At 55.8% G+C, this 140,323-nt stretch overlaps 1 protein-coding gene across 2 annotated transcripts; it reads left to right on the top strand.

Annotated features, from left to right (window-relative positions):
- Nucleotides 1-3,978: 3,978 nt before the first annotated feature.
- GRM4 (glutamate metabotropic receptor 4) lies at nt 3,979-102,361 on the top strand. Of its 2 annotated transcripts, XM_033863693.2 has the most exons (10): nt 3,979-4,497; nt 39,260-39,476; nt 65,992-66,127; nt 69,035-69,189; nt 71,539-71,679; nt 86,013-86,213; nt 86,404-86,540; nt 88,055-88,990; nt 95,931-96,177; nt 102,204-102,361. In XM_033863693.2, exons 1-10 carry the CDS (start codon nt 3,979-3,981, stop codon nt 102,251-102,253), a joined length of 2,739 nt encoding a protein of 912 aa, XP_033719584.1. In that variant the 3' UTR covers nt 102,254-102,361. The 2 variants fall into 2 exon arrangements, with proteins under 2 accessions (XP_033719584.1, XP_033719585.1); XM_033863694.2 differs by lacking the exon at nt 71,539-71,679.
- The last annotated feature ends 37,962 nt before the right edge of the window (nt 102,362-140,323 follow it).

A 140,323-nucleotide genomic window follows, 5' to 3' on the forward strand; every position in this document is an offset into this window, starting at 1 on the left:
TTTGTGGTTCTTTATGGCCCAGGCCCTGGCTGGAGAGGGAAGGGTTGAGGTCAGGCAGGAGAAAAGCCTGGAATCCTGCTTGTTAAGACTTGGAAGGGGTCACTGAGGTAGGTTTGGCCAGTTCCTCGGGCGTCTGAGAGACCCTCAGGTGGTGGGGCTGGCTGGGCTAAGGGAGGGGTGAACTACAGCTCTCCCCCCAGCCTCCCCTCCCCCATCCCCTTTCACTGAGGAGAATGTTCTGGAAAATGCCATTGGCCAGTGAACTATTGCTCTACCCTGTGCTCCTCATCCCTTCCTGCCTAGTTCTGTCCTCCCTGGAGAAAGGATCTAGCAGGGACAGCAGGGGGAAGTGAGTAAGGGGTTCTCCCTGGAGAAAGGATCTAGCAGGGACAGCAGAGGGAAGTGAGTAAGGGGCTGAGGAGGGAGGTGGGAAAGGGAGACTGAGGACGGGAGAGGAGACCCATCTGGGGGTGGGTGGCCATCGTGGTGATTTCACCTCGGGCGGGACCCCCCCAACTGTCCCAGTTTGAGCTTTCCTGGCTGTTTTGGACCTGGGGGAGTGGTCTGAGGGCTCCCAGCACCCCCCCAGCTCCCCCCTCCCCTGCAGGTGGAGGTGCCCCGTGGGGGAGGGAGGATCAGCCGGGCTCCCCCTGTCCGCCCCACCCCCAGCCTCTGCTCTCCTGGCTCCTTTCACTCCCAGGTATTTTTACTTTTCCCTGGTGCCTGTTATGCTGATCAAAGGAAGGAGGGGAGGTTGAAAGAGGCGGTGGTTTGCCCAGCTCTTGGAGAAGCTCGGAAAAGGCAGGCCTGGTAGGTCTGAGGGCTGGAGGGGACTCGCTGCAGGCAGGCTGGGACCCAGTCCAATGGAGAGAGGCCTTGCTGGTGTCTGAGCAGCTTGGGGCAGGGCCCGGGGCCTTGCGGTCGTGATTCTTATCTTGCAAGTATTTGCCTTTCTCCTCACTGAGGCCTCCTTCCCCTGTGTAGCCTCTGTCCTTGCCCTGCCTATGGTGTGTGTGTGTCTGTGTGTGTCTGTGTGCGGGCACTGATCAGCCCAGAGGTGCTCAGGCTTCAAGAGAAGCCAGTGTTGAGCCCTCACGAAGGATCTGGAAGCCTTTGCAGGGCCTGACTGTCAGAAGCTGCTGTGCATTGGTTTCCCAGCCTGAGTCTGCCCTGTTGCAGCCTCGGCTCACCACCTTGTCCTGATGCCAGAAATCCCTCCATTTGAAATTGAAGAAAACCAAGCCTGACTTCCTAGGATGTGGGAACTGGGCAGGGCCTGAGAGACCCTCGGGGCCAGCGTGGTGGGGTGGTCAGGGCCCGGGCGGCCTGCTCAAGCTCCGTGTCCCTGGGCTGTGTCACTGTTTGACGTTTGGTGCCTCAGCTTCGTCATCTGTGTGATGGGGATAAAAATCCCACCTGGCTCATAGGGATGTGAGTGTCACCTGAGAAGCACCTGCGTGGTGGCTGGCACACAGTGCTATGTTGTCCTTCGCTGTTATTTCTCCATGGGGCACAATTGGCGTTTGGACAAGACAGTGTTTCATTGTGCGGGCTGTCTTGCCCATGCCATCTCTGACCCTGCCTGGATGCAAGCTAGTAGGTGACTCTCATCATTGTGACAACTGAAATGCTCCCACAGGGACAGGATGGCCTCCAGACTGGGTCTTATTCCAGCCCATCCATTTTACAGATGTTGAAACTGAGGACTCCCTAGGGGACAGGTGTGGCCTCCAGCAGGGCAGCAGCAGGACTGCAGGGTGGTCTGAGGCTTCTGCTGTTTCTCTTCTGAATCCCCTAGAACTGGCCTCAGCAGCTAGTATCCCCCATCCCCTCACTCTCCATGGCCCCCTGGGAGAGAGATCTGATAACTCACTCACACAAAGGGGTGAGTGCTGATGAGGGGTCCACACAGGTGTAGCTGCCCCGCTCTTGTATTTTAACAGCTCTTAAGCCTTCCCCAAAGCACTACACCAGCCCTAGGTCACTGAGTCCTGGCTTCCCGCCAGCTTCCCCAGGCTCTCTCAGTGTGACTGGGGCTGGCTTTGAGCCCTCACCCGCCTTGACTTGCTGTTTGACTTCGGCAGAGTTATGTGGTCCCTCTGGGCTACTGGTTCACCTGCAGAGGGGGCTGAGGAGAATTAAGAGCCATACTCTTTGCCTCTGAGGAGCTAAACGGAGGAGGGAGCATTCTGATGCGGGGTTAAGATGTGAGGTGAGGGTTTAGAAGAAACCCGGGAGCTGAGGTTGGGTCCTGGGGTGTGCCCCCTCTCCTCCTCTACCCCTTGTGCAGACCTGGAGCAGTCAGGGCCTCTGTGGGGTGGGGGATGGGTGGTTCTGAGACCACCACTTGGTCTTGATAGAGGGACCATATTTCCAGGGACACCTCCCAACCCAAACACAAGCTCTTCTTCCAAATGGCTAGGGAAACTGAGGCACAGAACGGGTGAGTGGCTGCTGGTCTTCATTTGACAAACCCATGGGGAAGGGGGCCTTGGGATCGCCCCCTAGCCAAGCCCTGGCTCAGCTTTCCGCCTTTCTCCCTGGGGCCTCCTGAGTCGAGGGCAGGGAGGTTGCTGGTGGTAAGGGAAGGCTGGGCCCACACAAGGAAGTCCTGGGGAAATTAGCCCAAATTAGCCATGAGAATGAGGAAGAGCTGGTACTCCCTCCTCCACCCTTGCAGATAAATATTTAATCACAACAACAATAATAACGACCGTCATCATAACGTGCACTAGCTCAGGCCAGAACCCAAGCCCCACTCGCAGAGGGAGGAAGTGGGGAAGAGAGAAGGAGCAAAGGAAACTAAGAGAGAAAGACCCTTAGAGAGGGGGAGGGGAGGGGAGGGGAGGGGAGGGAGGCCCAGCAAGAGAAAATGAGCCTCAGTTGGGTTGACCGCCCGCCCGCCCCCCTCCCCCACCACCCCCCAGCCGGGGCAGAGCAGCTGGGGTGGAAATGGGAGGGTCCACCTAGCCCTCCCCAGTTCAGCAGGAGAACCCCAAAGCCCCGGCAGCCCCAGCTTCTCCCTGGCCTTCAGGCTGAGCAGCTCTCAGCCAGACTTCTTCTCCTGGGCCTCGTTGGCTTTCCTTGTCTCTGAGTCCTCAAGGAGCCCAAGTGTGTCTGGTTCCAGAGCTGGGAGCCAGAAAGCTGGGTTCCAGGCAGCGTTCTGCTGCTTGCCCGCTGTGTGACTCGGGTCAGGTGCTCTCCTGCTCTGGGCCTTGGTTTCCTCGTCTCTGAAATGAGCTGTGCCCTGTGGGACCGGTTTCTGCCTGCTCCTTCCTGTGGGTGAGTGTTGAGAGGGGCCTCTCCTCTGCCCAAGCCTCCCAGGCTGTTGCCTGGGGAGAGAGCTCTCTGAGGCCTCGGGTCTGATGGTAGTGGGCACAGGCCTTAAGAAATCTTCAGACACCACCCAATTTCTGCCTCAAATTCTCCCATTTGGACCAAAGTTGAGCAGCAGCTGGGAGGAAACCAAGCTCGGGAGATTTGTGGAGTCTTTGGCTATAACCTCCAGCATCTCCTGCTCTCAGGCTCCTGATGAGAGATCCGAATTGCTAACGTCTTCTTTGGGCTTCTCCTTGATTCTCTCTCTCTCTCTCTCTTTAAGGTTGGTAAGAGGAGAGCATTGGAGCTGTTTTCCCCTTGATGCCAAGACCTGCCAAGCTAGGAGCACTCTCCTCCTTTCACAGTCACCCACCAAGAACAGGCCTGCAGGACGTGGGGACCAAGCCCAGAGCTTTGCTGCACCCCAGGCACTCCCTGCCGTCTGGGAGCATGGCCTGTGCCCGTAACTGAGCGTTGCCTGCGGGGCGAGGAACACCAGCATGGTTCAGCCTGTTGGCTGCCATCAGCCGCCCTGCTGCTGAAGCTGCACTGGAGAGACTTGTGGGGGCTGCTCTGCCCCTGCTCCCCCAGGCTGTGGGCCAGGGGCCCACACGGCTAGGAGGGAGGCCTGCCATTCATGGGTCTCTAGGGATTTCCGAGATGCCTGGGAAGAGGGGCTGGGGCTGGTGGTGGGCCCGGCTGCTCCTTTGCCTGCTCCTCAGCCTGTCTGGGCCCTGGGTGCCTTCCTCCCTGGGGAAGCCCAAAGGCCACCCTCAAATGAATTCCATCCGCATAGATGGTGACATCACTCTGGGAGGCCTGTTCCCGGTGCACGGCCGGGGCTCAGAGGGCAAGGCCTGCGGAGAACTCAAGAAGGAAAAGGGCATCCACCGCCTGGAGGCCATGCTCTTTGCTCTAGATCGCATTAACAATGACCCGGACCTGCTGCCCAACATCACGTTGGGCGCCCGCATACTGGACACCTGCTCCAGGGACACCCATGCCCTGGAGCAGTCGCTGACCTTTGTGCAGGCGCTCATTGAGAAGGATGGCACGGAGGTCCGCTGTGGCAGCGGCGGCCCGCCCATCATCACTAAACCTGAGCGCGTGGTGGGTGTCATCGGTGCTTCAGGGAGTTCGGTCTCCATCATGGTGGCCAACATCCTTCGTCTCTTCAAGGTTAGTGCCTGCCCAGCTCCTTTCTCTTCTTCTCCTCCTGAATCCGAGGGAGAGAGTGTGTTTCCCAGCTCCCCGAGCAATCTCTGAGAATTTGGGGCTGACCTGTGGTGAGGAGGGACCCAGCTCCGTGGTGCTGACCATGGTGCTGAAACAGCACCTGCTGCAGGCAGCTCCTTGATCGACTCTGCTCCTCTGCGGGGAATTCTGAACCGGGAGGGGAAAGGAAGTACTGGCGAACAACAGAAGGGAGGAGGAGATGGGCAGACAGAAATATAAAAAACCCAGACAGATGGACGAATAGAAATTTAGGTAGATAGAAAGGTAGACAGATTAAAAGATAAACATAGAATGGGAATGGGAATGTTGGAGATTGCCAGGGAGAAAAAGCAAGACTTTTGTTTTGACATTGTTTTTCAATAATTGCAATTGCCAAGAAAGATCTGTTTTTCTCCCGGGTAGCTGAGAAAGCCCCGCATGGCCCTTCCGCTCCACCTCAGGATTATAGTTAGAAGATGTGTCCTGATTTTTTGGATGAGGTGTTGGCTACCGCAGTGAACGGAGATGAGGACGGGAAAAGGCCTGGAGGAGCGGGCAGTCCCTGTTTCTGGTGCCCTTGGCCCTGAGCTTAGCCTCCCTGGCTCATTACCTTCCTTCTGCCCCTCTTCCTTGCACACCTTTCTCCCCTTCCTTCTGGAATCCCTCCCTGCCCCCTCCTTGCCGCCTCCCTTCCTCTCTTCCTGGGGCAGGAGCTGCTGATTTGCAATTCAATTGGAGCCAAGTGCTTCGCTAAGCTGCTAAAACTACTGAAAGCTACTGGGTAGAGAGAAAAACATTACAAGCATTTTACCAATAATTATGTGCCTGCTTCTCTCTGGGAGCCTCCTCGTTTGCTGTGTGTGCGTGTGTGTGTGTGTGTGTGTGTGTGTGTGTGTGTGTGAGAGAGAGAGAGAGAGAGAGACAGAGAGAGAGAGAGAGACAGAGAGAGAGATACAGAGAGAGACAGAAAGACAGAGAGAGAGGGAGAGAGAAGAGGGTGAGGGAGGAGGAAGATGGCACAAATGGAGCCTCTGGGTCCCTTCTTCACTCTGGTGTTAGATTCTTGGCCTCTGGAATTGGCCCCTTGCCTCCTCAAAGGCTCCAGAGTTAGGGAGTGGACAGAGAGAGGCTGTTTGGCCTCATGCAGGATGGGAAGCGCTGAGGCTGGAGCCGTCTCTCCTGGACCCTTTCTGGAACACGTTTGCCCAATCCCATGATGCATCAGTACTTGGGGGGCATTTCTGGGGGCCGGGGTAGAAGTGGGGATGAACGGTGCGAATGTCTCTGTGTTGGCTGTGAGGGTAGGTGGGAAAGAAAGGTGGTTGAGTTGTCCTGTCACAGCAGGGGTGGGGTTGGAACTTTGCCATAGGCTGGTCTGGGCCACGTGTGCTCTGCAGTCCTTGCCTTGGGGCCTTCTTCCTGTAGTGTTGGTTTTGCTTGATGATCCAGATGAAAACATTATTTTAATTTAAAAACAAATGGATGCATTCTGAAGGATGCAAAATCACGCCGAAGCCGGAGACTTGAAGGAGACTTTGCCTTTGTAGCGGGCAATTTGAACAACTGCTGGGGAGCAGTGTTGCTTGTGGACATTCGTTGGTGGGATGGTTGGGGAATGGGAAACTGGTCCAGTCCCTCCACCTGCCCAATTCTGCAGTGAGGAGTAGAGACCCAGAGGGGAGGGGGAGCAAGGCTCTGTGGTCCCAGGGCCTAGTGATGGCTTCGGTGAGCTGTGTCACCAATTCAGCCTGCCTTCCCTGGGCTTGGGAGGTGAGGCGACCTGGGTCATCCTGACTGAGTGGGGCACAGCCCCCTAGCCTTTGAGAAGACCAGACTACAGGTGGGGCTGCTGCAGTGTCCTTTTCTGAGCTTTGTATTAAACACCTTGGTGAGTCTGTGTCTTTTAAAAAGTGTTTTATAAAGATGATAAAACAACGTGATTGGGCCCTTGGGGCTATGACATTGGTAAGGGTCCTTCCCCACCATGTCCTAGAGGGGAACCAGTACGCACTTTATAGGGAGGTGGAAAAGATCAAAGGAGCTGAGAGGTGTCACCAGACACATGGCCAAGGCTCTAAGAAAGGTCGCTGTCAGCATGAGGCCTTGAAGCGGGTTCTTGGAAGCCCCACACAGCAGTGGGCTGTGACTGCTGTGCTGACCTCTCCCAGGATGGGGAAGGTCGCTGGTGGGGTGAGGGGGTCTGGGGCCAAAGGGCCTCACCAGCCGAGGGCTCTTCAGCTGCCCATCTGGTCACATATGAATGTGGCGTGGCCTGGGTTTTGTCCTGCCCCGAGAGCAAGATGGGACTGGGAGGTAGAGGCCTAGGGAGGGGAGAAGGAAGGGGGACGGAAGGGGCCTGTTGGGAAAGGAAAGGGGACGGGCGGTGGGGGAGATGGGGAGAGAGGCAGAAGGAGACAGCTGGCTATGGTCCGAAGTCCCTGGGTCCCTTTTAAGAGCGTTAATGTTCCAGGCTGGCGACAAGAGGGCTCCTCAATAATTAAACTGGTAGAAATGAGAGGCTGGGCCAGAAACTGAAAAGCCATTTACAGAGACAAAAAGGTTGAACTTTGAGGAGGGAGGTCAGGTGCAGAGCTTCAGGCAGGGAAGGATGAGGGAGGGGCATCTTGGGGGCCAGGGGAGCTGCGGTGTCAGGTGTCTGTTTCAAAGGGCATTGCTGCGCCCCAGCCCCGCTCCCTGCCAAGGCTATTAGTGGGGTCTGCTGGGAACTTCCCCCAGAGGCTGTGATTACAGCTCTTTTTCCTCTGTGAGGTGGATTTCCTGTGCAAAGCTTAGAGAGGAGCTCTGGGTTTGGGGGCACGTGGGGTAATTTCCTGCCTGGAGAATGCTGATGGGGTTCTGTCAAGGCCAGGGTATGAGCAAAACTCACACCTGCCAGAGCTGGGAGGGGCCAACTTCCTGTCGTACAGTTGTGGAAACTGAGCCCTGATTAAGGGACGGGCCAGGGCTGGGAGTCAGGTCCCAGCTCCCAGAACTGACTCCTTCCAGACTGCCTGCCCAAAGCAACTGGGTTGGAAGTGGGGCCTCAAACCCAGGCCGTCATTAGGGATCAGAAGCCCTGACTTCGGGAAGTTGTGGGTCTGACAGCTCATATCCTTTACTCCCCTGTTCCCACCCACTCCTTCATCTTCATTTTGGCTCCATTCTCCTAATCAAGGGAATATTGATGGAGCTAAAGAATACTTTTCAGAGGAGAGCCTAACGCAGAGGATGTGACCTCTACAATGCTGTGTCGTGGGGACAGCCCAGGTTCTGAAGCCAGTCAGATCTGAGTTTGAATCGCTGTGCCACCAGAGTTACCTCACCATATCCACCATATCTACTCACCATACCAGTCACTTCCACCATAGTATGAACGAGTCAGTAATATCTTTTCCTGAGAGCAGTTATTGTTGGGGGGAAAAAGAACATAGTAAGTGCCCTGGAAGGAAACAGTTTTCCAATCCTTGACCTGTAAGAGCTCAGAAGGATCCAGAAATCATTGCATTGAGTCCCTCATTAATTTTGCAGTGGAGAAAAAACAACAACAACAACAAAAACTGAGGCTTGAAGATGGGAATGTGGCCTAGCATGGTGGGTAAGCATCTGGAGACTGGAGCCAGACAGCTTTCGCCACCTTGGCAAATCGTTTAGCCTGTTTGTGCGTCGGTTTCCTCCTTTGTAAAAAGGGGATGACAGTGGTCTCCTAGGCCTGGTGTGGGAATTAAGGGTTAATGTCCAGAAAAGGCCTAGCCTGGTGCCTGGCACACAGTCAGCCTGCAGAAAATGTCATTGCACAGCTTGTAGCTGGGCCTTAAGTCAGCATGAGAGGCTCCGTTGATGTGGAAGAGGCTGGGCCGGGTGGGCAGGGACAGATGGTGACCTTTGAGGCTGATCCTGGAGAGGACCGACCATCTGCTGGGCCTCAGGTGTCTCCCTGTGGTGTGGAGACTGAGTGGCCAACTTAACTTGCAGGTAATGAGGGTTTTCTGGCCGTCACCACAGTGGGGTTTGAGCACTAAGACTGGGGTGGAGTGGAGAGAGGGCAGGAAGGGGCAGGTGGGAGAGGGGATGCCAGCCAGCAGGTGGAGGGCAGGTGCCCAGCTTCCTAGGAGAGGCCGGGCCAGGGACACTGGTGGGCGACATTGGCTCTCTGTGCCACGTCAGCCTGGCCTGTGAGGGCTTGTCCCTCGCGGGGCTGTGAGTGCTGGTAAGGGTCTGTGGTGCCTTTTAGAGAAAGCTGCCTGCCAGGTGCTTGGCTTGTCTGCCCCTCAGTGCCAGGCCCAGGGCTCCTGGGGAACCTCTGTGGCTCAGCTGATACCCCATGTTCTGCTTGAAAGTGTTTTCACTGCACAACCAGGAGGAACTTTCAAGAGGGTCCACCCACTCTCACACAGCCTGCCTGTCCTTGAAGACAGCTCTGTGCTTGCAGCGCCCAGGCCAAGAGACGTGGTGGCATTTTTGACCTCTGCCTTTCTACCATCTGCAGATCCTGCAGGCTCTCCTTTAGGACACGTCCTCGTGCTGGAGTCTCCTCAACCCCCACCTTGTGCGCTCTCACCCGGATCCGGCAGAAACCTCTCTCCTCTCCCTGCTTCCAGACAGGCCTTTCCACAGCCCAGCCTTTGCTCAGCTAACAGAGCGACCTTGCTAAAAGCCAAATCCAACCTGCTCCCCACCCTGCTTAAACTTGTTCTTGACTTTGCATTGCTCTTAGATTAAAACGCAAACTTCCAAAATGCTTGCCAGTCTGACAGGCCCTGTGCTACCTGGTGCTCTGACCACATCGTTTTGCCTCTCCTGGGTGCACTCCATACCAGTCCTACTGTTTTCTTTATGTTCCTTGAAGACACTGTGCTGTTTGCCCACCACAGGGCCTTTGCACCTGCTGTCCCGTCTCTATTGGAATGTTCTCCTCCTACTCCTTGAGGCTGCATCCTTCTCATTCAACCTAAAGTTTAAGCGGACGCTCTTCAGAGAACCACCCTCCATCCCCCAGTTATTCTATATTATTTTCCCATCTTCCCCTTCATGACCCTCACCACAGTTTGTAGTCATGTCCGTATTTCTTTGTTTGTTTTCATGTTTCTCTTGGCTTCCCCTCTGGGCTGCTGCCTGTTTTTGTACGGCCCATGAGCTGAGAATGGTCTCCGTGTTTTAAATGGTTGAAAAAAAATTAAAAGCAATATGTCATGACACAGGAAAATTATATGAAATTCAAATTTCAGTGTCTGTAAAGTTTTATGGGAGCGCAGCCATGCCTGTTCATTTACATATTGTCTAGCACTGCTCTTGAGCTATGCCCTTGGAATTAAGTAGATGAGACAGAGACCATCAGCTGACCCCTGCTGGCCTCTAAGTTGCGCCTGTAGGATCCCAACAGATGCCAGGTCCATGGGGGGCCCTCAGGAAATCATGGCTGAAGGGACTCACGGAGAGTGAGCCATTTGCAGCCCCCATGTCTCCCCAAACTCTGCAATGACAGCAGGGGGGCCCCCGTCTGCAGAGCCTGCATGAGCTCCTGGCTGTGGGGATAAGTGTAGGTAAGCTCACTTTACCATGGGGTCCAGCCACTGGCCACCAGTGCCCACCACTTTGGTGACCCCTGGGCCACCTGTTTCCTCCTCCCAAATACCTCCAGCCCCTTGCCGACTTACGGAATTCTTTTCGCTTAATGCTTTGTTCCCCGTTAAAGGGTATCCCCATGTCCCACTATTGGCTGTTGTTAGAGATTTGTCCCAAGAAGGCTCACTCAGTGCATGTTCGGGGGTGAATGAGGGACCCTCCTGAAGAGGTCGTTGGGGTAGAATAATCGCAGCATTTACATGGCATGTGTCCTGTGTCAGGGTCTGCCCCAGTCCTCACAGCAACCCCCAGGGGTAGGTGTACAGTGGTTATCCCCATTTTACAGACGGAGAACTGAGGCTCAGAGAGGCTAAGCAAATTCCTCAAGGTCACACAGCTAGTAAGTGGTGGAGCTGGCATATGAACCCAGGCTGTTTGACCCTGAATCTACCCTTTTTATCCCTCTGCTCTCCTCTCTTTTGGTCATCAGATAGTCTTGGGTGAGATCTGGCCCAATACTCACTGTGTGGCCTTTCTGAGTCTCAGTTTCTGTATCTGTAAGAAGGAGTGTGATGATACTCATTAGGCAGCAGCGATAAAGTACGCAAAGCCTTTAGCGGTGCTTAGGGGTTGCCGGTGTTACGAGAACAGGTTGGATAGACATTAAGGTGTGAGAGGGGGTCGGGGAGGAGCGGAGGAGGTGTAGGAAGTGGTCTTGCTGAGGGTGACTGTCAGGGCCCGTTCTCCTGAGGTGAGGACCACGCAGCCCTCCCTCTGCTTTTACAGCATTTCTCTTTCCCCCAAACCCTAGGTGTCCCTTCGTGGTGGGAGTCTGGGGAGGGGGCCTCAAGACCCAGGGTCAGACCAGCATCTAAACAGAGTGGGGAGGGAGGTGAGGGGAGGGGAACAGCCCTGACCACTGAGTTGCCAATTCTCTCTGTGCTTCCGGCAAGTCCTTCCCTGTGGGTGGGGCACTGGGGTACAGGTTGCATCGCCTGGTGGTTCTCAAGCCTGGCAGCTCATCATAGTCACCTGGGGAGCATTGGCTTCCTGGGCCTCCAGTGGTGAGGAGCCTTGGGGCTGGGTCTGTATTTGCACACCTGCTGGGAGGCTCAGCTGGCCGCTGCGTGGATGCTCTGAGTCCTCCTTGGTGTCCCGGTATTCCTGTCCCCTCTGGCTTCCCCAGCGAGTGCCCCCGCCCACCCCGCAGCCCTCTCAAGCCCACTTCCTCTGATGTGTACCTTCGGGTTGCAGGACCTCTCTGAACATGGGAAATTTGGGAGTGGAAGCAACAGGGTTTCAGCTCTGATCACTGGACTGGCAAACAGGCTCATTACTAGGAATGAAAAGGAGAGAGTGGAGGCCTTTGGGGGGCCTCTGGGTAGACTTCCTGGAGATGCCCTGGAGGGAGGCCTGGTGGGCTCCTGGAGCCTGGGTAGGGCTGACAGGGCCCCTGGGCAAGGTGTGTGACATTGTGGAGGGGCCGAGGTGGGGCTGAGCCTGGGGAAGCTCAAGGTCATGACTGCTGGTTTCTGGCTCGCTGTCCCCCACCTGGACCTTGGTTGGCCCATCTGTAAGAATCCATTCATTCGTTCACTCACCAAGTGTGTCTTGAACATCTCCTCCGGGCCTCGCCCTGCTAGAGCTGTGGCCTCCAACTGGCTACACATTGGAATCAGCTGGGGAGTTTAAAATTCCTGGGTATCCGAGCCCCACCCCAGGATTTTGGATTTGATTGATGTGAGATGGGGCCTGGGCTCCCCGGGTGATACTCACGTGCAACCCCAGGTGGAGAGCCGCCACGCTAAGCAACCTTACAAAGCAGGCAACAAAGCAGATGGAGGCCTGGCCCTTGTAGGCTTCCACGTTTGAAGGGAAGGCAGGCAGTGAACAGGTAAAACACATAAACGTATAATTGTCACGGGAGAGCACTTCCTTGTAGGACAAAGCAAGGAGGTGGCTAGAAAGCCATGGTGGGTGGGGGTGCCAACTTAGACAGGATGGTTGGAGGTGGACTTTTTGAAGGGGGACATTTGTGCATAAACTTGAGTCGAGTGAAGGAGGTCGCCCTACGAATATCTGGAGGAAGAGTTTTCCAGGTAGAGGGAACAGCAAGTGCAAAGGCCCTGGGGCAGGACTGTGCTTGGTTGCTGACTTGACCCAGGAGCTCAAGAGGGAGGACCCAGACAGCCCTGGGGCCAGGGGGAGGAGGACCAAGGGGGCTCCAAAACCCACAGCTGCTCCTTCTAGCTGCAAAGGGTATTGGGGGAGGAGGGTTACCAGGATTCTGGTGACCTTGGGCAAGTCACTGGGCCTCTCAGGCCTTCAGTTTCCTCACCTGTAACATAGGTAGGTGGTTCTTGACCAGTCCTTGTGAAGCCACAGAGGTGATGGGGAGGAGATGTAAGGGTAGAGCCCATGTGAGAGGCTAGTTCTTTCTCCTGGCTCTCCCCGTGCTGGCCTCTGGCCTCCCCCTCCCAAGCCCCCTGTACCTCTTCTAACTCCTCCCCCTTCATTTCGCTGCTCCCCGCTCCCTGACCTGAGGATGAACAGAGCTGGATACAGGAGGGAGGCAGACGGGGACCCTAAGGGGCAGTAGCTTTCAGTGGTCGAAGCGTGGGCCCTGGGCCAGATGGCCTGGTTCATACCCCTGCTCTGCCATTATTACCTGGGAGGCCCCTCTCTGTGCCTCAGTTTCCTTGTCTGTAAAACTGGGGACCCTTGTAGCCCCCACCTCATAGGGCCTTGTGAGGATTACATGAGGATTACACAGAAAGAGCTCAGGGCAGTGCCTGGCATGGGACTCGATATTGGCTGAGTGCCTGGCCATGGGGGGGCAGCCACACAGTAGGTCACTCAGATCCTGGCCCCAGGTCACTGGGCCTCTCTGGACCTCACCATCTCATCTATAAAATGGGCAGAATCACATGCACCTTTCAGGGTGTGGATGCAGAATAAGAATGGGAAGCAGGTGGCAGGCTGGGCGCACAGTAGGGTCAATAATATTTGTCCTCATCTCTTGCTGACAGAGTATCCAAGGGGCCTTCGAGGAGGCATGTGGTCTGGGCCATGAAGGGTGGGGGGCTCTGTGGGGCGGAGGGGCAGGTTGCTGGCTTTGGGCATAGGAATGACTCTGGTGAGTGTACCCGAGTCCCCCTGTGTGATGGTCCTGGGGTCCTTCCGACCCTCCCAGTTAGGTGTGGGGGATGGTAGGGTGATCTCCGGCTCCTCACTTGGGGAAGGCTGAGGGTCCCCTTACCAGAAGTCTCCCATAGCTTAGGGACCTGCGCTCTGGGCCTGGCTCTGCTGCTGACTCACTGTGTGACCTTGGGTGGGTTGGCTGCCCTCTCTATGAGCCGAGGGCGTTGGATTAGGTGGGCTCTGACCCCTGTCCTTTACCTGGAGCCTTTCCTGCAGAAGGAGCGATGAGCTTACTCCTCAGGTTCAGGCTGACCACCCGTGGCCTCCCCTGATCGTGGGCCTCCCCGCCTTTGCCTGGGCCATGCCCTCCTCCTGGAATGTCCTCCTTGATGCCTGACGGGCAGAGTCGGGCTCCTCCCCCAAGCCCTGACTCAACATCCAAGACCTTCCTGACCCTCCAAGGTCTGAAATCCTGGGGTACATGGGGTTTCTCGTGTGGCATTCTTGGGTCTCCCCAGAGTTCATATGCACATTGAGGGCAGGACTGGGTTGGACCTCTCTTGGTGCCCGGCCTGGATACAGACAGAAAGACAAATCAGGGAGCCTGCCATCCTTGGGACCAGGAGTTGGATGAGGGAGCTGTGCCTGCCGCATGGGTGGGGCTCACAGGCCGCAGGGCTAAGCCCACTTTACGTCCCCCTGCCAAGCCCGGTTTGAACTGTGTACTTTTCGGTTTCCCCTGAATTACTAAACTAGCATTTTTATGACCAAGACATGTTGGAAATGAAAAGGAAAATTCTGCTTTATATTCCAATTGACCTTTCCACTTGCCACCTGTTCAGGGGGCCTGGGCTGGGGCGAGGTGATGAGAGAGAGAGAGGCGGGGGGGTGGGAGTGAGAGAGAGAGGGAGCCTGGTGTGCTTGTGGGGGCCTGGCTCTCCCACCTGCCTGGGGCTGCAGGAGCTGGGCCTGACCAGGCGGCCGCCTTCCCCACAGGGGTCGCTCTAGACAGCAGGATGGCCTTGGGTCGAAGCTGGAAGGGGTTTATGGGAAGCCTGAAGTGTGAGGAAACGTTAAGTGCCTTCTAAGTACTTTGATTATTTTAAATTGCTTAAGTGGTTTCTAAGATGGTCCTAAGTATCCCGGTGACAAAATCAATTAGGAAAGTACAACAAACTCAGTAAGAGGAGAGTAGCCCCCTCACCTGCCTTCCCTGCCCCCATTCCCACCTGGGCCTGGCCGCTCAGCCTGGACCAGGAACCCCTCCTCTCGCCTCCCAACATCAGACTGGGGCTCCCCCACCACCTGTGCTGGGCTCTCCCGGCCTTGAGTCCTGACCCCTCTCTCAAGCATTTCAGTTGGTGGTGGGGGAGAGAGGGTGTGTGTGTTTGGGGACTTGACAGGGTCTCCTTTAGGGATGCTTCTCTCTCCGGAATGAGCCTTTTGTCTGGCCGCTGGGGGACCTGGAGCACCGTAGGCACGGCCTCCTTTTCAGTGACAGCATTACTGCGTGAGTGCCTCAGACCTTCCCCTGGGTGTTCAAAGGAGCCGGAGGACGTACCCCAGCCCCTGGAGTACAGCCTGGAGGCAGCCACCGCTCCCTGCGTGCCTTCCAGAGAGCTCTCGCCTGGGCGTGGCTGCCGTGTCACACACTCCAGGCAACATTCACCAGCACGTGGGGGGGGCTGCACACGTGTGTTCTCCCCCTCCATTTTCACACATCCGCAGCCCCTGCTGGGTGAGCTTGCAGTGCTCTTGGGGTTCACCTCTGTCGGCACAAAAGGGCTTTGTGTGGTCCCCAGGACTGCCTGCTTCCTGTCTCCTCAGGACGGACACTTGGTGGTTCCTGATCTCGTGCTTTAACAAAGAGCTGCGATGGGTAACTTTGTGATTGGCCACTCCGCAGGTCTCTGTAGGGTGAATTCCTGCAGACACGTGCTGGGGCAAAGGGCAAGCGTGTTTATAATTTCTTGTACTCTTGCCAGCAAGGGGTGACGGCTGGACTCGGTGGCGCCCCGTGGCCGGGGCCGTGGCCCCAGAGGAGGTCCTGTGGCTGATTCTGACTTGGCCCCCGTGCAGCCTCGTGTAGTGGATCGTGGGAGGTAGGGCCGGGCTGGCCCCTGGGCCTCAGCTCAGGAGCTGCCCAGAGGAGCGAGTGGGCTCGTGTCATGTCTCACTGGTGGCTGGTGGGGTGTGAGGTTTCTGAGCCGCTTCCTCGGCCGTGTCTGTGCACGTCCAGGGGGCTCTCCCTCCACAAGGAGTCGTGGCAGTGAAGGCTGGGGTGCTGGGTGCTGGGAAGCAGGAGGTGGCAGGGCCCTACCTAATTGGAGCGGTTATCCTGGGAGTGACAGGTGTTCAGGTGCTCCCTTTGGGGGTGGGTGGAAAGGTGGATGTGGCAGGTGCAGCGTAGGAGGCAGAACCAGGTGTCCTCCATGATGCTATGAGCATAGAGCACGGGAGTGGGGAGAGGTGCCCAGCTGGACTCTGCCGGCCTGAGGCCGGGGGACTGTGGCTTCACTTGATTCCTCCTCAGGAGGAAAGCCCCCAAAGCCCAGGAAATTCAGCTCCAGGATTGCAATCCAGCATGGTGGCTGAGGGAGGGTGTGGACAGGGGGCCAGTCCAGCAGGGAGGGGAGATGACCTCACTTGCACCATTTGCTGTGGGCAGGAGGGATGCATGGCAGGAGGGGTCTGGGAGAAGGAGGCAGGAGCCCCAGGGCTCCCAGGGTGGCCTTGCCTTGGTACCCATCTCGTGCACCTCAACTCCAGCTCTCCCTCCAGCCCCTGCCAGCTCCAGTCCAGTTCCCCAGGGTCATTCCCTGACCACACCCCTTGCAGTGTCCAATCTGCTAACCTCTGCTTCTGATGTCCTCTCAGCCCCTGAAGAATGCTCTCTCTGCCTTTTCTTTACATAAAAAATAATTGAAGTATAACTTATACACGGTAAAGTACACAAATTTCGAGGGCATTACTTGATGAGCTTTTATAAATTAAGATATAGAACATTTTCAGTTCCCTAGAACATTCTCTTGAGCCCCTCCCAGTCCACATCCCTCCGTCCCCAAGGCTAGTTGGTAGCCTGATTTCTAAAAGTATAGATTAGTTTTTTGTTTTTTGTTTTTTTTTTCAGTACGCGGGCCTCTCACTGTTGTGGCCTCCCCCATTGCGGAGCACAGGCTCCGGACGCGCAGGCTCAGCGGCCATGGCTCACAGGCCCAGCTGCTCTGCGGCATGTGGGATCTTCCCGGACCGGGACACGAACCCGCGTCCCCTGCATTGGCAGGCGGACTCTCACCCACTGTGCCACCAGGGAAGCCCCCATAGATTAGTTTTGTCTGGTTTTGAGCTTCACACAACCAGAGTCATACAGTCAGTCTTTTGTGCGTGGCTTCTTTCGCTCACATTACCTGTGAGATTCCCCCATGTGGTTGGGTATTTTGATGATTTGCTCTTTTTCATTGCTCTGCACTATTCCACTGTGTCATTGTTTGTGTAGTTCAGCATTCATTTACCCATCCTGCTGCTGCTGGACATCTGGGCTGAGTTCAGTGTTTGGCTATTAGGAATAAAGCTCTTCTGAACATTTGCGTACATGTCTTTTAGTGGACATTAGTGCTCATTTATATTATACATATAAATATGAGTAGATACGATTGCTGGCTCGTTGGCTGCATGAATGATTAGATTTAGGAGAAGCTGCCAAACATTTCTCTAAAGGGATTATATTCCCGCCACATTGTTTTTTGCTTTGGAAATTCCACCTGTGCTTCAAAGGCCCATCTTGAATGCCACCTCTCCTGACACCCTGATGGATAACAGCATTGGTCACTTGGATGTCAGCTCTTCAGGGCACGGTTGTGTCCCTTTTCTTGTCTGCTCTATCTCCAGGGCCTGGAACCTGACAGGTGCTTCATAAAATGAATAGTTGAATTTATGTGCCTGGCCCTGTATCAGGAGTTTCACATAGGTTATCTAATGTAAGTCACTGGCTAGGAAGTCCGTCGCACTGGCCCTGTTCTACAGGTGAGGAAACTGAGGCTTGTCCAGAAAGCAGTGGAGGCCTGCAGCACTGCCTATCCCTGAAGCCTCTGCTCATTCCACAGTTCTCAGCGGCATGTGTTTGGAATTTCTTGCTCTTTTTCAGCTCGCCCACTTTGATTTCACTCGGCCTCATATTCTAGTCCGGGGGTTGTTGAATTAAATCTCGTGGGTGACCTAGTTAGCTTGTGACCCAGCCAGCTCCTGAAGGATCTGTCAGCTTTTTCTTCATCCTGAGCCTGTGCCCTAGAATCAGGGTTTTCCAGGTTGGGATGGGGTGGGAAGGCTGAAGAAACCCACCCGTATGAAATTAAAGCCCTCTTCTGGCTTTGTCAAAGTCCCTTGTCAAAATCCCTTTCCATTGGTTGTGACAATCCCTGAGGTCACAGCCTGGCCACCGTCATTTGCATTTTCCGAGTGAAAAAATTGGAGCCCAGGGAGGCGGGGTGATCTGCCTAGAGTTGTCAAGGAGCCTGGGGAGGAGCTGAGGTGAGGGCCTTGAGCTCCTGCCTTCCAGCCATGTGCTGTAGGATTGTAGGGGTGTGCTGGGAGTGGATGGAGAATGGGAGTTAGGCTAAGAACCCACCAAGGCTTGTCCCAGGGCCGCTTTGGGGAGCTGGAAAGGCTCTTTCAGGTCATCGATTTACTAAATGGTCTTTTAGAGCCCTGAAAAGTGTGCTGGGGTGTCTCAGGGGCAGATCCCTAGAGGAGCCTGGAGGCTACTGTCCATGGTGCTGAAACAGGACTTGACTGTTGGGAAGCAGAGGAGGGGGCAGTAGAGCCGGCCTTGGGGGCGCTATAGCTCCCCAGGAGGTGCTATCCTGCCAGTGTCGGTGGGAGCTGGGCATGTGGCCGGGCAGACGGTGCAGGCGCCTTGATATTTTAATTGAAGCCTGGAGACACGGTTACTCTCTCTGCTGTGCTAACAATGTACGGAATAAATAATTCATTGGTGGCTGTGTTGTGCCTGCTGTTCTCACCCATGGGGGTGGCCACACGTGTGCTCAACATGCAAGCTGCTGGGTGGGCCAGCACTGCTATTATGGGCTGGTGGATGGACCAGAGGCGGTGCGTTGCCATTTTAACAGAGCCCTGGTCACCTCTCAACCGCCGCGAATCCGTTTCCTCCCAGGCAACCCCCAAGGAGAGGTGAGTGGAATGCGGGGCCAGCTGCTCCTGTGTGCTGCAATTAAGTGGCACTTAAAGGTCCATTTGTCCTCAGAGCAGCCTGAAATGGCAGCAACCTGGAGGAAAGGCCCCTCTTCATGGGCACTCTCTCTGGGCTGTGTTTGAACTGGTTCCATTGGATTCAGCAAATACGTATGGAGCTCCAAGTTTGTGCAAGATACCGGAGCAGGTGGTGGGGATGGGAGAGATTGCCAGTGAATAAATCTGGGTCCTTCCTGGATGCGGAGGTATGACATGCATATGATTTGTCACAGCTCAGGTTGGGGGTGTGGGAGGGCTGTGGTGGAGGTACAGGCGAGGGTGTGTGGGGGCTCAGAGTAGGGAGAGGTCGGTTCTGACAGGGCATACATGGGGTGGCTGCCTGGAGGAGGTGTCCTGCAGGCAGAGAGGGAACCATGACAGTGCTCCAGTGGAAAGGACAGGTATGGTTGGAATTTCAGGTATGTCTGGCATGGATGAAGCAGGGCTCCTGGCATGGGAGAGGGTCAGTGGAGAGGGAGTTGGGATGGATTAGGGGCTGAGGCCAAGTGTGTGGGCTTGATGCTGCAGGATGGTGCCTTGGTCCGATCTGGGGGTTAAAATATTCCTTTGGGTGTGGAGTGGAGGTTTGGTTGCAGGCCGAGGCCTGAGGCTGAGAGAATGGTTAGGAGACTGATGGAACAGTTCAGACCGGAGGTTATGGTGGCCCGAATGATGACCTTAAGCATAGTGTCATTCATTCATTAATTCATTCAGCAATCAGATAACTAGTGAGTCGTATGTTAGGCTAGGTTAGGAATAGAGCAGGGAACAAAAACACACGCAATCCTTGCCTACATGGAGCTGACCTTCTAAAGGGGGAGAAAGACAGTAAGCAAGCAGTAATTCAAGAGGTGACAGGTGCTGTGGAGGAAAATTGCAGAGGGCCGGGGTTTCGAGAGTGATGGAGGAGGTGAAGAGCTCTTTTAAACCAGGTGGTCAGGGAAGGGGCGTTTGAATATAGGCCCAGGCAAGTGAGGAAGGGAACCAGGTGCCTGGGTGGTATTGTGGGTGAGGGGCACAGCCAGTGCCAAGGCCCCGAAGCAGGGAACATGCTTGGTGCATGTGAAGAACAAGGAGGCTGTTCAGAGAGGAGGAGGAGAGGCGGCAGGGCTGGGTCAGCAGGAGCTCTGGGTCCCAGGACAGAGCGTGGCTGTTCACTCCAGATGCATGAGTTGCCTGTGGAGGGTTTTAAGCAGAAAGTGATGGGATCAGATTTATGGTGTCAGAGGCCCTCTGGCTGCCCTGCGTGGGCTGCAGGTGTAGCCGTGTCAGAGGCAGGCATGGAGGAGTTCATGTGTAATAACCCTCCCTCCCTCTCCCCTCCTCCCAGGGGGCAGTCAGCCTCCAGCCCTCCTCCGCAGAAAGCCCCTGAGGAGGCTTCCAGGAAGCCTGGCAGTTCTGCAGAGCCCTGTTCATCCCGCCCCCCTGCCCCACGCTCCTGGTCCCCAATCCCTGACGCGCTGCGGCTGGGACCCTCAGCCACTGCTGGATGTGCCCTGTTCAGGGCCCTCTCTGGGCCTCAGTCACCATGAGGTGAGCATCGTGGCAAATGTCTCCCTCACTGAGTTGATGTGAGGTTTAAATGGGAGAATGTCTGTGAAAGCTGTAGAGGGAAGGCCATTATTATTACAGATTTCACAGCTAGAGGGCAGACAGAAGGGAATGGTTGAAGGGGGCCCTGAGAGTAGTTATTTAGGAACCTGTGGCTGCAGGTGGCGGTCCTGGCTGAAATATGCCTGGATTCAAAAGCTGCAGGGAAGAGATATTTAGGGAAGCACATGCCGGACAGACTGCCCAAGGAAGTGGTGGGTGTGGGGTGCACCCTTGCCCTGAGGGTGCTGCAGTGACCCCCTGATGTCTGAGCCCTGGGGTGAGTCCTGTCCTCACAGGAGGTCCTTCTTCGGCTTCCGCTGTACCCTGTGCCCCCTCTGGCCCCTTCCCACCAAGAGGTTGGGGCCAGGAGGGTGTTTCCAGCTGGAACCTGCTGTGGGCCCCAGAGTGTCCTCATCTGGGGAGTTGCTCACGCTCCCCGCCTTCCATACCAAGCCTTTCTCTCCCCCACGGAGAACCTGGGGACTCCCCAGCCTCCAATCAGCTCAGGCCCAACCGCAGGAACCTCCCTCCGTCCCTCCTCGGGAGGGTGGTTGAGTTATCTGCCGCTCATATGTTTGGCAGAGAGCTGGCGGTGAGACCCAGACTGGGAGTGCGTTCAATGTGGGGCTCCTTCTGGGGGAACCCCTCTGATTGCTGTCGGCAGCCGTGGATCTGCTGAGGCCCTCCAGGAGCTGCTTATAGAGCTGTGAGCGGGAGACACTGCCTCCCTGGGGCTAGGGGAGAGGACTCAAAGAAAGGGCCTGTTTAATTTAATTCTGTGTTTTATTGCTCGTTGGATAAATAACCTTCATTGAGATGGAAGGTGGGGGGGATGGACAGGGAACTTTGATTAATTTCGAGCTGGTTTCTCATTTGTTAATTTTCTCCCAGTTCAGCAGGATTATTAAAATAAATTACCGACACTGCTCTCTCCTCCCTGGGCTGGAGCGGGGCTTGGTTCACAGGAGCGATCCTGCCCCCCTTTTCCACTACAGTTATTTAGGTACGACTTGGGGCAAGTGATGAGGCCTCCCCTGTCTCGGGGTCTCTGGGCAAGGCCCCCATTTCTTGTTGGGGATCTTCACGTCCCTGCAGCCTCATGGAAGTGCTGGGCACCCAGGGAACGGTGAGAGGTGCTAGCCAGCCAGGGCGCTCTCCCTCCAGCAGTGCCAGTTACCTGGGTGGGCTGGGGCCTGGAGTGAGGGACAGGCCTGCCAACTCCAGCCCTCTCCCCAACTCATGGTATCCAAGGGAGCGGGACAGGTGGACGAGCATGGCAGGCGGGCTCATAGTCTCTGGGCTGCCCCTCCCCCTGGTGCCCAGTACCTTTGGTCCTCCTCAACCCCCACTGGCCCTGTCTAGGCTCATCAGCCCTCGCCCACCTTGAGCTCTGCCCCTGCCAGGCTGGATCTCCTATTGGTTGGATCAACCTGCAGAAAAACCGCCCCTTGACGGGTGGTAATGGGGGAGAGTGGTCAGCACTTTCCTGCTCGCTGTGGGCAGTTGAGAGTTCCAGCTGCTTGATGGGCAGCTGGGCAGGGCGGTGACAGTTCAGGGGGTGTTATGAACATTCTTTTGTGCTCCCCAAAATGCACAGTAGATGCTGCCCCTGCCCATCCTGATTACACAGGAGTGTGTGTGTGTGCACGGGCACACACACACACATTCAGGTATACTTAGCACCAGGAGCCACTGTCAGCACTTGTGCTGTGTGTCCAGGATGTGTGTGTGGGACTCAGGGCGTGCTTGTGTGAGCTTGTGCTCCTGAATACGGGGGTGGGTGTCTCAGGTACGCTCAGGTAGACCTAGTGGGCATGCCTGGCTCAGGGCGTACCATGTGTCTCTAGGTGTATCTGGGTGTAATTACTCATGTAATTACTCATGTAATTCTGTGTGTGTAATGTATGCTCTCATGTCTGTGTACCTGGGTGTATGTGGAGTGGGCAGGGGCGAGCACTGTGTGTGTGTGTGTGTGTGTGTGTGTGTGTGTGTGTGTGTGTGCGTGTGTGCGTGACACCCTCGGCACATGCACGCGAGCGGGTCCTTTGGTTTTGGTGGACTGAATCTGCTGGCTCCTGGCAGGGCTGCCAGGTATGTCCACGTCTGTGTCCGTGTGTGCGTGTTTCCTCCTCCCTGGCCCCTGCCCCCATCGGCTGATGCTCTAGAGCATGAGATTGGATTACCTGGAGTGTCCACCTGGGCAGGCCTTGGCTGCCCTGAGGGTGACCATGGGGAGACCTGTCTCTGCTTGGCTCCGCGTTGCTTGGGGGACACAGGGGTCCCCTGGAGAGAGGCTGTTCCCTGTGGCCTCCTGACCCTCCACTCCCCCAGCCCGCCCTAAAGGACCTTCTTGCTGTCTTCATCTCCAGGCCTGAGCTGGAGGAAGGGGCGGGTGAAGGAGAGCTGCCAGACAGGATAGATGGCCCTGAAGCCTGGGCTGGCGGGGGAGACCAGCTTGACTCCTAACTCCTGAGGCTGGGCAGTGGGTGCGGGACGCCTCAGCCCCTGTGACTCACAGGCTGTTGAGGCTGCCAGTCCTGTGAGGCACAGCTCACTCCAGACACTTCCTCCGGGAGAGATGTGTTATATCAAGTCGAGTGAGAAGGGCCACGGGTCAGGGGACAGGGAGGGGTGTGGGGCTGCTTGAGATGAGCTGTTCAGTGACAGCCTCTCTGAGAAGGTGATGTTTGATCAGAGATGTGAATGAGTGAAAGGGTGTACTCTGTGGCTCTGTGGGGGAAAAACCAGCCAGGCAGAGGGCACGGCACGTGCAAAGGCTGTGAGGCTGGACCATGCTTGGGGCTCAGGGGCTGTTTAAGGAGGCCAGTGTGGCCAGAGGGAAGTGAGTGGGGGGAGGGTTGGTAAGAGCTGAAGTCAGCCAGGCAGCAGGTGTTGGGGAGATGCTGGGAGGCTTTGGGCCCTTCTGAATTGTACCTGCGGGTGCCCGCTGTCTGCTGGGCCTGGCTGTGCTGGGAGACGGGACCCCTCTCCAGGCTCTGCTCCCAGCGGCTGCTCCCAGTGGGACCTGCTGAGGCCCGGGCTCATGGGCAGACCTTTGTCAACTCTCTGGCTTTATGGAGATTCTGGGGCAGGGGCCTGAGTTGGGGGGACCAGGTGGGAGGGGCCAAGATCCGCTCCGGGCTTTCCTCTTAGAGAGGAGTGTCAGCTCAGATCACCAGTTGCTGGAAACTGGGCATGTCCTGCCTGTCCGCTCATTGTCTGGACAGGCCCCAGATGTGCTGGTGGCTCTCGCTGTGGGCTTGGAGGGAGGCCAGGCAGCAGGATGGAAGGATTCCTGCCCTGGCATTGGTGGGCCTGGGTTTCCATCAGTAGCTGAGGGATTGAGGGCCAACGACTTCTTTCCTGTCTCCAGGTCCTTGCCCATAAAGTGCAGAGAGCAATGTCCACCTGGAAGGGGTGTTGTCAGAATTAAATTAGTGAGGTTAGAAGGCCCAGTCACAGGTCAGACCCCAGAGCAGACCTGAGATGAGCATGACGGGCAGCTTTCCTGGGAGGTGCCCTCCAGATGGAGGAGAAGTAAGAAGGGAAGTTCCAGGGCCACTGCCTTCATGAGCTGTCACCTCGTTGGGTGCCCAGGACTCATCCCACTTGGGCTTCTGGGGGAACAGCGTAGAGCAGGTCCTCAGTACTGGGCTGGACCGTGCTGTCCCCATCCCATCACGGTACCAGGCCCACTGTGGTCAGGGGGACTGTGGTCGCTGAACGGAATCAGACATCTGCAGGTTTCTGCAGTAGACGAAAGGAAGCAGAAGGGTCTGGGGAGAGGTTCCCCCCCAAATCATACCTGCCATCCTTTGGGAGGAGCTGGGCCCTTCCAGGCTGGAGGCCGAATTTCTGGGCTGAGAGGCACAGAGGCAGCACAACAGAGCTGGGGTGTCTCAGAGGCGATTCAGGTCAATCCTTACTTCCACGGGGAGGTGGCAGAGGCTGATGGCAGGTGGAGCCCAGCGGCGAGAGTTCAGATGCATGTCTTTGGGAAAGTAATTCAACTTCTCTGGGCCTCGGTTTCCTCACCTGTAAAGTAGGCGGAATGCTAGTACCTTAATGACAGATGTCTGGTGAGGATGAAATAAATGAGTGCTGAGAACAGAGCCTGGCACGTAGTAAGCATTCAGTAAATGTCAGTTATTACTGTGATTGTTATTTTATGATTATTAGATGAGAAACCTGGGGCACAGGATGGAAGAGGGTCTAGTTTGAGGTCACACGATGAGTTAGTGACAGACTAGAACTCAGGCTCTTTCCACCCTGGCCAGATCTCAGAGCGGCAGAAGGTGCCGGCAGTGGGGGTGAGGGGCGGGGTAGCTTCCCCTCCGCTCTGGGCTGAGTCCCTGGCCCCTCTTCAACCTGCTATGTCACTGGGGCAGCTGGAGAATCCCCAGGAGCCCAGTTATCTTGAAGGAATGGGCTTGGCCCAGAGGAGAAGCGGGCAGCTGACCCCGGAGAACTTGTTTGCCTGGCTCCTGGCTTGAGACTCTTCTTTTGGTCTCGGGTGCGCTCAGAGTTCAGACGAGGGCTCACTGAGAGTTTTGTCATGGAGGGAGACACTTGGAGCTGGAGGGCTTTTGGGGGGGGTCATACTTCTATCTCCACACACACCCCTGGGCCAGGCCACCCTCACCTCTTAACTGGACTAGTGCAGTAGCCTTCCCAATGCTCTTGGTGGTTCCCATCTTGCCCCGGATCTGTTTCCAATACAACCATGACTCATGCTATATTCTCCCATCCTCTCTGTGTTTTTGCCTTTCCTTGAACCAGCCACAGGGCCTTTGCACCTGTCTCACCTTCCATCTGGGTTGTTCTTCCCTCTTTACCTGGGTATTGCCTACCCATCCTTCAGGTGTCAGCTCACTGCCCCTCCTCAGGGAGCCCTCCTTGGGTGCCCTGACCAGATTCAGGCCCTTATTCCAGGCTCTCACAGGTGCCCCCGCACCCCCCCGACCTCTCCCCAGCCCATCTCAGAGGCTGTGATTATGTATGTGTTGGTGTGCGTATCTGGTTAGAGACCGTCTCTCCACAGGACTCAGCTCCACGGGAACAGCGGTTTGTCTGCCTTTGCACACGGTGGTCTCCCCGGTGCCTACCATGGTGCTGGGCACAGAATGAGTGCTCAGTAAATATATTTTATTTTTGTTTAATAAATTTATTTGTTTATTTTTGGCTGCACTGGGTCTTCGTTGCTGCGCACGGGCTTTCTCTAGTTGTGGCGAGTGGGGGCTTCATTGCGGTGTGTGGGCTTCTCATTGCGGTGGCTTCTCTTGTTGTGGAGCACGGGCTCTAGGCGCGCGGGCTTAGTTGCTCCATGTGGGATCTTCCCAGACAGGGATTGAACCCATGTCCTCTGCATTGGCAAGCAGATTCTTAACCACTGCACCACCAGAGAAATCCTGTAAATATATTTTAAATGAATGCATGATGGGATGGGAGGCCCATATCACCTCCACCCTTGCCAGGGCCCAGAAACCCTTGTTTTGCAGATGGAGATGGGGCTTCCACAGCAAACGTCCCCCAAGAGGGAACCCTGGGTTAGAACAGCACCCCAGGTACACCTGCATGGGACGCCCTTCTTGAGGGTGCTGGTGAGAGATGGGTCAGAGCCAGGGGCTGCCAGTGCCTGAGGACAACGGTGGGCGCAGCCAGGAATCAGAGGAGCCCCTGGAGGTTGGCGGTGCCCCCTGCAGGCTGGGTTCTCAGAGCTGGCTCCATCCCAGGGCCCCGGGAGGCAGTGCTGGGTCAGAGCGGGGTGGGCAGGGGAGAGATGAGCTCTGCAGGTGGCTCGTTGTCAGCCTGCCCTGTGGTCTTGGTTAAATTGCTGCACTTGGCCTACCCATTCCCCTGTCCAGCCCAGGGCTCAGGCTCCCTCGCTCCAGTGGGGCCTCCTCCCTGCCAGCCTGGCTGTGGCTGAGCTGTGATATAAATTACCTGGAGTGATGGTGATGTGACTTTTATCGACTTGTGTGTTCGATAATGTTTGTACATACCATTATATCATATTATATTAATACAGAGCCATATATTCCACGCAGTGCGGCACATTGACCTGACTTGGGAGAACACTGGGCAGACGCCGTGGTTCATCTCTCCCCGCCTGGCCACGCCCCCATTGCTGGCCAGCAGGACAGTGCCATTACAGATGCTCCAGGGGCACCCCGTTCACTGAGGTCGTCCCGGCCCCGCCCCTGACGCCCACAGCTTGGGGGTGGGCTCAGCGGGTTCTGTGGAAGAGGCTTCTGGATGTCACCCCCACATCGTGGAGGCCCCGTCCTCTGTCCTTACCTTGTGAGTCCAGGGCTCATTAAATCTCCATTGAACAGATGTGGAAACTGAGGCTCGGACACGGGAAGTGTGTGTCCAAGAGATGTAGTGAGGAAAGGCCAGGAGCAAGGACTCTTGGCTCCCCATCCTGGCTGCTTCCCAGGGGCAGGGATGGTGTGGGCACAGGGCAGGAGGCTGGCAACGTAAACGGAGTATGTGCCAGGCGGGGCGTAGGGGTGAGAGCGCCCAGGTGCCGGAGTCAGAGAGACCTGGGTTCAAATCCTGCCTTGCCACTTGCTGCGTGATTTTGTTTCCATATTTTCTTGGGCCTCAGTTGTCTTATCTGCAAAATGAAGGTAATAATAGCATTCACTTCGTGGGGTTATTGTGTGCAGATTAAATGAGAGAATCCCTGTGGAGTGCTGGGCGTGGTGTAGGAGCTTCTGAAATGGTAGCTCCTGGACCTGCTTGGATTCCGCTAATACCTGCGCAGCCTCCTGCCTACTGCTGCCCCACCCGGCTCTCAGGATGCCCAGCCCCGGCCCGGCCGGTTCTGAGTGCCCGGTCCCTGCTCAGCCGCACCCTCACCTCGACGCCCTGGGGTACGGCAGCCCCCTGGGCTGGTCCCGAGCCCCTGCCCCTTGGACACTTGGGTGTGGCCTGGTGCCCGGTGCTGCCCGGCTCCCTGGCCCACAGGCAGCCTCATGGCATGGAGAAAGCCCAGCTTGGCCATTAGGTGGGCCTGGGTGTGGCTCCCGGCCCCAACGCTAGGTGACCCCAGGCACGGGCCTCAGCTCTGAGCTGCAGCCTCTCGTGTCAATCGGGGCGAAGGAAACCTTCGCACTCCCTCAGGCTGTGGTGAGAATCAACAGGAGAGTCTGTATCAGTAGCTGCCCCACCTGGTGTGTATCAGACACAGAGTAATGGCTCCTGGCAGCTTGGATGTTCGTGTCTCTTTCCAAGCTTTCATGTCTGTTGACAGAGGCCGGTTCTCCCCACTGTGCCCACTGGGCAGATGAGGAGACTGAGGCTCACAGGGGCAGTGACTTGCCTGCAGTCTTGCAGCGAGGCAGTGGGCAGAGGGTGTGGTGGCCTGCTTCTCACCTCCGGAAACCTGGGCTTTGGGCCCTTCAAGGAGAAGGGGGTGCAGGCACTGCAGCCCCATGGGGCTCCCCTGGCCCCCACCCTTCCTCCCCAGACTCTGGGCTCCTCCGTCCCTTGGCCTCCCCCCACATGTCACTCTTGACAAGGTTACGGAGTCAGCATGTAAAACCTGCAGAAGTGAGTGTAATTTATTGATCTAAATTTTGCTTATGAAATAGGACAAGTGCTGATTTGAGGATCTTGTTTCCTCTCGCCCTTATGCCGCCTGCTCCCCCGCCCGCTCTTATCTGCGGTAATTCCCCCGAGCCTGCACCAGAACCCGCTCCTTTGTCAGCCCTCCACTCTGCGCCCTCTATTCTCTTCCAGGCTCCGTGCCATATCGGCGCCCGCCCCCCTTGTTTCCTGGGCTCCTAAGAAAACATATAATGTTTAAAAGGGTGAGACAAGGTACTGAATAAAGCACTTTCTGGGGAAATATTTGTTCAAAGGCGTGTTGCCTACATCTGTCTGGTTCTCTCCTGGAAAACATAATTCAGAGCAGGCCTGGAAATTAATCCAAGTGTCCTCTTGCTTTCCTGATAAGAGAGTGGGTGGTTTCCCGGGAGGGGGAGACATAGGTGGGTGGGGGATGGCCCCCCAACGAGTGCCTTCTAGGATATCACTGTGAAATCAGGGGGGTAGGGCCCCAGGAGGTGCATGAGCTGAGCCCTGGGGTAGGAGGAGGGATACCTCAGAGCATCTTCCGTGAGCAGGGCGCTGCTGTGGAGCGGCCCCCTTCTGCAGAGCAATGCCCTCCACTTACCCAGGTGAAGTGTCAGACCATGTGAGAATCAGAACTCGGTCGTCTCTGTCGCCTTGGCAAGGCCCCAAGGCTCTGAGCCTCGGTTTCCTCACCTGTCTAAGGTGCTCAGGGCCCTGCTGAGCTTGTCCTCAGGCTGGCTGTGTGGAGGGAATGAAGTGGTCTCTGCGTTTATTGAGCCAAGTTCTGTGCCAGGCATCCGAGGACACAGTGGGGCATAAAAAAAGGCCCCTGGATTCATGGAGCCGATGTTTTAGGGGGAGGCGGATAATAAATGAAATAAGCAAGTAAATCTAGAGCATGTTAGAAAGTGATCATTGTTATTGGGAGAATCAAAGCAAGGGAGGTGGAGATGGGGTGCAGGAGAGGGACGCTGGATTGGTATTAAATAGGGTGGTCTGAGAAGGTGATGTTTGAGTAGTCTTGAAGGGAAGGATGTGAGAGAGCGAGCCACATGGGTCTCTGGGGAGACCTGGGGGAAGAGCAGTCAGGCAGCGGGAACAGCCAGTGCAAAGGCCCTGAGGCAGAGTGTGCCTGGCATGTTCAAGGGAACAGCAAGGAGGTCAGTGTGGCTGGAGCCACGTGAGTGAGGCCAGGATGGTAGCTGGAGATGAAGTCAGAGGTAATGTGTTGAAAATGCTTTGTTAAAATGCCAAGTGTTGTTGATCATTTTGACAGATGACCCTAAGCTGAGCAGTAAAGGGCATTTTATTAGCACCCAGCAGGGCTCCCAGAAGAAGGCTGGTTTGTGAGTTTCTCAGGAAGAGGGGAGACCTGTTATCTCTCCTGTCTTCTGCCACCTTAAACATTTCAGTCCTTCCAGCTGCAAGATGATACGAACTCTTCCCATACTATCTCCCCATTACGATGCCAGCAGGAAAAAGATGCCCCTTGTGACTGTGGGGCCGTGCTGTGGGTGGGAGGTAGGTGAGGGTCCTGGTGAGGGGCCCTGACCTGGGCAGTGGGGCCCTGGTGGCAGTGGAGGGACCTACACATGCTGGCTGTGCCTGGGCCCTTGGGGGGAGTCAGGGGCCATGAACCCACTCTCTGGCAGCCATGGGTGGGGTTGGTGACCCTAATTAAAAGCTTGGATCCAAAAGGCTTGATGATGGAATTTCTAATTAAATCAATTTCATCTCGTCTGGGAGACAGAGGTTTGCATATGATAAGCATGAAATTAATAATTATGTTCAGAAATTAGCTGTTGCTCAAAGCAGAGCCATTTACACAAGCCTCTGGGGCCCCTGGCCCCCACCCCTGCCCGATCCTCTGTGACGGGGACAGATGGACCACTTCAGCCCATAGTGTGGTAGCCAGGAGTGGAGGTGGTGGCTGAGCACAGAGGGGTAGTGGGGCTGGCTCTCCCCGCTGCGGCCACAGTCGATGCGGGCGGCCCTCCTCGTCACTGGAGGCTACTGCCGCCACCCTCAGATTCTGTGTATGTTTGTGTGTGTGTGTGTGTACGTGTACGTGTATGTGTAGGCCCACTTGTGAAGGGAGGAGGCTGAGGTTTTACCTGACAGTAAAATGGGCTCTGGAGCTCATCCCTCTGGGTTCAAATCATAGCTCAATCACTAGCTGTGTGCCCTTGCACAAGTTACGTAACGTCTCTGTACCTAAGTTTTGGGAAAATGGGGCAAATAAGAGGGCCCACTTCATATACAGTTATTGTAAGTTTAAAGGTGTTAGTCATATAAAACCACTTTGCACAGTTCTTGGCACACAGTAAGCACTCAATAAATGCTCATTCTCAGGATGACAGTGATTACATCTGTGTGTGTGTGTGTGTGTGTGTGTGTGTGTGTGTGTGAATTTAATTCAGTTCAGCCCAAGCCAGCCTGTGATGGGTGTGAACCAGACACATCCAGGCTCTTGAAGTGGAGGTAAATAAGACCCATTCCTTGCTCTCCTGGAGTGAGAGCTTACGCCCCCTGTGTCTGTCAGCATCAGGAGGAGGTGCTGCAAGAGCAAACAGCCCCCGCATCTCTGTGGCTTAAAATACGTAAACTGAATACTTGCTATGTTACATGTCCACCTGATTTGTCTGAGTGCTCTGCCCACCTCCTCAGGGACCAGGCTGGCCTGGAACATTGCTGTTCACGGTAGCAGGGGGAACATGTACCCTGTAGGGTCTCACAATGGCCATGAGATGCTCTGGCCTCGAAATGGTAGCATTTCCTGCTCCCAGCTCGGTGGCCAGAACATGGCAGGTGGCCCCGGCCAAGCATGAGGGGCAGGTGGTTGGATTTTGCCAGGTGCCAGGAAGTCAGGGAGCTGGAAGTGTCTCTAAGGACCAGCACCCACGTTAGTCACGTGCGGGCTCATTTAGTGTCATCTCCCCTGCTGGAGTGTCAGCTCCATGAAAGCAGGGATTGGTCTCCGTGTGTTTGCCCCAGTGCCAAAGATTGTGCGAGGTGCTTAGTAGGTGCTCAGGGAAGCACTGAGTGAGTGAATTCATGATGGAATCAACAGAGTTTCTGAGGGGTGTGGGTGGGCTGGGAGCCTGTGGGGGGAGGGGAGGCTGGTGGCCACCGGGCGGCCCAGGCGAAGCGACCACGTGGCTTTGTGGGCAGATTGCACTGTCTTTTTTTTTTTTTTTTTTTTGCGGTACGCGGGCCTCTCACTGCTGTGGCCTCTCCCGCTGCGGAGCACAGGCTCCGGACGCACAGGCTCAGCGGCCATGGCTCACGGGCCCAGCCGCTCCGCGGCACGTGGGACCTTCCCGGACCGGGGCACGAACCCGTGTCCCCTGCATCGGCAGGCGGACTCTCAACCACTGCGCCACCAGGGAAGCCCTGCACTGTCTTTTAAGACAGTACTTGCAGCCTTGGAGACTGATGTCCATTTCTCGGTCAAGGAGGGGAAAGACTGCTGGCCTGAGGGGCCTGTGTGACTCGGGCAGAGGAGGACACCCCATCTCTGAGCCTGGGGAGGGGCAGAGCTGGGGAGGCCGAGTGCCCTGGGCAGCAAGAGGGGCAGAAGTCCTAGTCAGGGCACCCAGGGTGGGCTGGGCAGGCTGATGGACTGTGCTGGGGCAGAGGTCGGCAGGCCCAGGCCAGGCCGGGACACATGGCCCGGCTACCAGTGACCCGGTGCTCGGGGTCTGGACCTGGCGGCTGGTCTGTGTCCGCAGGGTAATGGGATCTGATTGATGATGGCATCCTGAAGTGAGTCACCCCGGGCCGGCCTGGCCTGAATTCCCACAGGGTCTGTGGGAAAGTGGCCGGTGGCCCCCAAATGGCCCAGTGGGTTGGGGGGAAGGTGGTTGTTGAGGGGAAAGACCCCATCGTGTGGCTGGGATGAGGCCCAGGGCAGCTGGCAGACCGTCCTTCCATCTGGGGCCCATCCCAGCCCTTCCACAGACCACGCTGACCACAGACCACCCAGACGCCAGCCCAGCCCCTGCCCAGGGCATCCCCCACTTTCCAGGCTTTGGAAGCCTGCTTCTCTGCTCTTGAACCCTGGGGTCCCTCTCAAGAGTCGGGCTGTGTCAGGACTGAGAGCAGGTTTGCGTGCTGGGTCCCCCCACTGCACCCCCCTCTGCCGTACCCCAATTCCTTCACCTGATTTCCCTTCCCAGCTGCCTTGAACTCCCCCGACCCCCCTCTCTGCACCGCCCCGTTTCTCCTCTTCAATCTGTCTACACCCTCGACCCACCCTGCCAGCCTCTGCTCTCTCCTCAGGACCCACAGTCTGACTCTCCCTGCAGTGAATCCCTGTTGCCCCCAACCCGGCACTTCAGCCTGGAGGCATTTCACTCCAAGGACCTCCTCCCCCCACCCCCCCCAGCAGGCTGGTTCTCTGAAGGTGGGTTATTTATTTATTTTTTAAAAATAAATTTATTTACTTATTTTTGGCTGCGTTGGGTCTTTGTTGCTGCGCGCGGGCTTCCTCTAGTTACGGTGAGCGGGGTGCTACTCTTCTCTGCGGTGCACAGGCTTCTCATTGCGATGGCTTCTCTTGTTGCAGAGCACGTGCTCTAGGCACTCAGGCTTCAGTAGTTGTGGCGCACAGACTTAGTTGCTCCGCGGCATGTGGGATCTCCCTGCACCAGGGCTCAAACCTGTGTCCTCTGTGTTGACAGGCGGATTCTTAGCCACTGTGCCACCAGGGAAGCCTGGAAGATGGGTTATTTAAATCCGTGTCTTTAGCGCCTGGCTGAGAGGAGGTGGTCGCTGATCCACAAGGGTATGGGGGGCGCCTACTGTGTGCCTGGCTCTCAGTGAGACGCCCTCCTGTCCCCGAGGTCCCGGGGAGGGAGAGAGGTGGGCTGGCAGCACCTCTGCTCCTCCCGGGCACCGTCTCTGCAGCAGAGGGCGTGAGAGGGGTCGGGTGGGAGACGACGGCGCCCCAGGCCTTTGGAAGCTGGGCTTCTGCCCTCTCACCGGCTCTCTGAACCATACATTCCTGCCCGAGCAGCTTTCATGTACCTAAAACCTGGCTGGCTGCCTTTTATCTGCAGAGAAAACAGCCGATGCTGAGAGCTGGGCAGTCGAGGCCTCATGCAGCCAGGATCAGAAGGGCAAGGAGCAGGCAGCCACCCCGGGGTCTGACCTGCCCCATGCAGGGTCCTCTGCTCCCCGAGTGAGAGGGGCTGCGCCAGGCAGGTGGGGGTCCTGGGGTCTGCCTGGGTCCCGGCCTGGGTCGGGCTGGTGGCCAGAGCGGGCTTCAGGATCCGGCCTCAATCTGTGGCTGCCCGGCCTGGCTTGTGGGTGGAACAGAAAGAGCAGAGTCGGCTGGGAGGGTGTGCAGGGTCTGAGGCCAGGACTCGGGGACGGTGAACAGGGAGGCAGGGGAGCCGGGTCTGTGCCTCGTTTCTGATTTCTCCTGGCCCTGATACTCAGAGGGCACTTTCACCTGTCCGAGCCTCAGTTTCCTCATCTGAAAAATGGGCACTACGGTCCCAGTCTTGCCTCCCTCTCTAATAATATCTGGTATTTGCTGAGGGCCCCCATGTGCTGGGCACAGTTTTTTTTATTTGTTTGTTTTGTTTTTTTTGCGGTACGCGGCCTCTCACTGCTGTAGCCTCTCCTGCTGCGGAGCACAGGCTCCGGGCGCGCAGGCTCAGCGGCCATGGCTCACGGGCCCAGCCGCTCCGCGGCATGTGGGATCCTCCCGGACCGGGGCACGAACCCGTGTCCCCTGCATCGGCAGGCGGACTCTCAACCACTGTGCCACCAGGGAAGCCCATGGGCACAGTTTTCAGCCCTGTGTGTGTTCTCACTAATGCAGTCCTCTCTGTTATTTCTGTGACTGCTTTATAGGGGTGGAAACTGAGGCCCAGAGAGGCTGCCTGCTTGCCTGAGGTGGCACAGCTGGATGGCAAAGCTGGGTGGCACAGCCCTGGGCAGGTTGGCTCCAGAGAGTGCTGAGGCGAGGGTTAGGGAAGAGGAGGGAGGAGGAGGGGCTTTTAAACACTCACGCTCACAGGAAGAGGGTTGGGATTCCTGTCAGGTGGCCCTAGGTGTCCGTGCTGATGGCCCCGGACATCCAGCTGCTTGACTCGGGGTTCCCCAGGCCTTGCACAGGTCAGGGTGGGGGGTTCACCCCTGACTGCTGTGAACAAAACCCTGTGCTTACAGAGCCCTGGCCTCCAGAGGCCGTGGGGACTGGGCCCTTGGGGCACTCTGAGATGTCGGGCACCTTGCTTATCCCCCGACACTCCTCTGGTTGGGGTGGGATGGGGACCGGCCACTCTCAGGGGGTCCTCAGATTCTGCTGGTTGGGGAGCCAGTGACCCAGAGCCTGAGCTGTTGGCACTTGGGGCACCACCTGCATCCCAGCCAGTGTCTCTGTGCCCCGGGGGGTGTTTGGGGCTGCTGGCCAGGCCTGGGGCAGGTTCAGAACAGATTCAGGTTGGAACACACAGATACACATGCATGTACATGCTTACACACACGTGCATACATGTACATCCACGTGTTCCCTCTGCCTAAAAAGCCCTCCTTCAAACACCTACGGGCTGCCTCCTTCACCTCCTTGGGGTCTTGACTCAAATGTCACCCTGCCAGAGGGGCTTCCCTAGGCCTTCTCCCTAACAGTCCCCTGAACTTCCCTGATTTCTTTTTTCTCCTGGGCCCCATCCCCATCTACCAGCCCTGCATCGCCTTTGCATCGCCTGCCCCTGTCGACATGGGGTGCCCCACGGGGCAGTGTCCACCGCCTACCCCTGCTCTCAGAGCTGTGCCTGGCAGGTCGTTGGCGCTCGGTGACTATTGGTAAGAGGAATAAATCAACGAGTGTGCTGTGTGCTCAGGGCATATGCTCCAGCATGTGCTCGCACGTGCGCGTGTCACACAAACACACATGTTCTTGACATTCATCTTCATTGTTGCTCAAGCCCGGAAGCAGCTTTTGTCTTTCCCGTGTGGCAGGGACCTCCTTGTCACTCCAGAAGCCAGAGAGAGAGAGAGAGAGAGAGAGAGAGGGAGGGAGGGAGAGAGAGTGTTTATTCATGTATTTCCCCCTTCAGTCACTCACCCTTTTCGTACTTTTGTAAGCATGAGGCTCTGCGGGGTGCCAGCTGCAGACACACTGTGTGCCACTCATGGGCATCCCACTTGCCTCCTCCCCAGGGCGTCCCCCAGATGCAGTGAGTGTTGGGTTTGGGGGTGGGATGAGCCCAGTTCCCCTCGGTGTCTCCCCAGTGGCCTTGCCCAGCACAACGCGGGGCGCCTCAGAACGCTTGTTGAATTGATAAGTTGGCCAAATACCTAACACGTGGGAGGACAGGGAGGATGTGCTCGGTGCCCCTGGGGCAGCCCACTTGGTGCTGAGGGAGGTCCGAGCAGGCTCTCTGGAGGATGAAGGCTCCTGGGGGGCTGCTTGGAGGAGGTGGCACTTGAGCTGGGCCTTGATGCACCAGGAAGATTTGGATGTGGGGAGATGAGGTCTTGGGCTTTGTGGGCAGAGGAAGGCGGGCAGAGAGGAAAGAGAAACAGGCGAACAGATGGCCCCAGAGTAGGACAGCCGTCGTTGGTCAGGGCTGCTGGAGTCTGACTTCTTGCTGACTCTTGTCCCATGAGGGCGCAATAGGAAGGTGTAGCCTCCCCAGCACCTGGAACAGCGCCCAGCACACAGTTGCTGCTCTAAGTGTTGGGCGACAGCAAGAGGGAGGCAGAGAGGGAGGAGCTGGCGGGGGGACAGGGTGGGCACGGCTGTTGTGAAGGAGAGGAATGTTTTCTGAAGAGAATGTTAATCCAGTGCCTCCCTCCCTCTCGGCTGGGCTGAGGGGACAGTGAGCGCTGCGGAGATACCAGAGCCCCCCTGGGGCCAGGTTGTCACGATCCCCCTGCCCATGGGGTCCCCAGGGCGGTCCTTGCCTCTGCCCCTCCACTCCAGGCTGGGGTGGGGACAGGAGGGAGGGGAGCTTGGGGGGACCTGCCAGCCCCAGGAGATGTCCTCACTAAGCAGTAACTGTGACTACAGAGAGAGAGCTGGGGGTGGGAGGGGGAGGCACCAGGGACAGTGCTAGAGGGTAAAAACAGAGAGAGAGCTGCCAGGAGGAAGTGCAGGGGGAGAGATAATAGCCCACATCAGAGCTAACCCTTGAGTGCTGACTGCCCGCCAGGCGCTGCCCCTAGCACCTCCTGTGAGTTCCCACACGTGACCCTCACAACCTTATGAGAAAGGGATTGGAATTATTCCCATTTTGCAGAGGAGGAAACTGAGGCCCAGAGAGGTGAAGTAACCTGCCCCAGGTTTCCCAGCCGGTGCACGGCAGACCTGGGATTTGAATCTGAGCAGTTTAACTCCCAAATCACTGCTTCAGGCCATCCTCCTGGGCACCTCAGGAGGGCCTGGAGCTGAGGAGGGAGCCTGCAGGGGGCAGGGTAGGAGGAGCTGGCAGAGGCGATGTTTACGAGGATGCTGGCTTATCTCCTGGACCCTGTTCAGGAAGCTGGCTCTACTCCTCTGCAACCCTTATCATCTCAGGGCAAGGTCCCTGTTTCAGGATCTCAGGAATGGTTGGGGGCCGTGCAGGGGCCCCTCCTGGGCTTCAGAAATCAGAGGCCCTGAGCACTCCTGCAGGCTGACACACACACACACCTGCAGGAACCCCATGCTTGGCCCTCCCACCCTCTATGGGAATGAGGGTGTGCAGGGGGCAGGGGTGGCGCCTGGGTCTGAAGCCGGCTGACGCAGGCTGAGCTCACTGGGGGAGGCTCTGAGTCCCGGCACCTGGACAGCCACCTGTCCATTCGCTGTCCCTGCCCAGGCCGAGTGCCCGGATGGGAGGGGAGGGGGGAGGTGGCTCGGAAGGAGGACCGAGGGGTGAGCAGTTGCCTCGTGTGGGCTGCTCTGCCGCTCTGCCCCCAGCCCCAAGACCTCCCTGGACCTGCTGCCCCTCCTCTGAGCGGGCACTTTTGACTCCGGCCCTATGGCCCTGTGTTGGGAGAACACATCAGAAGTAGGAGAGAAGCTGCTTCTAATCAGGAGGCGAGTGGATTTCTGGGTGTGTGATTAGGGCCGGCAGAGGTGAGCTGGCAAACAAACACGGCCGTCTTCTCTCAGGGACCTGCTGTGGTGGCCCTGCATCTGCGCTGCCGGCTCCAGATTCAGGGCGCTTCTCCTCAGAGGGTTGACCCCAAGGGTGACATTTATTTTGTTCTGTTGTTTTACTGTCAAAAATTTTAAATGTAGGCATTTCAGACACGCACAAAAGTGCAACAAACAGGGCAGTGTACCTTCGCGTCCACACCGGTCAACAGTTGTCAGCGCTCGGCCAGTGTTATTTCTTCTTCCACACGTTCCCACAGCGATTCTTTTGAAGCAAATCCCAGACCTCATCATATCACTTCATGCCTAAATATTTTAGTACATATCTCTGAAATGGTGGGTCTCAACTGGGGACAGTTTTGTCTCCCGGGGGACATTTGGCAATGTCTAGAGACATTTTTGGTTGTCACAACTGGGGGAGGGGTGTGCTACTGGCATCTAGTGGGTAGGGGACAAGGGTGCGGCTAAACATCCTACAAGGCGCAGGACAGCCCGCCAACAGAGAATCACACCCCACTCCCCTCCACAAGCGTTAACAGCGCTGAGGTGGGGAAACCGCGCTCTAAGAGCTAGGGACTCAAAAACCAGCCAGCCAACCGCAGCTATAATACCCTCATCAGACCTTAAAAATAACGATACTTTTTGAATGAATCACCAAATGTCCAACCAGAGTCCGCATTGTAGGGGCCGCTGCTTTTATGCTAAGTGCCCTCCAGGGCCGAGAGGACTGGGCTAGTGTTCAGACACTGCTGACTCAGGCAGGCGCAGGGACGCATGTGCTCTGGGACGTTCCAGTGAGGTCTGCTTTCTAATCACGTGCTGTATTTGCGTAGTTCTACGTGGAAAACATACAGAGAGTCTAAGGTGGGGGGTCCTGCCCAGCCCCACCTCTAGCCCCTGGCTGTCTTCCGGGAGGCAGCTTTGCCCCTGTTTAGTTTCAGAGCAGGTTGAGTATATACCCCAGTGGAAGGTGGACCCCCGCACTGTCCCTGGGGATAGGCACACCGTAGGCAGAGGCCGGGTGGGCAAACCCATGTGCAGGGGGCTCCCGGTGTCCTCTGGCTCCGGAACATTTTCCCACCCTCAGTTGCCATGTGGACTAAAATTCTGGCCATTAATTTTTTTCTGCCAGGATTGAATCTTAATTATTCCTTAGGGGGAATCAACCTTCGATTTGACATCAGCCCAGATCAGTATGCCCAGCCCTTCACCCTGTCACCGTGGACGACAGAGGGCAGGGTAAAGGGGACACAGGAAGGGTACATGTTGGTGTGGACTAAAGCAGGGGGTGGAGAGCACGGGCCACTGGCCGGTCCTGGGGAGCCGGGGCAGACGAGAGCCCTGTGAGGAGGGCAACTGGGATGTGGGCGGGGGGAGGTGGGGGAGGCTCAGGAGGGTCCACACGACCCCTTTCACGTCCCTTGGGGGTGTTGGATGTCAACCACAGGAGGAATGGCACCTTGAGAGCTCCGTGTCCCACCTTTGCCTGGGGGGCCAGGTGGGAGGTGTGAGGGCAGGAAGGTGCCCTGTGACTGGGGGAGCCGGGCTGGGGCCAGGAGGCCCGGAGTCTGCCGTTGAGAGGCCGTGGCACCGGGTGGGCCCTGTGTCCCAGGCTGCGGAGAGAGGGTTTCTCGGAGGCCCTAGTCTCTCTGGCCTTCTGGGATTCAGTCTGTGGGGTGGGGCGAGGGCTGTGGAAATTGGAACCTGGGCTCTGTCCCCACTGAGCTGGGCAGGAGGAAGGAGCCTGGGCCCAGAGAGAGCTGTGGGGATGGGGTCTGCTGGGTGGTGACAAGAAAGGCTGCCTGGGGGCAGGGAGTGGACCACATAAACCCTCAGGCCCCTCTCACCACCCTCATCCGCACCCCATCCCCATTCCCACTCCATCCCTGGGCCAACCATCTGGGGATTCTCTCCAGCTAGGATGTTCCAGCTCTTTATGTAAATTGAGGCACCCAGAGGATCCCGTGGTGTGTGTGTGTGTGTTAGCACGTGCGTGTATGTGTGTACAGGCATGTGCGTTATCCCCTAGGACTCTGGGGTGTGTACGTGTGTGTTACTGAGGGACCACCGGCCACAAGACCCAGGTGAGGTGGGCTGGGAGACTTTCTAGAGGAGGGCTTGATGCTGACATGCCTCTCACTTCTCACCCTGATGCCAGCCTCGCTCCTGCTGGGAAAAGGGAGAGGCCCGGGGAGAGACGGGAGCAGGGAGCTGAGAGGGGGTGGGAAGGATTGGGACCCTGGGTAGAGCCCGGGGCGGGGCTGACCAACCATTTGCCCACCCTCTCTGGGCCTCAGTTTCCTCCTCTGTCAAGTGCGGCTGGGACCTATTCAGCCCATGTCAAGGGGTCTCCCCCAGGACGAGAGGGGGCAGTGCCCATGGGAAGGGCTGGGGGTGGTGGTCCCAAGGCCATGGGATGGGAGGCAGGTTGGGGTGTAGGGGCTGGTGCTGGCCGGGCAGGGTGAGATGCCAGCCGCCCCCATCAGTGGCCCCTCTCGCCCCCAGATCCCCCAGATCAGCTACGCCTCCACAGCCCCCGACCTGAGTGACAACAGCCGCTACGACTTCTTCTCCCGCGTGGTGCCCTCGGACACGTACCAGGCCCAGGCCATGGTGGACATCGTCCGTGCCCTCAAGTGGAACTACGTGTCCACGCTAGCCTCGGAGGGCAGCTACGGCGAGAGTGGCGTGGAGGCCTTCGTCCAGAAGTCCCGTGAGGACGGTGAGTCCGGCGCCCGCCCTCAGGGTCGTGCTTGGGGACGGGGGGACGTCACAGCGTGGTGGCCGAGCGCTGCTCGGGAGCCGCTCCCTGGGTTCTGCCTTGGGCTCTCCTGCCCCGGGCCACCCCCTCATGGGCCTGAGTCTCTCCTCTGAGCCTGTGGCCTTGTGGGCGGGTGGCTGGGGGACTGCTGGGGGCTGGGGGTGGATGTGAGTGACTTTTGCGGACATGGCTGGGCAGACGGAGGGACTGTCAGTATCCCCAGCATGGGAGCTGATGGAACAGACCCTGTTCTCAGGCAGAGAGGAGGAGAAGGAGGTGGGGATGGAGGTGGGCTTGTTCAGTGGGGTCTCAGGGACCCAGGAGCCAGAGGCCGACCAGCAGCTTCTTGGAGCAAGGATTTGTCTGAGGGACTGGGAATTCAGAATCCTTAAACTTGGGCCGTGTGGTTAGGGGCAGGGGCTGCGGTGGGGCTGTGCCGGCCTCAGGGAGGTGGGTGCCCTGTGGGTGGGATTGGGGGAAGGGTGGGAAAGTGACGTGCTCTCCTCGGATCCTCCGCGCTTACCACAGGCCCCCTTGCCCCGCCGAGCTCACTGCGTTCCTGAATTGCCGTCCCCAGAGTGATAAACTTCTAGTTACCAGCAAGCAAGGAGAGGCTAAGCAGGCAGGGGTTGCCTCCACGGCAGGCCCAGACCTGGGCCTCTGGCCGGTCCTTTCCGATGGTCACACTGAGGCAGGACAGCCTGTGTGGGACTGTGTGTGTGGGCGTGCAGGGCAGCAGACAGGCCCCTGGGTCGGGGGCCCCACCTGGGCTGGTGAGCCCTGCCAAGCTGATTCAGAGCTGTGGGGGCCAAGGGACGGCTCCCGTGCTGCGTGGGGCATGGAGGGAAGCAGGGAGGCCCTTCCGCTCCTGGCGGACCCTCCTCCCCGCAGACAGGGCCCCTCTGCCTCCTCTCCTGGCCTCTCCCAAGGCCCCGTCTCTAAATAGCTCACTGTGGCGCCCTCGACCTTGGGGGATGGCGTCTCTATATTTATACCCGGAGAACCCCGGAACTCTAATTGCTTTTCCTAAGGACCGCAGAGTGTCCAGAGGCTGGCGTTGGTAACACCCTGCAGGCATAATCCTGCTATAAATCTCAGACAAGCCCCTTTAATTGTACAGCCGAAGCAGCTCGGGTGCTTGTAACCTGGCGGCGAGGGCGGCGGGGTGGTGGAAATGGGGTAGTGCTGACTGATGGCTGCGGCTCCAGCAGCTAGGCCCCCACGGAAGGAAGCAGGGGGTGGACAGACCCCATTCCCACCTGCAGGCAGGCTGGGCAGTGTCAGACTCCCGCCCCGCCCCCCGCCGACTGCCCACAAATCCTTTCTTTCTTTGCTCAGACTTGGGTACCTCTCTGCACTGGCTCCACCCATCCTGCTCTGCAGGCTCCTCTCCTCCCTGATGGCTTGAGTCCTTCCCCAAACAAGCCCACTGCCTTTCTGATTCAGGTGCAACCTCTGTTGGATTTGGGGACAAAAGTGCTGGATGGGGGTAGGGACAGAGGTCCAGAATCTTAGCGTTCAATTGTGTTTGGTCCCTGCCGTAGGGACCTGGAAGCCGCCCCCTGTACTCAACATAGCCTTCCCTATGCCGCTGGCACATGCCGAGCCCCTGTTTATACCGGGTGTTCTGGGGAATCTGCCCCACCAGATGAAGCAGGTACCCCCATTGTCCAGGGAAGGAAGCTGAGGCTCAGAGACACCAAATAATTGGCACCAGGTCACAGAGCAAGTTAGAGGCGGAGAAGGGATTTGAATCCAGGCGCGCTGGCTCCAGGATTAGAGGTCTTAACTGCTTTGTCACTCTGTCTTCTGCCCATTTCCCACTGCAGTAACTGAGACCCCTGTGGACCAGTCCTGTGCAAGGGATGGGGGTATGAAAGTCACGTGTGCGCACGCACGCGCGCGCGCACACACACACACACACTTGGCCTGGAGGGACACATGCTGATGTGTTAAGCGTGGGAGAGGCACGGGATTGGGGTGAGGTCAGGGCATTGCATTTTGGCTGAAGCTAAGGCTACTGTTTGAATTTTCTGCAAGCATCTAATCAGGCATTGAGTAGTTAGAGAATAGAAAGTCTACTCAAGATTTTTAAAAGGACCCCTAGAAAAATAAGAGAACTAGGTGCTCTGCCCGGGCCCAGCACAGGGTCACAGCTGTGCCCCTGCCGCCTGCATTCCTTCCCATTGCTGAGGGTCTGGCCTCCCACCTGGCCGGACCTCCCTCATCCGCAGACCCCCTGGCAGGGTGTGCAGCCCTGGGGCCCTGGCTGGGCAGCTGGGTCTCCCTGCCCCGCCTGCTAAATGAAATTTGATTTGGAGAACCACCTTTAGGCAAATGAAAAGAAAAGGAGAGAGAAAGCCACGCTCCAGCTGCCCAAATTGAAATCAGAATTGAGCGGCCAGTAGAAAGGGGCCGCTGTACCTTTTGCCTAATTCCTGTGAAAGATTAAAGATGTCTTTGGCTATATATCGTATTGATTCGTCCTCTGAAGTATAAATCATCTTCGCGTTGCTCAGAGGAGTGCCGGGGAGCGGGGAGGACGGGAGGGTGCGCTCGCCAGGCTGAGGGTGTACATCAGAGCCCTGGTGAGAGCTCAGCCAGCAAGTCCTGGGTGCCTGTGTGTGCTGGGCTCTGGTGGGTCCTTCAGGGAGCATAATTATGGCCTTTTTTTTTTTTTTTTTTGCTGTACGCGGGGCTCTCACTGTTGCGGAGCAACGGGCCTCTCCCGTTGCGGAGCACAGGCTCCGGACGCGCAGGCTCAGCGGCCATGGCTCACGGGCCCAGCCGCTCTGCGGCATGTGGGATCTTCCCGAACCGGGGCACGAACCCGTGTCGCCTGCATCGGCAGGCGGACTCTCAACCACTGCGCCACCAGGGAAGCCGATGGCCTTTTTACAGATGAGGAAACTGAGGCCAGAGAGGGTAGGTCACTTTCCCAAGGCTACACAGCCAGAACGTAGAGGAGCTGGGATTGGAGCCCAGCTCCATCCTCTGGGTGGGGAGCTCCTGGGTAGCACCCAGCACTATTGCACTATTGGGCCGTTGGCACAGGGCTTAGAGAAAGCTCTGGCGCTGCACTTTCCAGTCCCCATCAGCAGTGCCCTCCCACCCCAGTCCCTTGGTCATGTGGATTGCGCCCTGAGCCAGCCTGTGGCCCTTGACTGAACCCTGCACTGTGCCAGGCAGCCTCGCTGCACTTTCTTGAATCCTGATGACAGTGTTTGGTCCCCCTGTTACAGATGAGGAAACTGAGGCTCAGAGGGGTGAAGTGGCTGGCCCAGGCTCACACACTGAGGTGTTGGAGCAGGACTTGGAGCCAGGCTGTCAGCCCTAGGCCCTTTCCCCCACGCTATCCGTCTCCCCCAGCTTATATCACAGAGACGGCAGTGCATGTTAAGGAACAGGCCTCGACAGACAGACCTGGGCTCCGACTCAGCCACTTGCTGGCCACGTGATTCTGGGAAAGTCACTCAGCCTCTCTCGGTTTTGGTTTCCTCATCTGCGAAGTGGGGAAGAAACTGGTTGTTATCAGAATGAAACGTGCTCCCGGCCCATGGAGGTCGGCGCTCAGGAACGCACATGGGAGGGTTATGATTAGGGGTGTGGCTGCCTGGGCCCCAGCCCTCCCTGGTGCCAGCCGCTCTTGGGGAGGCCCGGGGAGTGATGGAAGGCCCGAGGGGGTGGTGCTGGGCCCTGCGTGGGGCCACAGGCAGTGTCCAAGGACAGGATGAGGGACAAAATCACAGGAGCCCTGGCCAGCCTGCTTGCCCTGGTGTCTGCAGCAGGTCGTGGGCGTGTGTGTGTTTTTGTGAGGTGTCGGGCACATCCCCCATCTGTGTGGTGTGCGCTCCTTCTGGCTGCAGGGCTCCCCCTCTCCCTGCCAGGCAGAGGCTGCCCAGGGGAAAGGCTAGGGACACAACCAGGCCTGGGATTAGGTACGTAGAGCAGGCCCTGCCTGGGCTCTGGAGCTAATGTGAGTGAGTCACCCTTGGAGGGAGATGAAGGCTAGAGGGGGTGGCACAGGTGGGGCCCCGCCCTCGGTGCCTCCCACCACTGTCCTGGGCGCTCTTGGGGGTTGGGGTCTGGAGTATGAACTTGTATACCCCCACAGCCTTTCCGTATCAGTGGGGCCTTGTGTGAGCCTCAGTTTACCTGCACTAGTGCTCCATTTCACAGATGAGGACAACCAAGGCTCAGGGAAGTCAAGGGGCCTAAGATCACAAGGAAATGTTGAGTGTCAGAGCCCAGGGCTCCTGTGTGGGTGACAGGACAATGGATAATATTAGTAGGTAACATTTATGGAGCCCTCCTGTGGACCAGACCCCATTTTATGTGCTTCATACATGTTAACTCATTTGTCTTTCAAGACAACTCCATTATACAGATGGCAATACTGAGGCTCAGAGAGGTTAAGTAACTCCCCTGAGGCCACACAGCTGGAAGGTAGCAGGAGTGGGATTTGAATCCAGCGTGGCCTCCTGATCTCTGGTGCACGTCATAGGAAGGACACACAGGTCAGCTCTGGGCAGGGGCATCTCCACGGGGCCACCTTGGGAGTTTGGTTCTCTAATGAGTGATTCCAGCACCCTGGGCACATCTAGGCCTGTACTCCTAGGGTGAGAATGGGAGGGCCTTTCTGGGTGTGGCGGGAAGGGACGTGGGAGCCTCAGGCCTGCTCCTTGAAGGATGTCCTGTCCCTCGCACGGTGGAAAATTTAAAGTCTCATCTCCCTGCTGTGTCCCCGCATCCCCCATTGGTATTCCGGAGATGCTGGTGAGTCAAGCTGTTGCTGGTCTGACCTCCAGGTCCAACTCCCAGGGCTGAGCGTCAGACTTGCATTTAGATGGGCCCGTCTGCGCGGCGGAGTGGCAGGGCTGGCAGCTGGAGGCCCAAGGCTGGGGCATCTCATCCCTCTGGCTCTGTGACATCTCTAGACTCAACTTCTCCAGCTGTAAACAGAGGCTCCAAGGGGAGTGGGGAGGAGCTGGCCAGCTGGAAAGAGCCGTGCCACCCGGAGGGGATGGCACTGCTCATCCTTCTGGGAGACTAGAGAGGAGAGAGGTTTGCCCCAGGGCACCCCCAGGATCCAGCAGCTCCCCTTTCTGCTGCCTGCCCTCCCGGACCTTGTCTCCTTCCACTCCCCTCTCAGGCTCTTCTCCAGTCACACCAGCCTCCTCACGGCTCCTCTAACACTCCAGGCACAAGCCCACCTCAGGGCCTTTGCACTGGCTTCTCCCTCTGCCCAGAAAGCTCTGTCCCTGGTTGTCCATGTGGCTGCATTCTCAGTGCATTCAGCTGCCTTCCCAGGGGTCCCCTCTTCAGAGGGGCCTCTCTGACCACTGAGTCCCCAGTCCACTACTCTCCATTCCATGCTCCCTGCTCTGTTTTTCTTTATAGCATTGACAAGTACATTTTTATTTGTTTATGGTTCATGACAGCAGAGATTTTTTGCCTGTTTTGTTCTCTGGTACCTCTCCAGCCTCTAGCACAGTCCCTGGCACACAGTAGTTGCTCAGTAAATGTTTGTGGGATGGGTGATCATGAAATCCAGCCGCCTACTCACTTCTTTAGCCCTTCTTCCCATCCTAGGCCTGAAAGGTTGCTCTCCCAGTCTATAGAAGGGCAGACTGAGGCTGACAGAGCACGGGCTTCTGGGGTCAGGGTGCCCTGGGACCCTGCCCTCCCCTCTGAGCTCCTGGCTGCCCCCAACCCTATCCTGACTCATCGAGGACAGATATCCTTTCCACCGCAGCGCCTGCCTCGGGATGCTTTGTTCTAGGTGCTGCCTGCCCCAGAGGGCAGGAACAGGAAGAGGCTCAGCCTTCCAGACCCCGCTCGAGTCTCCCACTGGCCTGGACTTCATGGATTTATTTCACATCCACTGGGTACCCAGCCCCTGCGCGAGGAGAGGAGAGAGGCAGTGGGCTCTGCCAGCTCTCAGCGGGCGTGGGAAGAGCAGTGCCCACCCAGACCTGGCACCCTGCCCTCCTGCAGGAGGTGCCCAGGAGAATTTGCCTTAATAATTGAATGAAGGGATGTGATGACGCATGTGTTGAGGTGAAGAGATAAACTCCAGGGTTGCAAGAGGCCCAGTGCATCAAGATGGGCAGTCCAGCAGGGCTTGGAGGAGGGATACTTGGACAAGTGGAGAGGAAGGAAGGGGTGTGCCAGGTGGGGAAACAGCGTGAGCACAGCCTGGAGGAAGGAGTGAGCAGGCAGATGGGACCCCAGTGAGGGGCCTGGCCTGGTCCTAGTAGCCGTGGGATGGGGACCCATGTGAGATGGAGCGGAGCTGTTTCTTTCAGGTCAACCCTGCGTTTAACAGTTTTTTGGCACTTGGGGTTGTTGTGTCCACCTGCCATGTCCAAGTTACATAGGGCCCTGGGGAGTCTTCTCTGCCCATCACGGCTCAGTGCCAAGGCCCCTCCTCCCTGCAGACTTGCTTACCCAGGGAGGCATATGATCTTCCCCTAGGCTGGCCTCCTGGGAACCCCAATCATACCTGTCCCAGTGCTTGTTGAATTCCCCCTCTTCCTCTTCCACTTGACTGGGCCCCTTGAGGCCGTGGAAGGAAGGACCCCCTTGGCTCTGTGTCCTTCGCCGTCCCTCGCCCACAGTGGGGCCTCAATAGATGTCTGTAGGATGAACAGATGACCAGCCCTGTGCCCTTGGGCACGTCATTGCCCTTCTGGGGCCCCCGTCTCTCATCTGTGACAGGAGTGGGCACATCAGCTCATCTGCAGGGTCCAGCTCTGACATCTGGCAGGCTGGGTCCTCCTAGCCCGAGGCCCCTGACTCCAGGCATCCTTCTCGTAAGCAAAGCCTCATCATGGGGTCACTTCAGGCTTGGTCTTTTGGTTCAGGGATGAGTGGGTCCAACTGTATGGGGACAGAGCCTGGAGCATGCGACCTTCTCACCCTCAGTCAGGTGAAATGTGGTTGAGATTAGCCGATGGGGCAGGGCGCTGGAAACAGGGAGGCATCCTGCCACTGGCTTTGGGTTGGTGTATAAGAGAGCAGGGTGGCTTGTAGCATCTTCTTGAGGGGAGACCTCTGGGCCTCACAGCCCAGGGACCTTCAGCCCTGCCCACTGACCAATGCATTTTCCAAGAATGTGGGAGGGCAGTGGACCCCACCCCGGAGCCAGTCCCCACCATTCTAGCTTATCACCCAGGCTGCCCTCAACTTGAGACAAATTGCATCTTCCTCTCCCTTGCTCTGCTGCCCGTCACTGCTCTGTGGGTGGAAATTCAGTGGACTTGGTATGGGCATCCCCTGCCAAGCTGTGAGGCCCACCACGTGCCAGCTGGGTCTCCGGGATGCTCTGCGAGATTGGCAAGGTGCTGGCATCAGCGTGGCTGCTCAGTGATTACCCAGTCTCTGTCCCGCTTTGAAGGTGAACCCTGCGCTGTCTGGCCTGCCGTGGGGACTTCGCCTGTCCGCTCTAATTGCTCCGCCCCCCCGGCCTTCAGTGCGGTGCTGCTCTAATTGCTCCACCCCCCCGGCCTTCAGTGCGGTGCTGCTCTAATTGCTCCGCCCCCCTGGCCTTCAGTGCGGTGCCGCTCTAATTGCTCCGCCCCCCCGGCCTTCAGTGCGGTGCTGGCACCTCTTGATTTCGTGAGTCCCGTGGGTTGGGTGTCATCAGGCCACTTTTCCTCTCTCTCTGACTCATCTCTGATGTGTTCGCCCTGGCCTATCACAATGGGGACATGCTCCCATCCGAGTTCGCCTCTAAGCTTGACGGGATTGACAGGAGGAAGGAGACAGAATGGACGCCGAGCCCTTTTTGCTCTGAGTTTGCATCCCTTCCCTCTTGGACAGGAAGCAACATTTTCTTTCACCAGGCTTTTTTGTGGAACATGTTTGAAGATTTCTTCCAGGTCTAAAAAAGTTTTCCTTTGCTGGTTGCAGCCCCTTTGTGAATCCTGTCCTCCCTGGATGATGCAGTAGAGTGGAGGGCTTAAGAGCCCAGATGCTGGCTTGGCCACCATGAACTGTGCAATCTTGAGCAGTCACTTGGGGGCGCTGGGCTTCAGTTTCCACCTCATGAAATGGGAATATTTATAGCACTTCCCTGGACTTCCCTGGCAGTCCAGGGGTTAGGACTCCGTGCTTCCATTGCAGGCGGCCCGGGTTCGATCCCTGGTCAGGGAACTAAGATCCCGCAAGCTGTGCAGTGCTGCAGAAAAAAAAAAAAAAAAAAGAAGCACTTCCCTTCTAGGTTGCCATGAGCATTAAATGAGTTAATACATGTAAAGCACTAACTAGCACAGTCTGGGCCCTGCACTAAGCACTAAGCTTCTGGAGGTGTAAGTTTCATCATTATTCATCAGAGTGGGAAGTGAGGATCGGGACCCAGTTCTAGTCCTGGCTCTGTCTCTGGGTGGCTGTGTAACACTGGGCTGGTCACTTTCCCTCTCTGAGCCTCAGCTTCATCACCAATGTGAAGGTGATGGGTCAGGGGACCTCTGAGGTCCCCCGTGATGTGGGTCTTTGCATCTCTCACCCATCTCTCTTGGCTTTTCTGTCCTCACCACATGGAGGTCCGGGTACCATGGGGTGGGCCTCTGGCTTCTGCTGTGTCTATGTTCTTGAGCCCAGACCTGAGCCCACAGAGTAGCCACATCTGCAGCATCTGTTTCCTCAGCTCCTTTGGCCTCTTTGGTCTATTTATTTATTTTTTACCTTTGAGCCTTTTGACAAACACATCTCTAAACCTGGTCTGAACCCCATTGTCTTCAAGTTCATTTTCCTGCCCTTGTTTATTTTTCCTCCCCTTCCTTGAGCCTCTGCACTGGAGCATGTTGGGATCTATCCTCCGAGGCTCCCACATTTAGGAATCCCTTCCGATTTCTTCCCCTTTGTTAAAGAGCAGGTGGCAAAGGCCGTTGACCTTTCCCTGCCCCCCACCACCCCCAGCTCCGGTCTGGGCCTTGACCCCCAGGAAGCCCTCTTCACCTGTTTGTTGACTACTGGCTTTGAGCCTGTTTTCCTATCTGAGGCAGGGTTCCAGCACCCCCAGCCCCCTACTCTGAGCTTCTTGGAGGTGTCACCGAAGCAAGCCCCATCTCCCCTTTCCCTGCACTGTGGCTTCCTTCCCGCCCTACCCTGAGGCTCCTACTTCAGGCCAGTATGGGGCTGCTGAGTGTCCTGGGTGGGTTCTGGTTTCAGACTCATCCCCTACTCCTCTGTGACCTTAGGCAAGTCACTGCCCCTCCCCAAGCCTCCAGTTCTTCATCGTAAGACCAGGAAGGGGCTGTGCGCCTTTTTCAATGGGCTCATGCATGTCGTGGACACATGGAGGGATGCCTGCAGCCATTTTTGCCTTATTATCCTGTGTCACCCACCCAGCCCTCTTCCCAGAGCCTTTGAGCCCCAGGCTCTGCCTCCTGCACCAGCCCCTCAGGCAGCCCGGCCTGGTCTGTGTGAAGACCCCTGGACCTCCTTTTGTTTTAATATACAATTTTCTAGGGAACATTTCATTACCCATCCTCATCGAAGCTACCAGACCCTGGCCCCAGCTGCTACACAGCCGCCCTGAGAATTGTCCCTGTTTTACAGAGGAGGTGACCGTGGCTCCGGCTGCCCAAGGGCTGGTGCAGTCCCTCACAGCTTGTCGGATGCAGAGCTGGGATTTGCATTCTGGTCTGTGTGACTCCCGGAGCTCAGCTGGAGGGAAGGAAGGTGGGCGGAGCCCTCCTTTCAATGAGCTGTCTGATGCCTTTCACCTGGCTTCTCCAGGGAAACGTTGGTGGGTCAGTCAGATGGCTGGACCTTGGAGGACCTCCCCTTCCCCCTCCCCCCCCCACACCGCTGCACACAGAGGCCAGAGGTTCTCTCAGGGCCAGGGAAGGAGGAAGGGGAGTGGCTCCTGTGATGGACAACGTTTGTGTGACAGGAGTCACCAAGTCACGTGTGGCCTTGGATGAGCCTGTGAGGGGCTCTGTCTAAAAGTGGGTGTCACGGGGCCTGGAGATCAGGAGGAATGCATCCCCTGATGGTCACCTTTTCAGTGATGGCTTCCCTCGTGCTCCTGGGGTTTTTAGGGACTCAGAAGGAGAGAGTCCAGGCCTCTACATCACAGAGCGTGCTCTGCGGGGATGTGGCTGGTAAGGAGGGCAGTGGGGGCATTTCTCCAGCCCTTTCACCCCTCACTTCTATACAGTAATTAATTCATTTGCTCTATAGATATTTACTGAGCACCTGTTATGTACCAGACATTGAACCAGGACATGGGGGATACAGCAGCGAACTAAACAGATGAAGATTCCTGACCTTGTGAGCTCATGTTTGGGGAGAGAGATAGAGGCAGCTTATAGTAAACAAGTAAATACATCACCGTATAACAGAATTTCCGATAGGAACTGATGGGCATTTCTATGAAGAAGAACAAAGCAGCATAAGTGTACAGAAGGTGCAGGTAGGGGAGACTATAACACAGGTGGTCAAGGAAGGCTTTTCTGCAGAGGTGACATTCAGGCAGAGCCCTAAATACAGTGAGGGAGTGAGCCATGCAGAGATCTGTGGAGAGAGTGCCCCAGGCAGGAGAATCGGCAAGTGCAAAGGCCCTGAGGTAGCAGCCTGCCTGGCATTTGGGGACTATAGCCAAGAAGAAGGAGCAGAGTGAATGACGGGGAGAGACGTAGAAGGGGAGGAGCCTATCACAGGGAACCTTCTGAGCCACTGTGAGGACTTTGGCTTTTGCTTTGAGTGAGATGGGAGCCATGGGAGCGTTGTGAGCAGAAGAGGGACGTGAATGGACTTGGGTTTACTAGGATCCCTCTGGCCACTGTGTGGGGCAGAGACTGTGGGCCTGAGGCAGGAAGGCCAGTGAGGAGGCTACTTCTGTCCTCCAGGGTAGAAGGGATGATGACTGGGACCAAGGGGCTGGGAGTGGTGAGAAGAGACAGATCTGGGGTATGTTTTGAAGCTCGAGCCCACAGGACTTGCTCCCGGGTTGCGTGTGGGCAGAGGGCAGGGGCGTCGCCCAGGCGGTCCTGGCTTCAGCACCACGGACAGCGCCAACACCAGACACGGGGGAAGCCCTGGTTGGCTCAGGTCCCCAACAAACAAATGGCCAGTCCCTCGGTGCTGACCGGAGCCTCATCTGTAAAGTGCTGGTCCCTTCCCCTCGATTTTGTTATCCATTTCTCTTTTAGCCAAATATGTTTATTTCTGGGCACTGCTGCGAATCCATTTTGGGATGAGGCAGGTTTGAATGCAATTATATAGCTGGGATGAGAGGTTTGGAAGCAGTTGTATCCAAAAATCTCTGCATCTGGCTAAATTGTGTTGTATGGAGTGGGGTGCTAGGATGGGAACTGGGGGAAGGGGAGCTTCCTTGAGGAGGGGGTGATGGGAAGAGAGCCTTGAAGAACTGTGGGCCTGTCTCAGAGGAGCAGCAGGGTGCTCTGGGTAGGGGAGCTGAGTGACTGAATGTGGTTATTCATGATGCCCTCCTTCTGAGAGTGAGGAGGGGGCAGCATTCCTGACACTGAGCAGGGTAGGTCGGCCCATGGAAGACAGTGCTGACCCTCAGGGCTTCCACGGACTTGCTGTGTGTCTGTCCTTTGGCTCTCAGTTTCTCCAACTGTAAAATGGGGTAATTGTAGTCCCTACTGTGCTGGTTATTGTAAGAATGACAAAAATGGGTGAATTAACCATCAGAAAGGCCAAGAAAGGGCTGGAGGGGTGAGGGGCTGCCTCTGAGGCCTCAGACCCCAAGGGTGAGCACTTGGCCTCTTCCTGGTTGGTTGTTCCCAGTCCCTTTGTGACCGTCCTCCTTGTTCTCCCTGACTCATGTGGCGGGTTATATCTGTGCCCCATTTTGCTGTAGACAGAATGATCATATGGATATTCTATGCAAATTCTTATTTTTAACGAGCCAGAAGGAAAGCTAACGACCATCTTGCAGATGTATTGGGGCCCGAGGGAGGCCTTGGGATGGGGGAGGAAGCAGGGGACAAAGTGACAAGCAAGAGGAGATAGGAGGGAGGAAGGGGAGAGGAAATGGAGCGGGGTTGGGGTGGACACAGTAGGGGCTGCAGAGCAGTGGAGGGGAAGCACGGGCTCTGTTTACCATCTCTCAGAACCTCTCTGCCTGCCCCATTTTAAGATGGGGAAACAGGCTCGGAGAGAGGTGGAAGCGTGCCAGATACCCCAGAGCTGGGAGAGAGAGAGAAAGGCAGAGGAGAGGGAGCAGATGGGCTGGAGAAAGGGAAGGTGGAGGCAGCTGGGACTAGGCTCTGGGACTCGGTTTCCTTATCTGTATGATGGTCATAGCACCTAAGACGTGGGCTGATTGGGAGGAACTAATGAGAGAACATGTGCAAACATTATTCGACTGAAGAGTGCTGCCTGAATATGAGGGGCCGTGGAGTAACGTGTGTGTGGGGGAGAGGGAGAGGATGGGGCAGGGGACCGAGTCGGGGAGACAGGAAGACGAGGGTGGAGGGACGGGAGCTGGAGACGGGGGTAAGAGGCCTTCTGGACAATAGGCCAGCTCTTAATTAATTAGTCCATTCATTCATTTGTTCATTCATTCATTCATTCATTCCTCAGCATCTATAGTCTACTTCATAGAGGGAAGTCGGCTCCCAGAGGGCAGGATTCTTGTCTGTCCGATCCGTGGCTATCCCCGTATTGTTGAGGGCAGCATCTGGCACCAGGAAGAGCTTAAATTGTTGCTGAATCAATGGATGTTCTGTGCCCGGCAGTGGGCCCAGCAGTGGCCATCTCCCTGGAGCTCAGCGGCATCTAGTCCAGTAATTTCCCTTCCCTGGGCTAAGTGCAGTGGTTGAGACATTGCGATCGTTACTGGCACCCAGGGGAGAGGGAGCCTGGGGACAACTACGAAGGCTTCCTGGAGGAGGGGGCCTGAGATGAATCTTCGAGAACTGACAGAAGCTGACTTGAAGGAATCTGGGAAGGGGAACTGGTCATAAAGGCAGAGGGAACAGTCTAGTGTTCTGAACTGCAGGTGCTCTTGGAGGTGGGGAGTGATGGGAGCTGAGGCCGCAGGGCCTGAGGACTGGGCTGAGGGGTTTGGATTTTGCCCTGAGCCCTGAGGGAGGTGAGAGCCAGCGAAGGTGGGAGGGAGGGGTGTGCTGGGGTGGGATCAGTTTTGGTGGAGAGGTGGGGTGGCCAGGCTGGGCAGGCTGAGGTGTGCATGCAGGTGTGGGGCTCTGGTCTGGTCAGGCAGTGCCGACAGGAGTCGGGGGGCACAGGGGATTCGGGCCTGAGGGGTCAGCTGGCTGCTGCCAGGTGAGGCTGGACCCGCCCCCGGGGCATGGAGCCAGCCTGGAGAGGGGCCAGAGCTCTGCTTTAGATTAATTAAAAGACCTCTTGGGCTTCCCTGGTGGCGCAGTGGTTGAGAGTCCGCCTGCCAATGCAGGGGACATGGGTTCGTGCCCCGGTCCGGGAAGATGCCACGGAGCGGCTAGGCCTGTGAGCCATGGCCGCTGAGCCTGCGCGTCCGGAGCCTGTGCTCCGCAATGGGAGAGGCCACAACAGTGAGAGGCCTGCGTAACGCAAAAAAAAAAAAAAGACCTCTTAACTCTGGGCAGTCCCACCGGGGCCGGAGTGCCTGGAGAGCATTTAAATGTCAACATAAATATCACAATGACCCGAGTCCCTCCTGTTACTTAGTGTCTAGATTCCCAAGATGTCCCTTGTATTACAACATGGGACAGTCTCTCACTATGAAACATGTCCGACCCCAAATGCCTGTTGAGAAAAGCTAGCAGATGGTAGCATCCCCTGCCCCAGCTCTGGCCTCCACAGGAAGGGCAAGGTCAGCTGAGCACCCTTCTCCCACCTGCCCTCCCCGGCTGCCCTCCCGAGGCCCACTCAGGGTTGCTCCCAGGATCCAGGCCTGGAGTCCCCTTTCCAGCCCTCCCTGGTCCCTGTCTCTCCACTCCCAGATCTGGCCAAGTAGGCCCCAGGCTGTGGGGCCGCAAGCTTTTCCCCAACAGCGTCGGGAAAGCCTGGGGCAGGTTTTGGGGGGTGGGGTGAGTGCTTCTCCAGCTCAGGGCCACATCTGGGCCTCTGCCCCTGACCTTTGTCTACCAACTCTTAACTAACCCGAGTCCCAGGCAGCCCAGCACCTCAAGAAAGCCCCCGACGGTCCACAGGGTTGGGCTGGTGTCTGCGCTGTCCTCACTGCCCTCCTCCACCACAGCCAGTTTGTGGAGCACACTCATGCCCACCGTCTCATCCTCGTTCCTGGCCGGGGGCATCAGCGGCCCCATTTTCTGGCTGAGGAAACTGAGGCCTCACCCCAGGTACATCCAGAGCCAGGGCTGGGCCCAGACCCCCATTCCTTGCATTTCCTGCTGTTCTGCCATCAAAAGGGTCGGCCTGGAGGAGCCAGAGCCCGGCTGCTCACCGTCCCTCCCCCCGCCCTGGCCTGAAGAGGACGGCTGGTGTGGGAGAGGGTCCAGGAGGACTTCATTACCCAGTGCCTGCTTGTGGCACGTTGGGGGGGCCTGAGCCCGCCGCCAGTAGGGAGACATGCTTGGCCTGCCTGGGTAATTACATCTCAACATTTCATTTTGCTTGTCAGTTTCCACTTCCTGGGGATGTGGGCTCCTAAATATTTCATCCCAGCCGCAGCTGCCTGTTTCTTTCTGGCCAAACCGCAGGCCCGGCTGCCGACCCCGAGCCCTGGCCCCTCCCTGCCCAACTGAGCCTCGCTTCCTGTTCTGGGCTGGAGCTGGCCAGAGGTCATCTTCTCCATGCCCCTACCCCACACGGAGGTCTCTACCACCAGCGCAGCGCTGTCTTCTCTTCCCAAGGGATCTGGGGTGAAGAGGCCAGACAGACAACATTGCCAGAAATTAGGCTCAGTTCAACCAACATTGATTGAGCACCTCCTGTATGCCTGAGACTCTGATGGAAACCAGGGAGTTAGGAAAGAAAAAGATACAGTCAAGAAGGAAAGCCCCTTGAAGGGGCTTATGGGCTAATGGAGGAAAAGGACAACAGTGTTATAACAGCAAACACTTATTGAGTACTTATATGCCAGGCACTGTTACATGGATTAACTCACTTATTCTTCATGCTTTCTTATGAGGAGACAAGGCCCAGAGAGATGAGTAACTTGTCCAGAGTCACACAGCTAAGAAGTGGCAGAGCCAGGATCTGAACTCAGGCAACCTGGCTCCAGCCTTCATGCCCTGAAGCATGAGAGTCACAAACCGACAGCCTAGGCAGAGGATGGCGGGTGCCAGTGGGGAGGGGTGAGGTGAGAGCCGGGCTGGGCAGTGATGAGTCCCCACTCTGGGATGTTTTGTGGGGGACGAGGTGCAGAAACTGAGCCCCGAGGTGGGGTTGGGCAGGTGGGGAAGCAGGAGGGGTATTTCTGGCAGAGGGACCAGCAAAAGCTCCAGGGTGGGAAAATTTGAGTCGCGTTGGAGAAAGTGGTCTTGCTGTAGAGTGTGGAGTGAGGCTGAGGAAGGGGCTGAAAAGCCGCTATGTGATCTCAGCCCCTAGGTGTGTCACTGGAGCTGGGCTGTCTTGTTCTGAAAGGGGTTTTTCAGCAGAGGACTCAGCTAACACTCAGCAGTCCTGTTTCTGGCTGCTGGCTGGCCTGACTTGCTGTGTGAGCCTTGGGCAGACTCCTTTCGCTCTCTGAACAAAATCTGAGGAATGGGCGGGATTCCCTCAGTAGAAGAATGCCGGGCATGGCCACTGAGAGTGGGGGGAGGTGGGCCTGGGGGGAAGGGGTCTCCTGGGGGCCCTTGGGGTGGAGGCCGGCCAGAAATCAGTCTCAGGGCCCCTCCCCGCTCAGTCCCCTCCTGCCACCACCTGGCCTCCACCACCTCTGCTTCCTTCTCTCTCTCTCTCTCTCCTTTTTTCTGCTTTTCTTGCTTCAAAGGTGTTTTACCTAAATGGGTTTGTGTTAAGATATTAGGTCGATCACTCAGCAAATTTCCCTCTGCTCAGAGCTGAGCACCATGAATAATGCAGCTCTTAGCAGCTTGTGCTGCTTAACGGCCTCCCAGCGAGGGGACAGCAGCACTCAGCTCAGGGGCTCTGAGCCCCACAGCTGCCCTGGCTGGTCCCCCACAGCCTGCCTCCCCCCCTCCCCAAAATATCCCCCCAGGGGCCAGGTGATCCCTTTAATCCTCACAACACCCCTGCCACGTCTGGGGAGTGGCGAGAATGCCCTCCCATTTTACAGATGCAGATGTGGAGGTGCAGAGAGGTTGGGTGACTTGGCTCTTATCAAGTAAGGGATTGAGGTGGGATGAGGGCCCCATCTGTGCCCAGCCTCGGCCTCCTGTGTCACAGCAGGCCAGCTCTCTGATGCCTGTGCCCCCCGTACCTGCAGGTCCAGCCCGATTCTCTATGGGGGCAGGAGGGTGTGAGTGGACGGCCTGGTTTCAGAGGAAAGTTGAGGACTTTGCCCTGATGGGGGCACTGAGGCTCCTCGGTAAATAGTTGTACCCCTCCACCCAGTCACGACCCCATGCCCGTTAGCACCCCCCAGCCGGGCTCCCCTGCACCAGCAGCAAAGGAGAGGTGTTGATGGTACTAACGTGTGGCCGGGCTGGCTGGTGGAGATGTGGACAGCTGACTTGTGTGCCTGGGTCTGCGGCTGTGTGGCTGTGTGGAGGGTGTGACTTTGGGAGGTTGGGCGTGGTGAGTGTGGCTGTGTGGGGCGGTGTGGTTAGTGTGTGAGCCTGTGTGGCTGTGAGATTGTGTGAGGTTGTAGTGATGTGTGGTATGTGATTGTGTGAGGGTGTGTGTCACCATGTGTGTGTGGTGGGGCGGGGCTGGGAGTGATGCAGGGGTGGGGAGATGAGCTGAGTGTGTTCAGGAAAGAAAGGATGTGTGTCCTGCCTTGGATAGACCCTGGGCCTCTAGGCTAAGGCCCCAGGTTCTTCCCAGCACTCTGTCCCTGTGGACATCTCTCAGTTTTAGCTGGTGTCTCTGGTCCCCAGAGCATCTCTCACCAGCCCTGGGTCCTGACCCAAGCTGGGTGATGAGGTCCCTGCCCCCCTACCTCAGCAGCCCCCACCCCCACTAGGACTTGCTCCCCAGTGGCTTTGGCTCCAGGAGGCCAACCCAGGCCTTCACAAACACCATCGCATTTGACCCTCACTCCAGCCCCACCGGGCTTTTTTCCCATTTTACTGATGGGAAGCCTGATGCTCAGAGAGGCTAAGTAACTTGTCCAAAGTCACACAGCCAGGAAGCAGTGGAGCAGGCATCTTCCCCTCTGTCTCAGACTGGAGGGGAGGGGAAAGCCAGCAGGTGCAGTATCCACGCTTTGCACAAACCTTTGATGGGGTATATCAGGGAGACACCTGCAGGTGGGAAACCGGAGTGACTGTTTCCCCCTCATTGTCCCTTGGTACCTGGGTCTTCCTGGCTCCAGCCAGATCTCTCACAGTGGGCCCACCGTGCCCACAGGGCTGGAGTCGCCTTGCGCTCATGCCCTTCTCTACTGGCCCAGCTGTCTTCGGCTCTGGCCCTTGGGGCCCGGCCAGTTTGCATGGCTATCTTATACTTCTCCACTTGTTCTTTTGCATGTGCATTTCTTGAGCGCTGGTAGCAAGGAATTTGCCTCTAGGTGGAGAAGTAAGTTCCCAACAGAAGGCAGGACTGAGAGAGAGGTCCTGGTGTGCATGACGCCCAGCACCATGTGTACTTGGAGCTCACCAGTGTGTCCTGCATGCGCTGTGCATGGATAACCTTTGCAGCCCAGAGCCCGGCACAAAGTGGGTGCCCAGAGCCTGTGCATGCAGACATTCGGGCACTCCGTGTGACCAGGTGGTGGCTCAGAGGGGAGGTCATAGTGGGCTTTGGGGGTCAGGGAGGCTCCCAAAGGAAGTGGGAAGGTTTGAGCAGGTGGCTACCTCAGATTCCTACAGAGCCTCTGCCCCTCTGCCCGTGCCAGCGGCTTCTGCCCCGCCAGCCCTCCCATCCCTGTCAGTCGGGCACTCAGTGACTCATTCAACCGGCAAGCGTGGGTCACTGCCCGACCCGAGCAGGCACAGCACGTGTGCTGGGCCCAATGAGGGCTGGGGTGGAGAGACAGACGCGGAGGAGAAACTGGGGCCCAGCAAGGGAAAGGCTAGCCGAGGGAACAGCCTCTGCTAAGGCCTGTTGGGGCGGCAGATGTGGTCGGATGGTGGATTTTTGTAGGGACCAGACCTGAGGAGGAGATGTGGCCTTGAATGTCACACACACACACACACACACACACACACACACACACACGGGTGGGGAACCACCAAGGGCTGCAGGCAGGGAGCCATGTGTCAGAGGGATTTGTGCTTTAGAAAGAGGATGGAGTGGACACTGGAGGGTGGAGAGTCGGGCCGGGAGTGGAGCAGACAGGGGGATGGTGGCCGTGAACCAGGCTTGAGCTGCCTCCCGGAGAGCCCTCAAGCCCTCTATGGAGCCAGAGCCAGCCAGAGTGCGGGTCCACCCCTCGCTGTGCCCCCCAGCCCCGCTCACCCCGGACAGCCACAGGTTAGGGGGCATTCGCTCAGGGCCTGGGTGCCTTCCTGACCTCAGGCACCCTTTTAGCCACAGCTCTACTGCCTGGAATCTGCCATGTGGCTCCATTTACTTAGACAAGGACTTCCTTCCTGGTTGAAAACAAAAGTAACACCATGTTAGTCACTGAGCCCTCTGAGTAACTCCCTTTCCTGAGAGATGGTTTGGAGTGGGAGGGAAAGAAGGGAGGACCAGGGAGAAAGACCTCTGTGTGTGAGTGTGTGTGTGTGTGTGTGTGTGTGTGTGTGTGTGTGTGTGTGAGGCCATACAGTCCAGGGTAACTCCCAGCCTCCTTCATGCCTTCCCCCCAGCTCCCTCTCTGGCAGGAACGTAGCGGAGCTGGGGGACCCCCTTGGGCTGTTAACAGTCCCCACTTTCTCTCCATGTAGCAGTTTGCTGCCTTCACATTTTGCCATAATGTAGATTTTTCCACTTGATTTCCTAGGATTTGTCTTTCATTGCTTTTCTCCCATTTTAAATTTAAAAAGACAAAAAAAAAAAAAAAAGAGAAAGAAAGAAAGAAAAAGAAAAGGGAAAGAGAGAAAGGGGAGAAGAGCCCAGTCTTGCTGGTCTCCTGCACTGTTTGTCTGCAGGGAAATTGCTCGACGCTCTGGGGGAGGATTTTCTCCCCCCTGGTCTGGAGCCCAGAGCCCGGGCTGCTGCTTGGGGCGAGGGAACAGCCTGGGTTGCAGAATGTGGTCCCAGGGCTCTGGGTGTTAGAGCAAGAGGGCTTTGGAGCTGTGGACACAGTGCCCTGTCTGGGTCACCTTGCTGCCCACTGCCTGCGGGCTGGCTGCTTAGCTGCTTCCTGGCGAGGGTAGGTCTCTTGGTGAGTGAGAGAATGAAGGATGGGGGAACAAGAGGATTCCCAAGCCTGGAGGATGTGGCTGAGGGCTCTGGGAAGGCACAGGGGAGCCCAGGTCCCCGATTGCCCCCTACCTGGGGTGAGCTTGGGTGGAAGCGGGCTGCTCCAGGAGGAGGCTTTTCCTTTTTGCCTGCTCTGGGCCACCGGGTTAGGTTCAGCCCACAGGTTGGCGTGTCGTGAAGGCAGGGGGTCTGGGGGCTGCTTGGAGCGAGTGGGGAGGACTTATTTAGATGGGTGGAGTGGAGAGAGCCGTCCCGTGGGGGATAGGGAGGTGCCAAGAGAAGAAGGAAGCTGAGCACAGGTGCAGTGATCCTACTTGGTGTAACCCGAGTCCACCAGGACATTAGGGAGACACCTCAGGCGGGAAACTGGGCTGATGACCACCCCCCCGCTGCTCCCCTGCCCCCCCCCGACACCCCCCCCCGCTGAGTCCTTAGTGCCTGCAGGTCTCCGTGGCCCTGCCCTCAAATAAGCTCCCTGGGTCATCTGTGCTGATGGAGGGAGCCAAGTGTGGACAGTCCCACACAGCGAAGGGTAGAAAAATGAGGGCATTTCAGCAGCGATCTCTCACCTGCAGGTGGAAGTTACAAGTCCAAAGTGTCTTCAATTCCTGGCTCTCAGGCCAGGCAGTAGCTCCTAGAAAAAAGTCTGAGTAGAGTCCACATGTGCTGCTGCCACTGCGTGGCCCGGCCTCCCTGCCCCCTAGGATGCAGCCCCCAGCCTCCCTCCATCACTTCACTCACTTGTTTCCTCCTCTGCCCTGCAATGAGAGCTGTATGGGAGGAGGGGCTCTGTCCTCCTCATGGCTGCATCCCAGCATCTAAACGGTGCTCAGTGAACACTTGTTGACTCAGTGAAGGAAAAGCAGCGGTAGCACACAGGACAGGGTGCGTTGTTGGATGGCTGGTGTCTGGGGAAGCATGCGGTGGGCCTGGCACCCAGGGGGCCTTCCCCACCACCAGTGTGGCCAGCAATGCTGTCTCCTGAGCCCCTCCTGGGACTGGTCGCTCTCTCTTCCTGTCTTGCTTCCCAACTAGACTGAGCTCCCAAGGAAGGGGTTTTACTTGCTATTGTTTTTCTTTTCTTTTAAATTTTATTTATCTATCTATCTATTTATTTATTTATTTTCGGCTGTGTTGGGTCTTTGTTGCTGCGCGCGGGCTTTCTCTAGTTGCGGCGAGTGGGGGCTTCTCTTCGTTGAGGTGCGCGGGCTTCTCATTGTGGTGGCTTCTCTTGTTGCGCAACACGGGCTCTAGGCGTGTGGGCTTCAGTAGTTGTGGCTCGTGGGCTCAGTCGTTGTGGCTTACGGACTCTAGAGCGCAGGCTCAGTAGATGTGGCCCACAGGCTTAGTTGCTCCGCGGCATGTGGGATCTTCCCGGAGCAGGGCTCGAACCCGTGTCCCCTGCATTGGCAGGCGGATTCTTAACCACTGCGCCACCAGGGAAGCCCTCTTTATTATTTTTTTTAATTAACTTATTTTTTGGCTGCGTTGGGTCTTTGTTGCTGCGCGCAGGCTTTCTCTAGTTGTGGTGAGCGGAGGCTCCTCTTCATTGCAGTGCGCGGGCTTCTCATTGCAGTGGCTTCTCTTGTTGCGGAGCACGAGCTCTAGGTGCGCGGGCTTCAGTAGCTGTGGCACGTGGCACGCAGGCTCAGTAGTTGTGGCTCGTGGGCTCTAGAGCGCAGGCTCAGTAGTTGTGGCGCACAGGCTTAGTTGCTCCGCGGCACGTGGGATCTTCCTGGACCAGGGCTCAAACCCGTGTCCCCTGCATTGGCAGGCGGATTCTTAACCACTGTGCCACTGGGGCAGTCCCTACTTGCTATTGTTTCTTAAGGACCAAATGTGCCAGGAACTGAGCAGGACACTTCTTGAATGAATGAATGAACGAATGAACAAACAAACACGCAGAGCCGGCCCTGCCCTTGGGGAGTGCAGCTGGAGGCAGACACTGACCCAGATATATTGGCTGGACCCAGAGAACACCGGGAAAGGTCACCAGACTGCAAATGGAAAGGGCGCAGAGACCACAAAATGCAAGAGGAAACCCATATCAAGTTTCACTAGTGGAGTCTCCATGTCACGTTCAAGTCAGGGCAGGTGCCTGGAGCCTGGGGGAGGCGCAGGGTTCCAGTGCCAGGGAGGGCTGGCCAGGAAAGAGCCTGTCCTCGGGGGGGAAGGTAGGATTTCGAGAGCCAGATGGCCGGAGGAGGAGGGCAGCCCCAGGTGGGCTCCCCATGTGCTTCCCCTCCAGTGTCCTGTGGATTCCACCGAGCCGGGAGTGGCCGAGTGACCCCGTGTCACAGATGCACAAAGAGGCTCAGGGCAGCGCACACAGGGACTGAATGCCTTCACTGTCACTCGTGTCTGAAAATTTGGTCTGGCCTGGGTTCTGGGGTTCACATTTACCAAGCATTTACATCTTTACATCTTGTATTTGCTTCTGATTTTTTTTTCAAGAAATAAAATGGGGATTGCCTGGAAGCCCTTTCACGGAGCCCTCAGTCTTGTTCTATCCCTGCCTCCCTTGAGGTACCCTCTACCCACGACTCTGAAGGGGATGAGTTCCCTTCTTGTCCCCGTTTAGTCATTCAACAAGCATTTATGGAGCACCTAATGTGTGCCAGGCACTGGGAGATCGCGGTGCATACAATAGAACAAATCTGCCTTCATGCAGCTTTTGCTCGTATATATGTGTGTGTCCCTATAGAATAAATCTTATATGTGGCTTTTAATTTCTACATAAATGGGACAGATTGTGCTGCACTTGGCTTTATCAGCCAACTTTATGTTTTCAGGGTTTTGTCGTGCTGATACATGAGAGCTGTTTTATGAATCTTAGCTACGTAATATTCCATTGTGCAAACACACCACGGATTAGCCATTCTTCTGCTGTAAAATATTTAAGTGGTTTCCATTTTTTTGCTGTTTCGAACAGCGCCACAGTGACCGTCTTTGGGCACGTTCCCTTGCACCCGTGTGTGACTTTCTCTGGGAAGGATGTGGAGGGGGACACACTGGCCTGTAGGATTCTAGACCCCCTGGTGCAGTCTGCCCTCAGTCTCCTTGTTCCCAGAGCACTTGGGCCAGGAGCTCTCCCAGGTCCCCACTGCCCCCAGGCACTCAGAGGCTCCTGGCAAGTGCTTGCGGCTTCCTGCCCCCGGCCCTGCACGGAGGCACCGGCTGGGCGGATGGCGGAGCTCGCAGCTGGCATGTGGCGGCAACTGGTGCTGGACAGGGGGCTGGGGCTGTGTGTGGGGTGAGGGGCTTGCCACGAGTGACCCAGGAAGGCCTAGGGGAGCCACGGAGAACGCCAGACTCCTTCATGCCCCTCTTCTTATCATCCTGTTCCTGGAGCCTGGGACAGGTGGAGTGTTCCAGCTTCTGTGCAGAGATAGGGCATGGGCTCGTTCCTCGCTACTTGGGTTTAATTGGATTCTATTTGCTCTCAGTATGGACTCATGGATTTTTTTTTTTATCCAAAGAGAGAGTCCGTGTGGTAAAGGAGGAGGGGTGCAGAGAAGTGCCCCCGCCCTGGTGGAGAGGTTTGAAGAGGGCGTCCCAGGGGAGTGCTAGTCATGGTGCTGCAGAGGCGGGGGCTGGACACGGGAGGGCTGGCGGGCTTAGCATGAGACTTGAGATCTTCCCAGGGGTGGGGAGGGGCTGCAGGAGATGGGGGTTAACAGAGACCCAGCGACTGGGGCCTTTCCCTTCTCTGCCGGAGGGAGGCTCTGGACACAGACCTGGATTACAGGCCCACTGACCGGCCATGTGACCTCCGTCAGGCTACTTAGCACGTCTGAGCCTCAGTTTCCACATCTGTAAGATGGGGCTGTTAGCCCCTGCCCCAGGTTGTGTGAGGATTCACTGAGTGCCAGACATGCCGTGGGTGCTTGGTAAATGCGGTCTCTCTTGGGCCACTCCAGTCCTCTCTGGCTGTGGCATGGGGTCAGGAGGGCCGTGGAGACACTTGGTTTCTCACTGTGGGGCCAGTGACACCAGTGGTACTTAGCCCAGGGTAAGCCCTGTGCCCAGCCATATTTACGGGTGCCGGTTGGTCTCTGACTCCACGTGACCGGTCGTGACACATTGGACTGGGCGAAGGGGTGGTCTCGGGAGCCAGACAGCCTGCATTCAAACCCCACTCTGTGCCTGACTGTGTGACCTTGGGGAAGCCACTTAACCTCTCTGCACTTCTGCGTCCTCATCTCTAAATTGGAGCTGTGCTGATGATACGGACCTCAGATGAGTGAATCCATGCAAAATATGCCGAATAATATTCAAAGGCATCAGGCACTTTATAAACGTTCACTGGTACTGAGCTCTGTATAAACCCCCAAACTCCCCTCCAGTCCCCCCACCCTTGTGGTTGTAAGAATAGCGCATCCCGCTCAGACCAGCTCTCATCTCGAGTACCTTGCGACTCGCTCACATTTGAGCTGACGAGCTGTGGTCACCTCATTCTTCTTTCACCAGCAAAACGAAGCCTGCAAGCTATACCCTGGCGTGTCAGGTGGGGCCATCCTATGGAACTTCTTAGGGGAGCATTGCCCAGAAATATGACTTAATCTAAAAGTTTCTCCCTCCTTGAGAGCAATTAACTCCTATTCTATGCCTGCCTCCCCTCTGCCCCTTGGCCCCCTCCTCCCTCCTGGAGCCAGGTGGCACATCCTAACCCCTCAGCCAGCCTCCTCCTCTTGTCCATCTGTCTCCCCAGATGGGGGGGCGGAATGTAGCAATTGGCCCAACTTCTAACTGGAAAGGAACCATATGGAGGGTTTACCTGGGAGCTGAGTGTCTGCCCGGCCGCTGTTAGGGCAGAGCCAGTGCTGTGGGCAGCAGACTGGCTCCCCGGGCTCTCTCTGTGAGCCGGGACCGGAGGGGCCCCGTCCTGCCCCCAGACCCTCCCTCCTTCTCTCCTTCTCTCCCTCCCCCACGAGCCCCTGGTAGACCTGCTTTTCTCCTGTGCTTGGGGCTTCCTTGGGTGTCTTAGGAGGTCTTGAGGAGCTTGGTCTGCACGGAAGTGGCAGAAAGTAAGAGAAGTGGGTGCTGGTCAGGGCAGGGGGCAGGGGCCATGGTTGCCTTGCCTGGTGCAGAGAACCAGGGGGTCTACTTTCCTGGCAACGTGAGAATGTGTCTGTGTCGTGTGGCTCCGGGCCTTGCAGGTGCCTGGCACAGAGCAGCCCCCATTCTAGTGTGAGTACGTTGTTCTCCCAGAACGCCCCACGCCCCGGCTGCTTGCGCCTCCTCCTGCTAAGACTCAGCTCAGGGTCACCGCCCTTGGGCAGCCTTCCCTGGTTGCCACCTACGCTCAGGAGTAGAGGGCCCTCCTTGGGTGGAGCTGGGTGCTGGCACCTTTCCCCGGGGGGCAGGTGGGTGTGTTACCTCTCCCTGTGCTGGGCGCCCCTTGCAGCCAGTCCTCCATGCAGAGGTGCGTGGAGTGTGCGCAGAAGGCCTGGACTGAGAAGCCATTCAAAGGCTCGGGGGTGCCCAGGGGTGACAGCCAGGTGCCCAGCCAAGGTGGATAGTTTGGCTGGGCCCTAAAGGGCTCCTGTGTGAGGTGGAGCTGGGCTGAGACCCCTGAGTGGGACCCAGAGGAAGGTAATGGTCTCAGATAAAGAATCTGCTTTCATCAAGAGAAATCCCTCATGTTTTTCCATCAGCTGAGCCCTGCCTCTGCCACCTGGGGTCCTGGGGGGGTCTTACTCCCTGGAGGCCCCCCATTCTGTACCTCAGTAGGGCAGGGAATTGTGTGGCTTTGGGTAAACCACTTCTCTTTTCTGAGCCTCGGTTTCCTCACCTGTCAAATGCAGTTGATAGAAACAGTGGTCCACAGTGCTTTTGTAGTAGGAGATGAGGGGAGATTGAAATACACACATGATACCTGTCCCCCCGCCAGCACTGGAGAGACACGTCTGAGGCTGGGGACTGGCTGGGTGAAGTGGAAAGTGCTCCCAGGGGTTCTGTAAGCCACATGGCCTGGCTGTGAATTCCGGGGTGTGTGTTGACTGCATCCTGGCTCCTGCAGACTTGGGGGCTGGGCTTCTCGCAGAGGCATGAGCTTGAGAGGCAGGTAGGCCCTGGGTACCCTCCCCCAGGACCCAGCCAGGTAGGTGGTGGCCCAGAGAAGAAGGAGTGACAGGAGGGCCCCTAAAGACCTTCTGACCCCAATCAGAGCTCTTCCAGTCCTTCCACCCCAAGCACTCCGGTTAGAATGACCTTCCGGGGCTCTCCTGAGCTCCCTGCTAGGAATCTGATCACAAATAAGATGGGCGGGGCCTCGAGTATCAAGGCACCCTGCCAGGCCAGGGTGGGAGCTGGAGAGACTTACACACTGAGTGGCCTGTGGGTTCGTGGAAGGGAACCTGGGAAGACCTGGATGAGGACTGTAGCTGGTTTTGCAGCATTGCTGCCCAGGATGTGTGGGCACGAGTCAGCAGCCATGCGCACTGCTCTTACCAAGGGGCCTGTTGATGAGCATGGGGCCCAGAGACAAGAGCCCTGGTTGGTGTGTGTGGATGTGGGTGCCAGAGGCACTAATGGCCCAGGGTGGGCAATTTGCTCTCGTTCTCAGATTTACTCCGCCAAAAAACCTTATGAGGTGGTTACATTGAAAAGAACCAATGTTTACTGAGCACTTACTATGTGCCAGATATTATTGTATTTATATGCATGAACACACTTAGCTTTATAACAACTCTATGAAATAGGTAGTATCATTATCTTCACTTTATAGATGATGTATTTGAGGCACAGAGAGGTTCAGTAACCAGCCCGAGATCACACAGCGGTAAGTAGCAGAGCTGAGATTTGAACCCAGGCAGTCTAGCTTTAAGCACAATGCTGCATTGCCTCTTGCTAACAACCTATTTTATTCATGAAAACTGAGGCACAGAGAACCTAAGTGACATGTCCAGGGTCACCAAGCTTGTGAGTTGTGGAGCCGAAATTCCCACTGTGGCTATTCTGACTGCACAGCCCGTGCCCAGAGATGGGGACCTGGGAGCTAAGAGTCAGGCTACAGGGCCGTGAGCAGCCCCCAGGAGTGTGGGTTGGGGGAGAGACTCTGTCCGCCCCAGGCTGACTGGTGCCCTTCTTGCAGGGGGTGTGTGCATTGCCCAGTCGGTCAAGATACCACGGGAACCCAAGCCTGGGGAGTTCGACAAGATCATCCGGCGCCTCCTGGAGACCTCGAACGCCAGGGCAGTCATCATCTTTGCCAATGAGGATGATATCAGGTGAGGGCAGGTGGGGCTTGGGGCGGGGCTTGGGAGCTGGGGATCCCTGCTGGAGACCTTCCTAGGCAAGCCTGACCCACCCTGGGGTCCAGAGAGATGGGGTGGGCCAGTGAGTGGGTGGTGGGGAGACCCTTCTGGCTGGGGCACAGGCTACTGCTAATGGGCTCCCCTTCCCCTCGCTGTTTCCTGCACCCATTCTACCAGCTGGGGATGGTAAGCAGGTACTTTTACAGAGGGGCTAAGGCCATGGGCTTGGGGTGAGCGCACCTAGGTTCCTCGCCTGCTCTCCTTCCTACTAGCTGTGTGACCTCAGGCAAGTTTCTCAACCTCTCAGGGCTTCTATTCTGCTTTTAAATAAAAAAGAGAGAAGCTAATTATGCTTGCTTGATGGTGTTGCTTGAGTATTGAACGCAGGAACGTGCATAAGGGGCTTAGAGCAGAGGCTGGTAAGGTTGGCCACCTCTCAGCCCCTCCCTCCTTCCTTCGGTGAGCTCAGAGTAGCGGGAGGAGGCCTGGGCTGAGGTTTTAGTCCTGATTTGGGTACACACTCACTGTGGGCAGTATTGTCCCCTCCCTGGTCCTTAGTCTCCACATCTGCAGATTGGGGGCAGGTGGACTCCGGGTGCCAGAACCATGCAGTGCAGAAACCCTGGACCACCCCACCTCTCTGCACATCTGTCCCTGGGTCCTGAGTCGCAGGTCAGAAACTCAGGTGCCCTTAGAAGATGACCCCTGAGCACCCCTCCTAACCCACTTCCCTTCTTCCTGCCTTTTCTCTCACTACTACCCCTCCGAGACTGTATGTTAGGGCCAAGAGGGGCCGGCCTCCTTGATTCCCTAGTCTCAGTGGGAGACACAGCCCCTGCTCAGAGTCTGACTGGCAGAGGAGATGTGGTTCTCCCCAGGCCTCCTCCCTCAGATAGTTGGCCTGAGGTGTCAGAGCCCGCTGTGCCCTCCGGTCGACCTGCCCACCTGCCTAGCCCAGCCTGCCCGGTCCGCCCCCCGTGCATCCCCCTCCCCGTTGCTAACCAGCATCTTCTCTGGGTCGCATTCTTTCCAGCACTCTTTCCCACTTGTGAAGACCCCATCCTGGACTCCTGAGTTTCAGCAAAACAGATATCCCCCCAGGAGACATTGTCGGGTCCCTGGAGGGGTGGAGGGGGGAGTTCGGGAAGGTCATTAAAGCCTCGAAAGCCACAAGGACCAGCTCTAATAGGTGTTTCTCAGGCCTCGAAGGACCAGGGCGTGGGAGTCCTCAGGATCCATCTGGCACCTCCAAGCTGAAAACAGAGGCTGCTCCTGACCCCCTCAAAGCTTTCAGGTCCCCTAAATTCCTATTGCCACAGGTCCGCTGGCAACGGGGGCAGGAGGGGCTCCTTCTGAGCTCTTTCCCTCCCTGAAATCACCAGTCACTGCCCCCGTGCCCCCACTCCCACCCCAGAGCCCAGCACTAACTTGGGTCCCACTACGCCCCGGGACGCACCCCACTCCAGGCCTCCCTTGCGGCTCTGATGGACCCACACGCGGGGAGGGGAGGATGAAGGTGCCACGTGTCCCAGAGAAGAGGCCCCTGGGAGAGAGAGGGAAGGGCCTGAGACTGACTCCCTGAGCAGCTGCGGGGGGTGGGGGGTGTGATGGAGGGGGGCGCATTTCTGGAAATCCACAGGCATTTCAGAAGCAAACAGAAGTAAAAATAAACCCAGGTGACCTTACAGAGATGGAGTCTTGGCAGCTCTGGTCGTGTCTGGCCGGCCGGATGCAGGCGGGTATTAATAGGTATTAATAGCCTCACCCTCACCTGCCTGGGCTGCGGTAGCTTTGGGGGTCTGGAAATGTCCATCAGGAGACGATGGAGGAGGGCAGGTGTGGGCCCCGGGGCTGGGAAACATGTCTCTCCCTGGCAGCCCCAGGCGGTCCTGCCCCAGCTGGCCACCTCCTGCACAGGCGCAGCGGCCACCCCAAGCCCTGGAGTCTGTCCTGGCTTGTCCATGGGAAGGGCCTGGACAGTTTCTAGTATCCTGGCCTCTCGCTGTGTGATCTTGAGCAAGTTGCTTGCTCCAGTCTCTCCCCGTGGAAGGAGGTGCGTTGCGAGAATTCTGCCCAGTCCCTCCTATTTTCCTCCTCCTAGATGTCTCTGAGGGGCCACTTAGTTCAAGCATCTGTTAAGCACTGACTGAAAGCCTCCTGTGGGCTGGGCCCTGTGCTGGGCTCTAGGGCCCCTGACTTGACTAGGACCACTGTCACTGTGGGCCTGCGGAGGGGTGAGGCCCTGGCTGCCCTCACCCTTTCATCCACCCAGGAGGGTGTGGGGAGCAGCTCTTTGGAGCACCTGGACTTTTGGCACAGAAGGAAGTGGCATGCAGAGGGGGAAGGGTGTAGTGGGGGTGTGTGTGTGAGAGAGACAGTGGATATAAATGTGAGAAAGGGCCAAGGGATGTGGGTCTGGGCTTAGGACCAGCGTGGCATGTACCTGAGAGGACAGAGCCTGGGCAGATGTGGTTCTGGGGACCTGAGTCAGACAGGTCCAAACTGAGGGAAACAGCTGTGGTCTTTGCAGGGACTGAGGTAACCCCAGGGGACAGGAGTGGGTCTGGGAAACAGACAGGGGCTAGGGCTGCCGTATCGGTGAGAGGGGAAGCCGTGGGCCTACAGGCAGGCGTGGGCCTACAGGCAGGCGTGGGCCAGGGCAGCAGGGAACTGTGAGCCTGCGGGTATGACACGGGTGCTGGGGCGGCTATGGGCCCTGGGCTCATGTGGCTCAGGATGGGGGATCCAGGCACAGGCTGGGAGGGGGACAGGTGTGGGCCTCGGGGAAGGGGGTCAGCCAAGGGCAGGTGTGGCCAGGGTGGCGGCAGCCGCGCGGGCAGACACGGCTGGGTTGGGCTGGGCTGGTGCGTGTTCCCACAGGCATGTGCTGGAGGCGGCCCGGAAGGCCAACCAGACCGGCCACTTCTTCTGGATGGGCTCGGACAGCTGGGGCTCCAAGATTGCCCCTGTGCTGCACCTGGAGGAGGTGGCCGAGGGTGCCGTCACTATCCTCCCCAAGAGGATGTCCGTGCGAGGTAGGCCCGGCAGCCCGGATGGCACGCCCGCCGCCCTCAGCCGGCACCATCCACCACCGCTGTCAGTGTCACCCCGATCGGCGCCCCATGCCCTTCCTCTCCCGCTCCTTGTCTCCCTCCATCCTGTCTTTCCTCTTCCTTGGCTCACAGCTTCTTTGTGCTCGGGTTCTGGGATAGGAAGCCTTTCTGGCCACACTTAACCCAGCAGGATTCAAATCCAGATTCAGGACCTTTCTTCCTCCCGTCTCAGATATTTGTGGGTGTGGGAGATGGTGGCAAGTATAGGAGGCTCATTTATCAAGGACTCTCCTTCATCCCTATATACTCTCATCCCTTCTCCCATCTGGGATAGAAGAGGTGAGATCCCTGCCCTGCCTGGAGCGCATCCTCTGCCAGAACGGGCCGGGCACTGCCAGCAAGCTACAAGAAGAGCGTGCCATGCCAGGGGGCAGGGCCTCCCTGCAGAGCCCGCCTGGGTCTGGCGGGCCCTGGGTGTGGGGGCAGGAGTTGCGCCTGCCCTGCCCGGCATCCCTTCCTCTTGGGGCAGAACCCAGTCACCCTGGGCAGGAACAGATTGCTCTGGCCAGAACCTTGCTGTGCGTGAGGCGTGAAGTTCCTATTCATGGCTCAGTTTGGCAGGGACCTCACTGTCCTCCCCATGGGGGAGGCAGGCTCCCAGGGCCTTCTCCCCTGCTCTTGCTCTGGTCAATAGAATCCAGCACTGATGGAGGTGGAAAGGCCTGCAGACATCTGCTTCCACCAAACTTTCCAAGAGACCAAGGCCTGAGCAGGGGAGGGATGTGGGTCACACCGCCGTGTCCTCTACTCACCCTGAGGCAGAGGGAGCATAGGCCGCAGAAGTTTCCACACCTCCCCTCTCAGCCTCAAGCCATGATAAACACGAAATAACAATAACTGCGGCTCTTGATACCTGCAGACACCAGGCCCCTTACGGACATCTCATTCAGTCTTCCCTGCAACCTCAAAAGAAACTTTTATCCACATTTAGTGGGTGAATACATTTAAGGACCAGAGAGATTTAGTGACATGTAGTGGCAGTAAGTGACACATACTTGCTACTAAGAGGCAGAACTGGGATCTGAACCCTGGACTTGCCAGAGAAATCCCTTTTTTCTTTCTTTTTTTTTTTTTTTGTGGTACGCGGGCCTCTCACTGTGTGGCCTCTCCCGTTGCGGAGCACAGGCTCCACACGCGCAGGCTCAGCGGCCATGGCTCACGGGCCCAGCCGCTCTGCGGCACGTGGGATCTTCCCGGACCAGGGCACGAACCCATGTCCCCTGCATCGGCAGGCGGAGTCTCAACCACTGCGCCACCAGGGAAGTCCCCCTTTTTTCTCTGGGACATTAGAGGAGCCTTTAGAGCAGTGGTTCTCACCTGGGGGTGATTTTGACCCCCAAGGGCCGTTTGGCAATGTTTGGAGACATTTTCGGTTGTCACGATTAGGGAGTGATGCTTCCAGCATCTAGTGGGTAGAGGCCGGGGATGTTGCTCAATATCCTGAAATGTACAGGACAGCCCCCTGCCGCTCCAGCCCCCCACCCCAGCAAAGAATGATCGGGCCTAATGTCAGTGGGTCAAGGTTGAGAAACTCTGCTCTAAGGCCAGTCCCCCACCAGTGCCAGCACCTCCCTGACAGCTCCGACAGTCAGACAGCTGTGCCCATGACACGGAATGATCACGATATATAGAGAGGGGGCACTGGTAGGAGAGAGAAGGCGATATTCACTCACCAGCCTGCCTACCCTGGGATGGGGTTTTCTAGGCTTAGAGCAGAGTGGGTAAGCCCTTAGGAGCATTTGGAGAAGGAGGCTGCCTCTGTCAGTGATGGGGAAGTTCTGGACTTGAAGGAGGAAGATCCAGCCCCCCATCTTATCTGTGTGACCTGGGTCATTCCCTACACTCTCTGGTCCGGTCTCCTCTTCAGAACTAGAATGCTCAGGTACTCCCAGGATTGAGTGCCTGCCCCCCACCAGCCTCTCTGCTCTAATCTCTGGGCCCCCAAGTGACTCCTTCTCAAAGAGGCCCCATATTACCACTTTGGTGGTTAAGAAGCAGCAGAAACACCCTCATCCTGTACTTCGTCCATAAAGGAAGCAGTTGTAAGATTACACAGGCTCTCCCTGGAATTTAATACAGCTCTTTTCATTGTGAAGAAAATGAAATGGTCCACATTTTGTTTTTTCCGGCTGGGCCCTGGATCAGAGGATGTGCTCTTCTTCCCTTCCGCCTCCCTCTGCCTGGGCCACATGAAAGCTGTGGGAAGAGGGAAGGGGAGGGGGCGGGTGGGGAAGGGAGGCGTGAGGTCCTGACATCCTGGTTCCCTGTCAGGCTTCGACCGCTACTTCTCCAGCCGCACGCTGGACAACAACCGGCGCAACATCTGGTTTGCTGAGTTCTGGGAGGACAACTTCCATTGCAAGTTGAGCCGCCACGCGCTCAAGAAAGGCAGCCATGTCAAGAAGTGCACCAGTGAGCACGCGCATGGGGGGGGGGGGGCGTGGGACTGAGCCTCAGGGGGCGGGGCCAGGGTGGGCCCTGAGTGGGTGGGGCTATGGGGGAGAAGGCTGAGAGTGTCAAGTGGGGTAAGCGGTGGCTGCGGGACACTGCCGCAGGGGTAGCAGTGTCCAGGGGCCCAGGCGGTGCTGCCTGGGGGTGGAGTTGGGGGCCAGAAGGGGCGGGGCCCTAAGGTGGGGGGGCAGAAGGGGCGGGGCCAGGACTGACTCAAGGTCTGACACCAGGGCCTTGTCGGTGGGTGGGCTTAGGGTAGCTGAAACCTCGGTGATCTCTCAGACCATCAGCCGTAGGACGCTGCTGAGTAGGGGAAGGGGCTCCTGGGTCTGGGCAGAGGTGCCGTCTGGCTGCTCACCTTGGGCTTCATCTGGACGCCCCTATGGCAAGCCCACAGACCTGACTGACCCCAGCTGCCCTGTGAATCCTAACGCTCACCGGTCTGAGCACTTTACAGAAACCATCTCTAACCCCTCCAGGTTCCCACAGTCACTCAACAGACACCAGTTTGACTCCCACTCCCTGGCCCTTTTCTAAGCACCATGGTTATAGCAGTGAATGAAAGAGCCGAAAAGCTCTTGGAGTTTTTATTTTAATGGGGAGACAGACAATAAACGAGATATGTAAGTAAACTATAGACTATGTCAGAAGGAAAAAGTGCAGTAGAAACAAAATAGATAAGAAAGAGGATGGCCTCCCTGCAAGGTAACGCTTCAGCAGAGTCCTGAAAAGGACAGGGAATGAGCCACGGGAGGATGGGACGATGGGTCTGTTTTACAGAATGGAAAACAGAGGCTCAGAGCAGGTAAGTAAAGGGACCTGAGTTCCCGCAGATGAAAGGTGGTGGCGCAGGATATGGGCCCAGGTCTGAGTTCTAGGCCCTCAGACCCCTGTGGTAGCCGTCTTGGCGCGTTCACCTTTGATACAGGTGGACGTGGGTCCTTGTGCTCTCTTTGTCTGGGTAGCTCTGCAGCAGGACCTGGCGTCAGGGACATTGGGAGGGCTCTGCGTACCCCTCAACCGTGAGTGGTGGCCATGCAAGGATGATGAACTCCCTCTTATCGTCTTCTGGACTGATGGGTGCAGCTTGGGCAGAGGGCCAGATGAGCAAGGGCCGCTGGATCAGCCGCAGGGACATGCTGCATGGAATCACTGGCAGTTGGGGGTGGGGGAGTGGGTCCACTAGGGCCAGGGGAGGAGGGAGCATGGTGAGGTGGGTGGGCCGGTGAGGAGCATGCTGACCTCTGGTGGCCAGGGCAATCGTGGCTACTTAAGACTGTGGGTGTCCCCTGGGGACGAAGGCAAACTCCTGTGGGTGTAGGCAGCAGTGTGTGTACACCCTTGTGTGTGTGACTGTATGTGACTGTGTATGTACGTGAGTGTCTAAAAGAGAAGGTATATATGTGCATGTCTGTCTTACATAGGGGCGACGTTCTTGCGTGAGCTAATAACCATAAACACCACTCTTTACTATGCATTTACTATGTTCCAGATATTTTAACAACGTCATCTCATTTCACCCTCAAAGCAACTCTAGGGGCTCTTATGACCCCCTTATTATGGAGGCTATGGAGAGTCAGAGAGGTCAAGCAACTTGCCCAAGGCTGCACAACAAAGGTCCTTATGAGGCAGTAATCACAACAAAGGTGTAAGAAGTACCAACATGCCTGGGCATGGGAGGCTGGGCCCTCATGGGTAGGAGCATCCTGTTTACTTCTCTCTTCCTGGCATAATTATTGAGAGCATCCCCTTTTATTCTCAAAAGTCCCCAAGTGGGGATAGAAGATTGTATCTTCACCCTGATTATAGGTCACGAGACCTGGCTTGGAGATGGGGATGGGTGGGACTGAAAGTGGGGGCAACATGGATAAGGGGGCGTCTCGGCCCCTGTGTCTGGCTCATCAAGGGAAAGGGGCTTTCTGGAGTCTCCTCTTGGTCTGGGAGACGCAGGCAGGGAGAAGGCCTTGGTCAGTCCTTGTAAGCTCTTTCCAGACTCCCAGTCCTCTTCAGGACTCCCCGGCTGCTGGTGAACTGGTGGGGGGAGGGGGGACGGGCCCTCTCTAGGTGCCCTCAGGGAGGTGTGTGGGCTGTCAGAGCAGGTGGGGAAGGAGGGCTTGATCAGGATTCAGGAGAGTGTAGACTCTCACTGGGAACCTGAGGCCAGCTGTACCCTGTCAGGACCTTAGCTTTCTCATCTGAGAAATGGGATTGGTGGTGGGCCAGCCCAGAGGGTGTCTGGGGATGCAGGTGAGAAAGCTGATTGGAGGCACTTGGTGAACTGTAAGAGGGTGGGGCTCAAGCCTGGCTGTGCATCAGAATCACCTGGAACTTTTAGAGCTCTACTAGGGCCCCCCCCAGACCCACTAAGCAGAACCTCAGGGGTGGGTTGTTTTTCAAGCTCTCCCAGTGGGTTTTTTGTGTATCTAGGGCTGGGAACCTCACATCGAATCACCTGGGGATCTTTTCAAATGCCGACCAATCCCTGGCTCCCAGCCCCAGACATTCTGATGTAATTGGCCCTGGGTACCACCTGGGCATCAGGATTTTTTTTTTTTTTTTTTTTGTGGCACGCGGGCCTCTCACTGTTGTGGCCTCTCCCGTTGTGGAGCACAGGCTCCGGACGGGCGGGCCCAGCCGCTCCGCGGCATGTGGGATCCTCCCAGACCAGGGCACGAACCCGTGTCCCCTGCATCGGCAGGCGGACTCTCAACCACTGCGCCACCAGGGAAGCCCCATCAGGAGTTTTAAAAGGTGCCCCTGTGGTTTAATGTGCAGCCAGGTATGGAAAGCACTGCCTCAGAAGGAGAGGTGGGTGATGGAAGGGGCGACGGCGTGCTCCCCAGGCAGTGGGGAAGGCGTGAGCAAAGCACCACAGGGAGGGGTGGAAGGACAGCATATTCCAGCTGACCTGGATGTTTCTCGCTGCATCTGAAGCCCCAGCAGAGGCTGGTAAGGGTCCTTGGGCGGCCCCACATCAGGCACAGTGAGCCCGTCCATCTCTGGGTGAGGTGAGGGGTAGGGGAGCTGCTGGGAATGTTTGTGGGACCTCAGACCCACCCTGGGTGAGGGGGAGGCAGCTCTGGCTTCTCATGGCCCCATCCAGGTTTGAGCTGAGCTTGTCCCTTAGGCCAGGAGGGCTGGGGTGACACCCATGGAGTACGGGCTCTGGACCGGGCACCTGTCAACGGGTCAGGGTCTGGGTCCGACTCTGCCTCCTCCCTGCTGTGTGACCGTGGACATGTTATTTAACCTCTCTGAGTCTCAGAGAGGGCAGGGAAGTCACCACCCATCTCAGTGGGCTGTTGGAAGGATTGGTGATGTGTTTGAAGAGTATGAAGAAGCTGAAAAAGGATGTGTACGATCAGTGCTGACAGAATGGTGGTTGTTGTTGATAGAGAGGGAGGGGGAGAGGTGGGATTTACCTGCGACTGGGTAATTTAACAGCTCAAGTCTGCTGTAAGGATTCTGTCCGTTGTAGGATCCCCGACGGGGAGGACAGCATCCTGAGGGTGGGTGGTGTAGGCTGTCATAAGCGTTGCCTCCATTTTACAGAAGGGGACGCTGAGGTGGTTGGTGAACATCGCAGTGCTAGAGAACTGGCAGGGCTGGCTTCGTACCCAGGCAGCCTGGCTCTCCAGCTGGTGCCCCACCTGCCTCTCCCACTTCCTTTCCTCCCACGCCCCCAGCCACCGTCTCGCTTGCCCTCAGCTAGCCCTGTATTCTCCACCTGCCTCACTCTGTCTCCCGAGCCAAGCTCCACGCTCACTTCTTCCAGGCTGCCTGGTATCCACACCGGGTGGGCCCACTCTGGTCCCCTCATTGCTAACAGTTTCAATAGCCAGCCTCTGCCTGTCTCAGTCCCTCAGGCCCTGCCCACGATCTCAGCATGAGCGAGTGCCACTCCTGTGTTCCCCTGCCCTTTGCTCTGCCAAAGTCCATGCCTTCCCTCCTCAGGGCAACAGACGGGCCTGATGACCTTCTCAGAGGGTGGGAAGGACCTTCTCATGCTGGGGTCTTACACTTGGGAAGATCCCATCCATCCTTCAAGGCTGTGTTAAGTTGAATTCCCCTCAGGAATTCCCTGGTGGTCTGGTGGTTAGGACTCCACACTTTCACTGCCAAGAGCTCGGGTTCGATCCCTGGTTGGGGAGCTAGGATCCCACAAGCCGTGCAGCGCGGCCTGCATGAAAAAAAAGTTGAATTCTCCTCAAGACAAGGAATTGAGAGCCAGTCGTTTCTTTGGGAGAGAATCCCAGGAAACATTGGCAGGGGAGGGAAGGCAGACATAAAGGGTGTGTTACCAAGCAGGTTACCACTGTGAGCAGCTGGAACTTTACTCCCCCGGGGGCTCTGGAGACAGAAAGGAGCACGCCTGGCAGTCATCCCGCTGGAGGTGTGAGGGAGCTGGGGTGTGTGTACACCAACTCCCGTCAATCATTGCTGGCTGTTCCCAGAGGGTGTTAATTCCTCAGTGCCTCCACATGCCAAATGGCTGGCAAAGAGGGCTTCTGTGGCCAGAGAGTCTCAGAAGAGTGGCAGATACTGGCAGTTGGAGACTGGGCTGGTGTGTCTCAAAGCGGCAAGTGCTCGTGGGCACCCATTCTTTCTCAAATACACAACTGTGCGAGTCCCCCTGAACTGGGTGTGAGTCCTAGTGCTGCCACTTCCTAGCCGTGCAACCTGGGGCAGGTCACTTCTTGAGGCCTCAGTTTTCTCACTGTAAAATGGGGATCATACTACCCACTTCCATTCCCCAGAGCCCTGTCACTAGCAGAGCTGCCTTTCTCATGGTTTCCCAGAGAAGGCGTGGAGGGGATCTGCCGGAAGCACTAGAAGGTGGCCTGCGGGCTGCTCCACACCTGAGCGAGATAGGGGTCACGGAGCAGGGCGTCTCTGCAGCTGTCAAGGCCTGCGGGAGGGCAGCGCCCGCCTCCCACCTCCTCTCCTGGCCCCCTCCCCAGGAGCCCGCAGAGCAGGGCTTGGGAATTAAAGCTGAAAACAAGGTAGATGTGGCATCCGTCTTTTTGACAGGACTGCCAGCCAGGTGATGGCTGAGTGGAGGAAGGCCTGGTTTACGAGGAGATAGGAGAGATTTACTGCCTGCTGCTCCCAGGGGCCGGGAGTACTGAGAGGGAGGGTGGCCGCATGGCAGCTGGGGATGTGTGGGGAGATGCTGGTCACCCAGCCTGTGCCAGCAGCAATAACAACAGCTGATATTTATATAGCATTTATTACATGTCAAGCTCTGTTTTAGTGTTTTGCATTTGCTTTTCACAGCAACCCATTTTACAGATGAAAAAACCGAGGCACAGAGAAGTTAAAGACTTTCCCAAGGTCATACAGGTAGAAAATGGCAGAGCTGGGATTTGAACTCTGGCCATCTGGCTCCAGGGATGTCCTGCCTCAGGCCAGCTGATGTCCCAGCCCCAGGGCCCTCTGGCTATTCCAGCCTGGCTTCGTGGCTCTTTTCACCTCCACATTCCTAAAGGAACCTGGGGAAAGGAAGGAAGACCCACATTTGGGATTACCTAGTATGCGCCAGGTTGTGCCGCTCATTAGAGGAACTCACATTTGCCCAAGCCGTCAGCCACCTGGTGGCCACAGGGGTCCTGAGCCCTTCCCCGCAGTGCTGTTTCTTACTTGTTCAGCTGGCGTTTACTCAGAGGCTGACTGTGTCCCCAGCCCTGTGCTGGGCTCTGTGAAGGGGACAGACCTGCCCTGAGGGGCTCCCCCTGCAGGTGGGAGATGATATGGCCTTGGAGACAAGGTGGTACACGATGGTGTGGTCCCAGTAGTCAGAGCTGAGGGCCTCCAGAGAGCTTAATCATGAGACCAGAGAGGACAGATCCAGGAGGCCTCCTGGAGAGTTCTGGGAGACTAGGGATGTTGCACCTTTAAATCAGGAGGTCAGAAGTCCTCACTGGGAAGGTGACTGGGAAAGAGCATGCCGGGCAGAGGGCACAGCATGTGCAAAGGCCCTGAGGTAGGCTCAGGCCTGGCAGGTCTGGGGAGCAGTGAGGAGACCCATGTGGTTGGAGCAGAGAGATCAACAGGTAGGAGATGGGGTCCGAGAGGTGGGGCGGGGTGGCACGGGTCTGTGGGCCTTGTCGGCAATTTGTAAGGATTTAGTCTTTTAATGCCAAATGAGACAAGGCCATGGCAGGGTTTGAGAAAGGATTGACGTGATCAGATTTATGTTATAATGGGCTCACTCTGGCTGCCTCCTGGAGCAGAGATGGGGGTGAGGGCAGAGCTGGAGGTCAGTTAGGGGCCGGGGCTGTAGTCCAAGTGGGAGGTGATGGGAACTTGGAGCAGGTGGTGGCCATGGAGATGGTAAGAAGGAGTCTGATTCTTTATCAGTTTTGCAGTGTGGCCTCAAGAGTTTGCTAAAGGATTTGAGGTGAGAGAAAGATGGCAGAAAATCAAGGATGACTCTGAGGTTCTTGGTGGTCCACTGAGATGGGGCGGGGGTGGAGTGTCAGGCTTAGCCACGCGGAGATTCCTGGGAGAGGTGGGTGCAAAACCCAGACTGGGGTTGGTCAGGAGAAAAATGGAGGAGAGAAATTGATGACAATGAGTAAGGACAACCCTTCTGAGAAGTTTTGTTGTAAACAGGGAGAGAGGGATGCTAGCTGGGGGAAAAGTGGGGTCAAGAAAGGGTTTCTGTTTAAATGGAAGAAATTAAAACGTATTTCTATGTTGACAGCAAAGATCCAGTAGAGGAAAAACTAGATGCTCCTGGAAGGAAAAGGAGCATGGCTGGGTGATGGGGGAGAAGGGGCGTCCACGTGGGGGGTTGGCTGTGACTTCGGCCCCGCGAGCTGCCTCCCCTTCACCCCTGGCCCCAGTCTGACCCTGTCTGGGAGAGCTAAGCCCAGGCCCCTGGGCTGGGCAGAACCAGTGAGGAGTAGAGAATGGCCTTCCCTGGGAGCTGGCCTGTGCAGGTGCCAAGTGTGGCTTCTGCTGCAGGTATCACTCTTCTCTAATGGTCCCGGGAGCCGACCTCATTACAGAAAAGGGGATCGAAGCTCAGAGATGCTAAGCAACTCGGCAGGCCAGTGAGAGGCTGAATGGGGGGTGGGGTGTCGAGCTGCTCCCATCTGGCCGGACGTCCACGTCCTGTTTCTTGAACTAGGGTCTGTGGACATCTGGGGATACGTTCTTGAGGTCAGACTCTCAGCGACCTAGGAGCTCCATGACGATTCTTGAACTTGGCATTTTCATTTGACGGCCTTCTGAAAGCGGTCTTTACAGATTGCAAAGACAACTTCTCTGCTCCTGTGATAATTTGCAGTTGGAAGTAGCTGTCACTGCCGGGGCTTCAGCCTCTGATGTCAGTATTTTCATCCTGGGCCCACATTCATCCTAGGATTATCCTGGGACAGAATAGTTTTCCTTCAAAAGGGGCCTGAGGCTGGCTCAAGTTCGGGGAGCCCTGGGCTGTACCACCACTGAGAGCCAGAAAGAGAGCACCTGGAGGAGTCAGGAGCCACCACCCCCTGCCCCCGCTGCTGGGCAAGACTCTTCCCCTCCCCGCCCCCAAGGGGGTGACCGTTACGGGCCCCCACCCCTAACCCCCCGACACTGGGGCTGGCTCAGGGTTCCCCAGGACGGGAGTTGGCGGAGAGCTGTGACGGAGTTTGGTGGAACAGATCTAGGGGTGGGGGCACCAGGCTGAGTTGTTTAGAGGTGCCCTACCCGGAAAGGAGGGGGAGCCTGCTCTGTGACTTCTGGGGATGCCGGGGTGGTGGAGCCTGGCCTCCGGAGTAGGACTCGGGGACCCTCAGAAAGACCTGCGTGTTCCAGGGAGGTGACGAGGAGAATGGCTCAACCACAGGCAGAGTCAGGAAAGAGGGGGACTGGCCAGGAACCCAGGTGGCAGCTTCCTCCCCCATCTGAGTGTCAGTGGGCGCTGACCTGGGCCCCTGTCCGTGGGGTGGGCACCCCACGCTCATCTTTTGGGGGTCTGGGAAGACCCAGCACGTGCCGGGCTGCAGACAGGTTGGAGGGGCGGCCCAGGGCTGGGGTGGAGGCCTCCAGGGGTGGGGAGTTTTCCGCGGGGAAGTGTTAGGGAGGAGAGGAAAACGGAGGCTTAGAGAGCACTACGTATAAGGCATGATGCTGCGTGTTTTACGTCTGCACCTCCTTGAATCCTCTCAGTGGCCCCTCAAGGTAAGTGTTATTACCCTGGATTTACATCTGGGGGACGTAAATTTTACTTGACCAGGGTCATATGGCTGGTCCAGCGCAGAACCACACACTACAGCTCTCCCTGGGGGTGGGGCATCCTAGGACCCTCTTATCCTGCTCCCTGGAAGTTTGCACAAGGGATGAAAACCGGTGTGTATGTTTGTGCATTTGTATGTAGGTGCAAGTTTATATGTGTGTAGATGTGTGTGGTATGTCCACACACCTACGCCGATTACACGTGTGGACTTGAACCTGTGCGTGTGTTGCCCCAGGTCCCCTCGGCGCTCCCCAGCCCTGCTTTGCCAATGGAGTTAATGTCCCCGGGGGGAGTCTGCGGCCTGAGACTGGTGGGAGTGGGGCTACTTATCCCCTCAGATGGGGCAGCCCTGAGGCATAGGCCACACAGTTTTCTAGAGCCCCCCACGGGGTTGAGCCTCACACCTGGCGTTAGTGTCTTCCCATCCCTTCCCGTCTCTGCCTCGCTTCCTCACCCCCAATCTGTGCTTCCAGCCATCACCTCCCAGATGAAACACTTGCACTCATATCCTTGTCAGGACCTGCTCGTGGGGCTTCTCAGCGACAGTGAATCTGAATGACCACGTGCTTGTAGGAGTGTCGTGCTCCTTGTGTAGCTGTGTATTGGGTTGGCCAAAAAGTTTGTTCGGGTTTTCGTAAGCTGTTACAAAAACCCAAACGAGGGACTTCCCTGAGGGGCCAGTGGTTAAGACTTCGCCTTCCAGTGCAGGAGGTGTAGGTTCGATCCCTGGTCGGGGAGCTAAGACCCCACATGCCTCGCACCAAAAAACCAAAACATAAAAACAGAAGCAGTATTGTAACAAATTCAATAAAGACTTTAAAAATGGTCCACAGCAAAAAAAAAAAAAAAAAATCTTAAAAAAAGCCCAAATGAACTTTTGGTCAACCCAATATATAGAGTATGTGTTTATATGGACACTTATGTTTCTACATGTTTGAACGTAGATGCGTGTATAGGGATGTATATAAATGCATGCAGGTTTGTGTGTTGCTACTTTATATGTGTAGATGTGAAAATACGGGGGTGTATATGTGGCTGATTTTGTATACCTTTATGTGAGGGAGTGTGTGTGTGTGTACACATGAGCCTGGAACTCAGGAGGATTGCGGCTGGGTGGGGTGAGTAGTTGTGGAGAGGTGAGCAGGGAGACAGGGAGGAACTCTGATTATTTCAACCTTGAAAACTCATTTCAATTACAATTTACAACCTGCAGACAAAGGCTGCAGTCACCGTAGTAACCACAGCTGCGGGGGGGGGGGGGGGGGGGGGTTGATGGAGAAAGTCCTCTCCCGGATGGTTCCGGGACTGGCTGTCATCCGTGGCTAAGCCAAACACATCTCCGGCTCACTGTGCCTTGGGACACAATTAGGACATCTTCAAACTGTTGCTGCTGTCATTGTTGCCATGTGTCTGGAATTTATCTCCTCTAGGAGCTCTCAGAAATGTGTGTCTTGTTTCCTGCCAGAACTGTGGTTCCCCTGTCTGGGCCTGGGGGTCCCAACCACCCATGAAAGGGGATCCTCTGACCCCCCGCTTCCCTCCATGGCCATCTGCCTCCTCCAGCCCTGGAGACAGGGATCCTTAGCTCCTGGTTAGGCCTGGCCAGACAACTGGGGCGAGGCCTGAGCCCCAGAGAAGGGGGAAGGCAGGTCGGGGCTGGATGGAGGGAGGAGGAGGCAGACAGTTCAGGGTGGTGGAAATTCTTTGGGAGCCAGAGAGATCCAGGTTCAAATCCCAGCCACTCACCAGCCAGGCCAATCCCCAGGTGGGCAGGAACACCAGCTGGGAGCCAGGATTCCCTCAAGACTCTGGGTACCTTACTCGACCACCTGCAAATCTGTTACCTCCTCTGTGACGGGGGCCAGTCTGGCCTACGTCCCAGAGGCTCGGGGAAGAGGAAGCACCAGCCATGCTGCAGGGTTATTTGCTGAAGAGTCGAGGGTGTGCAGAGAGCTGCACTGGTTGTGGACACAGCTTCCGACGTTCAGCACAGCATGTCTGGACCTTGTTTGACTTGTGTTTGTGATCCCTTCCCCCTCCCCCAAAGGGAGCGCACTTAGGCTCTGTCATTGTTGCTTCCTGTGGGGCTCAGGGGAAGGGCCCTTGGAGTTTGAGGGGTGTGTGTGTGTGTGTGTGTGTGTGTGTGTGTGTGTAGGGGGTCACACTCAAGGCCCGCCGCTCCCTTTCAAATTAAGGCCTTTTGCAGGGCACCTCACTGCCCTGTTATCTCATTTGTAATTGGGGGCAGACTTGAGACAAAAGTCAAGGACGTGAAAGTGTGTTGGGAAGTCTCTAGAAGTCCATGGCTGGCACCATGACAACTCTGGGGTGGAGATCCCAAAGGCGCAGTGTTCAAGGGCCGCTGACAGCCCACAGCCCACAGGACCCCAAAGCCCTTCCCACGGGAGCCTCCCCAGGCAGAGGTGGGCTCCCCTGGTGAGGACCTCCTGTGGGGTCATCTGTATTCCAGTGCCGGTGCAGGTGGCTTCGTGACCCCAGTGAGAGCACGTGGTCCTGGACCTGAGTGGCCCAGGGATGGATGCTTCAGCTGGACCACTGAGGAGGGACCCCTGGGAAGATAGGGAGAGGAGGGGGCTGAGGGCAGCTCAGCCAGGGTCCCTTAGCCTTGTGTGTCCTTGGCCTTGGGATAGAGCTGCTGCTTCTCTGCAGTGGCTGCAGCCTCCCCCTCCATCCTGGTTAATAATTCAGTCTCTCATCCTGATGAAATGAGGGCATGATGGGAGCTTTGGGAGCATGGAGCAGCGGGATACAGAGGGCAGGACCTGGGGGCTGGGGGTGATGGTGGGGTCTGGGGCTGGGGCCTTCCATGCAACCCTGCCCCAGGCCCCTCTGTCACCCTTCGGGGACAGGATTGTCCCTTGTGCTTCTCTCCTGGCTCTCAGAAGCTGGGATCATTAGCCTTGAGTAAGAGGGCAGGCTGCTGAGGCTGGAGAACTTGCCTCTCCTGTCCATCCATCTCTGTTTGTGCCGTGGCCTAGAGAGAGCTTTGCCTGTTAGCAAAGCTCTGCTGTCCCAGGAGCTCCGAGGCAGGCAGGGCTTGGAACTCTTTGTACCCTTGTGTTTAACAAACTTCTGCAGCACCTGGCAAGTACCAGGCCCCTCTTTATGACCCGTTGTGAATATAAACCCATTTATCCTCATAGGGACCCTATCCCGACCTATGAGGTAAGTACCATCATTATCCTCATTTTGCAGATGAGGAAACTGAAGCCCGATAGATGAGGTGGCAGGTCCAAGGTCACAGCTAGAGTACAGGGTAGAGCTGGGGTTTCAGCCCAGACAGTCTTGTGTGAATGAAGTGTAGTGGGTAGCCAGGGGCTTAGCTGACCCCTGGGAGAGCTAGGTGAGCCCCCTTGAAGACTACCCTGTCTCCAGCCCCAAGGCCACGCCGTAAAAGCTGTGGGCTCTCTCTGGACCCAGCAGTGCCCCCAGAGCCAACTGGGCATCTGCCCCTAAACTGTCCAGTCTGTGTACTGGGGACCTTTGATCTCTGACCCTGAGGTTGGGGTACTGGAGTCAGTTTCTGACCTTGGTCACAGAGTCTTGGTGGCCAAGACAAGGATATGAGATGAGCCATCAGCTCCGTGGGAGCCCTGGGCGGCAGGGCACAGTGACCATACATTGGCTGAAAATAGAGGAATCTAGGGGGTGATCTGTGGATCCCTGGGGCCTCAACCTGACCCCCCACATGACAGACATGGGACACCCAGGCCCATGGCCCATGGGGTGGGACACAGGTGCAGCCATTCACCCCGCTGGCCGCTGGGGAATTACTTCTGTAAGGTGCAGCACTGGCCCTCTAGCAGGGAGGCATGGGGGTGTGTGTGTGTGTGTGTGTGTGTGTGTGTGTGTGTGTGTGTGTGTGTGTGTGTGTAAATTTCATTGTCCTGGCCTTGAGGGAGGAGGCTGCAGGCCATGCTGTATGCAGGGGCTGTGGGAGGGGAAGCTGGGGTTCCCTAGCACTCTCCCTTCCTCTCCTCTGCCATCCTCCGGCCCCTGTGTCCTCACCTCAGAGCCCCTGCCCCATCCCGCCCCCCACTTTCCTGCCGTCCCCCTGCAGTCAGGCTCTTACAGTCTCTCAGGTGTAGTGTGGTACACAGGCTGGGAGCTGGAGCACCTGGTCAAATCCAGCTCTTTGTGGTCCTGGAATGCCAGTGAGCTTTTCTGTGCCTCAGTTTTTCCATCTCTATAATGGGGATAATTACTCACCTCATAGCACTGTTCTGAGTATTCAATGACTTAATGTATACATAAAGAGCTTAGAAGAGTGCCCGACACAGAGTGGATGCTCCATAGAAGTTAGCAGTCCTTGGGGCTTCCCTGGTGGCGCAGTGGTTGAGAGTCCGCCTGCCGATGCAGGGGACACGGGTTCGTGCCCCGGTCCGGGAAGATCCCACATGCCGCGGAGCGGCTAGGCCCGTGAGCCATGGCTGCTAAGCCTGCGCATCCGGAGCCTGTGCTCTGCAACGGGAGAGGCCACAATAGTGAGAGGCCCGCGTACCGCAAAAAAAAAAAAAAGAATCCACCTGCCAATGCAGGGGACATGTGTTTGATCCCTGGTCTGGGAAGATCCCACATGCTGCGGAGAAACTAAGCCCGTGTGCCACAACTACTGAGCCTGTGAGCCACAACTACTGAGCCCACGTACCACAACTACTGAAGCCCATGTACCCTAGAGCCCATGCGCCACAACTGCTGAGCCCACACGCTGCAACTATTGAAGCCCACACGCTCTAGCCCACATGCTGCAACTACTGAGCCCACGTGCTGCAACTACCAAAGCCCACATGCCTAGAGCCCGTGCTCTGCAGCAAGCGAAGCCACCACAGTGAGAAGCCTGTGCACCGCAATGAAGAGTAGCCTCTGCTTGCCACAACTAGAGAAAGCCCATGTGTAGCCACGAAGACCCAATGCAGCCAAAAATAAATTTAAAGTTAAAAAAAAAGTAAACAAGAGCAAGTTAAAAAAAAAAAAAAGAAGTTAGCAGTCCTTATTCTTCATCATCATTATTACCCAGGGCCCAGGCCAGGAGCTCCTCCTCCTCCAGAAAGCCTTCCTGGCCTGCTCTGGCCCCGGGACCTCTGTAGCCCACCTTAGAAACCCTCTATTCTGACCACTTAAACATAATAACAATGTGGCTTAGTCAGCTACTCTGTGCCACGTGTTTTCTGTTATCTCATCTCATTCAAGCCTCACAGCACTTCTGTGAGGCAGGATGATGATCTTTTTACCAAGAGGACATCGAGACCTCCGGCAGCCAAAGAGTTTGCACAGGGCCCAGAGCAGAGGGGTTGGGTGTGGCCAGAGCCCAGGGGGTGAGGATGGGAGGTCACAGTGCCCTAGGGAGCCACTGCTGTTTGCAGTGAGAAGGGGGTCAGTGGGGTGGGTTCCCCATTTTGCAAAGCTCACTCACTGTGGCTAATGGGGGGATGTCACTGACATGGGGGAGGAGTGGATGGGGATGATGGTGCCTTCTGGTGTCTGGGGCATCTGGAAGTCACTGAGGGCATCTGGTGTCCTGAATCTTGAGGGACCTGTGGCAGGTCTCTCACCCTCTCTGGGCCTCAGTTTCCCCACCCATACCCTGTGCTGGGGCTACCCATGGGTGAGCTGCTGTAGGGCACCACTGCCCTCATGGACAGTCACAGCTCCTGCCTGTGTGAGGGCCACCTGCTCCCGTGTTTGGTCCAGGCCAGGCTGGGGGAGGGCAGGCAAGCACCACGGCCGCAGGGAGACCCGCAGGCTCACTGCCCTCCAAGGGTGATGGGGACAAGGGAGGCTGCCCTGGCTGTTCTGGGGCCTCAGGGCACAGGGTCCAGCGGTATGGTAGTGAGGGCAGCAGACCTCAGGACCATTCCCCGGGCCCTCCACAAGACCATCTCCTGGGGTGATGGAGCGAGCACTGGGCCAGGGGCCCGGAGACCTAGGTGTGCCCAGGTGGGCTCTCTGGGCCCCAGGGCACACCTAGGTCTGCTGTGGTTCCCACCATCCACCTGTGAGGATGGTGGGCCTCATGGGCGCCCCCACTCTGAATATTTCGTTGCAGGCCGTGAGCGCATTGGGCAGGACTCGGCGTACGAGCAGGAGGGGAAGGTGCAGTTTGTGATCGACGCCGTGTACGCCATGGGCCACGCGCTGCACGCCATGCACCGTGACCTGTGTCCGGGCCGCGTGGGGCTCTGCCCGCGCATGGACCCTGTGGACGGCACCCAGTTGCTCAAGTACATTCGCAGCGTCAATTTCTCAGGTGGGGGCACCACCCAACCCTGGGGAAGGGGTCCTGGGGCTCCATGGGGTGGGAGTATGCGGGGGTCTCTTCAGATGCTTCCAAGGGGTTCCATACAGAGGTGTCTCTGCCCTGGGCTCACGATCCTTCCTGACTCTGGGTGAAGGCTCAGCAAAGAAGCTGAGCGTGTGACCCCCACGGGCCCCCGCAGGCATCGCGGGGAACCCTGTGACCTTCAATGAGAACGGAGACGCACCTGGGCGCTATGACATCTACCAGTACCAGCTACGCAACGGCTCTGCCGAGTACAAGGTCATCGGCTCCTGGACTGACCACCTGCACCTCAGAGTAAGCACCTGGCGGGAGGGCAGCGAGGGGTCCCGGGGGGCTAAGCGGCAGGGAGAGGCCACCCCAACCCAGGGAGGGGAGGCCAAGGGGAGGCAGCCGCCGACTAGCCCTGCCCCCCGAGGTTTGCTGCTGCCAACTTGGGGCTTCCTTCCATGCCCCACCCTAGACCTCAGAGGGCCCTGAGCCCCCCAACCCTGAAACAGAAGAACAGTGTGGCTGGGCTTCTGCTGCCCTTCCTGCCCCTGCCCTTTCCCTTGGCCTGGGGTCTTCTTGCCTGCTGCCCCTTCGCAGGGCAAGAACTCTGGATAGATGAAGTCACGCTGGAGTTCAGGGGCTCAAAGTTTTGGGGGGGTTCGGGGGGGAGAGAGGTGAGGAAGGGGAGGGCTGTGTCTGGACAGAGGAGGACGACGTCTTAAGGCAAAGAGCACAGCCTGCTGTTCTCTAAGCATGAACTCTCCTAAGAGCCACTTTTTTTTTTTTTTTTTTTGCGGTACGCGGGCCTCTCACTGTTGTGGCCTCTCCCGTTGCGGAGCACAGGCTCCGGATGCGCAGGCTCAGCGGCCATGGCTCACGGGCCCAGCCGCTCCGCGGCATGTGGGATCCTCCCAGACCGGGGCACGAACCCGTGTCCCCTGCGTCGGTGGGTGGACTCCCAACCACTGCACCACCAGGGGAGCCCAGAACCACTTATTTAGAACTGATGCTTTGAATACGGCTTCCAAGTGTAGTCAGGTTCCCTTTGCCCAGTGCCTGGAGCTCTATGGGGCTCTCGCTTACTTTCCAGAACTTTGTGACGCATTCAGTAGGGCGTTCCAGCTTCTATCGCCTCTTAGCTTGCAGCAGTTGTGTCTGCAGAGACATGTAACAGTGACTAGCACTCATTTAGAGCAAGATGCAAAGAAACGCTAACCTGTGGGCACACATTAGTGGTCCTGTGATTGAATCTTTATTCGTTGTTCTCTTCTGAACCCAAGTCCCTGTGCCGCCTGGAGGAGGCCCGGTGGGCTGAGCCATAGCACGTTTCTTCTTGAGGGTGCACAGGAGTCACCTGCGGGGTCTTGTTGAAACTCAGATTCTGTGTCAGGGGGTCTGGGGTGGACCAAAAATTTCCATTTCCAACAAGCTCCTGGGTGATGCTGATGTGGCCGGTCTGGGGACCACTTTGCATAGCAAGGCCTCATGGGGCTGGGAGTCGGGACTGCTGGGTCCTCTCCACTCTGCCGTGTGACCCTAGGTTGTCACTGCCGGTCTCTGGGCGTTTCTCCATACGACCCTTGGGAGCTTTGTATTCGAGCAGGATCCCCCGTGGTCAGCTGGGTCTGGATCCTGCCCCGGGGAGCTCATTTAAATGCAGCTGTTGGATTCAGCTGATCCTGGCAGGGCCTGGGCAGCTGGATTTTACCCATCTAACTAAAATCACTAACTAAGTGATTCAGATTGGTGCCACCAGTGGGGCGGTCCAGGGCACTCGGCAGCATGTCCTGAGGCCCTCTCCTCTGCACTGTTGTTGCCAGATAGAGCGGATGCACTGGCCAGGGAGCGGGCAGCAGCTGCCCCGCTCCATCTGCAGCCTGCCCTGTCAGCCGGGTGAGCGGAAGAAGACGGTGAAGGGCATGCCCTGCTGCTGGCACTGCGAGCCCTGCACGGGGTACCAGTACCAGGTGGACCGCTACACCTGCAAGACATGTCCCTACGACATGCGGCCCACAGAGAACCGCACGGGCTGCCAGCCCATCCCCATCATCAAGCTTGAGTGGGGCTCACCCTGGGCCGTGCTGCCCCTCTTCCTGGCTGTGGTGGGCATCGCGGCCACGCTCTTCGTGGTGGTCACCTTCGTGCGCTACAACGACACGCCCATCGTCAAGGCCTCGGGCCGCGAGCTGAGTTACGTGCTGCTGGCGGGCATCTTCCTGTGCTACGCCACCACCTTCCTCATGATCGCCGAGCCCGACCTGGGTACCTGCTCTCTGCGCCGGATCTTCCTGGGGCTCGGCATGAGCATCAGCTATGCGGCCCTGCTCACCAAGACCAACCGCATCTACCGCATCTTCGAGCAGGGCAAGCGGTCGGTCAGCGCCCCGCGCTTCATCAGCCCCGCCTCGCAGCTGGCCATAACCTTCAGCCTCATCTCCCTGCAGCTGCTGGGCATCTGCGTGTGGTTTGTAGTGGACCCCTCCCATTCGGTGGTGGACTTCCAGGACCAGCGGACGCTCGACCCCCGCTTCGCCAGGGGCGTGCTCAAGTGTGACATCTCGGACCTGTCGCTCATCTGCCTGCTGGGCTACAGCATGCTGCTCATGGTCACGTGCACCGTGTACGCCATCAAGACGCGCGGAGTGCCCGAGACCTTCAATGAGGCCAAGCCCATCGGCTTCACCATGTACACCACCTGCATCGTCTGGCTCGCCTTTATCCCCATCTTCTTTGGTACCTCGCAGTCGGCTGACAAGGTGAGTGGCAGGGGCTGGGGGTGGGTGAGGGCAGCAAGCAGGGGGCAGCCTCCTGGGGCTAGTTGGCCTCTCACCTTGCTCTGGAAGTGCCTTCATTCCTGCCTCATTCTGTCTTCTCTCCGTCTCAGGTTTCTCTCCAGGTTCTGGGTTTCTCTCCTCTCTCTCTCCCTTTCTCTTCTCCTGCCTCCTCTCCCGTTTCTCTCCACCCCCCACCACCTTCCGCTGCCTCATCTCTCTCCTTCCCGCTGCTTCCCACCCTCTCTCTACCCTCCGCCTCTCCTCTCTCCCTCTCCTCTCTCTTTCCCTATCTCTCCATCCCTGCCTCTCCCGCCCCACCTTTTCCCCCTCCCCATCTCCTTCCCACCTTCCTCTCTCCTCTCTGCCAGCCTGGGATGCTGCCCCCGCTTTCATTCTTGTTTTTGGCTGTGCCACGTGTCTTGTGGGATCTTAGTTCCCTAACCAGGGATCAAACCCCGGGCCCTCGGCAGTGAGAGCATGGAGTCCTAACCACTGGACCGCCAGGGAATTCCCCATTCTTTTCTATACGCTCCCTTACCTCTCTCCCTACTCAGCCCATCTTCCTTTCTGTCCACTCCTCCTTTCTTCCTCCTCTCTCCACCCTCTTCTCTGCCCTTGCAGGATCCCCATGGGTCCCCGAGGTGGGTGATGTATTGGGCACTCGCTCCCTCTCTCCCTGGCCCCAAGCCACCCCAAAGGCCAGGTGGGGATACCTGGCAGCATCAGCTGAGGGTCCACCCTCCACTGGCTGGAGCTGCCGATGAGCTGCCTCTTGCTGGCTCTGTCAGGCCATCCTGCCAGCCTGGACTGAGGGTCTAGATACACCCCAAGGGCCCCGTGGACTCTGCCCACATCACTGCCCCAGTGCTGCCTGGGTGCTGGGGGGTTTTATCTTGAAGGATTGGGAGTCACTGAAGTCAGAGGCCAGAGATAGGGAGAATCAGAGGGACCGAGGACCCCAGCTCTGTGTCTGACTGTGGGATCCTGGGCAAGCCAGCTGGCCTCTCTGCTTCAGTTTCTTCATCAACAGATTGGGGCTATGACCCTTCCTCTGCAGGCCTTACAGGTGTTGTAACAATCACACAACATGAGGGGTGTAAAAGCCGTTTACCCACCGTAAGGAGGCTGGGGCTGGGGAGGAGGGTGGAGGGGACGAGGTCAAGGGGCAGACAGAGCACATGGTGTAGGACCCAGAGGCTGTGAGAAGGTTGGTGGCTTTTACCGGGAGTGAGAAGCGAGCCGCTGCGGGGTTCTGAGCAGGGAGGGATGCGTTGGGACATAGGTTTAAAAGGATCCCTCTGGCTGCTGGGTGGAGCCCTGCTGGAGGTGGTTGTAATGATCCCGAAGGGAGCTGCTGGCAGCAGGAGTAGTGAGGTGCGGGGGATTCCTGCTGTGTCAGGGGGTGGCGCTGGCTGGGTTTCCGATGGAGTGCATGTGGGATGAGAGGCGCAGGGGGGAGTCAGGATGACTCCACAGTCGTTGGTGTGAGCGATGGGAAGGAAAGAGTGTCTGCACTGGGGTGGGGGGGTGCGGGGCGGGGTAGAGACGGCAGCGGAGCCTATAGGGGGCGGAGATCCGGAAGTCCTCTGGAGGTGCTGAGTTTGGGATGCCCGTGAGACGTCCAAGGGCAGCTGTTGAGTCAGCGGTTGACTATGTGGGTCTGGGGTTCAGGGATGAGGGCTGGCTTAGATCTGTACCTGGGGGAGTTGCCATCCTGTGGGCAGCACTTAGAGTGAGCCTGGGTGTGAGCTCCAATAGAGATGCCTGGCCTCAGTGAGGCGGCCGTCAAAGCACCCACGAGGGCTGCTTGTCTTGGGTTAGGCACTTCACCTGTGGTCAGCAGACACCACAACAGTGGGCTCGGGTGGATTCACCATCCCTGCTTACAGATGAGCACGGGGAGGCACAGAGAGGTGAAGTGACTTGTCTAAGGTCACACAGCCAGTAGGTCGCACGGCTGGACTACTTGAACCTACTCTGTCTAACTCAGGAGCCCCTCCCAAGCCCACACCACTCCCTGCAGCTCTGGGGCGCCTCTCCCCCTGGGCCTTCCTTGGTAGGTGCCCACCCCTTCTCCAGCAGCTCCTCAAGTGCAGGAGCTGCGCCCTCCACCCCAAATCCCTTGGGTCTGGTGCAGAGAGGCCTGTGGCCTGTCTTCCAGTGGTGACCCAGCAGGCTGGGGGTTCTGAGAAGCAGACCTTGAGGCTGGCAGTGAGCGCCCCGAGGTCTGAGACCAGACCTGGCTCCAGGCCACCCTGCACACTTGAGCCAAAGCCACTGCCACTGAGGAACAGCTCGGACAGTGGGCTGGGTCTCCACCCCCAGCAGGCCAGCGAGAGGGCTTCCCCGTTGAGGGCAGGTGCAGGCAGAGGCCCGCATGCCCCGCAGTGCCCAGGGGGCCCATGGAGCCATCAGGGGAGGCCGCCCACGCCCCAGGAAGCTGGCAGCTTGAGACATTACCCTCAACAATCCCAGGAGGCCCCTTCCCTTGCCTCCTCAGGGTGTAAAGGTGCACAGCCAGGTGGCCGACAGCATGGTGGTTCAGGCCCTTGCTCTGCCTTCCCATAACTTCCCCTGGCTGCCTGCCAGCACGCTGCTCCCAGTACGGTCCCTGTCATCCTGGTACCAGACCCTCCCACCGCCAGGCGCTGGGGCCCAGCCCCCCTCTCGGCACCCTCCCCCCATCTCTCCAGGCCACCCCACCTGCCTCTGATTTCTCCCTTTTTAGGAGGCTCCTCTCAGTACAGATTATGAAAAGGAGCCTCTGAGATGATCTCCTCTGAGGCCCAGAGAGGGCGAGGGACCTGCCCAGGGTCGCAAAGCAGGCTGGCCCACACCAGCGTATGGTCCTGAGACCCAGCTCTGCCCCTGGTGGCATCAACATGGGATACGCCCCCTCCTTCTCTGGGCTTCTGAATGAGGCGAGGGTGGGGAGGGGAGCTCTGAAGTCCCTCCAGTTCAGACCACCAGGCTTCTTAGAGGCTCAGGCAACCCTGGGGCTCTATCTGTGCTGTGTCATATCTGAGCTACAAACAGCCCCAGTGACTGCCGGGTCCTGGGTGCTAGTGTGTGTGTGTGTGTGTGTGTGTGTGTGTGTGTGTGTGTGTGTGTAGGTGGAGTGGGGCTACTATGGGGGGTTGTGTTATGGGTACAGAAGTGTGTGTGTAGAGGATGTGTGTGTGCCTTTCTGTGCACATTGAGCAGTGGATGGACAGTGTGTGTGTGTGTGTGTGTGCAGATTGAGTGGGGATGGACAGGTGTGCACTGAGGGGTCATGGCTGCTAGGATGTGTTTGGGTGTGCAGATTAAGTGTGCGTGCTCAGCAGTGTATGTGCAGATGTTTGAGTGTAGGTGTGTGTGTGCACAGGTGTATGTGTGTGTTCAAGTATGTGTGCAGGTGTGTTGAGGGCCTCTGTGTGTGTGCACACGTGTGTGTACCCAGGTACATGAAGGGGTGTGTGTGTGAGAGAGCCCAGGTGTATCTGAGTCAGGTAGGAGTGTGTGGCTGTGAGTTCAGGTGTGTGTGTGTGAATGCAGAGGCGCATGGGTACATAAGTGTGGATGTGTGAGGATCTATGCGTGCCCTGGTGTGTGTGCACGCGTACTTGCAACCCCGCCTGTCCCTCAGGCTGCAGGTGGCGCCGAGCGAAGCTGTCCGTGTTGCTCTGGCGAGCAGGTGACCGGATCTCCCACGTTGGCCCGGATTTCCAGGGCTCACCTGCGTAGCCGCGTGCCGTTACCCTGCGCTGACTGGGGCATCGTCTCTCCGCCGGTTGGGGTAACTGCTCAGCCAGGCTGGGGCGGGCCGTGGCCTCAGAGGCCGGCCGGGTTGTGGGGAAGGTCATTTGTCTGGTTTGTTAGACTGAGGATCTCAGGACCCACCAGGGTCAGCCTGGGCAGAAACACGAAGCAGGCGGACTCCTCCGTGCCCCCCACCAGACCGAGCACAAAACAGGAACTTCATTGTCCACCTCCACAGCAGCTCCTTTCTTTGCCTTTTGCCCCACCCCAGGTGACCTCTGTCCTCTTCCATCAAGCCCAGCTCTGACAACCTGCTTCACTCTGGGGAGCAGTGACTCGTGAGGCTAAGGCAGGATTCCTTGCAGAGGACGGAGTGTAGCAAGGGCCTGACCAAAGTCCAAGAGGGGAGCAGGCAGGGTGGCAGTTCAGGCTGGAGGATGGGTGGTTGGGAGAGAAGGTGAAATCACATCCTGGAAGCCGCCTCTTACTCTGCATCCGTGCGAGACCTGCATCTGCGCCTGGGCCCCATCCCCGTAGGCTAGAGGTTTCAGAGGACCGCTGCTTCTCTGACAGGGTTAACACACTACCACCTCCTGGTGATGACATGCACCTTCACCCCGGGGGGCCCAGAACAATGCTGGAGCCAGTGGTGGGGTGAGAACTCCAGACCCTGGGGCAAGGAGAGGGGCTGGGGGTGCGCAGCCCCACTTCTGTGCACAGGGCCAGCCGCCCCCAGCCTGGGCATGGCTAGAGGAGCCCCCAGGGCCCATGCTGGCGGGGAGGGGCCCCCGCTGGGGGGGGCAGCTTTGTCCAAGTTTGATCTCTTTACACCCCTCCTTGTATTTTGTGTGCAGAAAGGCTCCTAGGCTGAAAAACAGATTAGAACAGAGCCCCGAGGCCTGTGCTCGGGGCTGGCTCCATGGTTTTCAGGGTCAGGAGCCAAATGAAAACGAAGGCCCCTTGTTCAAAAATTATTCAGGATTCAAGCTGGCGGCCGCAAGGTGTTAAACCGAGCGTGCGTGCCCACGGAGCGGACTCTGCCTATATTGGTGGAGGGGGTTCAGCATCCCTCAGTGAGTCGGGGCAGAGTGAAATCTGGAACCCAGCCCCCTGACCCCCATATAGGGCTGTGTCCACTGCAGGCCTCGCTCTGCCCAGAGAGGGTACTTGACCCCTGTCCCACCATCCCCATATTGGCCCAACCATACCTCCTTCCCATCAACAAGTTGGGGGCAAAAGACCTAAGATGGATATCTGCCCTGGAAATACACCCTTATACTCAAGAACCCCCAGTGCAAAAGGAGAGACACCCCTGCCCTCAGGAAACCCCCAGTCTAATGAGGGAGACACATTTGTCCCCACGGGACCCCCAGTCCATAGTGAAGACCCAGATAACAAGCCTGTCCTTGCTTAGCCCAGATTTCCACTGTCTTCTCCAAGGGCCTGTTATGATATCCTGGAGACTGTCCCCCTTCACTCCTTCCTCCCTGGCCCGCCGTGCCATCCAGGGGGTGGGAGAGGTGGCCAGCACCCTCCTACTGGCTTGTCATGACCCCTCGCGGTCCACATGCCGGGCGGCAGCACTGTGCCTGTTGGTGAGAGTGTGGGTTGCGTGTGAGGACAGAGGGGTGTGTGCTCACTAGGAAACAAGCTCTCATTTCCCCAGGCCTGTGACATTTTCTGAATGGTGGCAAGTGAAACAGCCTCTCTACACTCCCAGCCTCCTTCCCCCACACCCTGCTCTGGTGCCCTGTAAGTTTCATGTGGCCTCACAGTCTGCACTTGGGTAGCCTCATGGTTTGGGTGAGGTAGGTGCTATTATCCCATTGCGCTGTTGAGAAAACTGAGGGCCGGAGAGGGGATGAGACTTCCTCAGTGTCACACACCTCTCTCCTCTCAGACCCTAGAGCTTCTCCAGCCCCTCTCCCAAAGGAGACCCGGGGAAGGGTGGCTGGGATGAAGGCCTTCAGATCCAGGTCATGAGGTATTTATGAGAGGGGCGAGAGATGGGGAGGAATGTGAGAATGGGAGGACCTGGCCCCTCCTTTCGGGAGACTTCCAGATGAGCTCAGGGCTCCTGTGACCTCAGGAGGCAAGTCCAGACCTCGGTCCCCCACTTCTGGGCTGGGTGCAGGGAGTGAAGGCTATCATGGGGGATTGGCTAGAGCTGAGAGTCAGGGAGAGCTTCCTGGAGGAGTGGTACATTAGCCAGGCCCCAGGGGAGGGGCCCAGGCCCGGAAACGGCAGATCTGGGGGCAGAGCATTTCCTGCTTTCCCATACCCAGACCTGGGGGCCACAGCCTGGGCTTCCCCTGGCCCCACCCTGGCTGAGGGGGCCAGAGGGGCAGCTGAGGCCTGGAGGACCCAGAGGGAGGGAGGAGGTGGGGAGGGCATCCCAGGCGAGGGTGGTGGGAATTGTCGGGCCCTGCCTGGAAGGCCCCACTATTGAAGAATGGATTACCCGACACCCAGATTAATGGACTTTCATTTTGCTAAACATCTGTCAACGTTAGTGCTGGTGAGTGAGCGTGAAATGAGCTTTGACTGGGCTGCCGTCAGTGGATCACGGTCAGGCCACAGCTCCTGTGCCAGCGGCCTGCTCTGCACAGGGTGGCATGTGGGGGGGCAGTCACTGAATGGGGGGCCTGGCCAAGGGGCTGTGCCACGGCCACTGGGAGTTACTACAAGGCACCGGCCCATGTTTATCTCACTCCTCGCCCTGTGCAGGGGGCGCTTCCCCCAAGGAGGGTCAGCTGTCCCCTGAGGGCCCCTCCCCAGGGGCCTCTACCCAATAGCACATAACAGTGGTGAACACTTCTGTGCACTGACCATGTGCCAAATATTATTTTACACGTTTTTGCCATTTATTAAGTCATTTCAAACTCACAACAGCCCTATGAGGAAAGGGCTAGAATTATCATGCCCATATTATACCCGAGGAAACTGAGGCCCAAGGATGTGACTTGTCCCAGACCACACAGTGACAGTGGTGAGCCGGGCTGAATCCAGGGGTTCTGGTCTAAAGTCCCAGCTCTATACCACAACTCCCTTCTGCCAGCGGGACACAGGGCGGTCCCCGGGTTTGTACCCAACTGTGTCTGTCTAGGGCGTGGGCTTCAGACAGGGCCCCCGAGAGGCCGGGGCGGAGCCCGCCCTGACACCGCCCCCGGCCCGCCCCCAGCTGTACATCCAGACGACGACGCTGACGGTCTCGGTGAGTCTGAGCGCCTCGGTGTCCCTGGGGATGCTCTACATGCCCAAGGTCTACATCATCCTCTTCCACCCGGAGCAGAACGTGCCCAAGCGCAAGCGCAGCCTCAAAGCCGTCGTCACCGCCGCCACCATGTCCAACAAGTTCACGCAGAAGGGCAGCTTCCGGCCCAACGGCGAGGCCAAGTCCGAGCTCTGCGAGAACCTGGAAGCTCCAGGTGAGTGCCTGGCCCCGCTCCTCTCCCCCTGAGCCCGCCCAGGCCCCGTCCCCTTCCTGGAGAAGGTCAGCCCCCCCCCAAGTCTGGACCAATGAGGGCACTGGGAGAGCCCTGAGGCCGCGGGTGAGCCGTCCCCACCCAGAGGCGAGGCTTGAGGCTCTAGCTTGGCCCCCTCTGCCCCACTCTGTCTGGGTAGTGGGGTCTCTCCAGGTTCCGCTCCACACACCCCCTGCTCGCTCTAGCCTCTCCTTTCCAGGGATCCCTGCCTACCTAGGGAGAGGCGGGGGGGGGGGGGGGGCGGGGGGGGGGGGCCCTCGGTTCAGGCACAGTGACCTGAGACTTCGGGATTTCTCTGCCCTGGAGTCCGCATCTGGGCCTGTGCCCTTTCAGTCTCCCTGGGGAAGGGATCGTCTGGAGGGCCACTGCTCTGGGGCCCTTTGGTAACCTGGGAGCTGTGGCCCTGGTGCCAGAGCAGTTGAAACCCCTCGGCTGGCTTTGCCCAGCCGCCCCCTGGCAGGGCCCTGAGAGATGGGGACTCAGGATACGGGCCCTGGGATGGGTAAGTAAGGGCTGGGGCCGGGAGGAGGGCCCGCAGAGCTGTGGTTCTCAGGGGGGTGTCCAAGGAGACCTCAGCTGTAGAGGGTTGTGCTTTGAGAGGGTTGGGGGAGGATGTGGGACCCTTAGCATCTGAGGGGCAGACCCAAAGCCTGTGCAGGACTTGGTCCCTCAGTGGTGGAGGGATGTGTACAGGAGGGAGCAGGGCCACCATCTTTGCTTACCTTCCTGTGCCCCCTGGAGCCAGCCCACAGTGTGACGAGAAGGGACAGAGAGGAGAGAGGGGCAGGGCATGTGAGGGGCAGGTTAGGCCTTGGGAGACCAGTAACGGTGGTGACCATTTCTTGAACCCCAACTGTGGGCCACACCTGCCAGGAACCAGTTTTCATTTTCACAGCAACCTTGAAAGCAGTGATTTTTAATTTTTTGCTGCTACAGGTGAGGAAAGGGAGGCTCAGAAAGATGAGGGACTCACCCAGGCCACACAGCAGCAGGTGGTATCCCTGCTGCCTCTGAGCAGAGACCGAGGCCTCCAGCCTCCATGGGCCTCTGGTTGCTCCCAGGTGGACAGGGTTGAGGGGTTGCTATGGTCACCCTGCCCCACTGCACACCTGACTCCCTCCCTGGACACCCTGTAAGTGTCCAAATGGTTAACATGGCAGCTCCTGCTGCCTCCCCGCTCTCTGATAGTCTTGGGGGGCTTCCGTTGGTGGGGGAGGAGGAGAAGAGCCCCTCTCCCCAGGAGAGTTTCAGATCCTGGTGGCACCTGGGGTTAGCACTCTGCTTTCTCCCTCTAGTACTGGGGGAAAGGCCAGAAGTGGACATTGTTGGTGGCAGCAGGAGGGACATTGGTGAACATAGGCTCCAGAGAGGAGCCCCTTTGTCACCCACCAAGAGATCAGGAGAAACAGGAGACCTCCCCTCGCAGGTGTGTTTGGACTGGGACAGCCCCTCTTACAGGCTCCCCGCGCTGGGGCTCTGGGTGAAGCATCTTCCATTCTCAACATCATTCCCACATGTAGAAGGAATATCAGCCGTGCAAAGGAGGAAAGTAGCTTCCCACATCCAAGCAGGATTTTTCACTTCCCAGAGCTCCCTCCCCTGTGAGTGATCTTCACAGCAGTCCTGTGAGGCCCAGATTCGGCTGGATCCCCAGCTGAGGCCCAGAGAGGGTGAGTGACTCTCCTGAAGTCACATAGCAAGGTGGTGACTGGCTGGCCCCACCCAGTGTCTTTCCCTTGACCCTGACTTCATATGGCCTCCCTCTCTCTCTGTGCTGAGCAGTGTACCTGGCTTCCAGCACCACCACCCCCCCTTTGATGGACACCCCTGATGACTCTGTTGGCCACACCCTCCACCAGATGACATCTGGTTCTCTCCAGTCCTGCTCTTCCTCCCAGAGCACCAGCTTCCCTGTACCTACAGCCTGGGGCTCCCTTCAGATGCCAGGTGGGCCCTCTACTTGCGACGGGAAGGGACAGTGTCTTTGTGGGCCTCCCCATCTCTGGCCTTTCTCGTCCACGCAGATGTGCAGAAACCCCCACTGCCGCCCCTGACCAGGCCCTTCTGTCCTAGGCACGGACCCCTCGCCACTCCCTGCCCCAAGCTCCTGACTTAGATTTCCTCCTTCCCACGGAGACTGGCCCTTGCTGGGTCCCATCCCTCCAGGCCCTACTCTGCTCCAGGGCTCATGAGACTGAGTGGGACATCAGCCCTCTGGAGACCATGGGTATCTAACAGGAGATACCACCCTGACCCCAGAGGGTGGCCCTCATGGTGCTGTGACAGGCCAGAGGGTACCACAGGGACAGGGCTGTCACAGAGAGTGCTGATGTCGCCTCACTGACACTGTTGCCTCTGCCTCTGCTCAGACTGGTCACCTGGGGACAGGGGACAAGGAGGGGTGTGCAGGCGAGGGGAGACCCAGCCTTCCCAGCACCTGCTTCCTGTGAGGGAAGGGTGAGAGCTGCCCCTCCCCATGGCCCCCTGCACTGAGGACCAGAGGCCAGTGCCCCTTGCCCCCACCGTCTCAGCTCGGTGACAACAGGGGCCATGGATGCGCTGGGCAGGAGCTGGGTGATTAATTCTGGGAACAGCCAGATGGAGGGGGTGTGAGCGGGAGGTGCAGGGAGGTGTCACTCCCGTGGAGCAGGGACATTTTTCACTCTGTCCCTGGCAGGCCACGTATCTTTAAACAAACAACAGAATAAATAATTCAGGGACGCGATTGCAGGCAGATTAGGCAAGGAAACATGGGGCCGACAAATGGGGGCTGACAGCTCGTGCCTGCCGCTGCCCAGCTAATTGTTATCTGAGGCGGTGGGGACTGAAAGCCAGCAGCCAGGGCCTGTCGTCGGTGAGGGATGGATTGGGGCCCTCTGCCGACACCCTCCCCCCTCCCCGCATGCTGAGGCTGCCCCTGGGGTGTCGCTGTCCCCATCCTGTCCTCATCACTGGTTATTCAGCCCTGCCCCTTCGCCTACCATTCTGCAGGGCTTAGAGAGTATTTCTAGCCATGCCGCGGCTGAGAGCAGCTAAGGGTTTACGATCACCCCATCTTACATGAGCGAGCTGAGGCTCCGAGAGGTTCAATTTGTTAGAAAGGCCGCGTGGCAGGTGCTGAGATCCCCTACGCCAGTGAGGGCAGGGCTGGACCTCAAGTGCCCTGACTCTTGGCCAGAACTCTTCCTTCTGAGCCTCACAGCTCCTGGGGGCCCCGGGCAGAATCATTGCTCCCATTTTCCAGACGGTCAGACTGAGGCTCTGCTGAAGGACTCTGGGGCTCCTCGCTTATAGCTGAGGGCCCAGTGTGCTTCTAGGTTCTGAAACCTACAGCTTGGGTTTTTTAGAGGAGGCAGCTCTGGCGTTTCAGGGAGAAGAGGGGCCCAGCTGTCCCTCACCTCCCCGCCACTTTCTCTCGTCCCTAGCGCTCTCGGTGCCGCTACGGCCACCCTCAGGCTCCCGTTTCCCTGCAGTCAGTGGAGATTTTGCCGCTGCTGCTGCTGAGGTTTTCCTTCACCTCTGAGCCAGGAGCTGCTGACAGGTTTACAGGTTTAGAAACTCAATAATTATCAGTTCACCCAAGGGGTGATGGAGCCCTGGGGAATTGATTCTCACCAGCCTGGCCTGCGGGCCCGTGATTCAGAGCCAGCTGCCGGCTCTTTTGCTGGTGGTGCAGGAGAGAGTGGGGTGGAGAGGTGGGGGTGGCCAAAGCCCCACAGGAAAAGAAGTCTAGGCACAAAGGACTACTCCCCTCCTGCTACTGGCAGGGAGACCACAGCCTCGCAGGGCAGGGGAGGAGCTGCTTGAAGTCACAGAGGGAGGCTGAGGCCCTGGTCTCCCACCTTCCGCCTCCTTTTCAGCACCTTCTGCCACCCCCAGGTCCCAGCCTCCTGTCGCTCAGCTCTCTTCCCCTGGTGCCCCCCAGCCCAGGCCCCTCCTTAATGGTGCCCGGTCTGTGCTCCTTCTCCCCTCTTGGTCCTCCAGCATCCTGGAGGCACCTGGGCCATTTTAGAAATGAAGGTGGGCATTCTTCACAAACTGTAAGGCGCTGTGCTGTGTCCTTAATGTTGTCTTGTGTGTCGTGGGCACCATTTCCTTCCAGTAGCACCTGTCCAGATGGCACCTAAAATGTGAAACTTCCCTGCCCAGTGACTGTTCATCTTCCGCTTGAATATTTCTGCTGACAGGGAACATTTCAGCTCACCTACCGCACAGAGCGACCCACTCCACTCTCAGCTCAGGCCAGGAGAGAGTTCTTCCTTTAGCTGAGCTGCACTCTGACCCTCATGCCTCCGCACTGGTCCCATGGTGTCCCCTCTGCTCACCCCACCCCGGCAACTTTGCTTCTTCCCACAATCGGGGGACCCTCTGAGAGGGTGACACAGCAGTCCTACCTGTATGAGTGGGCTTCTAGTTACACTGGTGTGACAAAGAGGCCCCAGGACAGAGTGGCTCAAATCAGACAGATGTTTGTTTCTTTCTGATAGCGTAGTGCATGGGGGATGGGCAGGTGCAGGGACCTGGGTTCCTTCCATTTTGTCATTTCATCAGCTCCGAGAGGGTTGTCCTCATCATCGTGGCCGAGGCTGGTTGACCTCATATGTCTGTTCTGGCCCTGGAAGGGAAAAGAGAGGAAGTACAGGGGAAACAGTCTATTTTAATCAGATGACATGGGAGCTGCACACAGCCCTTGACACTTGTCACTAACAGGAATGTAGTCACACAGGGGCACGTGGGGCTGCAAGGGAGTCTGGGAAATGCGGTCCTTAACTTGGCAGTGAAAAATGGGGAAAGGGGGTTGGGGGTGTTCAGCGTGCAGCCCACCACACTGCTCCCCTCCGTGTCACCTTCTCCAGGCAGACACCCCTGGCTGCACCTGGCAGATGTACCCTCTTTTCTGAGCTGTCAGGATCCTGATGGAGTCAAGGCAGTTTTATGGCCAAGGGCACCAGGGCTTTCCCCCGTCTAGTCTTCTCTCTCAGCACCAGCAGACTAGCCTCAGTTACTCTCACTGAGCTGCCCCCAGGCCACAGAGGGAGACCCTGAACCCTGGCAGGACAGGACAAAAACCAGGACCTGGCTGGACTCCTCACCCCTCTGGCCTCAGCTCCTCAATTGTTAAATGGGGGTGCTGCTTATCTGGCCTCCTTGCAAGGCTGCCGTGAGGCGTGAACCCCGGCGGGGTGGAGGTGGGGGCACTCGTGCTGCCCAGGGGAGCTGACGTTGTCACCTGGCTGTGGTGGGGAAGGGAGACACCCAGAGAGGCAACCCTGGTCCCAGTGGGGATGAGCAGGGGCCAGGGTGTTGGGTGCAGATAAGAGAGGCTCAAGACTGAGGCGAGTCAGGACACCCAGAAATGGGAAACGTGGCTGCACGGAGGCCTGAGGGGCCCTGGAGGACTTCCGTTTCCCTTGGGCATGGGGAGAGGGCCGAATCAGTCATACGCCTCAGTTTCTAGCCTCGCAAGACCCCTCTCTGCTTCCATTATTTATCTCCTCTGTCCCTATTTTCCACTCACTTCCGCTAGGCTGCCATCTACGTATATTCTTCACACGTGCTCTTCCAGAGTGTGTGTTGAACTTCTGAAAAACTCCCCCTTGATTATACTTGAAGACCGTATATCACAAATAAAAACGATTCTTTTAAAGTGTGGTGGAGTCAGGGACTCTGTGGGGTGTGACACTCACAGAGGGTTGGGGTCGGGAGGCAGTGCTCCTAGAGGGAAGGGCCCTCCCGGCCAGCAGCCCAGGTGTGGGTGTGGGTGGGATGAGTCTGGGGGAAGCGATGGGAGGGGCGGGGTGGGACCCTGCTCCGGTCTGGCGATGGGTAGGTGGGCAAGCTGCGGGCCATGGGGATGCACACAGTTCAGGGGTCCGAACTTGATGCGTGGGCAGGGCCACACCCCTGTGGAAGGGGCGTTGGAAGAAGACAGTTCCTGACTCCTTCTCCCCCCGTCTCTCTCCTTCCAGCACTGGCCACCAAACAGACCTACGTCGCCTACACCAACCATGCAATCTAGCTAGGCCACCGGAGCTGCACAGGAGGAGCAGAACAGACCCTTGTGGATGGTGCATCGGGCCAGGGCCCCCCACCGCTGCAGGGGGGCCCAGCTGATGTCCTAACTGCCCGTGGGCACCCACGGACGTGGCTTGGTGCTGAAGATAGCACAGCCCCCAGCGGTCACTGTTGGGCTGCCTGGGCAAGCTGGGCTGGTGACAGGAGGAGGATGAGGGGCCGGGGAAGCTTCAGGCCACCTCAAGACCCTGTGTCCTGGACCAAAGCCCCTCCCAGCCCCAAACCACAGGAGGCCCCCCGCCGCGCTGGTTTTCTCTCTCCCTCGTCTCTCTCCATCCTATTGGTGACCTTCTCAGTCTGTCTCCATCCCTGTCTTTATTTTCTCTTCTCTCTTTGTATCACCTGTTCTCTCTGTGTCTGTCTTCTTTTTCTGTATCTTCTTTCTTTCTGTCTCTGCCTTTTCTCTGCCGTCTCCAGCTTTCTCCTGTCTTTTCTCTTGTGCTCCACCCGGGTCTCTCCTCTTGTGCATTTTTGTTTCCTGTCCTCAGCCCCCTCCTCACCTTCATTTACATCCAACCTTTGTTCTCTCTCCCTGCCATCTTTTCCTAATTCACCAAATCTCACATGTCACAAAAGAGAAAAAAGGGAAAAAAAAAAATCAAAACACAAAAAAGCCAAAACTAAAACAAATCTCGAGTGTCTTGCAAAGTGCTGCGTCCTCCTGGTGGCCTCTGTGTGTGTCCCTATGGCCCGCAGCTTGCCCACCTACCCCCGCCCGTCTGCCACGTGTCCTGCCCGCCTGCCCCTCCTGCCGATGACACGGAGTTCAGTGCCTGGGTGTTTGGTGATGGTTATTGATGACAATGTGTAGCGCATGATTGTTTTTATACCAAGAACATTTCTAATAAAAGTAAACACATGGTTTTGCACCCTGGCTCCACATCCACTGAGGGTCCTGCGGTGCGACCCCCGGCTCAGCCTAAAGCTGGAGAGCCTGGAGTTAGCGGGAAGGAGGAAATGGCTGATAGGGACGTAGGGCTTGGGGGCAGTGGAGGCTGCTCCCTGGGCTGGCATCGGATGGGGTCTTGGAGAGTCCTTGGGCAGGGAGGGGCCAGGACACTGTGGGGGGTTCCAGAAATCAGCCCCTGGTACTCCCCTAAGTAAGGGGGATGTTCTGTCCCTGTCCTCTGTCCTGCAGCCCCTAAGGAGGGTACCATTTCTGCCCTGCCTCTCCTCTGGCTCACATCCCTCATGCCTGAGCCCCACCCCCCCATCCCATAACCTGAGCCGCTCCTCCCCTTCCAGCCAGGAAACTCACCTCTTGAGAAATCGCCTTCCGGGGCTGCCAGCATCCACAGCCCTCCCCTCCTGCCTGTCCTGTCTTCAGGTCACAGGTGCTGGGATGATGTGTGACTGTCTTGGTGATGAGTGTGTGGTACGTGGCCAGGTGGGCCAGGTGCACGGCACAGGTGTGTGTGTGTGTGTGTGTCTTCCCCCAGCCCTTCGCGTGTCTGTTTTATCTGTGTGTGTGTGTGCTCCTGCACCTCCATATTCAAGCTTGTTTGTCTTGTGGGACCGTCTGTCTGTTCAGGCGCACGTGGATGTGAGTCCACATCACACCCATGTCGTGAGGATGCCTGTCCTGGGCAAGTGTGAGAGCGCGTTCACAGCAGCTGGCTTCCGTGGCAGATTGGGAGATAGGGAGCGAGAGCCGCTCAGGGGCTGGGCCCTGCCAGGGGTAAATTATAGAGCCAGTAACACAATGAGACCACAGGCAGCAGCTAGAGCCCGGGCTGCCTGTGCCGCCCCTTCCTGCTGCACCCCCAGGCCTGTACCCCCTTCCACCTCCTCCGCTAACTGACAGGGGGGCGGGGCTTGGAGGGACCCGGTGGGGCAGGAGGGGACTAGGTGTGGGCGTGTGTGAGAGGTGAGGTTGGGGCATTCAATCACGCCACGTGTTAGTGCCCCTCTGTCAGCCCATCTACTCCTGGGGGGGGGGGCTGCACTTGGGAGTCCGTTCTTCCCGAGGGTCTATGTGACACACACTGCGTTTTTGTGCAGCGCCTACTGTATGCTCAGTAAATATGTGTGTAAGGGAAGGGGCAGGGAAGGCGGTGTCACGCTGATCATCTTGCTTTCGAAGAATGGTCCCTGAGACTGCCACCTGGCATAGACTCTACCCAGTGCCCCAGGGTAATCAGGCAAAACTAGGGTGTCAGTCCAAGAGCGTCCTCCAGAAGCTTCCAGGGCAGTATATGTGGGGGTGGGGTGGGGAGAAGCTGGATGTAGAAGTGGAGTGGGGCCTCTGACAGCACCCCCGGCCTGGGCACCTTGTTCCCTCTCTGGTCCATGTCCCTCTACAGTGATCGCCATACTGGGGCCCAAGTCTAGACTGAGGGTCTGGCCTGGAACTCAAGGGTTTGACGCTCAGCCCAGGACTTTCCCATGTCCTCCACATCTGTGGAGCCCCCTTCTAGGTTCCAGGGAGAATCACCTTCCTTCCAAGGCGGTGCTGCCCCCTCTGCTCCCCTCCCTTCAAGGCCTCCTAGGGGGAGGAGGAGGCTGAGGGTCAGGCCAGGGTGGGCTCTCGGTGGAGCTTAGGCCCCTCGGGCATCCCTGAGACTTGGCCTAGTCCAGCCTGCCTGGGGCTCTGAGAAGGGGCAGGTGGGAGGGGGCGCATCCGGGCCCTGCCCTCAGGAGGCCACCAGTTGGATGGGGGAGACAGCCCTCAGGGAGCCAAACAGCCCAGAAATGCTGATGGTCCCAAAGAAACATAATTATGGGAATGAGTGGGTTAAGTGGGGAGGGCTCGGGTGGGGTGTGAATGCTGAGCCACTGGGTCTGGTACAGAGGAGAGGCGTGCAGGCTCCGTGGTCCAGAGCTGGAGAGGAGGGACAAGTCCCCAGCAGGACTTGTGGAAGTCAGGCCTGCAGCAGCAGTGTGGGACGGAAGACATCCAGGCCCGTGAGGCCAGGGCTGGGATTCCACAGGTGGGCCCAGGTGGGGCCTGCCTGGATGCACACGGTGGGGAAGACCTTCCCGGGCTAGTTGGCTGCCCCTCTTTGCTCTCCATCCCATATTCTTTTTTTTTTTTTTTTTTTTTTGTGGTACGCAGACCTCTCGCTGTTGTGGCCTCTCCCGTTGCGGAGCACAGGCTCCGGACGCGCAGGCTTAGCGGCCATGGCTCACAGGCCCAGCCGCTCCGCGGCCTGTGGGATCCTCCCGGACTGGGGCACGAACCCGTGTCCCCTGCATCGGCAGGTGGACTCTCAACCACTGCGCCACCAGGGAAGCCCCATCCCATATTCTTAATTCACCAGGCTCATGGGACACCTGGGAAAGGTGGACAGATATTTGTATCTTCAGGATTTTCTATTTCAATGAGATGGGGGCTTTGCAGTGTCCCTGGCTCCCTGGACCAAGCCGGCGGCCCCCAGAAACCTTTGCTCTGCAAGAGAGGTGATGCGGTCTCCACAGGCTCTGCTCTTACCCCTCCCCTGGGGCCTCATTCTCCAAGTGAGAGGCCCAGACCCCATGGCTGCTCTCCTCGGGGCAGGATGAAAGGATTAGGCTAGTGAGATTTTTACCCCCACCAGAACTTTTAGACTATGCAGATGCTGGGCCCTCCCCAGAAGGACTGGATCTGAGGCCCTGTGGGTGGGTGGGCACAAGTGTGCTTTACCAGCTCCCCGGGAGAACGGGGGCAGTCTAGTGGGCCAGGTGAATGAACATTCCCACAACAGAACCTTAAATCAGCATCAGCATCCCCGGGAACTTGTTAGAAAATTAAATTATGGGCTTCCTCCCCGCCCCCACCCCAGGTGGGCTGAACTGGAAGCTCTGGGGGTGGGTCCTTAAGTCCATTTTATAGGCCCTGCAGATCACTTCTGTGCAAAACCAAGCTTGAGAACCACTGCCTAAGGCTAACTGCGTGTTAAAAGGCCAATGTGTGAGATTGCAATATGTTTGTGGGAGGGCAGGGGGAGGGTGGAGTTCAGGCCTAGGGTTCCTGGGGTCTGGGGAGTTCCTGGGATGCAGGACTTTCAGTGCTAAAACCAAGAGAGTCCTGGAAAAATCTAGACAAATCTGATAAGACCCCTTTCCTTATTCATTCAACAGATATCAAGTACGTACTGTGAGCCAGGCCCCGGGTATGCAGTGGTGGATGAGCCAGGTGTGGTACCAGAGCTGGGGGTTTCTGCAGCCAGTAGAGAAGGCCACTCAAGGCCTTTTGAGGCTCAAAACCAAGACCAGGCTGCTAGCTGCCCCGAGCAGGAGCTCACTGAGCTCCCAGGCTGCTGGGCACACGGGACACCTCTGTGGAACTCCCAGGGTCCTGGGGACTCAGCTTCGGAAGCAGTATCCAAGCTTGGATACCTTCCAGCTCAGGTGGGCTGGTTCTGAGTTCCAGTGTCCTATGGTCAGTTTCTCCCATCCTGTCTTCTTGGGCCCTAGAGGCAGAGGCAAGGTGGCCAGGGAGTGGCCTGTTAGCACCACGCCAGGTCCCCTGCACCGCTTCAGCCTCCAGGCCCAGGGAGGGGTCCTTGGGAGTCCGCAGGAGGAGGCAGCGCTTTTAGGAGGCTGTGCCCCTCCCTGGCCGGAGGTCAGACCATGGACCCCATTTTTTGATGCTCTCACTTTTTTTGATGCTGCTCCCTCCCCCCAAGCCTGGGGTTTCCATCCAGCCCCTGAACACTGAGGGGAGACTGAGGGGCTCTCCCTGGCACGAGAGCCCCTCTCTACCCCTGTGCCTGCCCTGCCCTGCCCCACTGCCCCACGGGCCTTGGCCCTGGCACTCTGAGCTTCCCAGGGCTTCAACTTCCCTGCAGACACCCCAGCACCAAGTGGTACACGGTGCCAAAATCTCACTTCAGTTGGCAAAAGCAGCAGTTAGCATCTAATGAGGCGTCTTGCTTTATTTTTAGGTTAACCTCCAAGGCCCTGCCTGTGTAATTCAGCCCGCCATTGCTCGGCAGATAATTAAAGCATGTCACCGTAATTTGCCTTTTTTTTTTTTTTATAAAGCCCATAATTAGAGGGAAAAATGCCAAAAAGAGGAGGGAAAGAAGACAAAGAGAGATTGAGTTGGGGCAGGAAACGGGGCTTGGCTACCCCAGCCAGGATCCTCTGCTCCATCAGCAGGACCAGGAGCCCCATTCTGGGAGCATGTACCCCTGGGACCTCCCTAACCTCAGGGGCTGCCCCAGGTACTTCCTGCCCAAGACTCCCCCCTTGTTGGCTGCCCTTGCTTGTACTTCTGGAGTCTTCCTCTTCCAGGTTAGGTTTGGGGGAGACGAGCTTCCTGTTCTTCCAGTTCTTTCCTTATAAAACCAGCCCCAGTATTCCAGTATTCCAGAAAACCAGAGGATTCCAAGTGGGCAGAAAGGGTGTGGAGTTGAAACCAGAGTAGCCCTGAGTTGATGATTCTTGAGCTACGCTTGGGCATCTGAGAATTCTTGACACTACTCTCCTGCTACAGATGTTTGAAAATTTCCTTAATAAATAAATAAAATCCCTTCACCAGGTGTCTGCTAACCGGAGCTGGCACCTGGTATCTGCTCTCAGGAGCACTTGTGACTTGGTGTTCTCTCTAACTCTGAGCTCTTTATGCACCAGGAACTGCATTTCAGTCATTATTTTGGTGCCGGTGACTGGTGGTGGGCGATCCTCTTGGAGCCTGTAGGCCGTGCTGGGAACAAACAGGGCAGCTGCCCATGTCGTTTCAGGGAGGCCACTGCCCCCAAACATCTTCCCACCTGCCATCTATGCTACCTCAAATTCTACCGCTAAAGCCTCAGGCTTCTGGGTCGAGGCATGTTCTCCTAAAACACGGCAATGGTTGGCAATCATATAGGCATCAGGTTTCAAGACACCAGCTGCTCTGAAGGCGTGGAACGGGGTGGTGGTGGTGGGGACGACAGGTAAGTTGTTTTTTTTTTTTTTTTCATTTGCTACTATTTTAGCATATATATATATTTTTACATCTTTATTGGAGTACAATTGCCCTACAATGGTGTGTTAGTTTCTGCTCTATAACAAAGTGAATCAGTTATACATATACATATGTTCCCATATCTCTTCCCTGTTGCGTCTCCCTCCCTCCCACCTTCCCTATCCCACCCCTCCAGGTGGTCACAAAGCACCGAGCTGATCTCCCTGTGCTATGCAGTTGCTTCCCACTAGGAAAGACTTGATTTTGAAAGAACTTCCCAGATCACCTTAACTCAAGTAGCAAGCTTTCCCTCCACCATTTTCTGGAGACTGCTTCACCCCAGACATCATCTTACGTTCATGTGGTTTGTTTCTTATCTTCATCCTCCCACCAGAAGGTCAGCCCCACCAGGGCAGGGATTTTTTGTCGGTTTGATCATAAATCACAAATGTCAATTTGATCACAGCTGAATCTAGAACAGTCCCTGGCACACAGCAGGCATATAATGAATATTAGTTGAATGAATGGATTGGGGGGACGGGGTGGGACTGGAGACCCAGAGGAACCTATTCAGCTGTATCCCTACCTCCACCACCCCCACCCCCATCCCCCAGCACTCAGCTCTATCACTGAGTTCCTGCCCAAAGTCCAATGGTTCATTTCTTCCTTGTAGCTTCCCAAGGTTTTCCCCAGAGGCCTGAGGGGAGCATGGTTGTACCACTCTGGTCGCTGGATAGGGAACTGGCCCCATCTGCCCCCTCACCCCCACCCCAGGATGACAGGCAGCCTGGAGTTGGAATCAGGAGACCTGGATTCTAAGTAAGGCTCGGCGGCTAACTCAACGTGTGCCATTGGGCAACTTGCTTTCCCTTTCTGGGCCCCAGTTTCTTCATCCATTAAATGAGGTATTGTGCTCTGAGCCGTCAGAGGCTGGGTAAGCAGCCAGTGTTCCAGCGGTACAGAAAGGTGAGGCAACTGCAAAGAAGAGTCTTTTGGGGTCAGTTGCTACGGCAACTGTGCACACACTAAGGCCTGCAAATCAGGCCCTTCGTTTGGCTTCCCCAGCCCTGGTGGTCTGTCTGTGATTGGAGGAAGAGCCTTTATTAACGTTGTGGGCAGTGGAAGAGGATGGAGAAATGATGGGGGTTGTTGGGGAGCTGGGGACCAGTCTAGGGTGGGCCTGCCAGCCCTGCCCTCCACCACAGTGTGGGAGATGGACTCGCTCGCGAAGTAGGTATAGAACTAGATGTCTAAGCTGGGCAGGACCCCAATGACCGTGCACTCTACCCCCTCACATGTACAGTAGCCGAGGAGGAAATTGAGCCCAGAGAGTCAAGGGGTTTGTCAAGATGTGAGAGGCCCCAGAATGACCCTCCCCACCACCATCCTGGTCAACCTAGGAAGTTAGGGGAGCAGTGCTTTTCAGGGAGCCCCGCAAACCATCTTCCTGGTAAACACTGTCCTTTCTGAGCTTGTACTTGGGAAAGCAGGGGGCCAAGCTTGGAGGGCAGGAGCCACCTGTGCACGCTGACCAGGGAGGTGGACAGCTGTGCCTGGTCCTGGCTGTGCATAGGTGGGGGAGGGGACACAGAGCCACTGGCGGGTCTGGGGCTAGAACCCAGGCTTTGGTCTCTGTTACTTGGGCGCCAAAGTCACACAGCTCTCCCAACTTTAGTTTCTGCATCTGCGAAATGGAGATAAATAGCTACTGAAGATGATTACAAAAGCATCGTGAAAACACAGGAGGCCGGGAGGGGACACGAGCCCACCCTGGAGCCCTGGCTGCCTTACCCTCCAGGACAATGTGCCCTCCTCTCCTTCTCTGCCCACCCACCCACCCTCCTCTGTGGTTTGGGGCTTCTTTTCTTCCAACCACTCCTCAAATGCTAGGGCTCCCTCTGGGGCTCCATGCCAGTGTCCATTTGCTCTTTTCTTCTTCCACCTCAGTACTTTCCCAATATTCCATGTCCTCCCCCTACATGTCCCAGCCTCCCTTGCAGCTGGGTTGAGGCCATGTGACCAGTTCTGGCCAATGAGCTGTGGGCAGCGACAATGTCCATCACTTCCAGAAGTGCACAGGTGTACTTCCTCCAGGCTTTTCTTCTCTTGCTGCGGCAACCTTGGAAGTCACGTGTTGAGATGGTGGCACGTAAGATGGAGGTCACCTGGCTCCCTGAATCACCGATTGGAGGAGAGCTTCTGCCAACCCATGATGAACTTTGTACGCACAGGAAATAAATCTCTTTTTTTGCTAGGATGCTGAGATTTCAGGATTGGTTTCTAAGTTACAGTTTTTCCTATCCTGGCTAATAGATCATCAAATAAATGCCAAATTTATCTCTCTTCCAGCTTCCAAACCTCCTTCTGAGCACCCCGCTAGCTACAATTCTCCAGGGCTCTTTCTCTGTGAATGGCCGACGGTGGAACTGTCTTCCCCTAAATGTGGCCCGCTTCCTTGCTTCCCATTTTGGTGATCAACAGCCATGAAAACCAGAAACCTGAACCTTCCCCTAGACCTCCCCTTCCCATGGCTAAGTCCCCACCATCTTCTCTGTCCTCTCCTCCATGCCCACTGCCACCTCTGCACCTCACGCTCCCACCACCTCTTGCCCCTGGGTGGTGGGCACAGTCTCACAGTGCCTCTCCCAGCTTCTAGCCTTTATCTCGGTTCTTTAAAGATGTTGCTCCCTGTCTTCCAGTTTGTTTCCAAGGAGAAATGTGCCATCATCCTTATCTTTGTCCCTTTGTGTATAATGTCACTTTCCTCTGGCTGCTTTTACGTTTTTCTCTTTATCACTGGTTTTAAGCAGTTTGATTGTGACGTGCCTTGGTGTAGTTTTCTTCACGTTTCTTGTACTTGCATTTGGCTGAGCTTCTTGGATCTGTAGGTTAATAGTCTTTGTTATATTTGGAAAAAATTTGGTCATTGTTACTTCAGAACTGTTTCTGTCCTCCCTCTATCTTCTCTCCTTGAGGGACTTCTATCACATGTATATTAGACCTTGTTCCAATAACTCAGGGATGCTCTGTTCTTTTTTTTTCTTCAATCTTTTTTCTCGTTGTGTTTCATTTTGTATAGTTTCTATTTTTTAACTTAAAAATTATTTAAGTAAAATTTATTTACAATATTATATTAGTTTCAGGCATACAACATAGTGATTCGATATTTTTATACATTACAGAATGACCACCATGATATGTCTAGCTACCATCTGTTACCATACAAAGTTATTACAATATTATTGACTATACTCCACATGCGGCACATTATATCCCTGTGGCTTAGTTATTTTATAACTGGACGTTTGTTCCTCTTAACCTTCCTCACCTATTTCACTCACCCCCCAACTCCTCTCCCCTCTGGCAACCACCAGGTTGTTCTCTGTATCTATGAGTGTGTTTCTGTTTTGTTCTGTGCATTTGTTTGTTTTGTTTTTTAGATTCCACATACAAGTGAAATCATACAGTATTTGTCTTTCTCTGTCTGACTTATCTATTTTAGTTTAATGTGCTCTAGGTCCATCCACGTTGTCTCAAATGGCAAGATTTCATTCCTTTATATGACTAAGTAATATTCCACTGTATATGTACCACGTCTTCTTTATCCATTCATCTATGGATAGGCACTTAGGTTGCTTCCATGTCTTGACTTTAGTAAATAATGCTGCAGTGATATAGAGGTGCATATATATTTTGGGGTTTTTAAAAATTTATTTATTTTATTATTTTTGGCTGCATTGGGTCTTCATTGCTGTGCATGGCCTTTCTCTAGTTGCAGCGAGTGGGGGCTACTCTGCGTTCTGGTGTGCAGGTTTCTCATTGCAGTGGCTTCTCCTGTTGCGGAGCACGGGCTCTACATGCGCGGGCTTCAGTACTTGTGGCTCGCGGGCTCCAGAGCGCAGGCTCAGCAGCTGTGGCGTATGGGGTTAGTTGATTGGCCGCATGTGGAATCTTCCCGGACCAGGGCTCGAACCGGTGTCCCCTGCATTGGCAGGCGGATTCTTAACCACTGCACCACCAGGGAAGCCCCTCTATTTTTGAATTAAAGTTTTTGTTTTCTTTGGAAAAATGCCCAGAAGTGGAATTACTAGATTGAATGGTAGTTCTATTTTTAATTTTTTGAGGAACCTCCATACCGTTTTCCCAGTGCTGCACCGATTTACATACTCGCCAATAGCGCACGAAGGTTCCCTTTTCTCTCGCTGCTTTTCTCTCTTATTCTTTAATTTTTGCCATTTTAATGACCATGTGTCTTGGTGTGGACTTCTGAAGGCTAATCTAGTTTGTGACTCTCTGTGATCCCTGGACCTGGATGTTTTCAGCTCTTATTTCTTCAAATACATTCTCTGCCCCTTTCTCTCTCTCTTCTCCTTCTGGGACCCCTATAATTCAAATGTTAGTATGCTTGATATTGTCCCAGAGGTCTCGTAAACTATCCTCATTAAAAATAATTTTTTTTTTGTTCAGCTTGGGTGATTTCCGCCTCTCCGTCTTTCAGTTCACGGACCCATTCCTCTGTATCATCTAATCTACTGTTGATTCCTTCTAATATATTTTTTATTTCCGTTATTGTATTCTTCACCTCTGTTTGGTTCTTCTTTATATTTTTCAACTCTTTGTTAAGTTTCCCCCGGATTCATCCACTCTTCTCCTGAGTTCTTTAAACATCTTCATGATCATTACCTTGAACTCTGTTTTTTTTTTTTGGTAGGTAAAAAGTGGATTCAGTTAGAGATACACATTCCATAGACAGAATGTGGTTCATCTCAAAATGTGCGAATAGCCCTGGGAGAAACACACTCCACAGACGTGGCCATCTCAGAAGGTGAGAGCACCTTGAACTCTTTATTGAGTAGATTGCTTATCTCCACTTAGCTTAATTCCTCTAAGATTTTGTCCTGTTTCTTCATTTGTAACATATTCCTCTGTCTCCTCATTTTGCCTAATTCTCTGTGTTTATTTTATGTATTAGGTATTAGGTAGGTTGGTTACATCTCCTAATCTTGGGAAAGTGGCCTTAGGCAGGAGATGTCCAGTGGAGCCCACCAGCATGCTCCCATCCGGTCACCAGAGCTATATAGTCTAGGGTGCCCCCCATGTGGGCTGCACGGGCTCCTCTGTTGTGGCAGGGCTGGCTACTGTGGGTGCACTGGTGGCAGGGCCGATCCCTGGCCTGGTTGGCTGCCCCCTGCTGGGGGGTGGGGCCAGGTCCTAGGGCTGGGGCCAGCCCATTGGTGTGTGGGGCCGGGTCTGGTGTGGCTGCCTGCTTGGCCCAGGGGGTCCTTGGCCTGCTGGTTGGCGGGCAAGCCCCAGGCACTAACAGGAGAGATGGAGGACCCCAAAATGGTACGTGCCAGCACTAGTGTCCTTGTGGTAGAACAAGCCTCCCAAATGCCTGCCGTCAGCCTCCGTGTCCCCAGGGAGAGTCCCAGTTGCCTCCTGCCTCTCCAGGAGGCTCTCCAAGATCAGCAAGTGGGTCTGACAGTCCCTCTGTGCTGGGACTCGGAGCAGGTGAGATTTTGCGTGTGACCTTCAAGAGCAGAGTCTCTATTTCTTACAGCCCTCCACCTCTCCTGTAGGCAAGCCCCGCTGGCCTTCAAAGCCAGACATTCTGGAGGCTCGTCTTCCGGATGCAGAACCGCCAGACTGAGGAGCCCAGTGTGGGGCTCCGCCCCCTCACTCCTTGCGGACAACCTGTGCAGTTGTAATTACACTCCTGTTTATGTGTCACCTACCCGAGTGTGGGCGTCTTGACTATACCATGTCTCCAACCCTCCTACCATCTCATTGTGGTTCTCTCTTTCCATCGTTAATTGTGGAAAATCCTTTCTGCTGGTCTTCAGGTTGTTCTCATAGACAGTCGCTCTGTAAATAGTTGTAATTTTGATGTGCCTGTGGGAGGAGGTGAGGTCAGGGTCTTCCTACTCTGCCGTCTTGACCACACTCTCCATTGTATAGTTTCTATTGCTGTGTCTTCAAGTCCACTGACATTTTCCTCTGCAGTATCCAATCTGCTGTTGTTTGTGTCCAGTACATTTTTAATCTCAGCGTTGTAGCTTTCTGTTACTCTAGAAACTTGATTGGGTCTTTTAATTAATTAATTAATTAATTAATGTGACTGCCTCGGGTCTTAGTTGCAGCACACGGGATCTTCGTTGTAGCATGCAGGATCTCTCCCTGCAGCGCACGGACTCTTTGTTGCAGTGCACTGGCTTCTCTCTAGTTGCAGTGCGCCAGCTCACTAGTTGCAGCATGCAGGCTTAGTTGCCCCGCAGCATGTGGGATCTTAGTTCCCTGACCAGGGATCGAACCTGTGTCCCCTGCATTGGAAGGTGGATTCTTAACCACTGGACCACCAGGGAAGTCCCCTTGATTGGGTCTTTTTTTTTATATTTTTCATATCTCTAGTTAAATGTTCAATTTTTCCTCTACTTCCAGAACACATGGAATACAGTTATAATAACTTTTTGAATATCCTTGTCTACTAATTCTGTCATCGTGTCATTTCTGGGTTGGTTTCAATTGATTTCTTTTCTCATTACGGCCTGCATTTTCCTCTGTCTTTGTATACCTGGTAATTTCTTACTGGATTCCAGATACTGTAAATGTTACCTCCTAGGGGGCTGGTTATTTTTGTGTACATACAAATATTCTTGAGGTTTGTCCAGAATGTGGTTACTTGGAAATGGTTCAATCCTTTCAAGTCTTGCTTTAAAGTCTTATTAGATGGGACCAGAGCAGCATTTAGTCAAAGACCCCAAGGGGAGATCACCCAGGACCCGGCACCATGCAGCCAGAAAGCCACTGGAAAGCTTTAAGCAGGATGGGGTGTGACATGCACTTTTAATGACCTCTGGATGCTTGTGTGTCCAGGGCTCAGGCCACAGACTCCTTTCCTTCTCCAGCTGTACCCTCTCCCTAGGGGCTAGTCCTGTGGCTTTGACTCCCAGACTTGCATCTCCAGCTCTCTGTTCTTGCACCTGAACTTGACTTGTGTGGCTCCTTCCCCATTCCCCAGTTCTGCCAGCATAGGGGAGGGAAAGTTTTCCTTGAGCCTCTTAGGACCCCTGGCTGGGTCTGAAAATTAAACGGACAAAGACAGATTCCCAGGAGAAAAGCATACACATTTATTTAATGTAAGCTTTACATGACATGGGAGCCTTCATAAGGAAAGAAGAGCTGAAGAAACAGAACCGAGTGTTTTTATGCTATATTTGATGAAGAGAAGCCAGCTGCATAGAAATATGACAGGTTAGAGGGACTTCCCTCATGGCACAGTGGTTAAGAATCCACCTGCCAATGCAGGGGACACCGGTTCGAGCCCTTGTCCAGGAAGATCCCACACGCCACGGAGCAACTAAGCCCGTCCGCCACAACTACTGAGCCTGCGCTCTGGAGCCCGCGAGCCACAACTACTGAAGCCGGCGCGCCTAGAGCCCGTGCTCCGCAACAAGAGAAGCCCGCGCACCGAAACAAAGAGTAGCCCCCGCTCGCCGCAACTAAAGAAAGCCCACGCCCAGCGATGAAGACCCAACGCAGCCAAAAATAGAAATTAATTAATTAAAAAAAATCACTTTAGCCTCAGCTTTAAAAAAAACAAAAAGAAATATGACAGGTTAGAGAGTAAGAGGTAAGTGTAATAAACTTAGGGGAACTCAGCAGGGCCTCTTTGTTGGGTTCCTTCTTGTCACCCCTTTGTCTTCAGAGATGAGGAAGCTCCTTTCATGGGGGAGAGCACCTGTCACATGAAGGTTTTATGACCTGTTTCAGGGAAGAAAGGTGGGAGGTAGGTCAGGGTGACCTTCCTGCTTCTGCCGTTTTTAAACACACTCAGCTTAAAATATTCAAGGTGCCATGTTTTGGGGTGGCCTGTTCTGAACCCCATCACCAGGCACCTCCGCCTTAGCATGTGCAGATCCAGACTTTCCACTACCCCTCAACCTGCTCCTCCCTCTTCTCTCCTCTCAGTAAAAGGCCCCACCAGCCTCATAGTCAGAAACTATAGGATCAACCTTGACCCCTAATCCCCACCCCTCATCCAGTGTGTCAGCGAGTCCTGGTGGCTTGCCTTTAGGAGGAGACTCCAAATCCAACCGCTCCTTCCCATCTGGTGAAACCGCCACTATCCTTATGAAATTGCACAGTTCAGATGGGACTCAGCCAATACTCAGATTGGGACTTGAACTCACTGGCTGGGACTGGAACCCCCCGTCTTTTCATTAAGATTGCGCACCTGGTCTCAGGACTTAATGAAGCTCAGGTTCTTTAGGTCTCAGTGCAGAAGAAATTCAGCGAGAGGCAAACTGAAAGGTAAGTGGATGTATTTAGAGAGATACACGTTCCATAGGCAGCATGTGGTCTGTCTCAAAAGGCCAAGAGCAGCTCTGGGAGAAACACACTCCGCAGACAGAGTGTGGACCATCTCGGAAGGTGAGGGGCCCCCAAATATGGGGTGGTTAGTTTTTATGGGCTGGGTAATTGCATAGGCTATTGAGTGGGAGGATTATTCTAACTATTTTGGTGAAGGGGCAGGGATTTCCAGGAATTGGGCCACTGCCCACTTTTTGGCCTTTTATGGTTGGCCTTGGAACTGTCCTGGTACCTGTGGGTGTGTCATTTAGCTAATGTACTACAGTGAGCGTATAATGAGGCTCAAGGTCTACTGGAAGTCGAATCTTCCAGCATCTTGGACCTAGTCAGTCCTAACCAGTTTATGTCACATCCACAGCAGCTCTGTGGCTACGTCATTCTTAAAGGGTTGTGCCCTGCCCCCTCCCCTCGTCTTTCACTTAGCCTGGGTTATTTAGGCCCCCTGCTTCAGCTCTTTCTTCCTCACACAGGTCCTATGCAGCAGCCAGAGGGACCTTGTGAAAATGTAAATCGGATTCTTTCATGCCCCTGCTTTAAACTCTCCAGGTTTCCCACCACGGTGAAAATAAACCTCAGATCTCTAGCCAAGGCCCATGAGGCTCAATGGGGTGGGGCCCTAGTGTTTTCCCAGCCTCCTTTCCTTCCTTTCTTCCCCTTTCTCTTCCTGAACTTCCCTCCCCTCCACCAATTCTGGCACACTTAATTTCACTGAACGAAGCTGTCTTCACAGAGACGCATTTTCTGATGCCCCTCCAATGGCATTCCCACCCCCGCATTACTCCAGCCATAGATCTTATCACCCACCTGGCATCCCACAGTATATTGATTGTGTCTCTCCCAGGAGAACAAAAGCGCTGAGTGGGCAGGGACTTTATTTTCTACTAACCTTCAAATGCTTGAACCGGTGCACACGGAGATACCCTACAAATATTTATTGAATGAATGAATGAATGGAGTGAATGACCTTGGAATTCCAGGGACTGCTCTGACCTCAAAGACCTTGTTTCGCTCTTTCCAGGGAGAGTGTTGGGGGTTGCGGCAGTTTGAGTTTTTGGAGGTGCGGAATCAAGTCTTTGGAATGGGCTCCCTTTGCTTTGTCTTCATCCCAGGCTGGGCCCTGTAGTTACAAACAAGCAAGAGTCCGCCCTATTTGTTCTTGGAGGAAACTGTAAAGTCACCACAAATTGGAGCACAGATGCGGCAGTTTTCGAGGTTAAGTGCGCTGTTTAGTTATGGAAATCAGGAGCTCCTCCAGCCCGGCTGGCTGTGCCCTTGAGGCATTAGAGAAATGTTTTCCCTAAATGTACACTGTGGCTGTCCCAACACGGTGTCACTTTGAAGTTGAATAACCCAGAAGCCAGGAAATGTACGTTTGCTTATTATAATGGCCTTGCTGGGCCCGGAAGCAGCGCCTCATTCATTCATTTTACAAGTCAATACTGAGCATCTCTTGCGGGCCAGGCTCTGGATTCCAGAGTGGACAAGCCTGACACAGACTCTGTGGGATGGGATGCATATTCTTGCTGCAGGAATTACTGGGGCCTTGGGCTGGGGGGAGGTAAGGACATTCTCTCTGAGGTTGTGAGCAAGGGGGTTGAAGAGACCTGGAGTTCAGGGGAGGAGGGAGGTTGTGGAAGAGTAACTGCTGCTGGTGGGCACATCACACTCTCTCAGGACCCTTTTGATTGTCTCCCAAACCTTCAGTAACATTCTCAGGGCTTCCTGTGCACTGCTGTGCACTGATGCAGGCAGAGGGCGTGAAATAGACAAGATGGTCACCAGACAGTGAGAGGTGAGCCTGAGCAGCAAACATTAGAGAGGTGGATGCAGGCAGGAGTGACAAGTGGACATCCTGAGCCATCTCCCACCACAGAACAGCCAAAGGTGCTCCATAAAATAGACAAGTATTTTTCAAAATGCCTGTTTGTGTTTGTAGAATGAATGAATGCAAGGAATATCTTTAGGATGTCAAACATAAAGAGGGTGCTGGAAGCCTGAGTGTTAGGGAGCCCTGAAGCTGCAGGGAGACCTCAGGTCCTTTGCACGTATATTTCCGTGACCTAGATCAGAGTTTCTCAACAGTAGCACTCTTGGCATTTTGGGCCGGATTATTTTTGGTTGAGGGGGGCTGTCCTGTGCATCGTAGGTTGTTTGGCAGCAACTTTGGCCTCTACCCACTAGATACCAAAGCAACTCCCTCCTCCAGTGTGACAACCAGCAATGTCTTCTGGGGGACATGATTGTCCAGGCCCAGAAACAAAGGCCTAGAGGCTTGTTAAAGGCTCCACAAGGAAGAAGGAGACAGGTTGTGGGCACTCATGGTGGGGAGCTGAAATTGAGACCTCTACACACACACAAAAAAAACAAAAAACAAAACCAGGACTCTCAAAGCTACACCTTTTGTGAAAGGATAGAGAAAAAAAGTCTCCAGTGGCAAAGAGAAATGGTTAGAATTTTTGTCTATTTCAGCTTGTGTTCTAGATAGAAACAAAAGCCTTTTTGTTTGTAACCACAGGCCTGCCCACACAGGGGTTTAGGGTAAAAATATGCATTACCTGTGTTCAAGGAAACTTCAAGTAGTGAAATTAACTCCAAGTGTATTGGTAGCCCCTGGGGCACCTGGTTGAAGCAAAAGCAAATTCTCTTGGGAGGGACACACCCTCAACTCCTGCTGTGCAGGAGTCCCATGTGTAAGCTTGAGTTTGCAATACAAAATTACAAAGCACAGGAGGAAACAACTGCTCATGAGTGAGTCAGTAAAAACAATAAGTGGCCAAATTATAGACCTTCAAGACTTAAGATACTGGAATGATCAGATCCAGAATATTATAAAAATAAAAACAAACCAACAAAAACTTGTTAAAAGTGTTTAGAGAAATAAAGATGCTACCAGGAAAACCAGGCAAATATGAAAGTGAACACATAGACTCAGAAATGAAAATGATAATGTTGAAATGTAAAACCCAATGCACAGGTTAAACACCAGCTTAAATACAGTTGAAGAGATAGTTACTTAACTGGAAAACAGATTTGAAGAAATCATTAGCCATAACACAGCACAGAGAGAAAAATACGAACAACAGGAAAAAAAGACATGGGATATAAAATAAGGAATTTAACAAATGTCATCTAGGAATTCCATAGGAGATAATTGAGGGAATTTGGGGAGGTAACACTTAATGATATTGATTAGGAATTTTCCAGAAATGATAAAAAAGACAAATCCTGGGAAGGAAGCATGAAGAATTGAAGCAGAGTAAATAAAGAGAAACCCAGACCTAGAAACACTGTAGTGAAACTGCAGAAATCCAAAGAGATCCTAAGAGCAGCTGGATAGAAAAAAGTCAGATTACAAATGACTCCAGGATAAAACTGGAGACATGAACACTCGTCCTTGGGAGGCCCAGAAATTGTCTAGGGAAGTGTACCTCAGGAGAAATCCTGACTATTGCCAGCCTGAGCAGCTTGGGCCTCAGACTATTACTGGTAAATTATTAAAAGAAATATGATCTTAGTGTTCTCTCAAGCTGAGTCTGGTGGTTTCACAGCCCAGTCAGTGTGTGTGAGTGTGCAGGGTGGGCACACTCGATAACCTCTGGACAGAGGTCTGGTCCACAAGCTGTGGGAGGTTACTTTTGCCTGTAGAGGGTAGAGGGCCACTTTTGGAACACTGCCTGGACACAGCTGGAGGGTGGGCAGTGAACATGAGGCAGTGTGAGAATTAGGGTGCCTGGAGTGGGCCCTGGGGTCAACAGAGACGGCCAGGGAACTAACTCTCGACCTCCAGCCCTGTTTGTGGCCACTGCCTTCAAGGGACTCTGGAGGACACTAGGGGCCACTTTTCCAATCCCCAAAGGCTTCCTGGAGGAGGTGATGGGCTGCAAGAGGAAGCTGGGAACAGTGGGTTGGGGGGAAAGGAGAGGTGGGTCTGGGTGTGTGCTGGAAACTGTGGAGGGCAGGAAAGAGGCTGAGAAGGCTGAGGGGAAGCCCAGGGACTGCCTCTATTTCTGGATAAGTGCATCATCTCCCACCCCCTTCACACACACACACACACCTCATACACACACATCCCTTTCTCCAGTTTTGCATGAATTTCTCATCAAATAAGCTTCATTAATCATCTAATAACCAGATTAATTAAGGACGCTGAAAGTAAACAGCAAGAAGGTAATTTCCTCCTGATTACTGCATAATTGCGGAAGGATGAATTCATCTGCATATGCAAAGAAGGCTCCACACACAGCGAATGACAATGAAGAGAAGTAATTGTGTATCTGACCCGAACCCCTCCATCCCTCCCTTCTACTTCCTGCCTCCTCCAGCCCCCCCTCAGCCTCTCTTGAAAGCTGGTGGAGAGGCCAGCCCTGCTCCCTGCCCTCAGCCAGGCCAATCTGGCTCCCTGCTTACCAAGCCCTCTGGCCCAGGCCGGCTCCTGCAGCTCCTTTCCCTCCCAGAGACGTGGGTCTCACAAAACAGAGATTGGGAATTCTAGCCTGGGCCCTGCCTGAGTGATCTTGGCAACACGCCTCCTCCGCACTGAGCTCCTTAACTGTAAAACGAACTCACACACCCGCTCTCTGTAGCCCTCGGGAGGACTCAAGTGAGAGCTAGCGAGGGAGCCTTTTATAAATTGTAAAGCGCTGGGCCAAAGCTTACTGAGCATTATTTTTGCCTGAACCCAGTATTTGCTGAATGTGAGTTTTCAAAGGCCCCTAAGAATTCGGCCTCGTCCAGGAAGACTTCCAGTATTGTACCCTTCAGGAGAACTGGCTTCCCTCTGGGGCAGTAATGTGCTCTTTTCTGTGAAAGAGCTGCCCCACGGCTAGATCCCCTTGCCCTGGGGACTGGGGAGGGGGAAAGGCTCCAGGGTACCTCCTCCCTCCCCCCTCACCAAGGCTAAGCTCAGGCTTGGGGGATGGGCACCTCGTTCTAGGGTGCCCCCTGCCCCCCAGGGTCTTAGACGCCAAATTGTTTTCTGATGGCGGCCTTCGTCTCTCCTGAACTCAATTTGTGTTTTCAAAGCAGCTTATAGACGCATTAAAAAATCCATTTTCACTCGGGATTGAATCTGTCTGGAGCGAGATCAATGCGCACAGGCCTCTCTCCTCCCCCTGCGTCTCCCCTCTTCCCCGCAACCCCTCGCGTTGCCATGGAGACCGCGGAAGCCCGCCGCGCCCTACTCGACTCCCCGGATCTGCCGGGGCCCCCTCTGCTCCCCAACGTCCTTCCAGCGCCTTCCTCCACTCCCCATCCCCGCAGTCGTGGTCAGCTTAGCTACTTGGGTCAGAAACCTGTCTCTGCCACTTAACTACTGTGTGGTCTTGGGCATGTTAGTTAACATCTCTGTGCCTCAGTTATCTCATCTGCAAAGTGGAGATAGTAATTGTACTGACCTCATAGCGCTGTCATGGGGATTAAATGATTGAAGTATACAGTACTTAGAACAGGGGTGGTACACAGTGAGTCTCCAAGAAGTGCAAGCTCTTATTACTCAAACCTCATGCCGCAGTTTTTATGGAGGGGGAAGTCCCTGTGTGCAGGTCTGTCTCTTCCTTCTGTTCTCTCAGAGCAGCCCCAGCCCAGGAGCTCGTGGGCCTCCTGCAACTTCTCTCTCCAGATGTCCTTGTCCAGAAGCACACGGAGGGCAAAAATCTCTAGTGCTTTCCATCTGTGTTCCAATCTTTGTGAAATAGGACACCTGTGTGGGCAGAGAGGTCACCTCTCGTCACTATTTCACCAGCCCTCTCTGGTCTCTGGCCTCTCTGACTGTCATCCTCTCGCCCCTGTGCTCCCTTAGTTTTGCCCTCAAGCCCTCTGGCTGCCTCTGAAGCCCCTTGCCTTTGCTCTGGTCTCCAGAGAGAGATCCTTAGTGGACAGGTGGGGCTGGGAGGGGGGAATGATTGGCCTGGCCTGGGTTTTGGATGAAGCAGATTCTGCAGCTGGAGGGACCTGGGCTGCCCAGGTCACACCCCCACTGGCAGCGGCTCCTCATTAGCAAGCACCTTTGATTCTGTGTGGCTCAGCCCAGCAATGCAACAGCCCAGTGTCCCTCTGGGGGAAAAAAAAACCTGCCTTTGATGCCTCAGGAAGCTGTTCACACACACACACACACGCACGCACGCACGCACGCACGCACACACACACACACACACACACACACACACACACACACGGGACCAGCCCCTCTCACCAAAAGCTGGGTGAGTCCCCTTCCCCCATCATCTCCTTTCTCAGCCCCCTCCCTCCCTCTGGTACCCATGATGGGACCAGGCTGGTTGGAGGGACAAAGAAAATCCTTTCTCCACTGAATTGCAGTGGTGTCTTTGTCGTAAATCAATTGACCGTACATGGGTGGGTCTATTTTGGGGTTCTCTCTTTTCTCTTATACTGGTCTATTTATTTACCCTTACACCAATATCACAGTGTCTTAATGGCTGTAGTTTTATAGAAAGTTTTAAAATCAGGTAGTTTAAGTCATTCATCTTTGTTCTTCATGATCCTCTTGCCTATTTTAGGTATTTTGCATTTTCATGTATGTTTTAGAATAGGCTTGTCAATTTCCACCAGAATCTTGCTGGAACTTTGACTGGAATTTTGCTGAATCTACGGATCATTCTGGGGAGAATTGACACCATCGATATTGAGTCATCTAGTCCAGGAACATGGTGTAGCTCTCTATTTATGAACGTCTTCCTTAATTTCTCCCGGCATCCTGCTCTCTCTTTCAAACCCCACCGCATTCTGGCACTTGGTGGAAATTAACTTGCATCCCTGTGACTACTGTTGCTTGAAGGGAGTTTGTTGTCCGTTTGCAGCTCTTCAGGGAGACACCAGGGACGAGGTCCTGGGAGAGGGAGAGGGGCAGGTGGAGAGATCTAAGAGGGAAGGGGACACCAGGGACCCCAGCCTCAGTCCTGACCACTGAACAACCCTCTTGTGGAAAGTCTACTCTGTGGGAGGTCTCTGAGATCAGCAATTTCGCAGAACTCTTAACCTCAGTTTTCTTATCTGTGCTTGATAAATCATATTGGTGTTTGTTTCCGCCCTCAAGGGAAGACCGATGCCACCAACGTGGATGTAGAACTGGAAAGCACCAGGCTCGTGACTAGCACCCTCCAGTCGTGCTTTTTTCCCCCTTTTAAGGACAAACTGAGAGCGTGCCTTAGTCATCAAAGAGATGGAGAAAGAAAGATGATATCTGGGCAGAAAGTTTGAATCGACAGTGGAGGCCTGGTGCAAGTGGCTTGCTGACTTTCTGTTCCTCTTGTTACTACTGGACTTTTCATTCTCTCAATACACTTGCGTTGTGTTCCATCCATCCGTCCAGGCCCTGGCACCCACAGTCCCCCTCGCCTTGGGCCTCCTTGGCTGTTGAGGGTCAGATGCCTACAGGCTGAGCCCCCCGGCTCTGCCCATTCAACTCAGCGTGTTCACCGAGGCTGGGGTGGGGGGTCCCTGCCAGCTGGTGCCCCTAAACCAGGGTGTGCTGACCCCTCCCAGGCTGGTCACTGCTCCCACATCTACAGGCCTCTGGGTTTGGCCTTAAGTGCTAAAAGGAACTAATTAAACCGTTGGCAACTCTTGCTTTGTTTCCTAGTCACTGACTTTGTGCTGACAGAAGCAGTTTCTTCCAGATTATTCTTAAAGGGGGTGAACCCTTTTCCTACCTAACATTTTCAATACAATTACATGGAAGAGAGTGATTTTAAAATACACTTCACTAAGCACTTTCCTTTTTACTTAAAAAACACTTTTATAGCACTTGTCATGGGCTAAGAACCTTACGGATATGATCTCATTTAGACCTCACACTCACCCTGTTATTATCACCCCCATCTTTTAGGTGAGAGGCACCCACAGGGTAATCAACCTGCCCATGGTGGGCAGCTAGCGGGGGACAGAGCTGGGATTCAAGCCCAGGCCACCTGGCTCCACAGCCTTGTGGTTCAACTCTAGCCCTGGTGGCCTCCTTGGAAACATCGCCCTTGGCCAGCTGGCCTCAGAGTGGAGCACTTGGGGGCTTCCCCTCCTGTAACCCTCTACTGGGCCTTTAGCTCCAAGCTCCAGGCCCTCTTCAGGAACAGGACTTGCTGCAGTCTGGTTCCTGGCCCACAAGATCCAGGCTGGGGAGTCCCATAAGAGGCAGTTAGGCATTATGGCGTTTGGCGTTGAGTAAAAAATCAGGGGACTTGGCAGGCAAAGAAGGCAATGCTCTGGATTCCTGGCACAAAACAGCTTATGTGGATACCTATTAATTAGGGATGGCAGGCAGGGCTGGCAGAGGGGGTCCAGGGCTGTGGGTTGGGGGGACTCAAAGGGAGGAAGTCCCAGGGCAGCCTGCCTGATTCACTCCCTTTGAACCTCGTCCAACATTGTCCTTCTCCCTAGCTGCTCGAGAGAGCGAGGGAGACCGAGGACACACTCAGGATTCAGGATGCACACCAGGTGCCAAGCAGACTCCTACCTCAGGACCTTTGCACTTGCTGTCACTTCTGGCTGGACCACTCTTTCCCCAGATACCCACATCATTCACCTTTCACCTCTTTCTAGTCTCTGCTTAAATGTCATCGCCTCAGAGAGGAGCCCCCGACCACCCCATTTAAAATAGCACACACTCCCCAGGCCTCTATCCTCTGGCTTTGCTTTTTCTTCATAAGTGCTGTGAAAACATTATATGCATCTGTTGCTTATTTACTTATTGCCTGTCTCTTTCCCACTAGACTATAAGCTCCATGAGGGTAGGCACTTTCAACCCTTCTTCATTACCGTATCCTCAGTGCCTGGAACATGTCTGACATAGTATGTGTTTAATGAATACGTGTTGAATGATTGATTGGTGAGTGCTGAGAGGCTGGATGTGCTGCCCTGTGTCTCTGTGCCCGCATCTCCTGGACTACACAAAGGTGAGACAGTAGCTGTTCTCCTATCTGACCGGGGCGTGTCTGCAGTTGTCAAGATAGGTTGAGTTATGCTGTGGTAACAAACAAGCCCAGTACCTCGGTGCTGAGCTCTGATTTCCCTGGGTCTTTCCTCTATCTCATCTTTCTTGGTGTTTCATGTCTTTCATCTCTCCTCATGATAAGAAAATGCTGAGAGAGGGTAATGGGGCCGTGACATGCCATTGTTCTTTCTAGATCAGTCACATCTGTAGGTTGTGAGTTCTTGGAATTGCCCCTGATTGCCCTACCCTCCCAAATCTGACAGCTAGAAACTGAATCCAACCACTTGTCCCACTTGAGTCTTTACACCAGGGCTTCTGACAGCTGTGTCCTCTTTTAAAGGAAGCGCAGAGACAGACCCTTTCACGAGCAGGGGCAAATCCATGTTGACGGCTGAATAGTTACCAGTGAACTTAGGGCCTAATAGGAGAGACAGGCAACAAGCAGCAGGAAGGCCACTTTCCCAACCCCTGCCCCACCCCCCACATACAGAGGACACAGCTAATGGGGGCCCCACCTTAAGCCAGGAGTTGCGACACACAGAGATAGGCTAGGGTGGGGCAAAGCCCACGCAGAGTGGGTGCACGGAGAAGGGGCTTCTCACCCCTTGGTGGCGGTTCAGGTAGGGCTTCCTGGAGGAGGTGATGCCTGGGCTGAAGCTCGGAGGTTGCAGCTTTGAGCCTGGTGATGGGCAGGGAAGCTGCAGGAGGAGGATGGAAGGGAGGGAGAGGTAGAGGGACTGGGGCTTTGGAGCAGTGCCCCTGGCGACCCGAGGATTGAGAGGATTGAACGAAGCTTCTCTGCAAACCCGCTGGGGGAAAACCAATACCTGGTCGGTTCCCAGGTACTGTGCCTGAGCACCATGTTCAGAAACTCTGGAACAAAGCAGGCTTCTCAAACCTCGCTGGGGAGGGAGCAGAGGCTGCCACAATCCCCACGGAGGGGAATTTAGCAATGCCTTTCAAAATTAAAAATGGCTTTCCCTCCCAGCCTCACATCCCACACCTCCCTGAGGGCCTGGGGAGGCTCTGTCCTCTTCAGGCTCGGATGGGGTGGACGCCCTCCCCCCAAAACCGCCCTCGCCTGCCTGCCCACGCGGCGTCAAGGCCCTGTCCTCTCTCTCTCTGGGGCCTCCTGTCCTTCTGCTGCTTCCTCCTGACCCTGCGGCCACCCCAGGCACACCACCGTTTCCTGACTGAGCCTGCTGTCTCCCACCCCCGGCCTTGCGGGAACTGTTCCGTTCTCCACCTGCCAGAACCCTGCTCCCATTTCAATACCTCACCAAGACGCTACCTCCTGCAGCCCCAGTCAGAGCCTCACCTCTGGAAAGGGCCACCAGGAGGACATTGGAGTCACCAGGAGGGCCGACTAGAAAGGGTGGCAAGGAAGCCCATGGGTTAAGAACCTAAAGAAAGATCTGGACCAAGAGGACCAAGGAGAGCCCAGGAGGATACCTCCTGGCCCCATCTATCCTCAAGTATGCAGGAGCTGGGGGGTGGTGCAGGAGAGGGGCTTAGCAGTTACGGGGAAGGAACCAGCCAGGCTCCATAAGGCCCTGAGGTGGAGGAAGATTCTAAGAAGATGGTGGCAGTTTGCGGAGGGAGAGCATTAGATCTGATGGGACTCGCTGAGAAGGTGGGGTGTGGGTCAGGGGCTGATGGGCAGCAGGGAAGCTATGGGGATGTTGAGGTGATGAGGGGAGCTCCCTAGAGGGGACCTCCTTTGATTGCCTGGGTCAGCTCCAGGGGGCAGTGGCTCCCAGGGGGGTTTTGATCAAGGGGTTTCTCTCAATCGAGGAGCAAAGCAGTACAGGGAGCAGACTGGTCTTGGGATAAGACGAAGACTGTTGTGTATGCGTTACGTTTGCACTTGTCTGGACCACTGTCAGTGGGATACACAGAAGCTGCTAGGAGGATTTGGGTGGCTAGAGGATGGGATGGAGGCCAAGGTGACCTTTTAACAAACATTTTATTATAACAATTTTCAAGCATACGGAAAGGTTGAAAGAGTTGGACAGAGAACACCCATCTATCCACCACCTGAATTCTGCAGTTGACATCTCACTAGGTTGACTTTATCCCACATCTCTCAGTTCACCCCCCCATCTTATTTTTGATGCATTTCAGAGTAAGTTGCAGACATCAGTATACTGCACCCCCTACACTTCTGCTTGTGCACCATTAACTAGAGCTCAGTATTTGTTTACAGTTCTTTTTTCGTGTTTGTTAGCCATGTTTAGAGATAATACTTACATAAAGTGAAATGCACAAATCTTAAGTAGATCATTCCTTGAGCTTTGAAAAATGTATGCACCTGTGTAATCCAACCTTTATCGAGAAAGAGAACATTACGTCACTGCAGAAAGTTCCCTCATGCCTGTCAAGAGAATCTCCACCAGAGACTCTTCACTGTACATCTTCTGTATGACTGATGTGCAACCATCTCTGTTCTCCCCGGGAGCACATGGCTGCGGAGGGGAAGACCACGTTTCCCAGTCTTCCTTGTAGCTTCATGGTTCTGTGATTAAGTTCTGGTCTGTGGAGTGTAAATAGAAGCATCGTGAGGCAGGTTCTAAAAACCTTCCTTAAAGACAGCTGGTGTGTCCTTGGCCCCTTTCCTTGTCTTCTCTGCCTCCTTGCTGTTGCCTGGGACACAGCTATCATGGCCACCATAGTGGACCATGGAGGAGGGGACACGCCCACGGTGGTGGAGCAACGAGCCAGAAGGAGCCTGGGTCCCTGAACTCTCCGGGGTGCAGGACCGTCCTGGATCACTTGCTTACTCCAGACTTTCATGTGAGAGAGAAATAAACATCTACCTTGTCTCAGCCACTGTCAAATGACGGTCTCTGTTCCAGTCAAACCTAGTCTTATTTTTTTGGCGGTGCCTTGCAGTGTACGAGATCTCTGTTCCCTGACCAGGGATCGAACCCAGGCCCCCTGCATTGGGAGCGTGGAGTCTTAACCACTGGACTGCCATGGAAGTCCCCAAACCTAGTCTTAATGGCAAATTTTGTGTCTTTTAAATGTTGTACTATGTGCATTTATTACCTATTTTAAAAAGTAAATCATAATACCAGATTGAACAGAAAATAATAAAAAGAGATTCTGCTGTAGAGACTGTGGCTGGTCCCTCCCACCCAGGCAGAGGAGTGATAAAGGGGCAGTTGGTTCTGTTATTTACTACTGAGAATGCGTGTCGTGTGGCAGAGGCCCAAATGAAGAGGGGCTTAAACAAGATAGAAATGTATTTCTCTGCATGTGAAGACCCGAGCCAGCCAATACCATGGATTTGTGACCAGCTCCCACTCACCCATATTTCACATCATGCAGTGGCCACAGTTTCTGAACACTGGGCCTCACACCTGAGGTGGCCACAGGGCATTGTTACCTTCCAGGACACGTAGGTCCCCCTCTGGTCCACGCCGTGGGAAACCCTCTGACACCTGCCTGGACCCTGGGCAGCGGACTTTCCCGCCTGAGGCAGAATCTTGCGAATGTGGGTGGCTCCTAACACGGACATCTCAGTCTGGACCAGCTCCTAGCTTATGCCTGTGGGCTGGCTCCAGGCTGCCATCTCTGTCCCCAGACAACCCTCTTGGGCTTCCAGGGCCCTCTTTCTGGGGCCTTGGGGATTTGGAGTTGAGATTTCCTTATCCAGTCCCTCAGCAGGTTATCGACTGGACTCTCGTCCTCTTGCTAAAGTTTGGTGATGTTCACTCGCCAAATCTTAATATTCTTAGGCCAGCCTCACTTGCAGCTGTCGGATTCCGTGTCCTCTGCCCTCTCAGACTTACCCTCTGATCCCAGCTGTGATGGTTCCACTCCCTCCTCACTCCCCCAACCAAGTTGGGGGAGTCTGAGCCTTGGCTAATGGCTCTCGTTCTGGAGCCATCAGAGAGGCTGTTTGTCTGGCAAAACTACCCCTTAAAAATCGCTCTTGGAGGGGCTTCCCTGGTGGCGCAGTGGTTGGGAGTCCGCCTGCCGATGCAGGGGACACGGGTTCGTGCCCTGGACTGGGAAGATCACACATGCCGCGGAGCAACTAGGCCCATGCACCACAACTACTGAGCCTGCGCTCTAGAGCCCATGAGCCACAACTACTGAAGCCCATGTGCCACAACAACTGAAGCCCGTGTGCCTAGAGCCCGTGCTCTGCAACAAGAGGAGCCACCACAATGAGAAGCCCGCGCACCACAACGAAGAGTAGCCCCTGCTCGCCGCAACTAGAGAAAGCCTGTGCACAGAAACGAAGACCCAACACAGCCAAAAAAAAAAAAAAAAATCACTCTTGGAATTGGGGACTGTCATCAGACTGGCAACAATAATTTTAGCAATCATAATAATAATAACATTATTATTACCAGTGTCAGTGGGATATTATCATTATTGTTATTAGAGCTACTGCTTTGTAAAGTACCTGCAAGGTGGCAGACGCCTCTCTGAGGCAGGGATGGTTTGCTCCTATTTTACAGATGAAGCAACTGAGGCTCAAAGCTGTTAACAGACACTCCCGAGGGTTGAAATCCAGGTCCAAAGTGTTTGGCTGCTCTGCGGCTGTGTTCTTCCCAAGGTCAGGAAACAGGCCTGGAGTCCAGACCAGCTCAGCTGCTTGCCAGCTGTGCCACCACAGGCAAGCCCTTTGCCTTGCCAGCCTCGGTTTCCTCACCTGAAAAAGCGGGAGGGAGGATGCCTGGGACACAGCGACGTGATAGAGCCCTTCCTCCGTCACGGTGTGATCCTCCCGTCTGTCTGCCGGGCTCTTCAGAGCAGGGCTTCCTCAGGGCCTGGATCCCCATAACCTCAGTCGGTGCTGCGTCTTGATAGATAGACACACCTTGGAGGGACCCAAGGGTGGGGAAAGCGGGTGTCATAGGGTCTCCTTAGGGTGGGATGGGGAGGAGGACCCCATGGGGAGGGTGTGGTCTTGAGGGGAAGGACGGGACAGAGATCTGAAGAAGCTGGGATGGCAAGAAATTGGGGCAGAGAGAGGAGAGTTTCAGCTCAGGCCAGAGGGCCCTGGGCAGCCTTGGGGAGGTGACTCTGGGTAGCACGCCGCCACAGAACAGGCCAAGATGCAGGGGACCACACCATGGGGGTTTAGCATGGGGTCCCCTGGCCCTGGCTGGCAAACCCACCCCCTCAGGAAAGCCTTCCCCACCAGCCTGGATTCCTCCCGCCCCTGCACCCTGACAGCACACGAGGTGGGGGAGGGGGGAGCAGTGGTGACGGGGAATCCAGGGCCATGAATTACAGATAAACCTGTCAGCCCTTGGTGCGGCCTCCGGGGTGGGGCGGGTGGCAATTTGGAGAGCAAACTCTACGCTGTTTACCCAGTGGAGAATCTCAGGGTGGTTATTTACTTTTCTGCGATTCTGGGAGGGGGAGAAAATGAGCACGGGGCCTCGAGGGGCCTCAGCAAACAGAGGAGAGGCGTCTGTGTGTTAACTGATTCTGTCAGCGGGCTCCCGGAGGCGATTGGCATGCACAGCGGGTGTGGGGAGCCAGAGGGAAATGTGGAATCAGTGAGGCCGGGCCACCATCCACCAGCCCACTGTCTAGATGAGGAGACTGTGGTCCAGAGAGGGGAGGTCACTCCTCTGAGCCCACCAGAGCTGGACCTGTCCACGGGGCCCGGGGCCCAGGATGGGGAGGAGGACTGTGGAGGGGATGCATTTCTGGGTGAGGGGCTGGGGCTGCTTAGCCACTGGGCACCTGGGGCCAGGCTGGGCACTGCTGCTGGAGCCCCGCTTTGCTAGCTTTGGTGTCCGGGACCCTGGCAGACGTGGGCTGTAGTCCCAGACCTCTCGGCGTCTCTGTTTCTCTGACTGCAGTGTGGGGATGAGAAGATTCAAGAAGGTTCGCTAGCTGTCGAGGTGTGCCTGGGAGGTTCCCAGGTACTGATGGAGTTTTGTAGAATTTGAAGAGCTGACTAGAAACGCAGAGCGTAATCATTTCCCAGCCTCGTTTTGGAGGTCGGCACGATTCTCTTTTGAACAGAGAGGTCGCTCTGTGCCTCGGTCCCCTCACCTGTGAAATGGGCATGATACTAAAAGTACCCGCCTCAAAAGCTGTTGTGAGGGTGATGAATCAGGTTCCCAGCGAGTGCTCAGCACCGCTGACAGTTACTCTGCACCATCGCTGTGCCGAGGACCCAGGGACAAAGTGACATAGCTTCTACTTTCCGGGGCTCAGTCCTCAAGGTGTGGTCCCAAGACCCTTTCGGGGGGCTGAGAGGTCAAAACTGTTTTCGTAGTGATACGAAGACATGTTATTCGCCGTTTTCACCGTGTTGATATTTGGAACTGATGGTGCAAATCTATAGTGCTTAAAAATGTTGTTGCCTTAGCACAGATCTAGGTGGTGGCATCAGACCGCACCTGGAGTCATGGCGTCCTTTACCAGCAAGCATGGCAGGAAAGGAAAAAGCCAGTTTCACTAAGAATGTCCTTGATGAGCCATTAAATCTTTGCCCCTGAGTACACATCTTTTTAATATTCTGTGTGATAGAATGGGAAGCACATAGAAAGCATTTCTGCCACATCCTAAAGTACAGTAGCCTCCCCTTCTATGTGGGGGATACGTCCCAAGACTCCCAGTGGGTGCCTGAAACCACGGATAGTGCTGAACCCTGTGTATAGTATGTTTTTTCCTGTGCATACATACCTATGATAAAGTTTAATTTATAAATTAGGCACAGTAACAGATTAACAATAATAAAATAGAGCAATTAGAACAATATACTGTAATAAGAGTTACGTGAATGTGGTCTCTGTCTCTCTCAAAATATCTTATGATATAAAAGTAATGTCTTTTCCATCTCAGCACACACTGTGGCCATAACGTTTGCAGTTTGTGGTGTGACAGTAAAACTAGCACGAGGTTCTTTTTCCTTCATCACAATTTCACCAGTAGAAGATTCATTCTGGAACTTCCCTGGTGGCACAGTTGTTAAGGATCTGCCTGCCAATGCAGGGGACACGGGTTTAATTCCTGGTCCGGGAAGATCCCACATGCCCCAGAGCAACTAAACCCCAGCGCCACAATTACCGAAGCCCCCACGTCCAGAGCCCATGCTCTGCAACAAGAGAAGCCATCGCAGTGAGGAGCCCACGCACCGTAACGAGGAGTAGCCCCTGCTCGCTGCAACTAGAGAAAGCCCGCGCGCAGCAACGAAGACCCAAAGCAGCCTAAATAAATAAATAAATAACTTAAAACAAAAAGAAGATTTGTTCTTACTGTAGATCTTAGCAACCTTAGCATATGATTTTTTTCTTTTCTGATCCAGTTGAGAACTTTCACCTTTTCACTTTAAGGAAGCACTTTACGGCTTCTCTTTGGTGTATCTGAATTGCCAGCGTCACTGCTCCTGTGTTTTGGGGCCATTATTAAGTAAAATAAAGGTCACTTGAATGCAAGGACTGTAGACTGCGATAAGGATAACTTGACAGTCGATCTGATAACTGAGACGGTTACTGAGTGACGAACAGGTGGGAAAGGCTGGACAAAGGGATGATTTAGGACCCGGCTGGAGGGAGTGTGATGACGAGAGGTTTCATCACACTACTCAAAATGGTGAGCAAGTTAAAACTTACGAATTGTTTATTTCTGGAATTTTCCATTTAATAGTTTTTGGACTGCAGTTGACTGTGGGTAACAAACTGAGAAAAGTGAAACCATAGATAAGGGGGGCATTATTGTTCAGTAATTGTCTCAAAGAATAGCACGTACATGACTGAATTGTAAGCTGAAACAGCCATTTTTTTCCCCATGGGGCACCAATTTTACTTAAAAAAAAAAACAACTGTAGACAAACTATAGATTTTCAGTCTCGGGCATTTGACATACGTGTTCTTGAAAATGAATGAAGGGAACTTGTCACTTCAAGGGAAACAACTGACAGTATTTGTTGCCAGTGGTAAAGTTTGAGATTTCAAACAGAAATTTGGATTTTGGACAACTTTTATCTACTACTATGAGCCTCCCAATACTTCAAGACTTTTGTCTCTAAATGACCAATGCGTGATGTCACAAAATCATCCATGGGTAAAAGATTCATTCAAAGTGCAAGATAGACCAGTGGATTTGAATGTAACAGAATTAAGCAACTGAAAAATTTCAGATTCCATGTCAAGGTTTGGTGTAGTATCAGAGAAGAATGCCCACAACAACGGAAAAGGCTACCAGAATTCTCCTCCTTTTCCACTCCATATCTGGGGGAGGCCAGATTTTCTTTATCTACAGCAACCAAAACAACATATGCAGGAGACTGAACGTAGAAGCAGATACGAGGACCCAGCTGCCATCTATTAAGCCAGACATTTAAAGAGATCTGCAAAAATGTAAAACATGGCTACTCTTCTCTCTTCTGTTTTGTCTTATCTTTTGCAAAAATATATTACTTTTATTAGCATGTACTGAGTTTATGGAGAAAAATCCCACATACTGGGATGGGTGTTAGAATTGTACCTGGACACAGAATGGATAGTGGTTGGCCAACTAGCTCTGATGGGTACAGACATCTTCTCTTGGAGAACCTGTCTTCTCCTGTGGGCCCCTCCAAGCCAATGCCTCCTAAGTTGGTTTGAACTACCAGCTTCTCTCCTGATCAGTAATTCCAACTGCCTGGTCCAGTTTCACCTTTAAACCACAGGCCCCAAACCCCACCAACCAAGACAAGCTTCTCGTCATAGTTCAATAACCCTTCAGTTCCTTGGCCATCCAGATTGGAAACATCAGCCCACTTTCTCTCTGTCCCCCGCATCCAATGCCATGCTTCTGCCCTGGCGATGTCCTCCTAGGGCAGTCAGCTCTGGTTCCAACTCTCCCACTGCTCCAGCCCAGATCCCCATGCCACCTCGCTGCCTCTAGCCTCTCTCCACTCCACACCGGGCCAGATCTGTCTAGGACACCCTAGACACCTGTTCATGGTGCTTCCTGATGTTGCTGTTCCACCTGGTCTGGCACGGTCCACCCTTCTGGCCTCTTATCCCACTCCAGATTCTGACCCTCCACATCTTCAAACCCCCTAGGGACACAGGCTCACATGTGAGCACACACCTGTGCACACATGTACGCACACGCGCCCCACAGACCCTTCTCTGCTCTTGCCTGGGTGGACCACTCACCATCCCCATTCTGGGGACACTTCCTATAACTTCCTTGCCTTTGTATCTTTACCCGTGTTGCGCCCACTGCCAGGATGCCTTTCCTGCTCAAGTCCTAGTTCAGATATTTTGGTTGCAAACGTTAAAAAGAAACAACAGGCCCCAAGTGGAGTCACTTACACTAAGATCCGTCAAGACTTAATAACTAACCTGATTGCAGTTTCAGCCTCTCCCAGAAGTAGGATTTTAAGCCAACTAGTCTGGAAATTCCTGATCACCACTAGTGAGGTAATCTGAGGGAAGGTGGTCTTGCCTTTGCCACCCCTTCATTCATCCTCAGGACTGGCTGCCCTGCGGGAGCTAAGTTCTCAAGCCCTGCTGGCTCCACCTGATTCTCTTACAGAGGATGCTGAGGCCCAGAGACCTCTGCCAGTGTCAGCTGCCGTGCCCATGGGGGCCGGGCCCAGGACCCCTGACCCTTTGCAGAGCGCTGCCAGCCCCATCCTCTCCTTTCCCTCCCACCCCAGGGCTTGCTGGTGGCTGGGCCTGTCTGCCTCAGGAACGTGGCCCCTTTCCCCTCTTCCCAGCTGGCTCAGGACAATATCCAGTACATAATATGTTGCCCATCGATCAGAGGTCACTCGGGCCAGGGCTGATAGATGGCCACAGACAGCTGGGCAGGTGGGTAATGGAGGGCCAGCTCTTTGGCAGGGGCGTGGCTGGCCCTGGGCTTTAATCCCCTAGCCTCCTTGACAAGGCTCCAGCTCTGGTGACAGGAGGGAAGACCGATGAGGCTCTGAGGCCAGCATGGGGGGTGGAGCCCCGGGTGGGAGAGGGTGGGGCGCATGGACTTGGTGAACCTCCTTGGGAGCTCGGACCCCCTTCACTCCCGTGGACCCCCTCCCCAGGCACGCCTCCCTTAGGGACGTCCCAGAGGAGCTCTCACTCCCCATCCCCACCCCTGCCCACCCTACACGGCATAGTCCATAACATGTACCTGTCCTGTGGGCCTGAGGCTGTCTGCATCTCTAAAATGAAGCTGCTTTGAAAGTAGAGAAAGACACAGGAAAGAGTACGTGCCAACTCAGTATCATCTTATTTGGTTTTCATAGCAGTCAGGCTTGATAAATATTATGCCCGTTCTACAGACAAGGAAACAGGCTCAGAGAGATGTTTACCAATTAGAGCTGCTCCATGATGGACCGGACTGGACCAGGCAGCCTCATAATGTGAGTTCTCCAACACTTCGGGCATTCAAGCAGAGGCTGGAGGACTAGCTGTTGAAGGGCTATGGAGGAATTCCTGCACAAGGTGGGTTTTGGACTACATAGCCCTAGGGTCCTTCCCAACTTTGAGGGAAGCAAGGAATGAACTAGATTTGGGGGGCAGGTCCCTGGCCCCAAGAGGAGGGATCGCTAAGTGAGACGTGGCTGCAAAGTCCGTGGCTTACAAACCACGTCTGCAGACCCCTGGGGCACTCTGGATGCCCTGCAGATTCCACAAATGTTTGACTCAGGTTCATTTACAATACCATTCTTTATGATAAGACATTATTTCCAAACAAATATAGGCTGACAATTATGTTACACAACTTTGAACCCATGCGAAATCACCAGAAAGCTTGCTGTGAGTGGATCTGTATTTAACTGAAGAGCATTGCAAGGAGAGATAATAAACAAACCTTCTTTTAACTCGCAATTACTTATCTGCATGAATAAGTAATAATGTACAGCAGAAACAAAATGTGGAAACAGGTTGGAGGCTGAGGACAGAAACCATCACTGAATATCCCTTAGTTTTATCTTATGTTCAACCAAACAGCCTTGTTCTCATCTAATCTTATTGTAATTGTTCTCTGTTATTACAATCAGAATATGGCATCCGTGCGAGCGTATCAAGTGCATTCGTACTAACAAAATCTGACTTTTATCTGTTTTGCAACATGGTGATTCTACTTAGATTTCATTTGGGAAAAGAGCTCGGCTTTGAAAATCCTGGAATTTCACCATAGCCAAGTGACCAGGCTGCACCCTTTCCAAGCAAGGTGGGGTGAGGTGAATGGGATTTGGGTTTATAGCCCCTGCCTCACCTTCCACACAGTCTGCAGCCTCAGCGAGCCTGGCCCTTGGCACCCGTGGTGGACCCCTGACTCTGAGCCCCGAGCCCATGGCCAGTGGCCGGGGAGGAGCTTGACGGGTACACTGTGTGGGCAGGGATGAAGGGGGGCCGCTGAATGAACAAGCTTTCCTAGGAAGGAGGGCTAGGACAGAGGCGGTGGTGGTGGAGGAAGCTTGGTCACCCACAGAGAAGGCTGTGTGCTGCTTCCTGACATAGGGAGCTCGTGTAAGCAAAAGAGATGCGGGAGCAGAAGACACCGGAGGGCTTGTGAAAGATGGCGAGAGTTTGAGCTAGTGAAGGGAGAATAGCACCCTAAGTTAAGAGACTGCATGGGCAAAGGCGAAGACGTCAGACTGAGCAGGGAACATCAGCAAAGGGTGTCTAAGCTGGTGTGACTGGCCTGGAGGAGCCCGTGGGGTCGGGAAGGAGAAGCAGAGGGACAGCAGGCCACGAGGGAGCCAGTGCTTTGCCAGGTGATGGGGAGGTTGAGGGGGCTGAGGCCAGGGTGTCCACCCAGGTGGCGCAGGAGGTGGGGGATGCCAGGGTCCAGAGGGGTTGACAGAAATGTGTTTCCTCTGCCCCCCTTGCCTCCTCCAACATGCCATACTTTCATCTGGGCTCACCGCGCCCACCTCCCCACTTCTAATCTCACTTAGTACAGCAATTAAATTTTAAAGGCCCATCAGCCTGGTCCCTCGCAGGCCAGGTTCTTCCCAGATAGAATTATTTGATAGACTGGATGGCAACTCTGCGGGCTCCAGCTGGGGCTGCAGACCCACCGAGGCAGAAAATTAATAAACGCGGTGGCTGCCCCCACCGCCCTCTGGTGGCTGTGCCTGGACTGTCTGCTCTCTCTCCCCTGCCATGGAGGGGCTGGCAGGGACATTTTTCCAGGCAGAGGGCACGGGGGTTTGTGGGAGGAGGGACAGGAAAGCCTCAGGAACTTGGCAGATCATCTTGGGGTATTGGGGCCGCTCTGGAAGCCCCATCTGCCACTTTTTAGATGAGCGGCATGGGACAGGTTACTTAACCTCTCTGGCCTCAGTCCACTCATCCGTGTAATGGGGTCATGGCAGGGCTCATGGAGGTGATGTATGTAAAACATTCGGCATGATAACCAGCCCATGGCAGGAGCTCAATAGACAGAAGTTTTTCCCTTTCCCTCAAATAATCACCACTGCTGTGCTGAGCTCTGGCCACCTGGCTGGGGGAAGGAGTGAGTGGGGCGTGATAGCCACACTTGTAACCGGGTGGGTCCTGACTTACCCGGCCTAAAGGCTCACAGGTCTGTGGGAGGACTGGAATTTGGGGCTGCGGCATCAGGAAAAAAGGCCCCCACGTCCAGCAGTATGGGTGGGAATCTCACTCCCATAGTGTATCTCTGGGTAGGTCACTTAAGCCTCTTGGGCCTCAGTTTCCTCACCTGTAATGTGGGCACAGCCACCAACTTCACATAGTATTATTGTGAGACTTGGTGAGTTGACAAGGCTGAGCACGTGGCATAGCAGTAGGTGCCCTGGTGATTCTGTCAGCCCTCATGTGGGGAACCCCCCAGGGAGAGCAGCAGCTTGGAAAAGGTGGGGGGGACCAGGAGAGGGGGAGGCACACTGCCAAGGAAATGTGGAGTGTGATTCTGGGGGACAGGGGCCTGGCCTGAGTCCCAGGCTTGTGTCTGGGGGCAGTGGCTCACCCCCTGCCTCCCTCCGCACCTTATCCTACATCCAGCCTCCCTCCTCAGTGGGTGGTGGGTGAGGTGTGAAGATGGGGGGAGGAATCTGTGGGAGGGGGAGTCCTGACCTGGGATCCTCGTGTTCATCTAACAAATATGGATTGAGCGCCTCCTGCGTGTCAGGCACTGCTCTGGGTGCTGGGAACACAGCAGTGACCACAGCTCCTCGTGGGGCTGATGTTAAACAAAGGCTTAAGTGATGGCGGGGAGACTTTGTGCAGCGGCGGAAGGGGGGCAACTTTTCACGTTGGGGCCATTAGGGACGGCCTCTCTGGGAAGGTGACATTCGAGCAGAGCCCTGAAGCAGGCGGGGGAGCCTTGTGGATATCTGGGGGAAGAGCATCCAGCAGAGGGTACAGCCAGCACCAAAGCCTGAGGTCGGTCTGTTTGAGCAGGAAAGAGACTGAGGAAGTGGGAGTGCAGTGCTTGGGGGAGATGGCAGCGGGCAGCCGAGGTCAGGCGGGTACTAGGGTGCAGGTCTTGTGTGCACTGTTTCACTCAGAAGAAATGGGGAACAGGGGAGGGTTCTGAGCAGGAGAGGGACAGGATCTGACAAGGTTTCAACGGGTTTCTGTGGCTTCTGAGTGGAAATTGAGTGGAGAGGGCAGACCAAGAAGCCAGGGACCCGTGAGGAAGCTACCTGGACTGTCCAGGTGGGAGGTGATGGGGCCTGGATGAGGGTGGGGACAGTGGAGGTAAGAGAAGGGCTGGGATTCTGGAGTTTTTAAAAAATTGAGATATGGTTGATGTACAACTTGATATGTTTTGAGAGTAGAACCGACTGGAAGCACAGACCCAGGGTGGAGTCAGGGGTGGTCTGTGTCCCTCAGGCCTCCCACCCCACAGTCCACCTCCCTCAGCACCTCGACTCTTAGTTGGATCACTGGCCCCTCTGCCCCTTCCAGGATCCTTCAGGGGCCTTCTGGAGGCAGCCTGTGGTCTGGGAGAATCTTCCACTGGGGCCTTTCCCTTCTGTTCATTACCCACGATCCTGCAGTGAGGGGTAGTGAAGGTTCTTTAAGGCTGAGGCGGGGTAAGGGAGGAGGTGCGGCCTTAGGGGACAGTGTCTCTACTGGGGCCCCACAGTCTCCTCACCCCCAGCCTTCAGTGGGGCACCCCGATCCTGACTGTCCACAGCCTGGACACCACCCTAGGCCCCACATCCCAGCCTGGCTCCCGGACCCGCCCCCCCCCCCAACTCCCCAGCCCGCTACAGTTTGGGAGGGACGCGGGAGCCGCGGGGCGCAGGCCCAGGAGGGACTATCGCAACCACCAGCCCTGAAAGCCAGCAAATTGCCTGGTGCGCTCAAATTTGCCATTTCCCGTGCTCTCCGGGGCCCCGACAATTATACGGAGAGAAATCAGCCTTGTTTTCCTTTTTCCTCACAAAGAAAGAAATGAAAAGGTTTCCAAATTGCTTTTAAAGAGGGGGCTCGGCCCTGTGCTTCCTGCGGGCGCCTTTCCGAAGCTGCCCCCACGTGGGCTCCGCACCAGGAGGGGAGTGTGGCGACGGGGCAGTGCCTCCCAGACCAGAGGTCCCAAGACCACCCGAGGCCTCTGGGGTCTGGCTGAAATACAGACTCCCCACGTCTAACCTCCTGGGTTAGATGCTCTGTATCCGCATTCCTCGGTATCTCTCCACCTATCACCCCCAACCCCCAACCCGCCGATGTTTGAAGGTCACTGGTGAGGGGTATGTTCTGAGGTTTACTTTGCAATCTATATTTTAAACTCATAGTCCTTGGGGACCTTGACAAGTTCAGAGGTGATTGGGGCAGAGAAGGGGAGAGGTGAACGGGGTAGGCTGGGGGAGAAGCTGCCCACCAGTTTGGGGGTGCTGGAGAAGAGGTTAGAGTGTGCCTCTTCACACACTCCCTTCC

The sequence above is a fragment of the Tursiops truncatus genome, chromosome 10 (genome assembly GCF_011762595.2).
Source record: "Tursiops truncatus isolate mTurTru1 chromosome 10, mTurTru1.mat.Y, whole genome shotgun sequence".
Taxonomy (NCBI): domain Eukaryota; kingdom Metazoa; phylum Chordata; class Mammalia; order Artiodactyla; family Delphinidae; genus Tursiops; species Tursiops truncatus.

Bases quoted from the DNA above. Each gene is read 5' to 3' on its own strand.
- GRM4 (XM_033863693.2), top strand. From the start codon at position 3,979: ATGCCTGGGAAGAGGGGCTGGGGCTGGTGGTGGGCCCGGCTGCTCCTT. The intron at 39,477-65,991 runs GTGAGTCCGGCG...CCCTTCTTGCAG, and splicing joins CCAGAAGTCCCGTGAGGACG to GGGGTGTGTGCATTGCCCAG. The intron at 69,190-71,538 runs GTAGGCCCGGCA...GTTCCCTGTCAG, and splicing joins CAAGAGGATGTCCGTGCGAG to GCTTCGACCGCTACTTCTCC.